Source organism: Coloeus monedula, assembly GCF_965178545.1.
Source record: "Coloeus monedula genome assembly, chromosome: Z".
In the NCBI taxonomy this organism is placed as follows: Eukaryota; Metazoa; Chordata; class Aves; order Passeriformes; family Corvidae; genus Coloeus; species Coloeus monedula.
In genome coordinates, this window is record NC_138822.1 from 45,201,292 (window position 1) to 45,345,470 (window position 144,179).

Below are 144,179 nucleotides of genomic sequence, written 5' to 3' on the forward strand. Positions count from 1 at the left end.
ATGCAAGACACGAAGTCATTTGGTCCAACCTTTCTGCTCAAGCAGAATCATGCAAGAGCATGTGGCACGGGCTTGTGTTCAGACGGTTCTTGAGTATCTCCCGTGAGGGAGACTCCACAACCTCTCTGGGCAACCTGTTCCAGCACTCAGTCACCTGCACAGTGAAGAAGTTCTTCCTCGTGTTCAGGTGGAACTTCCTGTGCATCAGTTTCTACCCATTGCCTTTTGTCCTATTGCTCGGCACCACTGCGAAGAGCCTGGCTCCTTCCTCTTCACACACGCCTTTTAGATATATATACAGCGTTCGCAACAGACCTGGAGACAGACTCCGTTCTCGCTGTGCGGCAGCGCTCGGCCGTCCGCGGCTCCCGCATTGTCCCCGAGCCCGTTCCCAGTCCTGCCCCCACCGCTGCCCTGCCACCGCCCACGCACGGAGCCCTCGTGGCGCCCGAGCCGGCACCGCGCTGGGCGGAGCCGCCGTGGCCCCGCCCCGCCCCCGCGTTCCTCGCGGGCGCAGCGGTGCCGAGCGCTGCCGCCCCGGCCGCTCTCGCCCCGCCTCGCCGCTCACGGTAAGCGGCGGCCGCGCAGGGGCGGCTGTGGACGGGGTGGGGCGGCGGAGTTTCCTGTGTGCGGCTGCGCCGGGGCGCTCAGGCGGGGACCGCGGGCTGGTGGCGGCGGCGGCAGCGGCGGCGGCAACAACGGGTCTGCGCGTGTGCGGCAGCGGCCCAGCCTGGAGCGGCGGCGGCGTGGGACGTAGCGGGTGAGGCCCGGGGAGGGTGCGGGGCGAGGAGCGTAGGCAGAGCCCGCAGGGGCACCGAGGGACGGACGGACGGACGGAGGAAGGGAGAGCCGGCGGCGGCGGTACCGCTGCCCCGCAGCGGGGCGGGCGGCGCGCTGGCCCCTCCCCTGCGGCGGGGCGGAGGAGCCGTGCGGGCAGGCGGCGGTGCCCGGTGCCCCCGGGGACTGCGCGGGGCCCACTGAGCTGCGCGGCGGCCGCGGCTCTGGCACCGCCGGAGTTGGGGTGACCTGTGGGAAGAGGGGAGCCCGAGAGGCCTGAATGTCCCGAAATGCAAGGGGGAATTTAATTTATTCTAATTGATTTCCCATGTATTTCCTCATCCCAGCCCGCTGAGCCTGGCAGTCCCTGCAGTCGCTTGAGAACTGTTGACACCCTGACGCTCCCTACGGGGAGTGAGCCTGGCTGGGACGAGGGGACCCCCGAGCTGCTGTTCAAAAGCCTTTTGATCCTCCCCTTTGTTTTTGTTAATTCCCGATGCCCGGGAGGTCTTCTGCCACTGGGGCCTTTGTTTGAAGCTTCCGTGGTGGCTGTGATTTAAGCTGCTCAGAGCTTGCCGAGGTCGCAGCTGTCTCTTGCGAGAACTCCCCCAGCATGAGGGGAGTTCAGCATTGCTGGTATCTCACAGGCGGGCTGACCGGGAAAGCGTTGAAGTCCTTAGGGCTGCCCGCGTGTCGGGAGGTTGCGAAAGCACAAAACCAGTTCGAAGTAACTGGTCGGTGGAGTTAAAAACTTATATTCCAGTCTGAACTTGCTTAACTTCAATGCCACAATCATGATACTGCTTTCTGCTAAAGAAATCGTAGGAAATAAGCCTTTTTTTTTCAGTTTTACAGTACCCTCTTTAATTCCTGTTGCAGAGCAGTAGGAGGATGTGTACTGTAATAGTATAAAAGAACAAGAAAGAAATTGTGATGTCTGCATCTGTTGCTATGCTTCCGATTTTATTTCTAATTTGACAGTAGGCACTTTAGTATGGCTCTGTACAGCTGATGTTTTGGTGTCCTTAGTTTTTGAGGTTTCACAGCCTACAAGCTACTTGTAAAGAAATGATGAATAAGAAAACCTTTTTCTTAAAGAGTTTTTATTAATAGGGGTTTTACTGTTGGACCTGTGTAACAGTAGATGTGTAAATAAAATGCTAGTTCATTTCCCTTTCTCACTTGATTCTTGAAAAGAAAAAAAAAAATATTCCCATGAAGCACTTTCTCTAATTTGTGCAAATACATGGTGTCTCCGACAGGAATTTAAAGGTGTAGCAGCATGGTTATGAAAGCTACAGTAGAAGATGATGATTCAGGATGGGAACTTGGTATGCCTGACAAGATGGAAAAGAGTAATACCAGCTGGATAGACATAACCCGGGATTTTGAAGAAGCTTGTAGAGGTGAGTTGTAGTCCTTTCATTTGGAGAAAACTCGGAATCCTTTGGAGGCCTAAGCATAGTTCTTTGAGTTCTTCTGAGCAATAATTTGACCCAGGTTCAAGCTTCAGATGAATGAGCTACATTGATTCCGTGTCCCAGCTGTGAGGTTGGAATTATCATGAGCCACCTCACTTTTCTTCCTCTTCCAGATTACATAAATACCTTTTTAATTAAAGTTTTTTCATCTTACACATATTCATACCTGCTTTTTTTCCTTTGCAAAAATTTCTTCCTGTCTCTTCTGCCAAATGGAAATGTCATTCAGGCATGCAGAGTCAACATTCTGTTTATTTCTTGTATATTTTTGGATCTCTAGGGCCCAATAATTCTTTTAATTCATCCGTGCATCATTTTTCATCTTTGAAAGAAGTCTGAGTTTCTGAAATGGTGTAATGTGTCTCAGTAATGGGGAAGCAGTTGCTTCCATTTAAACACTGCCTTTATTACTATTAGATGCTACCTCTAGTTTACAGTTTTTTCAACTGATTTTATGATGACATTAGGGAAAAATAAAAACATAAAAACTGCATCTTACCACACAGAATGTTACATAATGATAAGCACAGCTTCTGTGTATTATTTCTCTATATTACTCTATATTGCTTATAAATTATAATTTCTCAATATTACTTATATCTGTGTACCCATCAAATATATCTAAAGACTCCTTTAAAAGTAATGAGGAAAAGCAAGCCTTTCGGTAGTCTTCCCTGGAAAAGACTAAGACACCTGAATAAAGAAGCAGAGGAAGCAGCTGTGTTCCAGGCTATTTAGATGGTGCTGTTTCACAGAATAATCATCACAGAATGATTTGGGTTGGAAGGGACCTTAAAGACAATCTCATTCCAGCTCCCCTGCTATGGATAGGGACACCTTTCACCAGACGATGTTGTTAAAGCCCCATGTAGCCTGGCCTTGAACAGTGCCAGGGATGGGGCATTCACAACTTCTCTGGGCAATCTGTTCCAGTGACTCACCACCCTCACAGTAAAGAATTTCTTCCCAATATCTAATCTAAATCTCTCTTTTAGTTTAACAACATTTCCCCTTGTCCTGTCAGTGCATGGCCTTGTAAAAAGTCCCTCTCCAGCTCTTTCCTAGCCTTCCTTTATGAACTGGAAGGATGCTAGATGGTCTCCAAGGACCCTTTTCTTCTCCAGGCTGAACAGCCCCAACTCTTTCAGTCTGTCTTCATAGGAAAGGTGCTCTAGCCTTCCATTCATTTTTGTAACCCTCATCTGAACTCACTCCAACAGGTCTATGTAGTTCAGTGCTGAGGACCCCAGAGCTGGATGCAGTGTTCCAGGTGGGGTCTCAGCAGAGCACAGCAGAGGGGCAGAATCCCCTCCCTCTCCCTGCTGGCCACACTGCTTTGGATGCAGCCCAGGATATCAGGTTTCTTAGGCTGTGAGTGCACTATATGCTTAGTAATTCTAAAACTTCTTTAACTATTAGAATAACAGAGGGATGAGGGCACATTGTGAACCACTGGGTTTTTTTTAGTCCTTCAGTCTCGAAAAGTGCTTTGTAAGTAAAAGCAAACGAAGGTGGACTAGTGTCATGGGTTGCCCTGGGCCAGATGCCAGGCACCCACCAAAGCTGCTCACTCCCCCACCTCTGCAGCTGGAAAGAGGAGAGAAAATTTAATGAAGCTTCAAGGGTTGAGATAAGGACTGGGAGAGATCACTCACCAAATACTGTCATGGGCAAAACAGGCTCAACTTAGAGATACAAAGTGAATTTATTACTGACAAAATCAGAGCAGGATAATGAGAAGTAAAACAAGGCCTCAGAAACACCTTCCTGCCACCCCTCCTTCCTTCCCAGTTCTACCTCCTAGCCCAGTGGTGCAAGGAGACAGCGAATGGGGGTTATGGTCAGTTCAGCACCTGAGGCTTCTCCCACTGCTCAGGGAGAGGAGTTCTTCCCCTGCTGCACCGTGGGGTCCCTCCCACAGGAGACATTTTCCATGAACTTCTCCAGTGTGAGTCCATCTCACAAGCAACATCTCTCTGTGACCTGCTGCAGTGTGAGTCCATCCCATGGACAGCAGTCCTCCCAAAACTGCTGCAGCGTGGGTCACTCTTCCACAGGGTGCAGTCCTTCATAGACAGGCTGCTCCAGCTTGGGAGTAGGGCCCCTCTCTCCACAGGTCTCATTTAGGTTCACAACCCTTCCTCAGGCATCCACCTGCTCCAGTGTGGGTCTCCTCCGTGGGTTGTGGGTGGATCTCTGCATCCCCATGGACCTCCACAGGACAGGGGTTCCAAGGCTGCAGGGGCACAGCTGCCTCACCCTGGGCTGCACCATGGGCTGCAGGGGAATCTCAGCTCTGGCACCAGAAGCACCTCCTCCCCCTCCTTCTGCACTGACCTTGATGTCTGCAGGGCTCTTCTTCTCCCATGTTCTCACTAGGCTCTTCTCCATCCGCAGTTAAAACTGCGCAACTTTTTGTTTTTCTTTCTCCTTAAATCTGTTATCACAGAGGTATTACGACCATTTATAATTGGCCCAGCGGCACGTCCATCTTTGAAGCCACCAGGGATTGGCTCTGCTGGACATGGAAGAAGCTTCTGGCAGCTTCTCACCCCGTACCACCCCCCCCACCAAGCTACCAAAACCAGGCCATGCAAACCCAATGCAAGTAGAAATGTCTGATCTACTTTCCGCACCTTGTTCTCTCTTAGCATAAAACAGTTTGGTGAGTGACAAGACTACCCTGGAGAAGTTGTGCTAGTAGGATGATTGTAATTGTTTGTTCTGTCCTGTTCCTTTGTAGAACTGAAGTTAGGAGAACTGCTTCATGACAAGCTGTAAGTATGCACGTAGGATGGTTCTGGCTTTTAGATAGGATTACTGCAAACATGTTAATGTTACCTAATAACTAAGTTTTTTTAGACTTTAAATAAAGTATTTGAAGTATATAGAATATCATACATTCTCAGGAGTATGTATATGCTGCACCTGTATGAATGCTGAACATATCTGAAAGTGTAAGTATAACATTGCATTTTTTAATGTGATTGAAATTGTACTTCAGAAGTTCATAGCACATTTTATGACCTGTAGTGATTATGTTACTGAAGTATTTTATGGGACATGCTTTTATGAAAAAAGGCCAGAAAGACTTTAAACTTGGTTGACTCTAATGTCACTATCGAGTTTTTGATAAACAATCCATATGTAATGTAATGTAACTTAATAATAATGTAACTTAAATAACATGCTAAAGCAGAAAGTGAGAACTCTGCAGATTGGAAATGTGTATCAAAGAAAAGCATGCGGTAAAGCATGATATTAAATGAAAACCCGCTTAAAAGTGTGTGCAAGCATGTCACCAGCTAGTTACTTAGCAGAATCAAAGCACATTTTCAGGTGTAGTTCTATACATAAGTGCATTCAAAGCAAATACACTTTTCAGAATTTGAATGTGCCACATGCAATAAACTTTTGTGTATTATAAAGACTGTTGCAGGAGTTCTGATGAATGTTGTGATAAAGTGAGGCACTGTATCTCTTCATATATAGGCAAGTCTTCTTTTGGTGTGGCTCTTCTGCAAGCTTTTATGCCCTGACTACAAGTGATACGTTGTCACATCCTGAGGTTTTTTTTGTTATTAGTTTTCTTAACATGCCCATCTTAAACAAAGCTGGTATATTCAATATATATTAGTCTGTGTCATGTATATTATCATTAGTGTCTGGGGAATGTATCTCACTTGTTTCTTTGGGTATGTTGTAATAAAGAACAGCTTGTTCAATTAATATCAGTTTATTATTTTATGTGGTGTTTAAGAAGATGTTATGAAGTTTATAGAAACAAGTGTGCAAAGATATAGTAGTGGGATATGTCACTGAGGAGTGTTCTTCACCCTTATAGAAAGGCTAGTAATTTTCTTTTACTTTCAGCCATCTCTTTTCCTACGAACTTGTTGAGAGATCCTTAGCTTCCTGAAAACCATGATCTCTGAATATCAGTACTAATTTTCACATACCTTATTGTCTGTTGTCAGAATATTCTGTACTTGGTTTGTCATCCTATGTTCTTTTCCATTAGTTCCTGAAGACTATTTTGTATATAATAATTACATTCAGCACTTTTTTTTGTGTGTGTGTTCATAGTTTTGGTCTTTTTGAAGCCATGTCTGCCATTGAAATGATGGATCCCAAGATGGATGCTGGTATGATTGGAAACCAAGTTAACAGAAAGGTTCTTAACTTTGAGCAAGCTATTAAGGTTCGTGTAAATGTCCTGGTTTTGCCTACACTGTCTGTAGAAATATGCAGTTTTGTCAAATTGCAGTTAAGCACAATTCAGCGTAATTAATGTTTTCAGTCTTCACTTGATACTTATGTTATCTTTTTTTTTTTTAAGATAATTAAGTAAGAAATATCTTGTGATGATTACTTTTTTTTGTTACCTGCATTATCACAATGATGCTAACTTTTCCAGTGAAAAGTACTGTGAAATTATTGGGTATTGATACCTCAAGTAAATATATTTCCAGAATAGTTTTGCAAGTCACTCTGTGCTTCCCTAAAATGCATCTTTTATATGAAGATCTATTGGTTAGCTTCTATTTAACCTGAATAGAAACCAACTTCCTTAAAAAAGCTGGAAATTAACACTTTATCATTCTTTGAGTTCATTAACATTGAACAGAAGCCAGATAATTTACCAACATTAACTGTAATGATTAACTTTTGATTTATGATCAAGATAAATTGGTGGAGAGAGGTTGAAAGTCTTTATGTTATTTTGGAAAAAATAATGCACTTAGGGAAAAGTATTTTTTTTTTATGGTGAACTTCATTTTGAATGGAGTTAGAGAACTCCCTAAAATATTGGCTGGCTGAGTCACGTGGAATGTATGCAGGATTGCATAGATTGGGCAAATTAAATGATCAAAGTAAAGTTGCAGCCTTTTTGGTTACCATTAAGTAAAACACTACAAGTACTTCCAGTTTAAAAAGCAGTCTTCAAAGAATTGGTCCTGCATATTCCTTGTTCAATCTCTTTAGTATGATTATACTGTTTTTTGATTTTAGTGTTGACAGTTAACTGGTTTTAAACTTTTTTTGTTAGTAATAAATCAGAATTATTGCTTTAGCATTCTCTTTAGATAGTTTTCTGTTGGTCAGTGTACAACTGATGGGAAGGCAAAGTTTTTAAGAATTCAAGACATGTTATGAAGCTGATCAGCAAAGCTAGTAGTATACAATTACTCTGAAGTCTTAAGCAAATTTTATTTTCCTTTTTGGCTTTGGTACAAATAAGTTGTATTTTGCTTGTATGCTTCCATAGTATTTAGGGTTTTGATTGGGTTTTTTTGGTTTGTTTTCTAAGGATGGCACCATTAAAATAAAGGATCTCACTTCACCAGAGCTGGTAGGAATAATGGACACGTGTTTCTGTTGTTTGGTAAGCATTTGTCTGTTCTTTAGGTTATATGGTTTTGCTTTCAAAATGTATTCCTTTAATCCATCTTAAAAAATGGATTAGCGGAACTCAAAAAAAGATTCACCAAGCAGAAAATACATACATATATTTTAATTTCCATTTAGTTATTTACATTGTCTATTATGAAAGGCTTAATTTTGATATTTAATTTTTTTACTATAAGAAATATGGAATATAGCTGGTAGCACCTTAAACCTTAGAAAGGTTTTATAGTTTCTGGTTTTATAAATGTAGGTTATCTGATTGCCTGCTGTGTATTGATGTTTGACTGTGTTGGAAGCTGAGTGTGCAGTAACTGGTAGCACTCTGTTGCTCCTTTCCATACAGCCAGAAATGACAGAGCTTACAGAGGCATTTTGAAGAAAGTAAATAAATTCATTTAGAAAAATAAGTTAAATATCAGTTACTTCTTAATTGCAGGTTTTTTTCTGTGTATATGCTTTAATTTCCTCAGTAAATGATACTAATTATTTTCAGTTACTCTTTAAAATTACATCAATAACATTATTTTTTAAAACATTTCCAATCAGTTTAGTCAGAAAGACTGTGAAGATCATTGTATATCTGACACAGTGTAACATCACTTGTTTTCTGCTCCTGGCCCCCAAATACTGACTCCATTTGAAAAGATGGTTCTACTTTATTTTATGCAATTTCAAGACAGAAATTTAAGTTACTGAATCTTTCCCTGTAGCTTAAAGAAACACAGAAGTGGTAGGGAGAGGGGATTGTGACAAGAAACTCTGTTGTAAAAGAGAGAGAACATGAAGAATATTGGTGACTTGTCTCATAGTCATTTGCATTTCCCATTCACTGTTTATGCAGAGAAAGCTTGTAAATGGGAAGGTCTCTTAACATAATGTCATGTCTAAATCACAGGGATTAGACCTGAACTTTATAGAAGAGGTTTATCCAACACCGAATTCTAGGATTGAAACACCTTACTTGCCCTTTTGTGGTACATGGAAGGTTGCCATGATAAGGAGTTTCCTAGTGAACCTTTGAAGCACAGTAAAATGAAGAAGAATGGAGCTATAAAAATGAGGACTTGGCTGTCATGAGTAAAATACTTGATTTCCTTTTCTCTAGATAACATGGTTAGAAGGACATTCCTTGGCACAGACAGTATTCACTTGCCTTTATATTCATAATCCAGACTTCATAGAAGATCCTGCTATGAAGGCTTTTGCTCTTGGAATCCTAAAAATCTGTGATATTGCCAGAGAAAAGGTTAACAAAGCAGCTGTTTTTGAGGAGGTATGTGTTTCCCATCTCCTGTGGGGTCAAATATGCAACATTATACCATAATGCAAGTGAAACAATGTATTAGTGATATTTGTTCATGTTTGATTCAAGGATAGCATAGGAATAGCAATTCATAATCCTAGAAGTATTAGACTCAATACCTTTAAAATGCAGTTTTCCCCAGTGACGGTGTTTCATGCTCTCTTCTGTATTTTCCTCAAGTACTAGAGCCACACATATATTTTACTCAAAAAGCAACTCAAGTCTTTTGATTAACCATTTGAAATCCATTTCACTTGTGGTTTTCTTCCAGTTTAAGTTTTTTATTTTCTGTGTTAGATAGTCATGATCGTCTTTTGTCTAAGATGTCCATCTGGCAACAGGATCAGAGTCCTGTTTCCTGTGCTCAGAGCAATCTGTTTCCTCTGAGCTTGGACAAGTCACTCTTGCTGACTGTATCTAAAATGGATCAAATACTGCTTTGCAGCTATAGTTCTTGTAACATTTTGGTAGGGTGTCACTTGATGAAAATATGAAGGGCATATCGGTATTAAGGATTTATGCAGAAGGTAATTGCCTCAAGCTGGATTTGCCCGGGAAAATCATTCAGTGTATTCATTCTGAGTGTAATTCAGTTGTGTAGATTAAATCTGGACTTTTATTCTTGATGGAATGAAACAAAAGTACACCCCATGCATACCCCCAACCACTCCCCCAAAAGAGAAAAAACAGCAAAAGATTCAAAAGCTATTAAGAAAACAGCTCCCAGAAAACCCAAACCAAAAAGAAAACTTCAAACCACAATCTGAAAATTTTTACTACAGCTTTTTATATTTCACTACATACTGCTTCCTTGATGTTTTTTTTTTAGGAAGATTTTCAGTCAATGACTTACGGATTTAAAATGGCCAACAGTGTGACAGATCTTAGAGTTACAGGTACAGTTTGTGCTTTCTTTGTAACTGTCCAGCAACCTCTTTCTCTTTTGAGCATGTAATTACTTTCAGTCGCATCTGATGAACTGCTAGGAGTCTCTGCTGTTAAGTTTTTTTATTAGTCTTGTGGCAATTGCTGACTTGGTAAAAAGAGAGATCGAATTAGTTTTCCTTGGAAAAAAGGTTCAGTTGTCTTGTTAAGTGCCTGAGAAACGGAGGAAGTGCTTTTAGATGGGCCAACAAAGTGGCTAGGCATGAGCTCATCATGGTATAGATACAGACCACTGGAAAGTGCATTGCTTGAGTTCTGCTTTTTTGTCTCACAATTTGTTGTTCTTTAGAAAAAAAAAAGCAGTCTAGTAGTTCTACAGGTATGAATACATATGTTGTTAGGTACATACATAAGCATGTATGTTAATCTTTTTGATGTATGACTTTTTTATACGTATTTGAGCTTTCCATTGATTTATTTTTGAAAAATTGATCACTTCAGCTTTGCATCAGTTAGTCTGTATTCTGATTTTTGATTGTTGCAAGACATCCCCACCATTCCTCACAAGAATATTTTTTGTCTAGTCTTTGGCTAATGGATATGTAAAGCACTTCTAAGTTTGATTTTGCCCTCAAAACTTCTTCTCCCCTGAGTGGTATAGGTGTGCCTAGGAATGCCTCTCAGCTTTTAATCGTGCTGTGATTTTTTCCAGGTATGCTGAAAGATGTCGAAGATGACATGCAAAGACGAGTGAAGGTATTGTTTTCATGTTTGTCTTGTCAATTATATTTCAAGGGGAAAGGAGTTGGATTATGAGGAATGGAGGTTTGTGTCATTATGGTGGGGTTTTTGAAGAACTGGCATAATGGTTTGTGTAACATGCCTTCTGGCTAAAGATGGTGAAAGCTTCAGACTTCTGTATACTCTTCAGTAGTTGCTTCACTAGTAGTAGGTGGAATCATAATGTAGAAGGTAACACTGGGCTGGGACACAAGAAAGTATGTATTTAACTTTCAGGTTTTAGGCAGAGATACTATGTATTGTCAAAGAAGTTACTTAATTTTCCTTTACCACAGCTTGCAATGTAAAATGGTCATGCACTGTCCTTGCTTACTTGCAGAATTTACTGAGGTATGTCTCATTACTATCAGAGAGTCATTCAAGTACCTGGATTATATATTAAGAAATTTTGAATTTGAAAACTGATTTTTGGGATTATTCAGCAGGTGGATGTTTTAGAGAAGGTAAAGGGATTTTATCAGTAGCTTCCCTTTGCAATTTTTAGTAAATTATTTGACATTTCTTTACTTTGTAGAGCACTCGAAGTCGACAAGGAGAAGAGAGAGATCCGGAAGTTGAACTTGAAGTAATGAATTGTTTGTTTTTTTTCCTGGATTTCAAGAATGTAAATAGGAGATTTAAATATGGTATAACCCCACCCATGCATATAAAAAGCAGCTGGGGAGTATGATCACCCAGGAGCATGGTGAAAGAGCTGGCAAACAGTGGGACATGCCAGTCAGGGCATGCTGAGGCACTTTGTGTGGGGAGGCAGTTTGTCCAGGGAGGGCAGGAGTCCTGTGGGAGTTCTGGACACCACCATAAAAGAAAGACATTAAGGTATTAGAGAGTGTCCAAAGAAGGGCCATAAAGATGGTGAAGGGCCTTGAGGAGAAGCTGTACAAGGAGCAGCTGAGGTCATTTGGTCTGTTCAGCCTGGAGATGAGGAGATTGAGGACAGACCTCATTGCAGCTACAACTTCCTCATGAGGCAAAGAGGAGGGGCAAACGCTGATCTTGTCTCTGGGGGCAGAACCCAAGGGAATGGCCTGAAATTGTGTCAGGGGAGGTTTAGGTTGGATATTAGAAAAAGAGTTTTCACGAGGAGGGTGGCTGGGCACTGGAACAGGCTCCCCAGGGAAGTGGTCACAGCACCAAAATTCTCCGTCCCGGAAGCATTTAGACAACACTCAGGCACGTGGTGTGACTCTTGGGGTGGTCCTGTGCAGGGCCAGGAGTTGGCTGGATGATCTTTCTGGGTCCCTCCCAACACAGAATATTCTATGACCTATTGCTTAGTAATCAGTATAATTTTATTACAGCATCAACAATGTTTAGCTGTCTTCAGCAGAGTCAAGTTTACCCGCGTCCTACTAACTGTCCTAATAGCATTTACAAAAAAAGAGGTACGTTCATTTGGCCTTTCTGTTTGCATTGGGATCCTGTGAAGTTCTCTTTTTTTGTTCTTTAAGATCAGGCAATTGCTGTGTAGATTCAGGAGATTTGAATGTGGGTGGAGGTAAAGCTCTGAATAAAGCCTTACAGTGGCAAATATTCAGTTTTTATTCAAAGTGGGAAACAAAGGGAAGGCTAGTGGCTGACATTATCATGGCCTTGCAGAAAGACAGAATATTCATTACAAAACACTTAAAAATATTTATGGCTTTCTAATTACTCTTTTCACACACATGAGCAAAACTTCTTGTTTTGAGTTCCGTCCCCTCCTGTGGAGTTACCTGACATTGGGCAGTGTTTAGTCCATATCAGAAGAACTGTTAGCTTTTCCTTCCATGTGATACTGAATATGTACCTAGACATCTTTGGTCTGAGAAGAGGAGTTCAATAGCATTCCATACAATTGGCCTGTTTTTTGAATATAAGATTTCCCAATTGCTGAGAGGCGAAGGAACTTTGTGTTTTAAGGCAAAGGGATAGAACTACATGCCCCCAGAGCAGACTCTCACATAGCGTGTGCAGGACTTTGAGTTGTAATTATCGTGAAGTCTTACAAAGCAAAATACACAATATTGAATTTATGTACAGATACATGAAATACAAAGAACACTACTGCACAGAAATGTTGGGTTTTTTTCAGAACTTGTGTAAGAGCATCAGAATCTTAATGCCCTTACTTTTTTTATACTAGCATTAATTAGATAGTCAAAATGTATTGGTTCACAATGTTAATAATTGTTTCCTGCCTTTCAGACAAGTGCAGTTGCAGAAGCTCAGAAACTAATGACTCAGGCAGCTGACTTGCTTTCTGCCATACACAATTCACTGCATCATGGTATGCAGGCACAGAATGATACCACTAAAGGAGGTATGTATCAAATTACACCATTTTTTCCTTTCCTGGATATGCTCTCTTCATAAATGTAAATACCTTTGTGTATTTAAAAAAAGTTGAAATCACTATTTACTTTGAACTAAAATACTTCTTATGCAACCCATTACAGACTTGCATTGTTTAATTTTATTTTACCAAGTGGTGGTTCTCCTGAAAGCAGTACTGTCATTTCAAAGCCAGAAATAATGTGAACTTTTGATTGATGCCACTTTAAAATAGGGAACAGGACTTCACTGTTTGTACAGGTGTATGCTGAGATGCTGAGGACTCGGGGTTTTTTAAATAGTAATCATTGCTGTTGCTGGGTTGTTGGAGTCTCAGGAAGTTAACTGTCACTTAAAGAATTCCTTTTGGCTAATTGAATAATTTGTACTATACTTGAAAGTTCGAAGTGGGTCTGAAAACACAGATTATATGCAGTTTTTCTCTGTCTCTCTCTCTCCCTTCCTTCTTCTTTAGATCATCCTATTATGATGGGGTTTGAGCCACTTGTTAATCAGAGATTGCTGCCACCAACTTTCCCTCGATATGCAAAAATTATTAAAAGGGAAGAAATGGTCAATTATTTTTCCAAACTAATAGACCGAATAAAAACTGTATGTGAAGTAGTCAACTTAACTAATTTGCACTGTATACTGGTAAGCATGAATATTTCTTACTTATTGCCAAAAATAAGATCTGAAAATGCAACTTGCAAAATATAATTCCATATATGCGTGCTCTTGCTCACTGGTGAGAAAACGGAGCACTACGTATGTATTTGGTGTTTCTCACTGTTATGTACAATTTCAAAGTTTACTATCCTTCCTTAATACTTTATACTTAATCCTTCCTTAATACTTAATATTTTTCTTCTTTTGACGAAGACCTTCCTCCTCTCAAACCTCCCACTTTTCCCGTAATTTGTTAAATAATTACACATCTTACTGGGAAAGGCCAAGCAAGTTTCTTTGGTTGAAAAGCTGCATCTACAGAACATAATTCTTTGCTGTATGCCTGATTTTTTTCAAATTTATTGAGCAGTATTCTGCACATGTGCCTATAACACAAGAGAGCACTAAATATGTGCTTAAACATGTAGTTGCCTAAATGGGCATCAAGTTAAGCACCTGCTTATATTCTTTCCTGAATAACTGATATTAATCTTAGTTACTGCCTACATTTATTAGAAGACACTTAAATGCTTGAAGTATTTTTTAGTATCCATGCATTCACTGACTGATAAAAAGAGATACAGTTACATCAAATCTCTTGTCTTTCTATTTCCTGTTAATTAATAAAGAAGCATTTGCATGAAGCGTCTGGTACCAGTTAAACCTTACCTGGGTTTCAATCAATTTTTTTAAATCAATTCTCAGTTTTGGTCAATACCTGGTGTAGTTACATCATGATCTTAACAATCTCATAGTATTTTTTTTCTGTACTATCATCTTTCTAGTTGTTGCATTTGAAAACTCAGAAACCTTTTTGTTAAGTACCAAGTAATTGCAGAAAATCTTCATAATACATTCTGTTCAAACTATTTGTGGTCACTTTCTTACAAGTTGTATAAGCCATGCTATGTTTGTGTATGCCTTTAAACAAAATATTGCTGTATTTACACAGTTGTATGTAAGTGTTCAGGAAAGATGCAAGTATGTGTAAAAATGATTTGGTGTATATTTACATATATATATAAATTGGCATATTAACCTGAATCATCTTTTTTTTTTTCTTTTCCTAAATATACATTAGGATTTTTTCTGTGAGTTTAGTGAGCAATCACCATGTGTTCTTTCAAGATCCCTGTTACAGGCAAGTCCTGATTATGTCTATGAATAAAGTACTTCTGCATTCATTATGAAATTCTGTTATTGTTTTAAATATTTCAATAATTTGCATAGAACTTAATAATATTTAAGTGTTAAAAAACTTTCTGTGGATATTTAAGTATTATGGAAGAAATATTTTGCTGTGAGGATGATGAGGCATTAGAACAGGTTGCCCAGAGAAGCTGTGGATGCTCTACCAAGTCTTCACGGCCAGGAAGGTGTCTGGGCCCATGGCAGGGGGATTGGAACTAGGTGATCTTTGAGTGTGTTCCAATACAAACCATTCTGTGATTCTGTATGTGGAGGCTTATGTTCTGATCTAATTTTTAAAATAATGTTTAAATACTGTTGCTTTGATCATTTTAGTACAGGCTAATTAAAACAGAAAGTGTTAATTTTTTTTTTCTCTGCCATAAAGCTGTGCCTGTAAACACATTTTTTTGCTGCTCTCCACATGCTGTCCCATTTTGAGCTGGTGTTTGTATGCATCTCCTTGTTCGGACAGAATTTAATGTATAGACTGCTTCTATTGCTACAGCAGTAAAACTGATGGTTAGTGCAGAACAGGCTATTCTTTCTCACTGCTTCTCTTACCTTGAAAGTGCATTATACGTACCTTGACTCTGAGTAAATAATTCTTTCTAGAAGTTTTTGATTATAATAGGATGCCCCTAGATGCCAGAAATTCTTCACATTTGATCCTATTAAACCATGTGTAGAGCCAATGGAATACAACTATGGGCAAGTAAAATGTTTTCATTGTGTGTTTTGGCCTACACGTGTGTTTGTGTAATCCCTGTGGGTGCCAGACAGCAGAGCTTTTTCTCTAATTGCTGAAGAACCATGTAAGAAAGGGACACCACACTCATGGAGGGAAGTTAAATGAGTATCAGACATGACTGATGTAAGCAGTAGAATCCATAGGGACTGAAAAACATCAGCAGTAGCCTGGCAGTATTTCTGACTCTTTAACCTTGGACCTAGTTGAACCATTTAATTCTTAAAGTAATCTTACAAGTTTCTTACATATAGTAGGTACTGCCAGAGTTTTCTATTAGTAATTCTAGAGCATTACTTTTAACTTAAAACATGTTTCTAAAAACACATCTTTACTTTCAGACAACTTTCCTAGTAGATAACAAGAAGGTGTTCGGCACTCACCTCATGCAAGACATGGTAAAAGATGCCTTAAGGTCTTTTGTCAGTCCTCCAGTACTTTCTCCAAAGTAAGTGGATCTTGAGTTTATTTGCGTGTGTTTACATGTCTGATGAGAAATATTCCTGCTTACAAGAGCAGTGTCAAATGTACAAAAAATGTACTTTTTATACTTAGTACTTATATATGAAGGAGTCAGTTGCTGTTGCTGCACTTGTGTTTCTTTTTTTTATTCTGTGCTACATAGACTGGTGGCATTTATAAAAAATATGTATGTACATGGATATTTCCCTTTTAGGTGTTGTCTTTATAATAACCACCAGGCAAAAGACTACATTGATTCCTTTGTCACACACTGTGTTCGGGTAAGTGTTCATTCAATTACAGCATGTTTGTGTGTATGAACACTTGGCAGATTTATATACATTTGAAAATGAGACCAGTTATTTTAGGCAAAAGGCAAAATTCAGGAAGTTGGCTATCTTAAATTGGTACTGATTTTTAAAAATCCAGTGTAATTATTGCTGGTTTTTTCCTCCTTCCAGATTTTAATTTAAAATTTCACTTTATAAGAAATCTGCACCTACATGTCACAAAACAAATGCATAGCACTAATAAAACCAAAATTATTTCTGCATTCTGTCCAGTTTCAGTTTTTAAAAATTTGTTTTAAAAGATTCTGTTGTGGAATGTGGTGCAATGAAAATCTTAAGAAAATCACAGAATTATTTAGGTTGGAAAAGACCTCTAAGCTCATTGAGTCCAAATCAGCACTGCCAAGTCCGTCACTAAACCATGCCCCTAAGTGCCATGACTACACATCTTTTAAATACTTCCAGAGATGGTCATTCAACCACTTTCCTGGGAAGCTGGTTCCAGTGCTTGACAAACTTCTTTGTGAAGAATTTTTTCTTAATATTCAACCTAAACCTTCGCTGGCACAACTTGAGGCCATTGCCTCTTGTCCTGTCACTTGACAGAACAGATGACCCCCACCTGGCTGCACCCTCCTGTCAGGCAGTTGAAGAGAGTGATAAGGTCTCTCCTGAGCCTCCTCTTCCCCATGCTAAACAACCCCAGCTCCCTCAGCTGCTCCTCACAGGACAACGCACTCCGCTCTGGACACGCTCCAGCCCCTCAATGTCTGTCTTGTTGTGAGAGGCCCAGAAATAAACACATGATTTGAGGTGAGGCCTCACCAGTGCTGATTACAGAGGGACAATTGCTGCCCTGGTCCTGCTGGACACAGTGTATCTGACACAAACCAGGATGCCACTGGCCACCTTAGTCACCTGGGCACCTGGATTTAGCCTTAAGAAATAATACTTTTGCCCCAAGCATTTTGTTCTGGTGACCTTCCTAAAGGATGCTCACTCAATCTCACATTGACTTAAGCTAACTCGCACTTTGAAGGAATTTAAGGAACCTGCCTCCTAATATGGATATATAAACCAGGTGCCTAAATAGACATCACAGTGCTTCTCCTGCAGTTTCAAAGTTGCATTGATAATTTAAAATTACTTTGCTTCTTTCAGCCATTCTGTAGTCTGATTCAAATCCATGGACACAACAGAGCTCGTCAGAGAGATAAACTGGGTCACATTCTTGAGGAATTTGCCACTCTACAGGATGAGGTAATGTCCTAGGCAGCAGACCAGCAAAGTTTCTTTCCAGGTATATTACTGCCAAAGTAAAGCATGGTACTAAATTCTAAATGAATGATGCAAAATCCTTAAGACAAGGATTCCTAAAATTTAGCCCAAGAAATTGTTATGATGCATCCAAAACCTTTGTGTTAGATGTGTTGAACAAAAACATACTACATTTTTTAAGATTAGCTTTGTCCAATAAGTAGACTTCAGGAAAAGCTGTTGCGATGTAATTTACTGGTAACTGCCCAGCTTTTAGTCTCTATCCTGCTTGTAATTGTCAGTCTGCAAGATGTACCAGGGGGAGATAGACAAGGCACACTTACAAAACACCTTTGAAAATTTAGCCTTAAACCTATGTAAGATGTAAACTGCAAAATTTTATAATGATTAAAAAGAAAGTAAAAAACAACTCTTCAAAATATGTGCTCCAACTGATTTTGGATGTCTCTCAAGAATGGGGAGGGAGAGGTGAGAAGAAAAAACATATTTTTTCTTGCTGGAAATAGTTTCTTCAGTAGCAAGAGCCATATAATAATAAAGTATTTCCCAAGATGTACATTGCAAGGAAAACAATGAAGGAACTTGGAGGGAGATTTTGTGTGCTCCAGCTTTTTTCAAAATGGTTTGAATTGAGTTTGTTGCAGTATTATAGCTGAGGCACTGTTTTTTTTCATTTTGTAGCATTTTATATGGATTGTTCTGTTCAGGATTACTGATGATATTCCAACTCTGAGAAACTTTGTCTTCCATACAATTTGCTTCTGAAGACAAAATCGGTCTTAGCAATATTTTAGTTACTCTGTTGAAACACACAGTGTGTTTCTTGCATGTTAAGCTTATAAATTTATTTTTTCAATGCAGCTAGGTTTAAAAAAAAAGAGTAATTGTTGCCAATATAGAGCAATGAACAACAGAGTGTAATGGGTTCTGAGTTTGTGCTCATGTGACTGCTAATGATCTATGTACAAATATATTTTAAAATTACAAATATTATCTATCTAATGTTCTTGCTATATTACTGTATAGAATATTTTTGTTCTGTGCAGCAGAATTTACATATGTGACTATCTTTCCAGTTTTCTGACAGTTCTAGACTTATTTCTCTTGTAATCTGGAGCGTGAATTTACTGACCCAATTTGTTAAGATTTTGTTAAGATTTTATTTTTGGTTTGGGATGCTGTTTCAATCAAATGTTTTTCGTCCTCTGTCTGTTATTTTAAAGTTTTGGGGTTTTTTTTCAACAGGCAGAGAAAGTAGATGCAGCGCTTCATAGTATGTTACTGAAGCAGGAACCACAAAGGCAACATTTGGCTTGCTTGGGCACCTGGGTCCTATATCATAACCTTCGTATTATGATACAGTATCTTCTCAGTGGCTTTGAGTTGGAACTTTACAGTATGCACGAATATTACTACATCTATTGGTAAGAGGACGCTTTATTGACAGCTCTTCGAGGAGGGATGCTCCCAGAGAGCTATAATTACAAATATTTGAAGGAGAGACTTCAAATATGATTTTATGATCTCAAGCTTGCTCAACACTGTGTTTGGTTTACCTATTCATAATATTACAAGTTGGGAAAAAAAATCTGTTAGTCTCTATTCTAGAGTTACTAAATAGGGTACTTTTTTTTTCCTGAAATAGTAATACACACTCTGTTTAGCTTTTTGGTGCAGGGTCTTCTATTGACAATGAATGAAAAATGTGCTGATTTTGGTAGACAAGAGCAAGCAGGAAAAAAGCAATTTCCTTTATTCTTTCCTGCCTTTGTAGTATCAGGATTGATAGTCTTATTGATCTCTAGTATTCTGGAAAAGTTCTGCAAAGTTGTAACTGTAATCTGAAAGTTGACTAGCTAAAATTCAGTTCTCATTTGGAGTATATTTGAAGAGAAATCTTCTGCCTTTAGTGAAAAGGATTGCATTATATGGAGACAGAATACTTTTATTTTTCCATTTCCATTCACATTAATTATTTTTCATAGTTAATGGCTTGCGCCAAAAGATAATTTTTTTTTTAAATGCAAAGCTACCCAGAGATTCCTATGTAAGCCATAAGCCTTCTTACTGAGAGATTAGAACAGTTCAAATGACGCAAACTTCAGTGCAATTTATTGTGTTTTTATATTGTTTCAACAGTGGATTAAATATTAAGTGAGAAAATTAATATTCCATAAGTTACCAGAAGGTGGCAATATTCTTTAAGTAGTACCTCAATACGTAATACCAACTTGTGTATGAGAGTATTTTTTTTACCTGCCCATATTGCCCTCTAGCATTTTAATAAAATCACTCTTAGTTGGAATTGTCATGTCAACTGCTTTCTTACTTACGTGAACAAAAAAAAGGAGAAACAATTTCTGAGAGGTAACGTGCAAATGAAACTCAAATATCTCACTAACTATTACTACATTTTTATTGTGCTCCAAATCTGTAATTTTTTTTCTATTCTCTTTTCCCCCTATTCCTTTTGATTTGAAGTCAATTAAGATATTTATTGGACTCGCTCCCACTTTCTCTTAAAGATGTCTCTTAACTCTGAAAGAACTGCATATGAATGTTGTGTGTCTGTGGGCTTGACGCCTTTATGTAATAATTCAAAGCTTTTTAGTGCTTGAAAAAGCAAGTAGTGATCTTGTTTGTCAGAATAATTAAGTACAAATGTAGAAAAGGTATTAACATAGTATCTTTAAAAAAAATATATTCCATTTGTTGGGGGAAGAAAGAGTTCTAGAAAAATTTGATCTTACAGAAGTTTTGAAATAAGAAGCTTAGACTTCACTTAGTAAATGTGTAAGAGACTCACATACCTTGAGCTGTTTGTGGTTGAATCTGAACCAGAACAATAACGTAGACTGATGTGTTGATTCCAGCCATGCAAAACAAAGAGTTTTCACAGCCCATAAACATTGTCCTTTGCTAGGACATGTCCTTTGCATCTTGGAGTAAGTGCCTTGGTGGTCGGTGGGAATGCGTGCAGCACGAGTCCATGGTGCACTGCCGCCCGTAACAGCTCCATACTGCTTCCATGCAGGTATCTCTCAGAGTTCCTCTATGCCTGGCTGATGTCAACGCTGAGCCGTGCCGACAGCTCTCAAATGGCAGAGGAGAGGATAATGGAGGAACAACAGAAAGGCCGTAGTAGTAAGAAAACAAAGAAAAAGAAGAAAGGTACCTAGGTGTAGAGTGTTAACTCAAGACTTCTTGTTTTTCCCCTTTCATGCAGCTATGTAGAATTAAAATCCAAAATTTACAGAGCCAACACCAATATGGGTAGAAAAAATATCCTAAAGTTTATGAAGGCTGAATGTAAAACTTTTTAGGAACTCATTTATATTGCCAGTTTCATCAGTTGTGTTATATGTTGGACCTTCTCAGAGTTTATAATTCCTGCAGAATTATGCTTTTAGTGACTGTAACTAAATTCAAACACCAGACTTTCAGCATATTTCTGTAATTTCTATTTGGCTTTAGAAGTTCTTAAAGCATGTTTCTTAATTTTACCATGGTGAGCTTCCCTTTCTTTTCCTCGCCACCTTTTCAAGGGGAACAATCGGATATGACTAGCTCAGGATCATATCAACTAAATTCCCCTGTCTCTAGAAGTTCAGAAAATTACTAATGTACTTAAGGTGCCATGTGTTGGGCAGTTTAGCATTAAACACTGGAAACTAAAGGGAATCTTACAAGAATGCTGTCAGGATTATTAGGATAAAAAGTGCTTTAACATTTTAGCCCTAGAAGTTGGAAAGATCCCTGAACTAAGCAAACAGGCCTCTGGTGTACATACGTAAGTTTCAGGCTGTTCAGTGTTTTATAGTGTCATGGGAATGCCACTGACCAGTTTATGCCATAGAGAGCACTATGGTGTTCATGTGACTGGTAAGTGTGTCTTGAGGTATTTTATGTAACCAGGAGCCAGGTGAGCAGAAATGAATGTCTAGGCTTTGTATACTTCAGTTATTTTAAAACACAATTGAGAGTTATGGCACTTTTTGGAAATTTGGAAGAGCTCTTTTGATCTGAAATTAATACATGTACTTATATTGAATTAAAAGTGTATCTTTTTATGTAAAATTTGCAGTTCGCCCTCTTAGCAGAGAGATCACCATGAGTCAAGCATACCAAAATATGTGTGCTGGGATGTACAAGGTAACTCATTTGTGTTCTATGTGTTTCCATTTTTTTTTGTAATGGGGATCCTGCATACATTGCATGCCTTCTTTCTTTGTAGTGGGGCTGGAAATCAAGTTCAGGTTTATAATTTTATATGGTAAATTCTCTACAGCTTTTCTATCCTTCCAGTTACAGCTAAATCATAATTTTGATCTTCCTTACAGCAAAATACGACATAAAACTAATACTTTTCCCTGTATTTATCCTTTTTAGACAATGATTGCCTTTGACATGGATGGCAAAGTAAGAAAACCTAAGTTTGAACTGGATAGTGAACAAGTTCGATATGAGCACAGATTTGCTCCATTCAACAGTGTTATAACACCACCCCCAGTGCACTACCTGCAATTTAAAGTGAGTAATCTTCAAACGTGGTGCTGCCCATGCTTTTATAGAAGTCATTTACTTACTTGCTGTAGATATCGGTGTCATTGTAAAAAGAGCCTTTAATGTCTCAAAGTGCATCTTGAAACTAAGTCAAAATGGCAAGGACTTCTAGCTTTAGTTTGTGCAAGGAAGATATTGCACTAAATTCTTTATAAACTTAGATGCTTAGATATTTAAAAATTGGTCTGATGTGGCAGTTCAAGATGCTTCTGTTGGTTTGCATGAAAATCTCTTGGAAGTCTATTAACAGACTTCTTTAACTTCTTCTATTAACAGGTTGTGGCTAATTATAGCAGCATGTTTTTATTAGTGCAGCAAGCAAATAGGAAAATAAAAAAGTTAATTTTGAGTGGTGTTTTGAAGGGACCGGTGGAGGCTTGTCTTGTACAGTCTCCTTCTTCAAGTAGCATTATAAATCAAATTTAGCTGTGTCTTGGTCTAGCCAAGTCTGAAAAAAAATCAAGATTGGAAGTTTTTCTAACCTCTTTGGTTAAACCTGATCCAGTTACTTTTTTCTGGTCCTTTAAGTCTCAGGGTAACTGACTGAGGGCTGCACTTTTTTCCTAATGTCCAGTCTGAATCACTAAGACACAACTGTGGCCTCTCATGTTACACTCTTTGCCATTATTAACAAGAGCCTTTATCTTCTGACAGCTTTGTAACTGTCTTTAGTTGTAGGCTGCTATTAAAATTACTAATTAGCATCCTTCCTGTCTAACTGAAAAAGTCCAGGTCCACTGACCTGTCCTTGTGGCTTATATGCTCTAGGCACCCAACTATCTCCACCTCTCACCATCTTTCTTGAACTGAGTGGATCCAGCCCTGGATGCAGTATTTCAGATAATACAACACAAATATTGAGTACAGGATGATAACCTTCCTTGATATGCTGGCTTGGATACTCCCATATGAGGCTTGTCTGATCTGTAGTAAGAGCACCTTGTTGGCTGGTATTCAGCTAGGTGTTTGCAGAACCCTGCTGCTCACCCAGCTGGTTATTAGTCTCTACTTAATTGTAGAGTTAATCTGAACTGAAGCAGTGCTATATTCTATGCCAGTCATTCTCCCCAGTTTAATGTTAATGTGCACTGTTGTAGTGGAGATTATGAAACTATCATGGTTTCCTCTTTGTCATTAAAGGTTTTTTTAATACCTAATCAAAAACAAAAAAGTTGGAAGAATCAAAATTATATAAAATGAAATTTTGTACAGTTTCAGCATCTGACCTGCTGTAACTTTGAGTAAACAATATATTTATTTTTTCTCCTATAACTTCATACATTGTTGCATGCCATTATTAAAGCAAATGAATGGCAATTTGTTCAAGAGAGAGACTGTTTTATAAAGATTATGACAATTTCATTAGGTTTTGTGGCACTATAATAGTTAAGCACTGTGTTGCTGCTTGGATTTTGCCATTTTAAATAAGTGTTTTGACTTCAGTTTTGATTCTTAAAATAGTATTTAGTTGACATAACTCTTTCCTTGAATATAGTAATGTGATAAAAAACCAATTTCCTGGTAATTTTTAGTTTTATATATTTTAATATGTATTTATGTATTTCTGTAACACACTAGGAAATGTCTGACTTAAATAAGTATAGCCCACCTCCTCAGTCATCAGATCTCTACATGGCAGCTAGCAAGCACTACCAGCAAGCTAAAATGATTCTTGAGAATATTCCGAATCCAGACAATGAGGTAAGACTGAAATACTAGGAAAAGGAGTATTTGCTAGAAGTAGAATAAGTGTTTGGTCTCAGCTGGATCTGCCTGACATCCGAAATACACGTACATCAAAATGCTGAGCAAAGCTGAGTTCTTTGATTAAGGAGTAGACGGCAGGGAGTGGTGGCAATCTTGCACAGCAGTCTGTTTCAGTACCTCAGCTAACATAAAGTTGTGCTCACTGTTAAAAAACCTCTCACTGCTGAGGACCCAAGATGCTGGATAGCAGCTTATTTCCTTCTTTCCTTCTAGCCCATTTCTAAAAGCACAGCAGTTTTAACCAGACAGTGATAACGTGCCTACTGCACTTATTTGGAATCTAGTAATTCAGGTAGACTCCTGAGAGGTGGGAAAAATAGGTTTGAATATCATTAGGATGAAAAGAGGAATGAGTCTGGTACTTGTTCCCTGCAGCAGTTTCTCAGCACTGAGCCGTAAACATGGGTAGAGATTTTCCGTCTTTGTTCATAGTTTAAACCTCAAGTGTCTGTGGCTGTCTTTTGGACCAAGGAGGATGCTTTTTCTGTCATATCTAAGCAGGTTAAGAATAGTTACAGGATTAGGTCCTCCTGAGAATTTAGGATTCACTTTCTCTCCTCTGGATCCTGGTGGTACTCATACATGAGCTATCAATTTGAGGATAACCAAGATAGTTCAGAAGTAGTTTTGAGCACGTCAAGAGCACTTCTGTGCAAAAAGCCACCAGTTCATATATGAGTACCCCTTACCACTGTGTTGCAATGTTGAAGATTAGATGCCTAGAGTCTTATCTATACCTTTATCTGTGGGAGTGCCACAGAACTTGCCATTGTTTCCATGGTTTTGTTCAAGAATTGTTAAACCTGTGGTTTCTGTGGTCTGTTGAATTTAAAAAGTTACTTAAAATAAATGCATCCTTCATTAAATTTAATTAATCCAGCTGTTGTACTTAAAGCAAATCCAAAACTGTCTGATCTCTGTTAAACTGATCCTGTAAGAGAACTGCTGTATGGCTAATACTATGTCAACATTAGAGTATTGAAATAATTAGAGGTCAAATGCTTTGACTTGAAGACTTCTTGCCCTTTTGTGTTTAGGTCAATCGAATTCTAAAAGTTGCAAAACCCAATATTGTGGTCATGAAGCTGCTGGCAGGAGGCCACAAGAAAGAGTCTAAGGTAAGGAGATGCCAGCTCAATTGAATGTAAAATGTAGTAATACATACATTAAGGTTGAATTCAATGATCTGGAGATTTCCTAACCTGAATGGTCCTGTAATTCTATGTAAAGCCACTACAGATCTCTTAAGAGCCAAATGAGCACATTCAAGCTGTGGTTACTCTTAAGAACAGGGAAAGTAAATTTATTTTTCCCCTGGAAATAGTTTGTTCTAGTTATCTAAACATGGAAAACTCTAACCTATAAATCTTTTGAGAAAAAAATTGGGAAATACATGTGGGACAACACAGACTAATAATCTCACTTCAATAGTGAGAACTGTTGAAGCAAGTGTAGCAGCAGCTTGTGTGAACAAACTCATGAGAGTACTGGTTGCCACAAGGACTATTTCTTTTCAATCTGTTTAATTTTTTTTTCTGTCTGCAGGTTGTTCTCATGATGGATATTAAATGCAGTAGTACTGCTCACTGACCTTTTAAATCTTTTCTATATAGGTTCCTCCAGAATTTGACTTTTCTCCTCATAAATACTTTCCAGTTGTGAAGCTTGTTTGAAGGACGAGATTTTTTTTTTAGGATACCCGAAGAATATCTGTGTAGCAGATACCAGCTCTAGGAGGGAATATCTAGTGCTGCACTTGGATTACGAGGGACCTCCAGGATAAAAGTACTGTTATGTGGAATATCTGTAGTCTGCTGCCTTTATGTGATTTGAATGACAACTGCTGTTTTAAAGTGGTTTGTATAAAGATTTAATGGATTTTATGCGTGAAGCTGATTTTAATCAACGTATTATTAAAGAATGTTGTATCTTAGTTGATTTTATTACAGATTTTGATCATAAATAATTTTTATTAGTGTGTTCTGACAAAGTCATGGGTTAGGAACTGAATAAAAATCATGCAGTAGAGCCTCATGTGCACAGCTGAGCTACTGTAATTCTGCATTGAACAAAGTTACATGGAGAGATTGTGAGTTTCCATATTTTCGCTTAATTGTATCAAATTGCTCACTTTGCAAGTAGAGAAATGTTGGCTTTTTTCATATCCTCCAAGCTAAAACAATCTTTATAGAGATCAAGAGCAGATGAAAGTTAGTCATTTAGCTATTGAGTGATTCCTAGTTAGAATTTGTTCCTTTGTTTTTGTTCTCAAAGTGCTCAAGAATCTTCTCAGCAATCACTGCAGTAGTCACTAGCAATAGCACCAGACACTGAAGACTCTATTTTACCTACTCTGCAACTTTGTTACAATCCTGGTATTTGCCCATGCAGACAAGGGATTGCATGATCTTTATTCTCCATTTTTGACTGCAATGGGGCTGCTGGATCCTACTGTGTTCTGTAGTAATTGACAGGTAGATATCCAAAACAGGAGAAGCCCCAAACCTATCCTTGCCTTCCTGCAATAGTTCTGCCTCCCAGGCTTTCAGATGGGAAACAACAGAGGTAAGATGTGTTGTAGCAAAAGGTTGCAAAATGAAAAAATGTTCAAAAAGCAAACCTGGCTCTACTAAAGGCCAAGTCATACCTAGGCCATACGTGCAAATCCTTTGTTGGACAGGACAATTCTTCACTTGTGTACAGTGACTTCCTCCATAGGGATGAGCTTGTAACTCCATACTGACCATACAAGACACTTTGGTGTTAATCCTAATTTTACTGTGGATTAATACCACTTCAGCTTCATCCCCTGAGCAGAGGCACTGCCGAGCTAGAGCTTGAAAACAATGAGTAACCTCTGAAGTGGAACTCCCACTTGTCTTCCAGCAATCTGCAGCTTCCTGAAATAATGAGAAGTATGGTCCTGAAGATATGTTTTTTCCAATTTCTCTGCTAAAGAGACGGCATATCATGTTACATGTTTGCTTATCATCATGATTAATATACTTGAGTGCTTCCATATAGCTGCCAAAGGAATAAAAAGCCTGGAATACATAGATGTAAAATGGCACAGAGAATTCATCTGGCTTCTTGTAAATAGTCACAAAATCTTTCCCATCTTAACAATCTTGAACTACATGACAATAGTTCAAGGACAGCCTTTGTTATTTCTCCAAAGCAAGCAGCAAGTAAAAGAGAAAGCAAATTATATGTGATTTGTGGAACCAAGAAAATAGCAATAATATTATTTCCCCTTTTCATTAAAATTAGAACTGGATGAATTGTACAGAATAATGTGAATACACTAGAGAAGATTACTTTTAAATACTTACGTAAAATGGATTAGGTTTAGTTTAAAAAAAACAAAAAAACAAAGTGCTAATATAACACCAAGATGATTAGAGCAAAGTAGTAATGCCTCACAAAACTAAAAACTTTAGTGAGAGACGACACTATGTACACCACTGTTCCAAATTAATTTCTTGTTCCACTAAAGGTCCTTTAATTCTGAAATTCTATACAGTAGAGATACAGGCCTCTTGCCTACTCGAAATCTGCCACCTGAGTTAGATTGAAGCACTTGAAGTCATTGTGAATAAAACTGTAGTCCTTCATGCTTTTGAACATTGCTATTATGCAGGTTTTCAGACCCTTTGCCCTCAGAGGTTTAAAAGTGTGCTTTGTACAGAGGTGGTCATATTTATGGAGGACAACATCCAGTTGGCAGGAGAAGCCCAAAAATGTACAGAAGCACAGCTAAACCAATTAGTTTTAAAATAATTCTCTGTCAGTATATTACTTACCCTAAAGCGTTTGATTCTTTGGAATTTTTAACTTGATACTGGTAAAGCTATTCATTCAACTTGAATGTAGTGTTTCACTGTCTGTTTTATACTGTTAGAATATATGCTTTTTAACAATCAATATTAAATTCCTGATCAACTTACATCTCAGCTGTATAATTGTTTGCAGTTTCAGTTCTAGGAAAATGCTCAGAAGATGAGTAAATATTTTTACCTAAATTTTGGGTAAACACTTTGATGTTAAAACATGCCACTATTTGAAAAAAAAAAAATCCCAATAACCCAAGTTTCCCAGGTTTCCCAATACTTGTCAGAACAGATGCTCATTCCTCTTCTCCTGCTTAAAAGCATTTTTTTTTTCCCTGCTCTGTTGACTGTAGTAGCCCAGACCAGTTAAGGCTTACTTAAATGGTGAAAAACTGCTAGTGAACTGTTTGTGTTTAGGCTTAATAGGCATCATTTGACTTAAAACTCTTGACCTTCACTTGATGACAACTAGTACTCTTTTCATATACAAAAGAACCAGCCTTCCACTTGTGTATTTCAATATCTTAAGGTACAGCAGCTATAAACTAGTACACTGAAGAACGACACACCAGAAAAGGAGTTGAAAAGGGAAATGCTTTAAGGGAAAGCAAAAACAAATTGTCTTTTCTTAAATGGAATGCTGATTGGCAAGTTAGTCACAGCTGTCTGCTGTTGCGCAGTCTTGAGAAAAGTTGGTTCATACTCACAAAGACTGCTCCAAACACAGGTGTCAGTCTTGGGAGCAGATGCAAATATAAAAATTTCTTCAAACCAGCTGGCTACACATGCTGGTTGGACCACAGTTAAGGGTGCCGTAGTTGTAAGTAGAGGGTGTTTCTATCTTCCTGCAAGTAAACTAGTTTCTAATTTACATTGAACAAATTGCAGTAAAGAAAAAGACTGCAGAACATTAACAAGATGATACATTGTGATTAACATAGGACTTTACAACAACTAAAGTTTCACCTGTGGGAGACACTGCCATGTCTTCTAAATGCATAGTCTGGTTACCTCCTTCGGAAGTCCAGCAGAGAAGATTAGTCATGTTGAACAGCTGAGACTGCTGTTGTACAAGGCAAGCATTTGCATTCCTTTTTCCTTTTCACAGAAGATAGTGGCTGGGTGGGGTAAAGGGTAGTTGTAGCACACAATTTCAGAGGGCTTCTGTCATGAAAAGTTTATGAGTTTGAATTTTTACACTAAACTTCTGCAAGTTAGTGGTAACTGGACCAAACTGTAGTACCGACCTTGTGGAGTCCAACAACGCTTTCAGAAAAATCTTCCTGGCTAACCTCTTAATAAGAAGCTCCTATTGGCAGAATCCTTTTTGGTTTGGTTTTTTTTTTTAACTTGGAAACTAAGAACACATCCTAACAGTGTAATCTAGGAATTTAATTTAGAAGGCCCAGGTAAATACATCATTCTGCACAGTATCTGAGGACTACAGTTGCACTTTCTCAGTTTGTGTTGCAGTAAAAAGGTGCTAGAACAGGCACAAGGGTAGATTGCAGCATGGACTGGTTTCCATACTTCCCATGTTTTGTTACAGTAACAGAGCTCCTTCTTAAGTTCTTAAAACTAAGCTGGGGATTTCTCTACTGTGCATTGCTCAGGGAAGAGATCCATCCTTGGCAGAGGACTGCTCCTCATTTACCACCAATCCACATGTACCGTTACTGTAGTATGACATGCTGTAGTATGACTAAGGTAGGCAACTTCAAAGTTACCACCTTTATTGCTGCCTGATTTCAATTTTATAATTGATAGGAAGGAGAAAGTCATTGCAGAGGTCAAACTGCTTTGAAACAAGCCTCCAGAGATTTACCTTTTTCCCCACTGCAACAGTACTAAAACTTCACAAGAAAATACTACTTCATTTGGGCCCTAAGTCAAGCCTTTAGAAGACAATCAAAACCTTCTAAGATCACTTTGTTCAGATCATTGCTGCATTTAGATGAAGAGGTAACTAGGCTGTATCATGAACTTCCTTTGTTCACAACTTCTGTTGTCCTTCACCATGGTCAGGTAAGTGGTTCTTCGTATCTTCAGGGTTTTGAACTAATGAGGGGAAAAAAAGAAAAAAGTACAGAAAACTCTTTAAGAGGCCGAAGTTCTTCATATAGAAAGTTGTTCTATCTAGAAAACAACAGGAGAAATTTTGTAAGGACTGTTAAATACTGTGTAGTACAGTAAAGTACCATACCCCCCACTAAAGAGTAGGTTCAGTGGTGCTATACAGAAAATAGGTCACACTGTAAACATGAGGGAAAGTTCAAAAAACAAATTAGCTAAGTATAGCTTGCTACAGGATGCCATGCAAAATATGATCTTAATATTTTCAGCATGTGATATTTGGTTTAAAACTGGTTTTTTTCTTTTTTACCATTTTCAATCCCTGCAAGTGCCGCTTGCTTGTCTGTTTCTGATTCAGCTTCATTCACATCTAAATTGTAATCAGCATCCTTGTCCTGGTTCACTGCTTCCTGTTCCTGTTTGTCTGGAAGAAGATTAAAATGAAACAGTTTTATGCTATACCATAAGGTCATCTTCACACAGAAAGAGTGACTGTAAACATCTTCCACAGAATTACTTTGCTGCTGAATGAATTGCTGTTCAGAGTAGGTTTTTATATTATTTTTCCTTTGAAGTGTTATATTTCAGAGCAACTTTGGCTGTAAATCCTGTTAAAAGAACTAGATAAAATACAGAATCTTTTGGGATTTGGAAAGCATAGCTAAATCAGCCAGCACTCAGATGGACATAAAGAGCATTAAACAATTTCAGAATACATTGAAGGACAGCCTAAGGAAGAGCAAAACCTGAAGCCATTGCTGAAAACTCAACTGTGATGTTCTGATGTTGCTTTTAAATGTATTACCACCACCACCAAAACACGTCAGCTTCCCCCCTTCTTGTTTTAGGTTGTCCAGCAAGTGGAATGCTATGACTATAGTGTACAGTGTTTTATGATGTGCTAAGTTGTCATGGAAGCACTTTACTCCAGAAGAGATTTTCTTCACGCAGTCATTAACTCCTCTCAAGCAACATTTATTGACTATCATAACATTTCGTTAGATAGATGACTTGGACATGAATGGAAACATTGCTGATTGCCAAACTACTATCCTTATTTTTCCAATAATCAACCTGAAAAAATCGTAACAGCAGAGAGGTGTAAGCAAACCCCACTTAAGATGGATCACAGCCTCTGTTCTAAATATTCTTAAGCCTTCCAGTTAGTAAGTGGCTAAGAAACAGGCTTGAAAATTGTAAGCCTTATGTCATTCAGACCACCACATCAAATAGATTTTTATAGTTATAGACCTAAAAGTCTGAAAATTTCAGAAGCAGCTTCTCTTGAAAAAGAGGATGCCCAGAGAATACTGAAGAAGTCTTTCTATCTTAAGCTCCTCTGGCTACAAGGAACCTGTGCAGTAAAATATAACAATATAAAATATAAAAAATATAAAATATAAAAAATAACAATAAATCCTGAAGAACATCTTCCTAGTCTTTTCAGCTCACAGAAACGCAGACCTTTGAAACTGACCTTTCCTGGGCTGCATGGCAGAGATTTTCCTTGCACTAATTGTGGGTTGATTTTTTCTGTTAAAATTGAAACAGTTTAGGCAACTTGTAATTACATCTCTTTGGGGTAAAGCCTGCTCTGGCCAGCATCTTTTTGGACCAGCTGGAAAAATACTGCTTTAGTAATGCAGAGGAGATTACTTATCCCTGCCAAGTTAGCAATGTTAACATTGATAACTTAAATTCTAAGGATGTATTTACTAGAAAAGCATAAACAGCATTTTTTTGTGGGCATCAATTCCTGCTCTGACTGCCATAAGGCTTCCTTTTGATTACTTTGGGCTACTGAGACCAAATCCCTCAAGACAGAGGAATGTGTAGACATTGGTCAGGTTTAGACACAGCATCAATACTCTGCTGCTTGGTGCTGTTGAGATGTGTAGTTCAGGGTCACTTGATAGATGCCAGAAACTGGCACCTCTACAATATCTGATCCATGTTCTTGAAGACTCACAATAATAAACTTCAGATACCTGAAGTCTGAGTTATGAGTTTTACTCATGGTAGCTTATTTTGAAAGGAATAGCTATTTATATATAAATATATTTATAAATATGTATTTATACTATATACTTTATTTATGTAAAAAGACTAACTGCAAAACATCCATGTGTAAGTAACTCTCTTCTCATCAGTGCTTTGCATGGTTAACATCTCACTCATCCTTTTTAGAGGCATCATATTTTTTTAAAGCCCTAATACCAAAAAGTTTTGGGGCTAATTTCCCTAAATGCTCTGTAGAGCTAATAGAGAGACAGTAGGGCTGTTACGGTGATGCAGAGGAACTCAGTGTGGCAGCTTCATGTTGCACGATCAGCAGCCTCCATCTTTACTCATGAACTGCAGGTGATTGCTGGGGACTGACACCTTCCACATCACACTGACCTTTATGAAAACTTGTACTAAGTCTGGCCAGCTTCCACCACTGTTGCAGAAATCATGCCCTACTCCACACTTTCATTTCTTTACTTTTCATTTTGTTACTGTTTATAACAATACATGACATGCTACAAACCAGCCTTCCCAGGGGACAAGTCATCCTGCTTAGCATCGAAATTTAGGAGCTGTTCCCTCTCAACTTCCTCACTGGCAGCCTGCTCTGCTGCCAGCTGTAACGTATCTTGTCCAGCTACATGTTTCTCATCCTCAGGTGGATTTGGCTCCTTCTCTGACTCAGGCAGCATCTCCTTGTGACCTGCAGCAGCCTCGAGTGACTCTTGTGGTTTTTTCAACTGACTAGAAAGCTGCTCCTCTTCTGCCTTAGGCTCCTGTTTTCTGGCGTCAGTTAGGCTGTCTGTTCTTTCTGAAAATAACAAAAATGATTCTGAATGGAAAAAACCAATGCCTTTCAGTGGTGGCACAAGTTAAAAACTTTTAATAAATAATGCTTTATATTTCTCATTAAATTCTTGGTTTTCCTCTGAAAGAATATCTTCCAGTCACATCAGTTCCAGAGACAAGAGGAAGACAATTCATGTTTTTCCTGCTGGGAACAGCTAAAGAAGGGAACTTTATTTACTGTCAACAGATTCATGCTTCTACCTCGTTAAAATTTTGGTACATGTGGTTAATAAATTGTGCAAGTGAAACAGAGAAATTTAAATAAAATTGCAGTGTCCTATATAAGCATCAGGTTTCTGTGTGTTACATCTTGTTACCAACAATAAAATTGATTTGGTGTTCAAAAGTAGCTCAGGACAAAGCATCACATAGGCAGATTTGTACATATCCAAGTCTGTTCTTATTTTTAAACATGAAGAGGGAAGTGCAGGAGTGCTATAATTTTTAGTTAACATTAACATATCTCTTTCTTCCCCATGTATCTACACTTGTAATTAAAAAAAAAAAATTCCCAAATAAACTTGTAGACGTTGTCTTCAGTTGCTAGATCTCTGAAATGAGAGTTGCATGCTCACACCACTGTAATTTAAGATAGCATGTAAGAATAATTAAATTTAAGAATTGAATTTGTATCACACACACTACTATGCAAGATTGACACACAAGGATATATCCATTCAAATTAATAGTTTCTGAAGTTTAGTGCCAAAAGGAACCATTAGGTTAACTAATATAAACGCATGTATCATTTTCCTTACTTGCAATTTGCTCAATGACAACACATGGGAAGTGTGAATGTGTGTTTCTTGTAAGCTTAACTTTCAGGTATTCCACAAGGAGGAGAGGTACCAGGCTGAATATGTCAAACTTTTTAAGAAAGCAAATTTTAAGTATCCTTGAAAATTATTCCTTCCAAAAGTTGGGTATTTTCTTCATATTAAACGAGGAACATGATTCCAGAACTGTAAATATTTCCATTTTCCTTTATGTGCAACATGCCAACTACAACAAAACTGAACCAACAGAAATCCTAGCAAGTTTTCTTTCAGCTTGATGTTCAAACTTTTGGTGTCACTTTTTTATCTTAATCTTGTGTACAAAAATGTTTCTAAATGTTCAATTAAATTACACCCATTCTTAGCCAGTTGTTAGTGAGACAGGGATTTCCATCTCACCTTTAGCCTGCATCAGGTCTGTCTTTCTTACTGTAGGTACTGCTTTAGGAACATCCTCACTGGTTTTCTGCTGTTCCAAGTCAGCCTGCTTGAACTCTGTTTCCTTCAAGGCTGGCAGTTGAGTATCAACCTATAAAGTGAATGTACGCAGATAAGCACTGTCTATATAACTGCACCTGGATTTGGAAAGGTGGGAAAATATTGTAACACCCTTGTAAATATTTGGACTGAAATTTTTATTGGTGATGGAAGTACCATACAATTCTGAATATGCAGTAATGCTTCTATATAACAGCATGGCACATCAGGAGAATTTTAACATACCTTATTTAACTGCAGCTAATGACAAGATTACTGGTCTTGGTTATTCTCGGAGTGTCACAGAACAGTAACACCACACATTTATCCACTGTTGCTCTGCTACTGTGTCAGCGGAGCAAATAAACAGATGCCATTAACTATTAATAGTCTACAGGGCAGGAAAACTGAGTTTGGTCACCATTACACTTCAACTAAGTAAGGCTTGTATGGAACTGGTCTGTAACTATGTTAAATGCAGGATTAAGAAAAGAAAAACAAAAATTAACCAACTGGACAATAACACCTTTTTAACATGACACAGCTTGCTTAAGAATGTATTAAATTCTGGTGCTAGACTGCTGTAAGCATCTGACCCACTTAGATATTAAATCTAAGATGTACACCATCTTGAAGATCTTCCAAACTGGCAATTGAAATTCTATGTATGACTTTCACTTACACTGGCATTGGCTCCCTCATGTGGCCGTGGCCTCCCTGTATGTCAGTGTTGGCATGTTTGCCTACTTGAGGCCCTTTCCATCTCCTCCCCATCTCTGGATCTAGTGGTTGGCAGTCTGTGCTTGGTGCTGTCTCCTTCAGTGGATCCCCTCATCTCTAGCATGGGGAACAGGGAGCTCAGGAATGCCACGTCACCACCTCCCCATAAATGACTCCCAGACTATATGAATTAAGTATTTGGGGGTGTAGGTTTGTGTTAGACCTTTTGAGAGACACAGAACTCAACTTAGGATTCACCATTAGTTTCAAGTGAAAATCAAAGACGGTCAGTGAACTGAGGGATGTACCCAGGGGCTTTCAGACAGGTGACATTAAGAACACCCATCCTCTAGGAGGGGAATCTGGAGCTGCCTGTAGAGAATGGTGATTCTCCAGATACAGCATGTTTCTGCGGTTGAGTGGAGGTAGAAGAGGTTTGAAAAGATAGGGTGGCCATGCTTCACCTAACAGCCCCATGGCTCATATGGTACCCCTTGTGGCACCCAGGCTCTTCTCTTCATGGTCATTGCTCAAGCAGTCAAGACCCTGCCTGCCCTGATAAATGGAGTTATTCTTTCCCCAGTGTCATCTTAGAAACACTTAATGAGGGTGCAAAGCCAGGGCCAGTGGGGAAAGAGCAGAGCTGAGCTCTTTGTAGAGGAATTTATGAGAATGATCAAAGAGAAAGACTTGAGAAGAAAAAGAAAACAAGAAGCTCTGATATGAGGCTTGCTTGGGATTACCCGCCTGGCAGCCCTGCATCAGTGACTTCAGTGGGACAAAGAAGCTACAGTTGATTGCTCCAAACAAATGTCTGCTTACTTCCATGGTCACTGGAAACCAGAGAGCTCTCCCAGTCATCTTGCTGCATTACCATCACTGCTCTCTACAGCTACTCCAAAGGAGGTAGTGGTATTGAGGTGGAGGTCAGCTGCTTCTCCCAGGTAACAACAGACAGGACAATGGGAAACAGCCCCAAGCTGCACCAGAAGAGGTTTAGATTGGATATCAGGAATTTTTTTTTCACTAAAAGAGTGGTCAGGCATTGGAACAGGTCCAAGTGGAGGAATCACCACTCCTGGAAGTTTTCAAAAGGTGTGCCACAAAAATTTGCCATTTGGAGACATGGCTGAATGGTGAACACAGCGGTGCTGGGTTAACAGCTGGACTTGATGATGTTAGAGGTCTTTTCTGACCTTAATGATGTTATGAATTCTGTAATTGGCAGAGAGCTATGTCAATTGAATTCATGCAAACACTGAACATGAAATATGCATGGAGCCCATTTTGTTCCATACCAGTTTTGGTGAACAAAACCCAGAATGTTACAAAACCATTTGTTCTATGGGGATTTTTTGTTGCATTTTTATTTTTGTTTCATTTACAAAAAGGGAAAAAAAAGCAAACTATGCAGAGAAGGAACAAGCATGTGCACATTTGGAGATACAAACCTCTTTATATCTGGTACCATATAAATGAATGGGCAATCTTACGGTATAGGAAGTCCCACAAGTGACAGGATTGTTTTCTGTTACCAATTGTCTTTAAGACTGTAGCTTTCCATTTATCTATGGAGGGCAGTAAAACAGTATGTTGTCAAATGTTCATTCAGTCATTTGGAAAAATGACTGCAGAAAGAAGTAGCTAAGTCACCAAGAAGGCAGAGTTGTAGCACGAGTACTTGGCTGTTTTGAAAAGCATTTCATTTCCATCAAAGCCAGGCAGAACTAGACCTTTTCGTGTCAACACCATGAAGTCCAGTACCAACAACTAATCTAGCACTGACTCTTATGAAAGCTTGATAAGCAAATGTTACTGCAGAATACTTGGTTATTGCAGTAATGATATTCAGGAGAACTCCATCTTCCTTCAATCAGTAAAATAAAAATGCTGTATTTAAAAATGGTTCTGTTTTATAAATAATTCAGCTCCTTGAGATCACTCTCTACAGTAGAAATAATCAGAAACTGAACATCAGACCATTTTTCACTTTATGTTGGGCATGAATTCTTCTGCAAAAATACTTAGCCTGGACTTAATGGCAAGAAATTACCTCTTAATTACACATGCAGAATCCCTTTACTTATCTTAAATTTCTAGCTTAGTAATTTTTAATGTCAAATAGATTCAAAGAGTATATGCTGATTTTTTCTAAAGTTGAAGTAGTTGGATAAAAAGATAGTAATTGAACATGTTGTGTTTTCCTCAGCCAAGAAGTATATCTTGATATTTAGTATCATTCCTCAAATTACAGAGCTCTAAGTAAAGCTGTTTAGTTATTGACTGACCAACACTCCATTTTCTTTTTAGGTCAGACTTTTCTGTTACATAAGCACATACGTCTTACAATCAGGAATTATTCCAGCTTAAAACACTGGATAAAAACATACATAGACTTTGTCAGGGTTCTCTTGCACTAACTATAACTAAGTATGCTTTTATAAAAGCAAAAAGATGAAATTCTTGGGCAAGCAAACAACTGAGGAAGTTACAGCTTGGCCAAAGAAACACAGATACTAGGGAATACAAGCAGCCAGAAATTATTTAGGAATATATATGTAAATATATAGTATCAGTTAGCTCATCTGAGATCATCCCATTTACATATAAAAAGGAGAAGAGAAAACCTGCCCTTCCTTACAGATTATCTGCTTTGAGTCAAAATTGCCTCCAGCTATGCACCTTATTGCAGGAGACTGAAATTGCCCTGCAGAGGGGCTTCAGTCAAACTCCTCAGATTCCTCTCCTAAGATGATTTATCTTCCAAACTGGAAATGTTAAAAGAAAAACAAAAATGCAACAAACACACAAACAAATAAACAAAGAAAAGGAATGTAGTCCAAGTAATTGTAATTAAAATCTGCTGCAAAACCACATTAAAAATTAAGTTGATTGCCTCTATATTAGGGTCTTCCCTAGAACAAATTTCTTAAACAGGATGCATTTGACAAACTAATGTATCATCTCCAAATGATGAGGGGTTTATGTACTTACAACGATATATTGTTACTTTTTATCTACTTATTTGATACTGTTTATAAAAACTATTGACAAGAGCTGTAACTTTTATTTTAAGGCATAACTGGATAGCATTTCCAGTTTCTAATGCTTCATTCACATTGCAGCTCTCACACAATGCACGTTCCCAGGATAAAAGGTCACACACTTCAGTAGTTCTGTTTTCCCCTTTTTACATAAAGGACTGGACACAGACTGAAACATTACCTATGGGAATCTCTAGGCAGAGGTTTTAGCCATTTTCTCACATCCTTTTTCAGCTCTTTGTAGAACCAATATTCATTCCTCAATGCTTTACCCTTTCCACTTCTAAAGTCATCAAATTTAGCCTTTTCCTAGACAAAGAGAAAAGGCTATATTCCACCAAATCCCCACTGCCTTTGTAATCAGAGTTGGCCACCCAGCTAGAGGAAAAGGCCCCACTGCTGTCACATGTAAAAAGTCTAACTTCTGTAACCTCTGTTTCTTTGGTAAGCCTGAAGAAAGGGCTATTTTGGTACAGAAATTAATCAAGTGCTTTCTCATCCAAGAGCTTGATTGCATCTTTCCAGGGCTGTCCATATCAAGCTTAACCAGTCAAATTCTATCCCTGACCAAATCCCACATCCATGAAGAAGCATCAATAAATCACGTGCCAAGACAACAGAATGAACTGAAATTTCTGTTTCTTGGGATTTTCTCCCACCCTCTGCACCCCAGGAGAAAAAGCCAGCTGACATGCAGCCACCCTATTTGCCAAGCCTGCCCTACCCCAGTGAGCCTTCAATAGGTACAATGAATTTGTGGTTCTTTGTCTCAGAATATCCAACAGCAAGCAGTGCAGACACTTTATTATCCCTTAATTCCTACAGTAAAATGCTCACATAAAGGATTTCTGTGAAAATTCATAGCTGGTGAACCTTGGACTACAATATTCAGGGTGTGCTGCTTCTCTGAAGAGATTCACAATTTATCCTCATCTTTAACACACAAAGCAACCAAGTACTTTAACAAAGTCAAAAGGTGCTGTTACCAAAGTTCAGTCGTGTAAATATTCCTTAATGGACCCCACACCACTCTCAGCATCACCTCTCAAATTCTGCCCATCTCAGAGACACAGTGATTTGGAGTCTCCTTCAGGACATCTCCTTGTTCTGTCCTTGAAATTGCCTCATTTCCCATAGATCAGAAACACTCAACAAATGCTGAAGTAGTGAAAAACTTAATGAGATGGGCTAATGCTAGTAGGAAATAACAGAAAGGTAAAGAAACATTTAAGAACTACACAGAAAAGCATTTTCAAGAAATTATCCAAACCATACCTGGCTGTCTTCTGTGAAGTCTTTTTTTTCTTTGATTTGTGGTACATCAGGACTCTTTTTTGTAAGCTCATCTATCCTTTCTTCACATTGTTCTTCTAATTCTTTCATCTGGTTGATGCACTGTGACCTGAAAAAACATGAACAAGACTGTTAACTCTCATCCACACTCTTCTAAAATGTACTTTTGCAAAATTACCTAATTCTTTTTTTCATATATCTATTTTTTTCTTTATGGTTTTAGAAGTCACTGGGGAAAAATGAGGCATTCACCTAAGTCCTAAGGACAAATTCACAGTGCAGGCAAGTTCTATTAGAATAAATTAATTTAAAGTACTTTTGTTTGACCAGCTCAACAAGCTACATGATTTTCTCTGTGTCTTTGCTAACCAGTCAAGTCCAGTTAAGTTAAAAACAATTTTGATCCTTGAAGCATTTCTAGTATGATTACAGAAATTCATATTTTGATTTTAGCCAGAAAGAGGAAACAGAAAAGTACCAGCTGAAAAAGAAAACAGGTGTAATCTACTGTTAGCAAACTGAACACCCTTTCTCAATATTTCAGCAAAGCGCAGTGCTGCAAGATATAGCAAAACATATGTACAGAAATGGAGTTCATTACTAGCTACTATAAGTTCTGGAAGGAACATATCCTAAAGATGCAAGCACTGTGTATCTTTTACATACTTTTAATAGTTACACAGCACCATAACTTTGTGACAGCAGGGGTCTTCTATCTGCATCTCTACAGCCTGCTTTCCCTCACAGCTCTGTAACTCCTTGGCAAGGCCTGCTGTTTGCAGCAGTGCTTTTCCTAAAGCTGCCAGGGCAGTGTTTTCCCCTTCTGTGGATGTGTTGGAGATCCTGCACAAAGCCCAGGAGTTTTGTCAACCTCAGTTTCTCAGGGCAAGTGGCCACAGTCAGGGCAAGATCCTCCTTTCTCTCCTACTCTCTTCAGAAGTTGTTTTATAGCTTTCAGTTTACATCAGAGGAAAAATAAGACCTAGTGAATAACAAAGCAAGATAAGCATTACCCCATAATACACATGCAGAAGTCTTAGAAACTAGTCATCATGTAACTCCAAGTATGCTCTGACCCCACTATGAACAGGAACAGCAGTTTGTTTGAGAGGATCCCAATGGTAAGAGCATCACACTAGGGGAAAATGTGATAAAAAATCACCATCACTGTCTGTACTCACTGCCTTGGAGAGCCTGCCCAAGGAAGAGCAGGCTCTTGGCTGGGGACCCCATTTGCTTTTCCCTGCTGGTCTAGCAGCAAAGAAGTCTTCTGGGATTTTGAAACCTTTTCTCCTTTCTCTCTCTCCTTTGTTTTTTCCACTCAAAGGTAACTTCCAGTTTTTACATATACAATCAGCTACAGACCTTGCAAACACATCTTTCTGCATTCAAAATCTTTTTCAGCAACCTTTGTAGAACAGCATGGTCAACATACTGCAAGTTTCTCATCCCCCTCACTAAGACTAAGAAGGCAGGTAAATTTCCCCTGATTCTGGCTCTGACCAGTGTTACTAAGAGTGTCAGTACCTTCCGTGCAACAGCAGCTGGTTCAGACAGGCATATTGCAGTTTCTCAAGCTGCAAATAAGCTACATAATCCGAAGGAGTTCTTGGGGTACGTGCACTCTACCACAGCAAGTAACTCATTTGTACTGCACTTTCACCTGTCTCCACCTCTACTTTTCAAAAGCAAAAAATCCCTTCTGTAGTTCGCACCCACAAAGGAAGAACAGTAGCAGACAGATAGGCTATGAACTGACAAATTAATTACCTTCATTACAATTTCTTGTTGACTAGACATTATTCTAAAGCCTGATTTGATAATGCTAATACCTGGAAGAGTCACCAAAATAAGCAGTGCTTCAAACTGGTGAACATCAGAGACAGTAAAACAGCATAGGCTTGAATTATGCACACTTTCAGTATTTTCTAGGAAATAAAAGGACATATTAATTGTCTGCATCTCAGTTTGCAAGCTTGAGAAAGATGCAGAACACAGACAACCTGAAGTCAGAGCATTTGTGAAAGGTTGCACTTTCATCTCACATAGCACATGAAAATAAAATTCATTTAACGTTTGTCACAAATCCTCACCATTTAAAATTTATTATCTGTAACAGAATTCTTTTATACTGTACTCATGCATACAAGAACTTCTCGAGTACAGGGACAGCATTAGTTTCTCCACCTCATCCCATCACCAGGACATTTCAAATGTGCAAACCTACTGCTCTTAAACTCAGTCTCTGTAGCATGTTTTCTCCTTCACTACATAGTTAATTCTGTGACACAGAGCTCACCTGCACACACACAAAGGAGCCCAAATAATACCCTCCACAGCTGCTTCCAGGCCCATCAAAGGAGCCACCAGCCCATCCAAGGATGATCTCCATGAGCCTAAGCACAGAGGCACAAGCAAACTGAGAAGGAGGGACAGCCTGTCTAGACCACCCCCACAGCATGTTTTGCACTAGCAGACACTCACTCTCACAGGAGAGGGATGAGGCTATCAGTGTTGTCTGTGCTCATGCTTCACCTGACAGCCTACAGATCTGCTCACAGGAACAGATGTGCAGCCTCTCCCCTCCTGGGCTGCTGGATTTGCCAATCCCCAGCATGAGAAACAGAGTATCTTTGTTCTCCAGGAGCATCTATCAACCTCCTCCTTTCAGCCCCACCAAAAAAGGTTACTCCTGCACTCACACTCTTGCACTTTTAAGGTCTGCAAATATCAAACTAATTATCAGACCTTTTACACGTAGCAAGATTTCTAAAAAAGCAGTTATGTAACAACCAAAGGTCTTGGGAATAAAAATGTATTTGAATATTGGAATGTATTCAATAATGATTTCAAAAGATCAGTCCAGAGGCTTCTGTTTCATTCTGGCTGCTGCAGGAGAGAAGGGTCAGTGTGCCAGTGAACCTTTGCTGCAGAAGCTCTAGCCATGACCAGACAGCACTGGGCACAGTGTGCACCAAAGGTATGTTGTGAAGTCAACTGCTGAGGAATGCACACTCCTTTGGCACACAACACCAGTAAGGTCAGATAATTCCTGCTGGCTTCTGCACTGAAAACACTAAGCTTGTTCAAAAAAATGGTAAGATGAAACTTCAAGACTTGGGTAAAAGAAGAAACAAGGATTTTTTTTTTTTTCCTACGGTCACAGATTTTGTTCTTATGCATTCCATATTCACAGCTGCTCTTACCACTGTCTTCTACAGAGTAGTTACTGAATGTTTAAATTGAGCGATTTACAACGTGCTGTTTGAAAAACGCAATTGATTTCTGTCATCTTTTTGTAACATTTTCAATTATACAAATAATATTGTCCCTCAGTTTTTGCACTGGGCATAGTGTACTTGCTACCTAAGGTGCAAAACCTTCAACCATACAAATCCAGGTAAAAGGAAGAAGCACATAATCAGGTCTAATGCCTCCTCCTGGCAAGGCAGACGAACAGAGAGGTAACACAGTGGTTTATTCCAAATGTGGAGGGGAGGAAGGAAGACAGATTAAAAATAACATTTGGAATCTTTCTAATAATTGTTATTTTCCTAGGCCCACAATCATATTGGGAAAAGCTTGTTTGCAATCATTTAAAGTGACAGTATTAAGTGAGCATAAAATAAAGAGGAACATATGTAGCCAAGTACTATCAAATATCCATTTCTGCAATTACCAGAACACCACAACAGAGACATATTAACATTCCAACATCCTCCCTAAAGGTACACAACAAGCAACATTTTAAAAACACATTTATACATGTTCCTCCTAGAATTGTGTGAATGCTGCACAGTACCCAAGCTATAAATTATTTCATGAAAATTTGAGTGCTACGCTTGTTTTCCTCACTTCAACTCTCAGGAAAAGAATCTATAAATAGAAAATGAACATTGAAGTATTATGCAACAAAGCTAGTGAAGATAGCATAGCTCCTTGGCTGAGATAACTGCCTTTACAGACTCCCATAGAGACTCTCTAGGAACTGGTACAGCTGTCTCAGGACCAGCTGGAGACAGATCAGCTAACTGAGTCCCTGTTCAGCTACCACATGGTTGATCTATCATGTCTCTACACCTACCCTGATAAAAGCAAACCCACCTTTACTATCAAGCTTAGCTTTTCACCTTGAGCCAGCCCAGACCTTGGAGTATGCTGTCTGAATACAACCTTCCTTTGTTAAATGACGAGGGATTCTTTATGGTACACTACCACAAACAGGGGTGCTCTGTCAGTGATTTCCTCAACAGAGCCATGCTTGTAGGCACCAGACATGGGTGATAAACCAGAAGACATACTCACTACATTTTCCTTGTATTATTTCCCTGCATGTGTATATCAAGCCAGTGCTCCATGGGTGTACCTCTCATGTGGAGCACAACCGTCCAGCACACAGATATATTTGTGCTATATCCAGATCTATTTGTTTCTGCTGATCTTAGACTTAAAAGGAAGACACTGGCAAACAGGTTCACTGACTAACACAGAACTATCAACAGAGGTCCATGAGTCTCAGGTCTGTCATTTAACTAAACAGCAAATAGATGGTGCTTAACAACCATGGTACACAACAAACACAGAGTGGGAAAAAGCCCCTTAACACACTAGCAACACAGCTTATTGAAAGGCAGGTACAAACTAAGGTTTCCAACTTCCTTCTACTTTTCTGTTAGACGTCTTAAATTACAGCTCCACTAATATAATCTATCTTATTTACATAAGTAATAATTCAAAAAAAAAGGTCACAACCAATTGGTAATCAGTAAGTATTACAGAAGCACTAACATTAATCCTTAATTCTAAGGAGGTGGAAAAACAGAAGAAAATACTTCAAGATTAGCCTGCAGAATTCAAGTTCTTTGAGTTTCATGGTCCACTTTTAGTCATAATTTTTACAAAACCTGGCTAAACAATGGCTGCTGAAAAAATACCTATCACTACAACAATTACACTCTCGATGGAACATCATTATGAGAACACGCAAACAGCAAATTTTATTGCTTTTTTCTATTTGTGCACAAGGGGGAAGATCCTATAGGGTGTGAAGGCAGGTGGAGGAAACAAGGACATTACTGAGCAGAAAGGACTGAGGAGAAATTCTTAGAAATACCAGAAATGTGTATTTAGTGTAAGGATACGGATAAGTACTTTTGTTCAGCTATCCATGCTTTACAATTCAGTGGGAAATCTCAAGAAAAAGCCATGACTAGGTACATCAAGTAAAACAGAACACATGAGTCTGATGGTACCAGAAATTCCCAAGACCTCTGGCAGCTCAATAAGGTACAGCTTCTCATCAGATGCTCCCCTATCTTAACGCAAACTTCTTCAGAGTTTAGCCTCTTCATGTTTCAATTTTCCCCCACAATTCTTAAGGGATAATATTGCTACCTTAATCCTCCTGCAATAGAAGGAACATCAAGAAGTGTGTGGACACAAAGATGAAAAATACTGCAAAGTTTATGCTCTTCTCCAAGATCAACTGTGAGCAATTTTAGAAGAGGTGTCAGATGTTACTTTCTCCTTAATAATGTATTTTAACTAACAGTACTATAGCTAACACAAGAGTACTCTGGGTTATAACCAAGTCACCTATAATTTGGGAAGTCATCTTTCCTAAAGAACATACTTACAGGTCATATGAGAACTTCCTCTGAAGGTTAGTCTGGTTCTTCTGAAACCAGAAAACATCCAGCTGTAGCTTCCCATATTCCGTCTGTAACTCTTTCAAGTGTTCTGATCAAAACAGAATTAAAATACATATTAAAATACACATACACCTATATATTCTACAACAGAAATATCAAACAACAAATCTATAGTAAGCATGCGAAATTAATCCATCTGTTATGCAAACTACACATCATACACAAATGCATAGATAATTGTTGAATTTATTCAACAAGGGTGCAGAGAATCTGGTAAGAACAACTTTTCAGCACAATATTTAGCAAGAACAGTACAATGTATATTTTTACCTACTTTTCCTCTTAAGGAATACACAGAACTGATTTGCAAACCCTGCTAAGTTGCAGTCTGGAAAATCTTTAAGTCTATGAAATCATAATCAGAACCCAGTATGAAACAGCATTCACATTTATCAGCCATATAAAGATGAGCTTGCAATGCTTCCCTGAATAACATGCAATTTATAGCCATGATCCTCAGCAACAGAGGCATCTATGATTCAGAGTTTTCTTCCTGATAGAAAGCTTTGTGAGAGGGTACCAGAAGGCAACACCACAACACACTTACTTGTTTATAGGATTCATTTCCAAGAACCTCCAGAGGAATACATTGCTAACAACAATTTTTGAAGCACAACCATGAATAGAAATGAATTAGACTGAGTTTTCTTATTTAATAAAGGACTTGTGAATTCCTCTGGTGCTAAAATGCATGACCCCACACCTCAGGGAAGAATGCAAGAATATGTTGCCAAGGAGAATGAAGAATAAATATATTAACTTACTTCTATTCTGTATTATATCAAAAGAGTCAGGAGTACTACATCAAGCACTACAAGGACTGTTGAGGCAGATTAGTCTGACACTTAACTGGAGTTATGCAGATGAAGTATCTAAGTCATGGCAGCTCCTGCACCACCCCCAGGACTTGAAGAAATGCAGCACTCTCAAAAGAAACATGCAAGTCTTAAAAAACAGGAAGCCTAAAAAACAGTAAGAGAGAGATTCACAGGGGTACTACAACGTACCTCGTAGACTCTGAATCAATCGATCATTTAGTGTGATGTTACTCATCAGCACTGCCTGAAAGAAGCAGAACAAAACGCAGTATTTTAATTGCAAAGGGCCTGTATTACCATTATAAACAACATCTATCAAAATACTTGTAACAAGATCTATTTTTTGTGTCACAGTTGTTAGTTTGTGCATCACAGTTGAACAAAAACTTTTAGCTGCTTTAGAGATCTACAATTGCAAACAACAAGTATTCATTTTAACCCAGATTTTCCAGTAATGGGGAGTGGGAGAAGATACCACTGCGCAAATAAAAAGAGGAAAAATTTAAAGGAATTTAAAGATACTACAATTGCTTGTCACTTTATTCTAGTTTAATATCATGACTGGAGTCAGCCAGACTTACTGTATTTATCTCCTGAAGGAAGAATACAACCTATCACAGCTCACTATCAATTACCCTCTCACTCAGGAATCAATACACCTGCATTCAGGCACGCAAAGATGAGCTATGAAAGTATTAATCATTCAGCATAAAGCAACTCCATGAAAGCAATGTGAAACTCTTGCATTGAATCCCTTTTCTACCTATCTTCTTGATTGCTTTCATGTTGGAGCAGCCTTCTTCCACTCCCTCACTTTGTTCTCCCTCTCATTCTGAAGAGGTAGTAAACATACAAACATTTTTCGTCTATTCTTCCATTAGTCTGTGTCTACTGTTTCATATACACACATACCCCAAAACATCTGAAAACTGAGTCAAGTCAAGCCTAAGTGAAATTATTCATATTCAACATTTAGCAAGTCTGATGCAGAAGAGTTCTTAAGAATACAAAAAAGAGATCCACCAGCTCTTCAGAAAAAATCCAGTCCAGTCTTAGGAAGGTATTTCTTAGGCTTTATTGCCAGTTCCGCTATTATCCTTGTCCTGGGAAACTTCAGTATTCTTCAAGGATCCCAGATGAGAATACATCAACTCCCCTGTTTCCCAAAGTTTCTGCTCTAGTATTGATGTGTGCGTATGTCCAAGCCTGAAAAGAAGTAACAGCACCCATTCTGTCTGCCCAAGTCACCCTGAAACACTGACAACATTGTCAGTGCCTTTCTTCACAAAGGCTACAGTAATAAAAGCCAGCTGATTAGATGAAGTGCAGCGTTAAATAAACCTGAGTGGCTAGCACCCACCAGAGTAGTAGATTTGTCTTTGGTTGACCCTTTAAAGAGTCCCACTTCACAGAGGTGGTCATTCAGCTGTTGCTAAGTATTTCTACACCATTCTATATGTGCAGCTGTTCTGTGAACGCCACCCTGAAACCTCAAGGAAAAACATCTTGCTCCTTTGTTAAAACGCAAATAGAAAATCAAAAAACAGTAATAAAAACATTTATGTAGGATTGTTTAATATATCTCCCTCTCCTTTCTCATAGGACAGCTAAATAAAAAATAAATTTGTTTTCACTGGTTATTGGGGAAAGGAAGTTAATGTTTCAGTGGAAATTCCAAGTTTTGCTAATGTGTGAACAATGTAGTCAGGTTGTTCCAGATTATCACCTTCAGGATAATACAGCATTGGCCATTATCAGAAACTGTCAATGGACTAGAAAAATCAGTATGATAGAGCAATTTTATGTTCTTACAGTTTTTTGGGGGCATTGTTGGTTTTGGTTCTTTTTATTGGGGGGACAATCTTTTTTATTGGGGGGAGGAGGGGTTGGTTGGGGGGTTTTTCTCCTTAAAATGAAATTTCTAAATGCCAGGACCACTTATGTGGCAGTACATCATACAAGTGTTACATGTTTTATACATTAGGACAATAATAACTGTGATTAGCTGAAGTGAAAAAAGTTATTTTCCACGTTAAAAAAATTCTCTTTGAATTACAACAGGGAAAAAAAGAAGTGTGCCTTTGTCTTTCTGGATTGCATATAAAACTTTATTTTGGCAATACCATACCTACTTCCTTGAACAGGTGGGCAAAAGTCCAGGAAAAACCCTGTTAAAATCTAGTTAGCTGTTTAACTTGAGCAGGAAATACTGTTTAATAATTTACAGGACAGTACTGCAACTGCCAGCTTCCAATCTCACTATGTCAATAACATCAGGCCTTCCATTCTTCCTCCTGTCATTCAAGTGTTGACTAATTTTCATCTTGTGGCTGTAAATTAAGCAAACATACTTTTGGGGTTTTATGCAGGTCAAGAATGAAAACTGCTGGGAAGCACTCAGCAGACACATGCCAATAGTCAGTTATAGAAAGAAACTCCCATTTTAAACTTCAATCAGCCCATGAAACAATAGCTATAATCCCCAGGAGCAAAATATCCAGCTTTTGGAAAATCACTCTATCACCATATCAAAATCTGATGTTCTGTGACAGAGTAACTCAGTAACATAGAACCAGCTTGTTGTATTTGTAAACATGTTTGCACAGAAGTCCTTATGACTATCAAAGAGGAAAAATATCAGTCTTTTGATTGAAGACAATGCTGTGGACAGCAGGTCTTCAGAAACCAAAACTCAAAAGTCACACTTCCCCCAGCAGTGAGGGAAAATACTTGCTCCAGCTGTACAGCAAATTTTTTATTCACAGCTGCCAAAGATTCACCACAGAACATGTCCGCATAAATCTTATTCTACTTAAGAAAGACAAAGCTAAAGTTACTGTTTCAAAATAAAAAAAAATAACACAGAAATATGCATGAGGAAGCTTTGAGAAAAATTATTTGAAATCTTTGTTTTGAGCACATACTTTGAACTATGTAAATGCACTTGATCAGAATAACGCCCAACAGTATTCTGCATACACACATTCCTTGGAGGAATTACCACAATAACTCCTCCAGCATTTGCTACTCTCAAGAACCAAGCTAACCCAAGCACACTGGGCTGACATATATGGTTTCTAACATTGACTGTATGTGGTGTGTAAAAAAGCATAATGAGACATTGCAACAGAAAAAAGAAAGCAAAGAATTTGATGAGTGTAAACACTAAAACTTAAGAAAAAAGAGGCTTTGCATTCACAAATACAGCTCAAAGGAGACAAAGCCACAGGATCAGTAACTCAGCTGGTAAGAACAAATCCAACCGTGAATAAATCAAGATGGGAAGCTAAGATTTATACATGCAGAAACAGCCATTTATAATTAATCAGGGAAAAGCAGGGCTCTCATTTCATTATTAACTCAAACTGATTGAAGTCCTTACAGCAAAGAAAAAGCGTGGTTCTGTCTTGCACACTCCCACGGCTCCCCACCACTACGCTGGCATTAGCATGAAAATAATGCTGGCAACACACTGATATTTTAGCTGCTGCTCAGTAGTGCTTACCCTAAGACAAGGACTTTCCCATTTCCCATGCTCTGCCAGCCAGCAGTTGCACACAAAACCAGGAGAAAGCTCAGTCAGGTGTCCCAAACTGGCAAAAGGGACATTCCATACCATTGAACGTCGGGACATAAAATAGGGGAGTTTGCCAGGAGGCACCGGTCACTGCTGGGGGGACAAGCTGGGCATCATTCAGCAGGTGCTGAGCAATTGGATTGTGCACGTCTTGTTTCTCTTGGGTTTTATTCCTCTCTCTCTGTTATCAAACTGTTCTTATCTCAGCCCACAGAGTTTTCTTCAAAAATGTAGGGGGACATGTGGGGAGTGAGTAAGTGACTGCATGGTATTTAGTTGCCAGCTGGGGTTAAAACATGACAACTAGCCACAAAAAGGCATTTTGGTTCCAGGCTAAGAGACCAACAGCTTAAGTGCATATTAGTATGTGGGGGGAAAGTTCATAAATAAGATACCAAAGGAAATATTTCTCTTTAAGGTTACTTGTTGTGCTGCACACTCATGTACACTTCAGTGGAGGCACATCAACTGAAGTAAGCCTGACAACAAATTTCAAGCTCAAAATGGAAAAGACACTGTTCATTTAAATCTGTTTCTCAATAAACTGAATTCCATTCAGAAATTCCATTTTTCCTCAATAAACGTAAAAAAACCCCACCCAACCAACAAAAGAACCTCAAACAAAAACCAACCAACCAACCAAACAACTCACACACCCAACAAAACCCAAACCCAAAAAACCACCTCTATTTCTGAAGAGTGGTTCTGTCAAAGATCTGAGACTCAACCTTGTTTCAAAGCCTGTGCTAAAAGCAATCTAGATTCTCTGTTTTGTCATGGAAGACACAAAGACATGCACACCATGACATGGTGCAGTTCTGCCTTTAAAACCACCAAAATTGCAAAGTTAGTTTCTTAAAATCTCAACACAAGAGGGTGGAATTTGACACACGTGAATCCAAAATTACTTTTACAGGTACAGGGCAACAGCAAGCAGATTGAAGAAAAAAGCCTTGTGAAACTGCAGGACTTTCACTGTACTGTTATGTTCAAATAAACCCCAAATAATAGACAATGGAAGCAGAACAAAATCCTATGATATGAGAATATTAATATAAAACTTCCATAGGTATAGCTAATGCAAATTCTGACTTTCTGTCCATTCATTTAGCTGTGAAGAGGTAACGCTTAAACTACATATACTCTAAATTCCTTCTTTCTAGTTCAGCTAGTCTCATCCTTTTTTTTTCTTCCCACCAGGTGAAGATATGTTTTGGACAGAAGTGATCTTTTAGACTTTTGCTGTACCAGTTATGAGTAAGCATACTGATTTCTCTTGCTAATCTAGTAATATTGTGCTATGGCAAATATGGGACATGAGGCAGTGCTTCCTTACCTCAAAGCTTTTCCAAAACTAGAAGATGCAATATTGTTTGGGTTGAAAAAAAAAAAGAATCAAAAGACAAAACACATATAGCCTTCAATAAAAAGGAAAAGGCACCTTTCTTCTCTCTCCCTGCAGACTACTGTAATTCCTTCTGAGTGGAGTTGACTCTGTGCATACCAATAGGTATTTTGTGTCAGAAGATTGTGCTGGGAATTGAAATTTTCCCAGAGGGAGGGGATCAGAGAGCAGCTGTGGCCAGTGTTAAAAGATACTCAGCAACAGGACACTGACATGCTTCACATAGAACGTACAAACCTTGGCCCTTCTCCTCAGTAAAACCAGATTTAGGTTGGAGATATATGTAAATCCAAAGAAAATTACCAACTGCAAAATCACGCTCTTGCAGTTAAGTGATATTGTTGTACTTATGCTCTTCAAAGAGACTTCTGTGGCTCTGTACATCCCAGAAGCCATGAGCCCTGAATAACAACCACAGAGAATATTATTCTTTACAAAATTGTTTACAGATTAGGAACAGCCCTTTTGCATTCCTGAACTGTGGTTATCAAGTGTTCAAGTAAGGTTACTTGATCTCTTCATTCTATTTCTGCATGGATTTCCAGAAGCCATTTCCTAAATCTGCACTAATCCTTAAAAGTTCAAGCAGGTTTTTTAAAGGCAGACTGGTGACAGTAGTGTTTTATACATACTCAGACCTAAGAAAATAATTACAATAGCAATTTTTCAGAATTATATTGGCTCAGTGAATGGTGAGCCCACCTGGTATAACAGGCTCAGACTACCTACTTTCTATGCCCTCATACTTCAAGTAGCACAGAGACACTTCTACTACAAAAGAACACAGATTTAACTCAAAGAGATTACCACACTGCTAGTAACAATGACTAACTGGGCACATACCTTACTGGTGTTTTAGTTTGGTATGAAAGTAAATCAGCACTATAATTATTATGTGTTTTATCAGCAGAGTAATAAAACACAGTGAGCAGAGATGAACTGCAATTACAATTGATCTCAAATGTTACTCAAGAGTTGCTTTTGGTTAGAAGATCAGATTGTGTAAGTATGCCTTGGATGTAAGTTTCTTCTATAGCCAGAAGAACCACAATTTCTTCCTGAAAAAGTGGGAGATTTGAGATGGACCAATCAGTCTTACACATGTGCTGAAAGCATTTTAATTTTTAAGAACAGCAAGAAGAACTAAGCAAAATCTCATTTATGACTCAAGAATCTCTAGTTAGTTATAGAGGTTGTAAAATACTTGTAAAATGAGTTGAGAGTCTTGGGATTTGGATCTGCATTCATTCTTCCTGACTAGGTAAATACTTGCTGCTAATCCTCACAGAGCAAATAAAGTTCAGTTCAAGGAACAAGCATCCCAGAATCAGAAAGACTGAATTCATTACTCTCCTCCCAGGGATCACATATTCCACTGGAATCCATTGAGCCAACCAACAAGGTTATGTGTGTGTACACAAGACATGAACATACAAAACACACTTATACATAGGTATAGATACACACAAACAAAAAAGCACTCAGAAAGAGTCTTATATTCCACATCCCTCTGTGGAATAGCCCCTGATCCTATACATCTTCTTCAGATAAAGGTCATTAGTGAGGAGAATTAAGTTTTTCCTCTCTTCCCTGCCACCGTATCAGAGGCATTCTTGAATTACAGTGGATGAATCCATGCCAACTTGGCTGATGTCTTCTTTTGACAAATGCACAGCTTTCCAGCAATACCACTGTCTTACCACATGGCTGCATATCTCTACAAGCCATTGCAATTCCAGGTGTGAATGTGTTGTCTCCCTCGCCTTTATCACCGACTCTTTCAGAAGAAAACAGCAAGATGCTTCAGAATAAAGACTTTCTTTTCCAGAAGCCACTCTGAGTCTTCCCCAGACACCACATTCCACCCCATGTCCAACAGCAGTTCTAGTTCTGTAAAATACTTTTCACCATTTCTCCTGGCATGGATGCCAGATTTAATGAACAGTTCCCACATGTCCTCTAGACTCAAAAACACCCCAAGGAAAGTGTATTGTGTGGTGCCACCTACCATTCATCTGATGCCAGAAATTTGAAACAAAAAGGTGGCACACCATGCTTGGCAGAAGCAACGTTTCATTCACTAAACTTCCTTAAAACTCTCTCAGCATCTGTCCATTTTGCTAGCCTGTGCTATAAACTCTGTGGCCAGCCCTTACAGTTTCAGTGCCTTTTAGTAACTCTGGCTATATCTACTTACAGAAAGGAAGCATAATATTGCATCATATTTGCCCTTTTCTTACCTTTGATTTTTATTTTTTTCCACTCACGCATGTGTTTTCACTCCCTGTAGGACTGAAGTAGAATGCAAGAAAATGCCACAGCATTCAGTAGCAACACCCAATAATAGGAGGCAGAAGTAACAACAAGATTGATTACTCACTTGAATCCTGTCTGAATATTGAGGTATCATTTTAAAAAATACATAAACTAAAAAAATAAATAGACAAAACTATACCTCATATTTTTTAAGTATATGCAAAGACTGAACACAAAGAAGAGAGAAATTATCAAAGAAACATGTTTGTCTCAAATGAGGTAAAAAAGAATTGGTTTATTACTTCCTTGAAGACATGGGGTAAAGAATATTTCAAAATAAATTAATTGCATACGCCATTGATGAGCACATTCTACCTTCCACTTTTACTCAATTTTTGTTCCTCTATGTCCTTCAAATATTAAACTGGTGGTATTTTGCTCACACATCACATTTTGAGCAGCAAACCATTCCCTCACAGTGAACCTGCTACCTGAAAAGCACGTATTACCATCATGAGATGTGTCTGTTCAGCCTGCTGAACGTAATAGTCCTGGAAAACTGATCTATAAATTTCAGCCAAGAGACTCTACAGGAGAAGCAATTGCTAACTAAATGCTTCTGCTAATAGGGAGAAAAGTGATATTACTGACTAACAACTGCAATCAAAGCTGTATCAGGAACACAAGGAAAATATACAGCAAAACAGTTTGTAAGACACTACACAGCAGGAATCATACACACTACTATTTAAGTAGCTTTTTTCACATTCTTCACAAAGGAATTCCATTCCCCTGGCAAAGCTGAATTGTCAGGAGCAGTGCCATGAAAGTTTTACCTTCTCATGTCTTCCCAATACTACTGAGTTTTAGAGGCAGAAAGCCAAGGTGCCACAAAGTTTGTAATGCATTTAGAAATAAACATCAATCACTTACGCTTACAAATATTTGGGAATATATCTCTTGGAGCGTCTTCCTCTTTTTCTTCATTTTTAAAACATTAGTATACAGGAAAGAAAGCCAAGGGCCAATCCAAGTATGGTAACAATGATTTATAGAGGGGGTAAGAGTTTTATTCAGAACTGCAGAACTTGCAGCTTCTAGTATTTCTAAGCTATACAGCAAATGTTAAAACATGCATTCAAGGTCCATTTTCTCAATACCATACAATCATAAAACATTTTGCCACACTAACACTGACTGTACGCCCATCAGCTGCAACATGTGAGCAACACTTTCTGTTGCAGAGTGTGTCTTGGTAAACCACAGTCTCACAGACCACCGTGGCTAGAAAAAGCCCTACCTTCTCTTCCTGATGCACTCTGTTGGCATTCTCCATCTGAAAGCTGTGCAAGGACTGAATTTTGTCGATCTGCTGTCGTTGCTTCTCTAGCTCTCCTTGGAATTCATTCTTTTTTTGCTCCACAGCACCCCTCTCCGCTGCTGCCCTGCGGACTTTGCCTTCCAGATCCATGACTCGACCCTGAGGAAGAGCAGATTAGCCAAAGCAAACAGAAATGCTTCCCCCTTGCCAGAATCTTGTCCAATGTATTCAAGGAATAGCAAATTTCACAGCTCTAATAATGCCGGTATCATGGAAGTCCTGGGTCAGCCAGGGATACTTGTCATACACACAGAGACACAAACCTCCCAAGTTTTACATAAATTAACAGGAGTGCATATTTTGTAGGCACTGTCAAAATTTCACTTGAAGATAAAAAAAATGAAAAGCTCAGTACTTGAGCTTAAAAAAAAACCCAAATCAAAACATAAACATAAAAAAGATAGAGTCTACAATCTTTCTGAAGTACAAGGTCAAACAATTTTTTAAATGTAACCCATACAATTCTGACAGCTCTACACTTCTGTGTTGGTCCTACACTAACTCAGTGTGAAAACTCAGCTCTCAAATCAATCTGATTTCCTGTAAGAGCTAGAAAAAAGCAGACGGAGGACAATATTGCCCAACTTTTATATTAACAACTCACCGATGGCTATTACACAAAGACATGTATAAGAAAAATTCATTCATAAACAGAAAATCATCATTCTTCTTGATTGCTCAAAGAGCAGCTACAGTCAGAAGAAAATTCAACACCATCACATCCAGTACATACAAATAGAGAGACATAAGCTAAGGAATCAAGCCTGATGTTTTCACATTCTTTTCCCTTCCCCTCCACTTTTTTTTGTAAGTACTAAGTTAGTTTAGCAGGACATTGTTTCTAAACATTTTAGGTTAAAATTTTTCTTCAGCAGTGATTAGGAATACAAAAACATGGAAAGGGGTTGGAATATCAACAGAATCTACCCATATGAAAAAAGACCTGGTGATTCTAGGTGGATTAAAAATTAGATATAATAAAAAATGTGCATGTTCCAAGACTCCACGAACATGGACCAAACCTTCTTACACAACAGTTTGTAGAATATTATGTATTATGTAGCATATTATGACCCACCTACTCTGCTTCTCCACCACAGAAAGCAAGAAATGGGAGAGGAGGCAGAGAAAAAAAAAAGAAAAGAAGACTTGCAGTTTAGCTGGAATAGCAAGGAAAAACACTCATTCCATTTCAGTCGTAATAGCTGCAAAGTCTTGCCAACAAACAAATGGCTCTACAGAGTGCTTTAGAAGCCCCATCCATGTCTTCAGCTATGCTTTTATTCCATTCAGAGTGCATGACTAAGCACAAGTGAAGTAATTTTCAGGCTAACTTTGGCAGAAATGTACAAGATGGTACAGTACATCAGTAATAACAGAGGACCTTGTGTCTCTAGGTTATTGAGACCAAGATAAACTAGGATGGTGGCATATTTCTCACTATCAGCTGCTTCATGGAAGTGCAGCAAAACTTAGCCATATCGATACAGTTACTACCCACTGGTAGCCACCATCCTGAGGTCACTGACTAAAGGGAAAGCAAGGGATGACCAGAGTCTCAGAAGTCATACGGGAAAACCAAGACGTACCCCTAACCGCATGGCCAGACACAAGTGTCCTGCTTGAATAGTGCCCACTCTGAGGTGAAACAGGAGCTCAACTCCTTCAGCTGCCAACTCAGTACTAAAATTTGGCTCAGTTACAAAGAGGACACAAATTCACTGGATAAACTGGGAAGGAGCTCTCATGAGCCACATTTAATCAACATGTTGTTAAGTTTTAGGTTAGCTTGTTAAAAACAATAACAAAAAAACAAACCAAAACAAAGCAAAACAACAACAAAAAAAGAATTTAAAAAAAATCCCAAAAAACAGCCAAACAACAAAAAACAACAACAAAAAAAACCCCAAACCTGTCCTGCAGATTGTCACAAACCAGAAACTTGACTCACGTACCCTACTTCAGAACAAATGCTCCAGAAAGGATTAAAACACAAGCTCAGTAGCCATAAAAAATTTAGTTATCATCAGACAAGGTAATTATTCCATATGACTTGCATGTCCTTCTTCAGAAAGGTCACTAAGAAACACAAATTTAGATTTTTAGACACTGAACAACCTAGATTTCCTTGTACTGGGTGGGAAAGTAGGCAAACAATCTTATGGGTCACATACGAAGACAAATCTAGGGATATGAGTGTGCCAGTTTTGACTGGGGTAGAGTTAATTTTCTTCGCAGTAGCTGGTGTGGGGCTCTGTTTTAGATTTGTGATGAACACAGAGTTCATGATATAAAGATGTTTTTGTTACTACTGAGTAGGGCTTCCAAAAGTCAAGGCCTTTTCTGCTTTGTCTACATCCATGATGGTGAGGAAACTGGGGGTGCTTGGGAGAAGGGGACAAAAAACAGGGGATGGCATTTGTCACATGTTTAATGTGAAACAGCCCCAAGACAGCTGAATGCTTTGTGTGAGCAGAAGTAACAAGTATCACACATGCAGGCACGTTCAAGTTTTGGGTTCCTTTCATATACTCCCATTCTCCCAGTCTCCAACTACTGGTAAGCAACAACTGTAAAATTTATGGAAGTTCCTACAATAAGCTGAAGTTCCTGACTTGCCACATGAAGGAGAATCATCCTTCTTGTGAACTACGCTTATTACCTGCACAAGTACAAAGTGACATGCAGAGCAAAAGGAATGTTACCTGCAGATCCATGCTGCGAGAACTTGCAATCCAGTAATTGAAACCCAAAACAATTATGCACGCCACGAGTGCAGCCACGAGGAGTGGTGGAGACTTCATCCCGCGACAGCTGTTTCCTAGTCCTACCATTGCAAGAAAAAAACAAATCCGAAGAACCACAGCAAGTATGGAAACCTGCAAATTAAAAACGGCACATTATACTGCATCCCCAATTACAGTTACTTTATACACACAATAAAACTTTCTTTGCAATAATGCAACAGCTCTCAGCTGACAGGCCTACACCCAGCAAGGAAGGTAAATGTATTAGTGTTGACCTGTCCAGGTATTTCCATCTGAAAGACAAAAAAAGGTCATCGCACACTATTAGCTTGTACATAAATCTTCACATGGTCTTGAGGGCAATGTCTTCAACACTGATAACAATACAATGAAAATCTGCAGTAAACAGAACCAGCCATCCTTCTATCATATATTCTACCCAAAAAGCTAAGCTGACAACACTGGGCTAGAGGACAGATTCTGTTTACCTAATTTACTCAGAAAATTAACTTAGTCTTGCTGTTTGAGGATGAATTTGCACTTTGCTTCCTAAAATTGCGCCGTTTCAACTCATTCCATCTGATACTACTATTCTAACTTCTTGTTCCCAAGCTTGTAAATAAATAAGGAAACCAGATTGAATCAAATTATTTAAAGGATAATCTAAAAATGGAAATTAATATGAATATGAGCAGACACTCCATTGATTTCAATGCTAAATTGAATTAAGTGTTCTCCGTTTTGATCCTCAGCTGCTTTCTCTGCTCCTGCAGAAAATAAATAATGAATTAGCAGTACCAGGGATACTACTGGTTGTTGTTGAGACTTGGATAATTTCTGTGAAACAGCCCATTTTAAAAGATTGGCAGGGCAAAGGGCAGTTGCAATTCTCTTTGAAATAGGCTACATTCATTTCATGACATGGTAAAATCTGGCCTTAATAAGCCTAGCGGCATCTAGCTTTATGAATCCTCAAACTCCGCTCGGAATCTCAGCTGTAGTTTGTAGAAGATTGCTCCCTTGTAAAATGAGATTAACTTCTTTTCTTTCTGCACTCCTGTAGACAAAAGACAGCAAAAATAAGCACAGAAGACCAGGCAGACAGCAAATACATATGCAACACAAGGCCCTAGTTCAATCTAAAATGGATACACTTACTAGAAATATATTGTACAATCTCTCAAGGTACATGCTCTTCAGCAAAGCAAACTCTTCCCTACAGCTGCAGTGCACAGGTGGCAAGATTTTAAAAGTTAATAAATGGTAGCAGCTCTCAAAGGGTTTTCATGTGAACATACACTGTAAACACAGGGGAAGAATGTGGTGGCACCACTTTGCAGGTACCAGAAATGTGGATTCTACTGTACATCCAGCACTTAAGTCCTTTAACAGCTCACCTACACCTAAGAGTGCACATGCATCCTCTGCAAAATTCCCTTTGCAGCCAAGATAAAAATCTATCTTCTCCTCTTTTCTCAGCAGTCAGTGCACAATACTGCCAGACTCATGAAGGTTTCAAATCTGTGTGTTCATTTGAAAAGCTTGCTAATTTGTATTTGAGGGTGGAATACCCAGAATATGTAAGAGTAAAATGCAACTTTCTGAAAATGTTGCCTCTTCACACACAAACACACCACAAAACAATCCAAAGAAAGAATGCAAAAAAGTCTAACACCTGAGACTTGAGTTTCTTGCCTAAAGGAAACCTCATCTAAGGAGCAAAGGGACACATGCAGCACAGCTCCAGTGAACATCCACAGGGCCACATACAGATGAAGTAAGGTCAACACTAAGAAGCAAAGGCATGGGGAGGAACTGTGCTTTTTTTTCTTGTAAAGCAAAAAATTAAGATACAGTAGATTAAAACACACGGAGAGTCATGCACAAATTTCCAGTAGAAAGCTATGAACTGCAGAAACACACACATCTTGCACAGACTATTTTCCTGTTGTGTCATCAGGAAAGTGAGAAGTACAGAGCCACCATATCTTACATGTGGTCCCTGAAAAGAACCACAGACCTCCAGAGCAGCAAAAATGAGAGCACAAAGGGCATGATTAGCACTGCCACCTAAGGTAAGAACAAGAGAATTGAGGTAATTTTGCATACCAGAATGAAATACCGTATTTTAAAAAACATCTGTCAGAACCTGTCATGAAGTCATCCCTATCCTGCTCTTTGCTACAAGAGTATTATTAGTAGGTGCACTTGACACTTGAAAAAACTACAAACATAGCACTGCAAGATGCAATGATTCATTCCAAGTGTGACTTGAATAAAATAACTGATATTTTCCTCATAGCTGTCAGAATTATAGAAAATGGTTCACATTATCAGCAGTAACAGCTTGCACTGGAATTTATCTACTGGATAAATATATGGGACTAGCTGTTCAGGTCAAAAATTTAAGGAGGTAAAGCAGCTATCTTGTTCAAAGAAAGAATAATTAGTTCACCATGCAGCTTAAAGCACGGGCATAAAACCATGTTTAAAAAACGCCAATACACCTAGATAGTATACAAATCTGGCAGCATCAGCACCTTTTCTGCTGTTTTCAGCTGTTAAAAACAAACAGGCAAGAAAGTGCTGATTTCCCTAAAGTATGTTTGACTTCAATACATTGCTCTTTCTAGAAAAGGCAGTGTTGTTTGCCCTTAAATAATTTATATTAATTAGGAATTTATACTGAACAGAGGAAAAGCAAAAGAAAGAGGAAAAATATGAAAGACACAGAAGGATCTTCCACTCGCATACTGAGTGGAAGACCCAAAATTTTACCTCAGTTGCAATACTGATATTCTCTCTCGCAATAGTTTAAAAATAAAAACTGATTAACATTCTGCCATGGATATACACACCCATATTTCAGAGGAGAGATAAGCAAATCAGCTCAATAAGCACATTTACATGAAAATGCGTTTGCACATGCTGTTTTTCAGGAAACATCTGCTCTGGCACAGTTATCTGAGCTGAATATAAAACAAGTTTCTGATTTTATGGGTAAGAAAATAGTTTTACTGAACACGAAAGACTCCATCTTTCACCAATGTCCACGACAGATGTAAAAATAAGCGTATGCGTAAAATTCCTGACTTCTGAACAGCAGATTTCATCCTTCTGCTTTGCCAAACTAGTGGTACCACACTGAAAATGAGATGCTTTAGACTCAGAGATGCTCAAGCAAATTAACATACAGCATACTTTTACTTCCCACAGTGAGCAAGTCTTTCTTTTACTGTACTCAGCTGAAGTAGGATAGCTGGTATATAGGATAGCAATCTTCCACTACAGATAAATAACAACCTTGCCAACGAACCCTCAAGACCAACACACTAGGGGTAAACACAAAACAAAATGGTGCATTTCAGACTCCCAGAAGCAAAGCCAAGTCTCTCTGCTCACAGGGTCCAGATCTGTATACTTCTATAAGACCTGCTGAGCAGGAACAATCAAAAAAGATGAAAAAGTCAATAGACACACAGCAGACAGAGTAGCAAAAAGGCTCCCTTATCTCCCACCAGCACACCTGCCTACCAACCACCTCCTCTGCCACCCAGCCAATGCATTGGTACAAAGCCAGGATAAGGCAGAGCAGCATCTAAAGACCAAGCACAGCTGAAGCAGCCACTGAAAAGTGAAGGCGCAGCTCCTTGGACGTCTGAGTAAGGACAAAGTCTTACTAAAACCCCTATGGAAAGGTAGAGCCACAACCAGAGACAAGACCAAAAAAAACCAACCAAAACAAAACAAAACAACAACAACAACAAAAAAATCCCCCCACACATAAAAAACAAACCAAACAGAAAGCAAACAACCAAAAAAAAGAAACCCACCCCAACAAGGACCAATTAACACACAGCAGAGAGGTCACAAGATCCCATCCGAACCAGACTGGACCAGAATGGGGAACCTTCTCCCACCAAGGGAGCCCCTCAGACAGACAGTGGTACTATCCCCACCTGTTGCAGATTCTTTTCCAACTTCCCAGTGAGCTTCTGGGAGAAATTGCTCGTTTTTTCAGCTATTGTCACGAAATTCCTATGCCCAACTGCTTGAATTAAAGCATGCTGGATTAACCAAGCAAGTTAACTCAAAATTTCTTCCATTGACAAGTTAGTTAGTTATACCCAGACACAAGTAAATCAGAATAGAAGGTACTAGAACTTTGGTTTTATTAAAAAAAAAAAAAATGGAAAAACAAGTAATTCTTTAAAAAGTGAATTAGAGAGCAAACATTTGTGTGCCCAGTCTTCCCAAAAAAAAGTGACTGTTTGTGAGTGGGTGGAAATGGAGTGCAGAAAAAAATTAGTCAAAACCTTTAAATTTTCATTTTGTTCATGGTTAATACACAGTAGTGATTATCCTTGAAAGATAAATCCAGTTGGTTCTTACAGCAGGATCTTACTTACAAGCACCACAATTCACAGCCCCATGGTGAGAACCAGCTGCAGCCAGCAGCAACCTTTATGCTTTCAAGGCTGTACAAACCGTACATAGGGGTCAGGAACTGTACACTGTCAAAAAACACAGCACAGATTTCTTATCATCCTCTGCAGCAACACTGTCCGGGGGTGGTTTTTCTTTTCAAACTTGCAAGTCAAGAGGTCAAACAAACATTTTTCCACTAGAGATTTAAAGTTTGTGCACTGAACTCAAGCCTGCTGACCACAAACTTCCTATATGCCTTACACAGGGACCTACAAAATGCAGGAAAAAAAGGAAAAAAAAAAACCCACCCTGAAACATTCAGCAACAGCCACTACTCAAACTTCTATACTTTGAATGAATGTCACTGAGTCACTATTTACCCAAATTATCAAGTTACAATTTCACAGGAAAGGAAGGGCATTTTCATCACAACACATTCAACAACTTCACGCTCATCCTGCTCAGAAATAACCATTTGATAGTCAATTCAGGTCTCAGGTCCTCCTTTTCTAATGCATTTTAAACTAGAAGTAATAGATCAGAAGACTATGAAAACCCTAAAAATGCACTATCTGTCCAACCACAGGGTGACTGTTACCACTAATTATGTTTCAGCTCAAGAACTCTCTCTTCTTTCAAATGACTACTTTACAAGAAGCTAATAACCAATCACCCTCAATGCCCTTTATCTGATTAAAGAAAATTCCCAAACAGGTATGTGGCAAACCAGATGCTAGAGGTTTAAGGTAGGCATCTATTCCAATGAGAGAAGTCAGCTAACCAAAAATAACTTGATAAAATGTCCTAGAATACCTGGAAAAACACATGTTTCTGGATGTGCTGCCTAGGTGTACTTCTGGAAAATACTACTACCACCTGTAGTACTGTGTATAAAAATAAAATTAAACATGCAAACTTATACACTTGAACTATCTCAAGAGTTAGCCATACTGTTCATCTGTTTTTATGAATATATTTTGTTGCCAGTATTTTTTCCAAACAGCATGAACTAGCTTGTTAAGATCACAGTTAATAGGACATCCACTTATATTAAACGAAGATTAGGAAACAGAGTACACTGAATTTAGATATGTGATGAGAAACCTACTACAGTGCTACCATTTCCCCACCACTGCAAAGCTACACACATGGTTTGACTGTAAAACATGCAGACCTCCCACCAGGAGAAAAAAAAATTCAACATTACAAGTAGTTCTTTAAGAGCAAAATGCTGTTAAGATGTAAGATGAAAAGCCATTCAAAAAAGTTCAATTCAGGAGCAAGATTTTCTAAAAATCTGATCAACTCCTTCTATCTTCAAGCTGACAAGGGAAACCAATGAAGTAAAGCAAGGCAAACATCCTGGGCCCAGGCGATAAACACTGTTCTTTCTGTACCCAACAGCCGAATCAAAATTTCTGAAGAAGTGGTGGTAGGACTTTTGCAAGCAGAAGGAAGGCCCCTGGAGGCATGAACTTTGGAAAAGTCATCAGTGCCCTGAGCAGGGGTAAGGCCTCCGCAGCCCTGCTCACGGAGAGGGAAAGCAAGGAGCAGACTGACGCGGGGCTAGCTCGGAAGGAGGAGGAGGATGGTGAACAGTCAGTCCCAGGTCACCGCCCGGACTGGAAGAGACCTCGGAAGGCCACCTCGTCCGACCCTTCCCGAGAAGGGTAGGCAGGAGGACGTATCTCACACCTGCATTGATTTCCAACATTATTATTTCTACCTCCGCTAGGAATATTCAAAGATGTTTCCGGCTCAAGACTTTTAAGAGGGAAGGCTGGCTGAAGAAACAAGGAAATGCGAGGTTAATTAAGTACTATCAGTGTCCGGCAAGCACGCCAGCTAAGCCCCGGCAAGCCGGCCCGGTACCTCTGCAAGCACTGCCGGCGGCGAGCGGGAAGTTCCCGCGGGACGGAGCCCGCCCGGGGCCGCCCCTCGCCGGCCTCACCGCCCTCACGGCCGGCTGCCGCCCGCCGCGCACGCCCCGCGCCGGGGCCGCCGCTCGTTCCCTACCGCCGCCAGCCAAGCCGACCCCGGCGGGACAGATCCTGCAGAGCCGCGGCCCGGCGACCCTCCCACCCTGCCACCCACCCGGCCCCCCCGGCGGCCTCACCTCGCCGTGCCGCCCGCTGCGCCCCCACCGAGCAGAAGAGCGAGCGCGGTACCGCGCCTCCCGCTGCCCTCGTCGCCCGAGGCGAAGGAGGGCGGGCAGAGAGGGACGCGGGGACGCTCCCGCCCCGCCTCGCCCCGCCCGGCCCGGCCCGGCCCCTCCCCGTCCCGCCGGCGCCTCAGCCCGAGGGGCGCCCTGGATGAGCAGGACCGGGCCTTCGAGCCCTTCCGCGGTGAAACCGCGGGACAGCCGCTGCGGCGGCACCTCCCGCCCTGCACCGCCCCGCCCGGCCCTGCCCTGCCCTGCACCGCCCTGCACCGCTCCCCCCTGCCCTGCACTGCCCTGCACCGCCCTGCACCGCCCTGTCCTGCACCGCCCTGCACCGCCCTGCACCGACCTGCACCGCCCTGCACCGCCCCGCCCTGCACCGCCCTGCACCGCCCTGCACTGCCCTGTCCTGCACCGCCCTGCACCGCCCTGCACCGCCCTGCCCTGCCCTGCTCCGCCCTGCCCCGCCCCGCCCTGCCCCGCCCTGCCCGGCCCCGCCCTGCACCGCCCCGCCCTGCACCGCCCTGCCCCGCCCTGCCCCGCCCCGCCCTGCACCGCCCTGCACCGCCCTGCCCTGCACCGCCCTGCCCCGCCCTGCACCGCCCTGCCCTGCACCGCCCTGCCCCGCCCTGCACCGCCCTGCCCCGCCCCGCCCTGCACCGCCCTGCACCGCCCTGCCCTGCACCGCCCTGCCCCGCCCTGCACCGCCCTGCACCGCCCTGCCCTGCACCGCCCTGCCCCGCCCTGCACCGCCCTGCCCTGCACCGCCCTGCCCCGCCCTGCACCGCCCTGCCCTGCACCGCCCTGCCCTGCCCCGCCCTGTCCTGCCCTGCCCTGCACCGCCCTGCCCTGCACCGCCCTGCCCTGCACCGCCCTGCACTGCCCTGCCCCCAAGCCTCTCGGGCAGAGTCTTTCCTTCACCAGCGCTTCTGCTGAGTTCCAGATTTCCATTCTTGACCACAGGCCCTTCACTTTCTGGAAGGAGGTAATGTCGGTGAAGCTGAGTGTCCAAAATCAGAAACAGAGCGACAGAAATCTCAGAAAGGCTGTTTTAATACTTATTTTTGACTGCCGAGCAGATGACACTGGTATTTTCTTTGTTTTAAAAACAGGAAAGTTAGTCAACCTATTTATTCCATGGTTGTCATTAACTCAGCTGGATGCTTTCCACCGTCTAGATGGAATCATAGAATTGTTTTGTTTGGAAGGAGCCTTAAAGATGATCTAGTTCTAACCCATCTGCCACAGGCATCTTCCACTAGGCCAGGATGTGCAAAGCCGTGTTCCAAACCAGCCTTGAACAGTGATGGGGGCGGGGCATCCACAACTTCTTTGGGCAACCTAACCTGTTCCAGTGCCTCACCACTCTCACAGCAAATAATTTCTTTCATAATTTGATAACTTGTAAGGATTTCCTTTCTAAATTTCCCCTTTCAGTTTGAAGCCACTCCTCTTTTTTACATTAATACAGTTTCTAATGAAGAGCCCCTCTCCAGCTTCCCTATAGGCCTCCTTTGGAGGAGGAAGGCTGCTATGACCAACACACAATCTTCTCTTTTCCAGGCTGAACAGTCCCAGCTTCCTCAGACCAATCTGCATGTTGTTTCCACATTTTGCCTTTTGCAAGTAGAAGTTAAAAAAACAGAACGAAAGCGGAATAGAAGAACTAGTGAAGCAGCAATTGTAGGCTCTGAAAAAAGCAAAATAATTTCTTTACATATATATATATATATATATATATATATATATATATGTAAATTTCTAACTGAACAAAGAGCACAAACTTAACAAGTGATCTTCCACATGTCGGAAGATAATGTCAAATATGAGGCTTTCTTCCAGGCTTTGAAGACTATTTAAAAGTTGATCAGTGTAACACCTGCATTTTAACCTTTTCACGGGAGTGAACAACTACGTATTACCATATATTTATTTTTCTAAAATAATTCATACAATAGCTTCATCTAGACCAGAAACAGAAAATTTTCCTGCAAGTTCACGTCGGATCACATCCCACTAGTTAAGGAATTAATTGATTTCCAAGTGGAATCTGCAACATTAATAAAAAAGGTATCATTATTTTAAAAAGTGAATAGCCATGTATTTTAACAAAGAACTAACAAAAACACAAGGGTACGTCTTCTTATGTTACACTGCAGAAAAGTTAAGGATCTTAGCACGATCTCTTGGGACCACTACTGGAAGCAATGTACTACTGTGCCTGAAAAGCCTAGAAGAAAACCAATTTGCAGAAGTCTGCTGGAGGTGCATCTCCTGAGTAATTTGTATCCAAAAGAGCAGGGGCAATCCTCAAAATTTTGTGGGAAAAATAGATTACCTTGAACTATAACTATTTTTTATTTAATAAAATGCTGGGTTTTTTGCTAAATAGTTAGCTAAACAAATCCAATTCTCATTACTCTTTCACTGCAAAGCATATCTAACTAGAAAATCCAGTATACCTTTTTTCCCCTCCAAAAAAAAAAATTATCTTTCCGGTAGAATATAATTGTCAAAACAGTTCACAGAACCACAGAATAGTGGGACCTTTGGAGATCATCCAGTTCAACCCACCTGCCCAGGGACGGTCACCTAGAGCAGGTTACAAAGAAACTCATCCAGGTGAGTTTTGAATGTCTCCAGAGAGGGAGAATCCATGACATACCTGGGCAGCCTGTTCTACTGCTCTGGCACACTCAATGTGAAAGAAGTTGTTCCTCATGTTGAGGTGGAACTTCCTATATTTTAGTTTATGGCCATTGCTCCTCATCCTGTTGCTGGGCACCAACCTCTTGGCACCTGCCTTTGAGATATCGGTATGCATTAATGAGATCTCCTCTCAGTCTTCTCTAGACTAAACAGGCCCAGTTCCTGTAGCGTTTCCTCATAAGAGAAATGCTCCAGACTCCTGATCATTCTAGTGGCCTTTCACTGGATCGTCTTCAGTAGCTACTTTTACTGAGGAGCCCAGAACTGGACACAGTACTCCAGATGTGGCCTCAGCAGGGATGAGTAGAGGGGCAGGATCACCCATCTTGACCTGCTGGCCACACTCTTCCCAATGCACCCCAGGATACCATCGGCCCTCCTGGCCACAAGGGCACTGCCAGCTCATGGACAGCTTGTGATCCACCAAGAGTCCCAGGTCCTTCTCCCCAGAGCTGCTCTGTAGGAGCAACACCCGGCCTGTGCTGGCACTTGGGGCTGTTCCTCCCCAGGTGCAGGACCCGAAACCTGCCCGTGTTGAACTCATTAAGTTTCTCTCTGCCCAACTCTCCAGCCTATCAGGGTTCCACAGAATGGCAGCAGAACCTTCAGGTGGATCAGCCACTCCCCCAGTTTAGTGCCACCAGCACACTTGCTGAGGGTGCATCCTATCCCTTCCTCCAGGTCATTGATAAACAAGCTGAACAACATTGGTCCCAGTACTGATCCCTGGAGAACTGGCTGCAGGCCTCCAGCTGGATTCTGCTCTGCTGATCACGACCCTCTGAGCTCTGCCATTCAGCCAGCTCCTGATCCACCTCGCTGTCCATTCCTCTAACCCCCATTTCCTGAGCTTACCTGCAAGTTAATGTTGTTATGGCAGACAGTGTCAAAAGCCTTGCTGAAGTCAAGGCAGACAACATCCATTGCTCTCCCCTCACTGATCCATCCTGCCATGCCACCACAGAGTGTATCGGCTTGGTCAAGCATGAGTTCCCCCTGGTGAATCCATGCTGACTACTCCCAGTGACCCTATTGTCTTCTACATGCCCGGGCAGAATGGGCTGTTCCTTTTCAGGTGTGGAGGTGAGGCTGACTGCACATATTTTCCTGGCTCCTCCCTGTCCTTCTTGAAGATGGCAGTAACACCGGCTTTCCCTCAGCCATTGGGCACCTCTCCTGTTCTCCATGATTTTGCACAGATAATGGAGGTTGCCTTAGCAACATCTGCCAGCAACATCTCCCCTGGCACCCATGGGTGCATCCCACCAGAGCCCACGGATTTATGGGTGTTAAGTCTGTCTAGCTGATCTCTAACCCAACCCTCTGTGACCAGGGGAAGTCTGCATTTCTCCAGCCTTCCTCTCTTGCCTCCAAGGTCTGGGACTTCTCAGGGCTGGCCTCACCAGTAAAGACTGAGACAAAAGAAAGCATTCAGTAATTCTGCCTTCTCTGTGTCTTCCATCACCAAGACACCCATCTGATTCAGCACTGGCCCCACATTTTCCCTAATCTTCCTTTTGCTGCTGCTGCTGAATCTACATAAGCTTTGAAATTCACTTTTGAAGTAGGAAAACTCTAGTATATATATTGTAAAAATGGACATCACTATTCACTAGGTCAAGCAGCACGTCTAGTACTGTGCAAGTTTTAATGCTCTTACTCTTTAGAACTGGATTTACGTACTGTGCTTTGAGATGTAATTTCATTGCTAGTTGGAAATTGGAGTAAGTATTTGCTTATCTATGAAATAATATTAGGTGGTATTTTCTACTTCCATTTTAAAAGAAAAACCTTCTGAGAGTTTTAGCTGGATTCCAACTCATCCATGCATTTGCAGACATAGAAAATTCTTATTTAGGTAATCACTTCATATTACATCACAACAAGCCATTTGCAAACAAAACAAGAAATAAGTAGGAAATGGAACAATTTGTTTGCATCTACAAGGATACTCAGAACTGTCAAATCGAATCTGACTGCAGTCTTGTGTTACTGAAGCACAGACAAGGGGTTTTCCCATCCTTTCCCAGATTTTGTGTGCTCTCTGAGGAATTCTGAATGTTGTCTGTGGGCTTAACTTCTGTAAATGGCAACATCATTCTGGCTTCTTCAGCTCTGCAGAAGTTGCCTCAAAGTGTCAGCTCTCTTGCTTAATTGCACTGTCTCATTCAGAGAAAATTCCCAGTGTGCTCTGAGAACAAAGAGCTTCATGGAAAATCCAGACCAGCTGTAGGAATTACAGTTAGGCAGGCTGGTCTTGATAGGACAAAATCAACATCTACTGTAAAGGCAGTAAAAAACTCCACCTTAGAAAAGGACATGTTGACTTAGAGAGCTGGATCTTCACCAGATTAACTGTCAGCTTCGCTGCTTGACTTCTTTTTCTTCATGTTACCTCTGTGTCTTTGGTATATTGGCAGCTAACTTGTCCTGTTCTGGGAAATAGGTTTTTCATTCATGAGGCACCTCTAAATGTTGCATTAGGAGGTTTATTGGTTGATGTTAATTCTTCTGCATTGGTTGATGCCATTTTCTTGGGAAAAGTATTACCTGCAGGCAGTGGCTGTAGTCACTCTTGATGGTTCACCTAGGAGTCAGAATTAAGTCATTCTTTTCTCTTCAAAAATGATAAATAAACGACTGAGACCCTTATCGCCAACCTTTTTTGTCTTCCATATATGTAAGCCAGTAAAAAGAATGGAACACATTGTTTTCTGTAGTTGTTAGATCGATGGACAGCTTTCTGTGATACCAGTTGCATATGCAATGAAGGGTGCCAGATTTGCAAGCATTTGCTACAATCTTGTGCATATGTGTACAGTCCCATGCACAGGTTTCAGGCTGAACCTGGTTTTCCTAGAACACAGGCTGATACTTGCAAAACTTAGGACTATTGGACTGAAATTCATAAAGTGAAGGATATAGCCTGACCTCTGCTGTGCAATTACAGAGCAAATGAGTCTTCTCAGTTCTTCAGTAGCTCAGAACAATAATGCTGTTTTCACCTAATGAGGGCACTGAGTAGCTTAACTTACTAGGGATAGTACATGGCCAGTCCAATACATAAAACAGGGCTTAAAAGGTTGAAAAAGTTCTCTCTGGGTCTCGAATGTCTACCAAGGAAACAGTGGTATTTTCTAGAAAAACTGTCAGTGGTGCAAAACTGCAGTTCTGCAGGGAAGGGCATGTTAACTGGCATGGTAACTGAGTTCAGTCTTGGCTAACTTGCCTCACTTCATTTACAGGAAGACAGAACATATAAGGATCATTTTTTCACTTCTTAGTGCCAGAGTTCACGTTACATAAGAGGATATGGTAATGTCTGGTAGACTGTATGTGAAATTACCTGAGAGCCACAGGATTCTAGCTCCGGTGGTGCACCGTGGTACAGGGCTCTCCTGTTGTTACGATCAAAGGAACAGCACTTAACTTCTACCTTAATTTATAAAGTAACTGTAACAATTTAACAGAAGAATAACACTTGGCAGCATTTAACCTAATTTATAACTTCAGAGTTATACTTAGTAACTTAACGAAAGAACGACACTTAGCAGCATTTAAGTAGGGTTAACTTGTAAGTCACAAGCTTACTTACAGGCCTGACTTAGTTGATATCCAAGGTACTTAAACATCTAAGAAGGCAGCATTTTTCTCAGATTTGCTATAGCATATGCGCATGTGCATGCACACAGACATAAAGAGTCAGTGCAAGCAAGGTACCTGTGAAAAATTCCCCTCAGAGGTCAGTGAAATATGCATGTTGGATGCTTTTGCATTCCCCGACAGGTGAAGTGTCAGGCCTCGAGGAGTGAGGGCATCAGCCCAAGACTCGTCACTGTTCAGTGATTCTCCAAGGATAGCACACCTGAGAGTTCACTGGCTCTGAGAGGCGTCCCCCTCAGAGGGAGGTGCTGGTCACAGCCCACTGCGGTCCAGGAGAGCTCAAAGGGTCTCATTTGGACCACTGTTTGTAAGGTCGCAAGAGAGTGGGTTTTAGTCATAGTGTTTCATACTGGCTGCAGTTTGGGTCGGCACTCTCTTTGAATGTACAAGAACAGGAATGCTGTGCCATTGAGCCAGGAAAGATACTTTCCAAGGCTGTTCATAGGTAAAACAGGACCTCATTAGACAACAGTTCCTGGGAGCAGACCATGTTTCTGATAAGCTTAGGAAGAGCTGAGCCCAGGTGTTGTTTCCAAGGCTGAGGCCTAACGAGCATTTCTTAGATCACAGTGCAGCCTGGAATGGGGGAGAGGGGGAATGCACCACCACAGGAGCCTATAAAGCACAGGCTGATTTACACCTCTTTACATGAATTTTGCATTACCTTGTACACAATACATGTGCTACATATGCAGGTACAGGGCAAAAAGGAAACCTATTATAAAGGTTATGTGGGAATTGCTAGAAGTACTTTGGAAATGCAGGTGGGAAACTGAGAAGTGTCCAGCAAGGCAGTCTACCTATAAATTCAGTAGCATTCAGAAGCATAAGTTTCATACAGTGGTGTTTGTTTATGTGAAGGTAATGCTGTGTTTCCTGGGACTGGTGCCTGAGAGGCACAAGTGTCTATTTATGAACCAGATTTGTCACCTTATGGTCACAACAGGGAGCTAGTAGCGAGTGACAGCCTTACCAGTGATTTAGCACCCAGACAAAGCATTTCCAGTAGGGTTGATAGCTAATTGTCCCCTCTTGGGCTGAGACTGCTGCCAGCATTAACTGACTGGATATATATCATGGTATCCCGCAGTGGTAGGGAGCAGAAGAGAGATCCAGCAGGCAGGAATTGTGCAGCAAGATTCATTTATTTAATTAATTTACAACTCTTTTATAGACTTTTTTCTTCATAGTCTAATTGGACAAAGGATCAGCCACCCCTTGGGGTGGTTGGCTAAAATCCTAAAACATCCATTGTCAAAATATTTTTCTACTGTACCATAAACAAGGCTTTGCAAGGTCACAGGTGTTCATAGCTTATAGAACTCTGCTAATATCTTCCGTGAGAGAGAAAAGTATCTCACGGGAGTGGAAAGAAGCAAGAGAAATTCTTGCTAGCCGCATATTTGTATCCACAGATACATATGTCAAATCTCCTTTTGTCAGCAGTTCAAAGATGGTATGTACAGGATACCACTGAAATTGAACAAATGGTGTTTCTACACTTCCAACACAGCAGCAGGAATAAGAAGCCACCTTAGAAATACATCACAGCAACAGCATTTGCACCTTTTGCACTACAAAAATATGGGTACTACAGCAAATCCTGAAGTTTCAGATTAGACACAGCCTCTGTGACAGTCTTCTGCTGATGCAAACCTGCAGGTATTATTACTGTACAACGGGCACATTAAAAATAAGTTTTGCATCACTGTTACCTGAAGAGACAGAAATAGCAAATAAAAATACAGTGTGTGGAGATAGCCACCAGATAGTAGCAAACATGTAGTATAGGTGTCTGTCAAATCTTCTCAATTATTCTGCATTTCTTGAAAGAGAGAACACTCATGTACATGTTTAAACATGTGATCAACAAGCTGATCTATAAAAATGCTACTGTAATTTTTAACAACCACTCAAAATTTTTACATCAAAAAACACCATTGAGTTATATCCTTCATGGTTACTTTGCTACTGTTAGCAGAACACATCCTTCATGTTCCTTCTGACAAAGAGGTGAGATAAAATTAAGATGTTTGCAAAATTCAGCAAAATGATTGACATTTGTCTTCAGACGACTGGTTGTTGCATTGCCAAATTTTATCCTCAGTCTAAAGTGAAGAAAACTCCAGTGCTTACTAAACTGCCTGACAGCTTCTGCATAAAGACTGTAGAAGTGAATAACATACAGTGGAAAACCACTTTTCAGGATGTTCAAACACAACTCTATGCTAACATCATCAATTCACCAAAGCAAGAGTGAGACCCTGGGCTCTAGACTGTTCTAGACAAATATAAAAAATTACCCTTTCTCATAGAAAAATACTGACATAATCAGAAACAATAGTTCATGACATTTCTGCTGACCCTGATTCACACAGCTACAGGGACTGCCTGATACATCTGTGGTCACAATCTCCCTAGACATTAGAACAACATAGATTTAGGAAACAAGGCTTTCCAAAGCTGAGTGTATGTATAAGGGAAAGGGCATCATATCTTCTGGGAGCTTTCTTTGCCCTTTGTTTGTTGGGTGAAGGGCCAAAGCTTACATCTGCAAGGGTTATCACCACCAGCTGAGAACAAACAAACACACAAGCAAACCAAAGCAAAAAACCAAACCAACAAACAAAAACCAAAACAAACAGGAAAACCCCAACTCAACCGAAAAAAACCAGCACTCCAATCTATGCCATCACTACCACAAAATTACTATTTTGTTTCTAGAACTCTCTGGTTCAAGAATTGAGATGTTGACAGGAAAAAAGATGATAGCTTTTGAAGGATTCACAATGTCATTGCCACCTCTGCACAATGGATGTCAATGCTACTTTGCTTTCCAAGTGACTCATACCTCTAAAAGACTGACATTTTGTATTAGAACCCTGAGAGATGATTTTGGATCCTTTGCTTTTAAAACATGTGAAAACAGTTTGGGGTTCTATGTACATGGATAATTTGGTGCAAATTGTCTATCTCCAAGTTCTTTTTGGTCCTCATGCTTTTTTGGATCTCTGTTTTGAACCTCTTCTCTTGATACTGTAGAGGCAGGCAGCAGAGCTGTTGTGCAAGTATTCTTCCTCCATGACAAGATCCCATCAAAGCCTCTGCATTAAATAATGTTCTGTCTGGATTGCTTTGTTGTTTTCTGAAAGCTGGAAAGGTATAGACTTTATCATAGATAATCCCTTGCCCCTGCTTCTACCACCTGCCTTGTGATGACAGAAATTAACATATATGTGCACCTGTCTTCTTCTCTCACCAGTGTCTGCAGTTTTCCTTGAGAAGAGGTACTGTTTAATATTGTGTTCCATCATGTCTTTAGAGGATTAAGTTATTTCATGGGGACTAATGATACAGACAGTAACAGTAGTGGAAAGTGTAATGCTAGCAGGGCTAATCCTATTATTGAATTTGTGTAGCAAATGGAAAGCAAAAGACTATTTGGAGCAGCAGTGATAAACGCATCACCCATGGCACAGTGATGCAATCCTGCTGCTGTATCTTGGAAGAGGAATCCGTGCAATCTTTGAAACATAACTGTGTATAGGATCTGTCACCTTTTGCCTGCTTATGGTATGCCAAGGCTAATTCCTGAAGTAAATTCACAGTCCTCTGCACAGCCATGGTCTGCCTTAGGTCCAGCAATAAACAAGCACCTTTCATGAGCTAGCAGCTCTGCAGCACAGAAAAGCACAGCTGGCCCAAAATAGACTAGAGCTGCATTAGATCTGCATGTCACCCACTGCACTACCCTGAATAGCTCTTTGTGGATACCACTTTTAGAAGTGCAGTCAGACTTGGCTCTGGTACAACATCCAAAGGCCTTTATAGACTTGAAGGCTCTAAAAATAATGTGTTTTAAATACTATACTTCAACTAAGAATGTGACAACCCACTGGAGCATAGCTTAGTACAGACCATTTCTTCTGCTGCCTGAGGAGCAGAAAGCAGGAACTAATTGCCTTGATTGTTTCTCTTCCCTAATTGTGTGAATTTGATTTTTAAGACCCTGGTATTAGCTGCCTGTACAAGCAATTACAGACCTGCAAACCATTCCCCAAGCTGTTGCTGCCAACAGAATTCTGCCTGTTCCAGTATACTCCATACTCCCTACCTTCTATAGGGAGAGCACAAACAGGTTCTCACTTTTTTTTTCCCCAGTGGCTGCTCAGCAGTACTCCAAGCCTGCAGTCTTACTGCTGAGAATGATCTGTGTGCCCCTCATGCTGCTAATATTACACTGCCATCTCAGAAAGAAGGAAATTTTCAAAATCTTCCCTTATAGGCCAACCACCTTGTCAGGAAAAAAAAAAAAATCTCTGAAACTTTAAAGAAAAGAGAGATTTCCCAGCTACACCTGTAACACTTTCCTATGTCTGCTTTCTGAGAGATTGCCATTTCAGGTGAGAAAGAGAATCCGGACTGTCTTGAGGTGTCTCCATGCAAATGTCCCCTCTAGGTACGCAAGGCAACCCCACAAAGCAATTTGAAGCACAGCTGTCATAGGTTAGCAAGCATAGTCCCGGAAGGGACGTCCTTGCTAAGGGGTGCTTACAGCTTCCTCTGGGAATTGATAGAACCTATCAGCTGGCCAGTTTGAATATGGACAATTCTCTAAGCCACTTAAAGTTGTGAACACCTCTGTGATCCACATTTAAGAATAGGCAAACTCCCCCTCCAAGCTCTCTCTCGTTTCCGGCGCTGGCACAGGTGGCTGTGGGCCCCGTGTGGGGGCCAGCGGGCCCGGCCAGGCCCTGCTTGGGCCAGGCCAGGCCGGGCCACGGCCATCCTGGAGCCATGGACCTGTTCCAGCCATGGAACCCCCCCCACTGCCTTGCCGTGGGCAGCCGGAGCGGCTCGGCTCTCCCCCCTCTCCACTGCGATAAGAAAAATTCAACATTCCAGCTGCAAAGCTGCAAGGCCGAGGTGAGATTAACCCTTTTACTGCTGTGAAGAGCTGAAAACCTGAGGGAAGAGAGAGAGGAGATGCTTAAAGCTGAAATTCTCTTGTGAAGCTATGATATATCAGAGTATCCTGTTGTAATTTCATGAAGATATGGGGGGTGGAGTGTTCAACTCGTGAGCAAAAGCACCTGCACTGAGATAGGCAGATGCTGACACAGCTGTAATTTCATGAGAAGTTTGCACAGGGAGAGATGGACCAGATGAGGACTTTTGCTCCAAATGGGAAAGGAGAAAACCTCAGTACCTAGAGATGCTCCCAGAGATAGTCTTAATGATGAAGATGATGAAGACCCTTTGCTCCCAGGGAAGGAGAAGGGCCTCTGTTTTTGTTTCTGAACGGCTCAACCTTAAAATTGTACCCCAAGAAACTTCAAGAGTGGACCCTTGAAAGCAGTTGCGGGAAAAGCTGCAAGTCGGGGGAAAGGACTCACACGCAGGCAGAGAGACTCCTCTTCCTAAATGGACTGAACAATATTTGGAAGTGGGCGGCTGTCTCGTTGTGATACTGTTTTCATAGCATGAGCAAGAAGAGACTTCTCTTTCTAAATGGACTGAACAAGGTTATTATGGAAGTGGTAAACAGACTGAACATCTTAAGGGTTGTTTTTTCACATTGTCAGTGGGAGAAGGGAGGAAGGTGGGGGGAGGAGGAGAGTTCTGAAGGTGGTAAAATTTTTTTTTCTTCTTCCCTCTTTTAGGTCTGTTAATAAACTTTATATTCTTTCAAGTTTGGTGCCTGCTTTGCATTTCTCCTAATTCTTATCTCACAGCAGATAAACAGTAATGAGTATTTTGGACCAAACCACTACACTAAATTGGTGTTTCTGCCCGGTTTCAAACCGAACCCGCGACAACAGCCTAGCAGTTGTGCTTTTGTAAAGCTCAGTGTATCTGCTGTGGTTTATGCCACACCTCCAACTCTTGACTTTTGTGTCATGCTTTTACCCAACAGGCTGCACCCTCTGAGTCTATTCTCTGCAGTGCCTTGGGAAACTACAGTCAAGGTCTCACACCTGCATTACAAAGAACTTACAACTGTGAATTCTGACAGTCATTCAGATGTAATTCTGTTCATGCTACTTTGGCAATGCACAGGGACTTAACAATCAAGAATGCAAGAGAAGGAGAATTTATATTTGCTTTGGAACTATGCATTATTTACAGGGCACAAATAAAGAGACTAAAGCCAATAGCTCTTGAATGTTATTTCCAGCTGTGTTACTTCATCTGTGTGACCTCGGGAGAGCAGTGTCTGTATTTAAGCTTCCAGGCATGTATTTGCTCCTTACAATGGCTTTAATCTTTATAAGCAGCTAGCTGTCCAGTGCATGTATGTGCACCATGCACATAACAAAACAGAAACATCAAGCTACATCACAGAAAAAGACCCAACCCCATCTACGAGCTAAAACTAACAGGACAGGAATATTGACTTGCACAGTGGGAAAACACAACGACAGCAACAACACAATATTACCTTGTAAAAGTTTTTGAAACTTTCTCTTTCTCTGCCCTTTTTATGAGCACAGCTAGAGACACCAACTGTCTGTTTTTGAGAGCTTGGGGACAGCCAGTGAACCCCCCACTCAGATTTCTAAATCCATTCATGAATGTACTGTCAGGGAACACTGTCAGGCTTTGCCACAGCCAAGCTGTGCCTTAGAACCAGACACACAAACTAACAAACAGTAGAAATATGTTATATGTTAGGACAAATTGTTGAGTACTGTAACTTGACAGACATTGTAGCAAATCTGTACTAGGCAAATAATTACTCCACCACATAACAAAATCACAGGATCTTTTAAGATGAAAAAGACGTCTGAGACTGTTGAGCCCAACCTTTGACTGATCAACATCTTGTCAACTAGACCATGGCACTAAGTTCTGTGTCCAGTCATTTCTTGTACACCTCCAGAGATGGTGGCTCCACCACCTCCCTAGGCAGTCCATTCCAATGTTTAACAATCTCATTCATGAAGAAATTCCTCCTGATGTCCAGCCTGAACCTCTCCTGGTGCAGCTTGAGGCTATTTCCTCATGTCCTGTCACTTGCTGCTTGGGAGAAGAGGCCAATCCCCACTTGGCTACAGCCTCCTTTCAGGTGGCTGCAAAAAGTCATAAAGTTACTCCCGAGCCTTCTTTTTTCCGGGCTAAACAACCTCCCTCAGCTGCTCCTCATCCGACTGGTGCTCCAGACCCTTCACAGCTTCATTGCTCTGCTCTGTGCAGAGTGAAACTCAACCTGCATCATACCACTGCTGCACCTTACTCTTAAAACACAATGATAAAGAAAGGTGTCAGCGAGGATTATAAAGTCCTGGTGGGGATGGACCACTTCCTTCCAATGTAAGAAATGTCCCTGATTCTTTGTGTTTCATAAATAATTCACAAAAGAGCCTGGTTGTCTGTTCACTCCATGGTAATGGCACAGTGAAGCTGTCCTTCAGATGAGAGAAAAAACAGCCCACTGAAACCCAGGCATTCCTAGTAACTCAAGCTGTTACAGTACTGATGTACTTGTTTGAAAACAAACCAGTGGGAGGCACCAAGTCAGAATAACAATTTAATGGAAATTAAAGAAAAGGAAAAAGAAAAAAAAAAAGTAAAAGCAAACACTGTCAAACTGACAGAGTCAAGGTACAACCTGACACCCTATTAGGCAGGGTGGTGGTAGCAGTCTGGTAGAATGGTGGCTGCAGTCCTCTGAAGCAGTGATCCTGTAGTAAAAGAGTCTGCTCTTCCTCAGAAAGTCCAATGGTGGCTGTGTAGCTCCTGTCCTCTGGAAATCCAGTGGGAAGGGTTGTCTCTGGTGGTCAGAGTCCCAGATTATATCCACGCTGGGATGCTTGGTTCCTCCCTCTGGGTGGAGCATCTCACAATGGGATAATGAGTCATGAGGCCAGGTGTTGATTGGGCTCATTAACAGATGATAGTCCAGAGGGAGTTATCTCTGAGTCATGCAGCAGGACAATGATGGGCCATTAACAGCAAGACAGTTTGGGGGGAGGAGGCAAGGAAACACTGCCCCACCTGATTTCAACGGCTGATGGGGATGGTAATAGAATACACTGCAACCCAGGACAACTGATCACGGAGCAAATAAAACTGGTGTGACCACACTGTTGGATCAGAGACAGTGGCACCACAAGAGGACAGAACCCTTTTTTAATGGATTCTATTTGTTTCACAGGAATCCACACTCGTAAGTCTGAAATGTCAGAAAGCTAAAGAAAACTTGACTAGAGGTATTTGGGGGAGGAGAGGGAAGAGAGGAAAGACAGGGAGGGGGTTTAAGATATAATTTTTAATCATGCTGTGTAGCAGAATTGAGACTCACATTAGACAGCAAGGTTTCCCCTGCAGTGGATAGGCAGAGTGCATTGAGCCAGCTCCAGCACCCTGTATGAAATAAAGCACTTCAGAATTAAACATTGTACATCACAACCATCACTGAAAGGTAAAGTCTCAGATCTTTTAACAAAGGTAGCTACAGGTGAGGGGTAATAGCTCCAATTGTTCCTCAGTAAGTGTAGTAGATACTGAAAAACTGAAAAAATAGACTATATATCTCCTACAAAACTTTTAGTTACTCAGCTTCAGCAAAGATGTTAGAATAATTTGTATTAAATTGTTTACTGTAAGAACTACTACATCAGTGAAATAAATTCATATAAAACACAGGTTAGAGTGCATTCCTAATTCCCTTTTTTTCCCTCCAGGAACTTCTCCAAAGGCTCTTGAACAACTTTATTTGGTTTAGCCTGTCTGTGAATTTCAAACATAATTAATAAAGACATCTTAAGCTTATCTCCTGGAAGTGACACAGTCTCTGTTTTATACTAGGAAATCTTTCCTACAAATTACATACTGTGATCAAGTATTACAATGCTACCACTGAAATACAAGCACTGGTTTTCTTTTGTGTTATAAGCACTTACTCAAAGATCTACACAAGCCTTAATTTGTGTTACATATTTCTTTCCCACAGTATGAACTCATCTAAAGAGAGGTAAGATTCATGTTTTGAGTGTGGTTTTATGTACAGAAGGAATCAGAGGTTTTTTGCTTTATGATTCTTTAGATCACTTTGCAAGAGAAGGACTCTCCAGCGTTACACCAGTATCAGGGAGAGACACGAGTCTGCAGGAGCTAAGGCACAGCCTTGCCTTTGGGCAGCAATAAAACACCTCCTTCTAAATACTTTCTACAGCAAATGTATATAATTCTCTTGCAGCTAGAACTCTTTTGTACTTTTTTTTTTGGAAGAAGCTCCTTCTCATGCCTGGGGAGTGCACATGTCTGGGAAATCAAGCTATGTGTCCTTTCAAACTATCTCTAAATCAGGAACAGCTATTATCAGAAAATGGCCAGAATACTCACTGAATAGTTATCTTTCCTAGGTCGGAAGGGACCCATTTCACACTTTATGGTCCTGATCAAAAAATTCACTGAAGTCTGGGGGCTTTCATTAACTTTGAGGGGTTTCAGCTCTGATCATTAAAATGAAAAAGAAAAAAAAAAAACAAAACCAAAAAACCAACAAAGCAATACTGCATCACCTAGCTGCCAGTCTCTGTGTGGGGGTACAGTTAAAATTGAACAAAGTAGAAACCCACTGAGGTTATCACTCTGCTTTGTATCACACCGCTTATGCATCTGAGAAAAACACTTTATACCTTTAGAGTATTTCTCTGAAGTACACAGCTCTCGCCCATTGGGATTTCTGAGAGAACAGCTAGTGGTGGCAACTAAGGCAGCTCAGCATTCTTTTCTCCATAAACACCATCCCGTGCAGCAGGACCACACCCATGCTTGCTGAAGTAACTATTTTCATCACTCTGCTGAACAGTCATATATGTGTCCAAGGAATAATTTATTTGCATGGTGTAGAGAGACGAAGAGCACAGTTACCAGGAAGCTCCCAGCAATGGATCAACCTCCCAGCTGGCTGTAGTTGTTTCTGGGTACCTAGCAAGGAGAGAATCTCTGCTGAGGCAACACCATTGTACAAATTGATTAGCTGAGGTAACCAGGCCAACCAAAGGTGTTGCTAATACTTGGAGACACATTGTGGACCAGGCAGAAAGATCTCCTTTGTCATTGGGACTGAGGGAATTCTGTCATAAAACAGGAGAGTCTGATGGGTTAAAGGAGAATTGAACAGAAAGGAGGAATACAACTGGGATATCTATTCCTGAATAAAAGAAAAGGGCTGTTCCTGGGCATTGGACACAAGGACTCCTTCATGACCAGTAAGAGTAGACTGACAGGAAAAGTGATCGAAAAAATATTAAGATGTTGCCTGGAAAGAGGGTAGAAGATAGTGGATAAATACATAGAGAGAGATGAATATACAAAAACAAGAAGAGAGAGAAATGAAAGGATGAGAGAGAAGGAAGGACAGACTTCAGTTCCTTAGCCTGGGCAGGGGACAACCTGGTAAGTTAAGTGGGACGGTTAATGTAGAACATGCCTACTCTCAGGACCACATCTGACCCAGGGATATCTCAGATAGCAGTTAACTGAGCTAGTCTCTCTAGGCTAGGAATTACATTGAACAGAGAAATACAAACTACATTTTATACATACCATGTTCCTGCAGAGACAAAAAAATATAAGCACATTGTTTTTCTGAAGGTTTATGCTTCCCTCCAGCTGCTCCACATCTGAGGAACACTAAAACACTTGTGAGAGTCATATTGTTCTGCTGTGTTGGTACAGCATAAGAAAGTCATGCTCCAAATACAATTTCCAGCTACTATTGCAGTCTGAAGAATAATTAAAAATAATAGTAACTTTTTAAATTGCCTACAGCACGTCAATTTTATTTGCTTTCTCTGCTGAACTGCAGTAATTTCCATTCAAATTCATGATGCAGACCAGGATATGAAAGATAAACAGAAAAAATTATTGAATACTCAAAAATCAAAGGGACAACATAGCATGCCTTCTGAGTTGTTCCTTCTAGTATCTTGAAAGGTCTGTAAATTGTTTCTCTCAAAATTTTTTGAAATGTCTCTTTTATCTTCACTGTTCCATTGAAATCTCCTCAGATTGTGGAAGATCACATAGGTATTTCTGACATGGGCAAAAAGATATGTATTATGTTAACGCATACATATAATACAACATTTTCTCTAGAATAAGTGGGAGTACATTGTAACAATCCAGAACACTGACCTCTGCATGTTTTAATTTAAACTGGTGCTCAGTACCCAACACTTTCAGTGAGATATCTACACTTGACAAATGCCTACATTGTTTCTTGTTGTTATTTCTTAGAAGGAAAAAAACAAGGGAAAAAACAAAGAAGAAAAAAGGAAAAATAGGTCTACTTCTACTCTCACGGGGGTGAATAGAGTGACTTTGACTGATTATAAAGTCATGAGGTAAAATAATTCATATATAATTACTGTTTGGCACTCATCTTGCCAGTCTCAGTCACAAAGCCAGTGGCTAGATGTCAACACTTAACAACTGCACACTCCTAGAAGCGTGGGTTTGCTGGCAGATCCAAGAAGACAGGTTTGAACTGATGCTGCCTATGTTACATCTGCTATTTGAAGCAAAAAACAGATCTTCAGCTCGTTTCAGTCTGTCCCCATGTTAAAACCTCCTTTGTCATCGAGGTATTGATTTTGTCCCTGTTGGCCTCTGAGGAATGTCTAGGCAGAGACAGTGTGAGAACCAATTGAAACCAGCTGCCTGAAGAGTTGTCAGCTCCTTGAGGGAGCTGACATGCAAGCATGTAAGGAGTGTATGCTATGGCAGTCTTCAGGTGATGACTCACCTACCCAAAAGTATTGCAACAGTGGAAAATATACAGCCTCTGACAAATCGTTTCTTGAAGATTTGATGCTATATGTGAGATGCCAAGAGTTAAAGCAATTGGTTTAGTTTTTCCCAAGCTATGCAGAAAGGCCACTCAGAGCCATGGGGTTTTGCTTAGATGTGCATGCACACACGCACACACACACATACACACACAGGGTAATAGATGAAAAATGCATATGTAACCCTAAAGTACTTTGTAGTAATGAAGGTGGGGAGGAGGGAAGAAATATGGGAAGTAGTGCTTTGGCACAGATTCTCCCTTTGTTTTTCAATTGGGACTAAAGATGCGCTGGTATGGTAATCTCTCTGCACAGAGTGGCCACAGTATATCCAAGCCATTAGCTATAGCAGATTCATAAAAACAGCCTCTTAATACATTTCAGAGCAGGTGTACTATGTTGTTAATTTGAGAGGAGAAAACTGTATACGTGAATCCAGATCCCACCAAAATCCAAGACAAGTTTTCCACTGAATTCAATGTTAGGAGCAACAAACAAGCTTGTAAAAATCGACTACCTCTATGCACATGGACCTGAAAGTGCTTCCAAATGCCTGTAGGACTTATATATGTTTTTAATATTTCTTGTCATGATTTTGTGGAAAAAATCGTGTTTTGTGTAATAAATGCAGCAGATTGTTTGCCTACTTCTCCTTCGAAAACTATCCTTTTTCATATCCCAGATAGTCATGCTTCTATTACTTACAAATTATTTCAGAGACTAATGTCTGAATTCCTATATCCACAAGTTGGCTCTTGGAATTCAGACTTTTCCTTCTTTTAATTTTTGTTCTGTGGTTTCTGAATAATCCCATTTGTAGTACTCTGAGAGATCCATAAATAATTATCAGTACTGACTGCTCAGCATCAGAATTGTGTAATGTAGACATGGAGAAAGTCTTGAATGTTGACTGGAGTCTTTTCTCTTTCCTAAAGTGTTGTATTTTGCATAACATTTCTTTCCCCTCTCTCCCCCTGAAATATTTGTATCAAAGAAACTGGCAATAACACATAAGGAAGTATAAGTTTTTGCAATGGCTTGCAGACCAACTTCCCTGTGCCCTCCAGCAACAGGTATTTTTTACGTTGAATTAGAGAATTGTTTGACATCTTCAAATATGAAACTGTGTGGGATTCTCATTCCTGTTCTTGTTGATTTAGCATTTTGCTGTTCAGCATCTATTTGTGAATGATTGGTAATAATAGGCTTATTAGAAAGCAAGCTGCATTTGTTACATGCTGTAGCATCCCAATTGTTAGACCTTACTGCTAACTGTACAGTACAGAAGAGAGATGTGTGCTTGCTCCAGAAAACATGGGTACCTTGCTGCTAATTTTTAGTGTTTGTGAGGTATGACAACAATTTTTGGAAAGCATACTGTAAAATCTTCACATTAATGGTGCAGGACTGTAAAAATATATTACATGGATGACTCTGAATTTTTCTGTTGTTGTTGCTTAAACTTTTTGAAGACTACAAATTTTGATAAAAATTGCAGTTCGGTAGCAACTGATCGTCATACAATGCAAACAAATCACATTTGGAACAAAAAAATCTTGCAATCTAAACACAGTATAAAAAATAATCACAGGCTGGGTATGAAGCTAAAAGCATGATCACACAAGAGACAAAGAACCATGTTCCCAAACAAGCCACAATAATGATGAGTACAATTCCTTTGAACTGATACGTAATATTATGCATATCTTTTATAATGTTTATAACAGAGTGCAGATGTCAACTGGTCTGTGAAAAAAAATCTCTAATTTTCTGCATTATGCCTTAATAGGATTGTACAAAAGTAGTTTAAAAATGTAATTTTTCTGGAATACTGTTATGGTACATATATAAAACAGATCACTAAGAGGAAGAAGGTGAACTTAAGGAAGCTGTTAATAGTGTGTATTTCCCTTAGTTTATGTCCAGAATCCAGTGCCAGCCAAATGCCATCCTATCTCTTGCAAGGAAGTTGTGAAGATGAGGAGGAATGTTGAAAAAACCCAACGCTTCAAAAGCTAAAGCTGGTCAGAAAGCTCCTCTGCTTCTCTTTCCATCAGGATCTTGGAAATGATTTGGCCATTTGGATTTCTGTGATCATTTGCCAGGTGTCAGGGACAGATACAAAGCACAAAACAGAATGCAAGAAAGACAAGCAGCAGAGCTGAACAATGCTTTTCACCACTATAGGCAAAAGTGCTCTGGTATTCAGGAAATCCAGTAGGAAACTTCGAACATGAGCATGAGGAAAGAGGAGATCTGCCTTTCGAAACGTGCGGACTGGAAACTTGCTGCCACCTAGTGTCAGCAGGTACCAGTTCCCACGAACCTAGCCCTTGGAGTTCAGTCTGTGTGGGGTTGGACCCTGTCCCTAGACAGACACGGTCTGGGACCGCTGGGTTCTTGTGTGAGGAGCTTGGGGCGCACTGCTGCCCGCTAAGGCATGCACAGACTGAGGCACAGCCCACTGAAGGGGAGCATAAAAGGTGAGGGTGAAGACCCTGCTAAAATAGAGTGGTTAATCTTCCCTTGCTGTACTTCTCTTTAAGAAAAATGCCAGATATTGCATACAAAAATTGCTATTCAAATGCTGTTCAAGCCCAAATGCATGTGGAATTGCCCTAAGTACGTTTTCCTCACCATGTTGAAGCAGGATATCTCTTAGGTGTTAAAAGCAGCAGTAAAGTGCACGGCAGCCCAAAATGCTCACTGTTTGGCAGATCACTTTACAGACACAAAGCTGTATTGGTCACGAGAAAAAGTAATTTCCAAGTATTCTTTAATTTTAAATTTAAGTACTCTTTTGAGGGTTCTTTTGAGCTGAAGACAGAGATGCACACTCTGCCACATCTACAACTACAAAATTCTTCTGTAAGAAGAAACTGCAAAATTCTAGCATCATAAAAAATTTGTGTCATGAACAGTCAGGCAGCCAGTAGTATAATAATGTTATAGCTGGTATAGTGAAGGTGCTGATTTAAATAAACAAGGGGAATAATAACTACAGTAATTAAAAAAAAATCAAAACAACAACAAAAAAATCAACAAAATCAATGGAAGCAACCTTCAGCATATAGAAATTAAGTTAAAAAAAAGGAATAGTTTCTTTTGCATGAAAAATTCAGTTTCTGAATCTTAATTTTTTGTTTTGTAGTTCCTATTTATTTTGTCCCATCACCTGTTGTCCAGTTGACTTGCATATTGAGCTATTCAATGTTTTCCTAAACAAATTCTTCTTCCTAAGCCATCCAAAAAGAGCTATAAAACTGAGTGGAACAGGGATACTGACCTGGTTGAGCAAGCATTTTTGTCAACTTCTGTAAGATCTCCAACAGAAAGCCTTTCCAGGCTCCTGACTGTATGAAAGATTTGTCTCTCTCTCTCTAACATCATGAATATGCAATTGTATCAACGACCTCTTACATTTTTCTAGAATTCATTACTTCATCTTCTATTGTTCAGAATCTTCACCTAACAGGAAAAGGAATCTTTATAGAGGTGGACAGACTGTATCTAAGAGAAAACCCCAAATGTGTCATGGACATAGTACACCATAGGGCATTAATGCCATGATAAAGCACGGAAGTGGAATGGTGAAGAATGCCCTTTGACTCATCCTGGAAATGCCTAACCAGTTTAAAAAACCAGATTTCAAATCAGCAGTTACTTTGATCAAAATCATTATCCTGCATTGAAACATACCACAACGATTTTTGGTATGTAAAAGCCTTCAAAATATATTTATCTTGTCTCCTAGAATTCTTACCCTGAGAATAGTGTGTCATGAATTTTAACAGAAGGCTATGCATTAACAGCACAGTCCTCCAGTATGTGTAAATATCTTATGTACACAGTTTACTTTTTTTTTTTTTTTGCCATGTTTCTATGCCATTTCAATGCTGTTAATATCTGGAAATATTTAATATTTTGGGGAAATATTAAGTCAGGTAACAACAGCATTGTGTCTACTTTGTAATCCCAGCACACAAACCTGTTCTCTCCCCCAGTGCTTTTTCATTACTTTAAAAAATCATTCAAGATAGGAATATTTCATGGTTACCAACAGGCTATATTTTTATTATAATTGAGGACTCTACATATATTGTTGCACAAAATTATAGTGGACCAGTCAACAAAACTATACAGCTTGTATGCAACTGTAAATAGCACTTTAGCAGAAGTTTAACACATTGTGCATTAGTTATCTTAGTAAGGTGACAACTTAAGATGATTACTTCATGGGGGTACAAAAGTGCAAACTTTCATTCAAGGCATACACACGAAACACACAAAAATGATTGCTGTACATGCCACAGGTCTAAAATAAATTTCATACCAATCCCCTCCACTGCAAAACAAGTTAAACGAGTAAGCACCAGCACTCTTAGCAACCACCAGTGTTACCACATTCAAAGTCTTCTCTCTAGCAAGAAGCAGAGAAATGCAATCTGAAGAAATGCCCTTAGCTTGGAGTTTTAGATGTAATGCAACTATGTCACATGAACTTCATGTTTTTGTTTGGCAAGCCTGAAAAGTGTTATATCACTATAGAAGCACTTCACCAGTGTATTACCACTAATTCCTGAATCACTATGTAAAGTAACTGTGTGCAACAGCTGACTGCTGAAGGAAATAGTGTCTTTACATCAAAAGGCGATATACAACCAAATTTCAAGTATTTACTGTTAGACTGTAAGTAATTCTGACCTTCTGTTCCTGTGCACTACATAAAGCAGATGAAGCATAATTTTGTTTTTTCATTTTTATTCCTCCATCTGCCCTGGGAAAAGGTGCAGAGGGAAGAACCAAAATGTAGGTGCAATCCTGCACCTCCAGCAGTTGGTGACAGGCATGTGGGTACAACTGTCCGCCTCAAGATGACCTCTGGATTTTCAACAAGCAGACCTAATGTTCTTAGATCACTTCCATCTCAACACCTGCAAGATTCCTTGTGTCCCCTACTTTTTATTTGCACCATTTTCACCAGCTGTTCAAATCTGTTGCTCAGGCAGGTATCTTATTTTCTGCACAAGTGAGCACCTGAGCTGCACCATGTAATCTCCAGACAATCAGGAGTTAAAAGGGCAGAACAGCTCCTTGCTCATATCAGGTGTTGGGAAGGTCTAGAGAGATATTTATGCTTCTGTCTCAGCACCACTGAATAACTGCTGAAGACTGTATAAACTTGAAACACACTTGATTACAAAACCAAATTTCTGATTAAGTAAATTCCAAAGAAAAAACGGCCTCTTACAGTATTTTAATTACTGTCTCTGTTAATTTAAAAGTAATATGAAATACTAAGGGGTTTTTTCTAATTAAAAATGCTTTTTCTCCTGTTATCAAGTTAACCTCAAGACAGGAGTTAAACACAAGCGACCATAAACTTTGGTGAAAAAATTCTACTACCTAAAGAGTTATGAAAAAGAGTTCAAACTCTTAACAAAATTAGTAGCATGCATGATTACAAAAAAAAAAAAAAAAAGTAATGAGAAATCTGACATTTGTCTCTCAATAGAAGTGTTCATAGATTTTGGTGCAAACAGAGCACATTCTGTGAACATGGGGAATGAGAAAGTGGAGGCAGTTTTACCAACTTTGCAAATTAATTGAGGCAAGAAAAGAAACTGAAATGTGAAAAACAAGGCCTGTGTATCACTTTTTAGCCCTCCAGTGCCAGATACTTCATGTTTTGAAAATGACCAAGTACAGCAGGGACTGTGCCTTCAACAAAGAAAGGAAAATAATTAAAATTAGGCTAGCCCTCTTCGAAGCATTTCCATACCAGTGCTACCATAGTCTACCACTACATTAATACACGAACAACATTTTTATTTCCCTGAATTCAAGGGAAAATAAACCACCAGAAAATGCACTTGTAAAAAGATGAAAGCATTGGAAAACTACAAAATAAGCAAGGACTGTGTGCTTGTATATATAAATCCTTATAAATACTCACACAGAAATGGTTGAGATTTTTTGTTCATTGGTTTGTTTTCCCCAAATCAAAGCAGAACACAATATATTCTTTTAAATGGGTTTTGAATGGGGAAGTATGAGTAGGATTGACAAAGAAAATGACAGAAGAAGAACAGTGAGATTTTATTTCCTTGGCAAGTGGAAGTACAGTGATGTTACTGCGGCACTTACTGTTCTTACCTTTTAGATCCCAACTCATCACAAATTACAGCGTAACTACATCAGTGGTGGAATTTAACACAGAGCTTACATTTTCAAATATTTAAATTTATTTTTCTTAATAGTATCCCCACTTTACGCAGCCTACAAACCTGAAGAAAATGCATTTGCTTCTCAAAGTCATAATAGTAAGTGTTTTGGGCTGCTCAAGTCAAAGAAGTAGTCCTGAGATTTCAGATGTTAAAGCTTTCTCCACAGCCACACGTTCCTTTGATGTTTGGATTATTGAAGACAAATTCACTGGACAGTTTGTCTTCTACATAGTCCATTTCAGTTCCTAGAAGTGTCAGCTGTGCCTTCTTTTCAATAAACACTCTAACGCCTTGAAAACAAGAGAAAAAGCAGAAATTACATACAGCAAAACCATCATTCACTTTGAAATTCTCTTTTGACCAGTAATAAAAAAGAGGAAGCTAAATATGAAGACTACCAGTACAACTTGGTTTCCCTGGCCTAACGTGGGGCACTTTCATCACTGTTTTCAATCTGCCTATAGAAGTCTGGCAAAAGTCTGGAACTGTTACTTGGGTGTGCACATGAATGTCTGTAATTTTGAATGGGGACAAAAAAAAATGATGCTGAGGAAAATAAGCTGTAGAACATGGCACCGAATCTCAGCTTCAGTATGCAATTCCCATGCATTACAGACGGTAACCCATTTCATACCTTTCTTAAAGTCTGTGAATCCAACAAGATGCACAAAACTTTGACAACACAGATTTCTTCTCTCAAAATGACCAGGTTTCATCCCCACCACCCGAGAAGCTTGTGCTGCTGCACCAGAAACTCACCATCTTGAACTACTTCTTCATCAGAGTCTCCTTTCGATTTTGTATATTCTAATGTGTAAGAAAGTCCATTGCATCCCCTTGTACGAACACCTACTTTCACACCTACCTAAAAACCAATAAACAACAAAAAACACCACCACATGCATGACTTCCTTTTTAAAACCTATTCAGAATAGCAAGTTAAAAAGTATGCAGAACAACGAAATGCTGACATTTATTTTTCTCCACTGCCTAAATGCAAAAGTGAATTACTTTAACAGATTAAGAGATAACTTTTTCTTTTTTCTTTTATAAATTTGACTGCCACGGTAAAAAAAAACCATCTGGTGCTTGCTGCTGCAGATCACGCCCTACAGTATGTTAAAGTTTTGAAGTAATGAACCATTGGGACTCTTTTAGGAGCCTGGTCTCAAAAAGGTCAAATTTCAAAGACAGATACTTTTGTGACTTCAAACTACAGTTTACTCAGATGCTAATTCAGGTACTATGACAAGATTATAGACAGTAACATAATTATGAAGCTGTGAGGCCAAAACAAGGGCAGTCACCGGATTAGACCTGTTGTAATGACACCATCAGAAAACTTACTTTAAACCAAAGTTCTGAACAACGTACTTTGATTTTTCACTACCTTTATTGCCAGTCTCACTCAAAAAGCAAACCCCTCCCTAAATCAAATATGTCTATATGTGTACTGTTTTAACTGGCCTTAAAAGCCAACTTAGTCAATGTTTGTAACATTCACAGCGTTCAACAAGTCTGACAAAAAAAGCATCCATGTAAGGAAAACAACTGAGAAAAAGTTTTAACAAAGTAGAAAATTATTTGTGTGTAACAATCTTTAAGAAGTATCACCTTCCACAAACTAGTGCTTCATAACTAAGAGGCAATTTTATTATCTATGTCCGTATATTGTGATAAAAATGTATCAAAATGTAACAGTTGTCATCAAATGGGATCTCAAGACAAACTGCATCTGACCCTTTCAGAATAATACATTTCTCTACAGGAACTGCTACAAATAATGGGCTGGAAAATGCAAACACCATCTACAGCCAGGAAATGACTGACTATATCAATTGTAGGCCCAGGGCTTCCTTAGGATGGTTTAAAACATTAGCCCAAGTAAGTCTAGTTAGTTGCAGATGTGCAGGAAGAAAAAGAAACAATGGGCTTGTTAATAAAAGAAATGTTCTTCTTGAAATAATACTCACTTGTTAAAAAAAAGCTAATGTTTGCTTTTACAACGGTTATAAAAGTGTCTCTGCGTGTCTTTCCCCCAGGAAGAAAAGATAACAAACTCATTATTTGGTGAAAACACTGATTAGTTAAAAAAACAGACTGCCTGGCAAGTTTCCTCAGAATTAGAAGTTCTCCAATGCATATGAATATAACTTTATTCTTGCATACTTCACAATGAGAATTCCTACAAAAACTTAAATAATAACGTCTTAATATCAACAGCTGAAGAGCTCTCTCCCTATCAGAAGTCAACACTATGCCATACTAAAGGGTTCCACTAAAATGTATCTCAAAAACATTCGAAGCTTAAAATTTTTCCAGCTTTATTAATCTCAGCAGTAACAGTACAGTGAAATGTCATTACAGTCAGTTGTTTGCTGCATTTCATTTCGTAACAAAACAAAGCTGGATATACAAATAAGCTAAAGCATTCCCCACCAAAAAAAGATGTCAACATCTCTAACAAACACTTCAGTGCTCATTTCAAAAGTTAACCAGAAATGCTTTGCAATCATGAGTTGTGCTAATACCTTTGCACACCCTACACACTTATTATTATATTATACTTACATGGTCAGGTTTATCTTTCAGAAGCTCTTTTATCTTCTGGACAGCAGACGGGGTCTGAAAGACAGAAGCATACATATAAATTTTAATATTTTTTTGTTTATTTGCAATGAGTATTTGCATGTATTAAAGTTGAGGCATGTAAGATACACACTGCTGTAAAACAGATGTCTGCTCAACCTAATTGATACAGAAAACAACACCTCTTCACTCCTCTCCTCACCCACACTGCCAGCAAACAGATACCTCAAGAATTCAATCCTTAATCCTTAACACTGGGGGGTTTGGCTGTTAGAATCAGCATATCAGAACGGTTTGAGTTGGAAGAGAACCTTAAGGATCATCTAGTTCCAACACCCCTGCCATGGCAGGGACAGGTTTGTAAAGGCCTTATCCAAACTGGCCCTGAACACATCCAGAACTTCCCTGGGCAACCCGTTCCAGTGCCTCACCTCCCTCACAGTAACGAATTTCTTCCTAATACCTGTCTAAATTTCCCCCTTGTTTTATCACTACAGTTCCTGATGAAGAGTCTGTCTCCAGCTTCCCTGTGGGCCCCCTTCAAATACTGGAAGGTTGCCATGAGGTCTCCAGACAACTTTCTCTTCTTCAAGCTGGACAGCCCCAACCTTCTCAGCCTGTGTTTGTAAGGGAGGTGGCTGCAGTCCTCTTATCAACTTTGTGGCCTCCTGTGGACTTGCTCCACATCCTTATGTTGGAGGCCCCAGAGCTGGATGCAGTGTTCCAGGTGGGGTCTCACCAGAGCAGAGCAGAGGGGCAGAATCCCCTCCCTCCCCTGCTGCCCACGCTGCTTTGGATGCAGCCCAGGACACAACTGGCTTTCTGGGCTGCAAGTGCCCATCACTGGGTCATGTCCAGCCTCTCAGCAACCATCAGACCCAAATCCTTCTCGATAGGGCTGCTCTCAATCCATTCTCCACCTAACCTGTTGGCGTGCCTGGGATTGCCCCAACCCAAGGTGCAGGACCTTGCACTTCACTTTGCTGAACTTCATGATGTTTGTATCAGCCCACCTCTCAAGCCTGTCAAGATCCATGTTGTTTCTTTGGGTTTTTTTCCCCCCAAATAACTACCATAATTCAATCAAGTAGCTCTGTTCTTGTGAAAATTTTTTCACACACACATTGCAGAGAAAAATCAGTTAGATATAGAGGGCTCATGGTCTACTTCTCTCTCCCTGTTAACCTAAAGGGAACCTGTGACTTTGCACCAGATAAAATTCACCATTCACGCAGGTCTAGTTGATGCAGAAATGCAAGAACACAACGCAAATGTCAAAATTTCCATTACATGCCTACAAATTTCTAAGACACCAAGAAATGCATTAGTTATGTGAAGTTCTTACTATAAGCCGGCTTAAACACACAAAGCAAACCGCAAGTAGACTTGCAGTAGACAACCCTTTCGAATTACCGCTACCAGTCCTGTTGTTAGAGACCCACTGAGCAGGAATTACCTACTCTGACAAACGACTGAACTGTATGCACTCGATCTGCCCCTGTTCCTCCACGGAACAACTGACTGCACCTTTTTCTGCAGTGATCTCTCTCAGAATCAGAGACTGGAAAAGACCTCTGAGATCATCGAGACCAACCTATGACCGAACACCATGTTTTCAAGTTTGGCCTCTCCAGTACGGCGCTGGTACAGAATACACGTCCTTTATTATTAACAACAGGATGTAAAGCCTTCTTGGAAACAACCTACGCGTCAGCCTCCGTAGCTAACGCATTTCCCTTTAAAAAAAAAATTTAATTAAATACTCTTTTTGGGGGTGTCTATGCCACAAGGCCCCGCGCTCGCAGGGGCCTCACCGGTGCTGCCCCGGAACTCCACGGTTCCGCAGACGGAGCGGTGCAGCGCGGGGCCTCCTCCCAGCGGGACTGGCGAGGAGCAGGAGCTCCCTCCGCCTCTCAACTCGGCAGGGGCAAGCAGACCCCTCTGCAGCCCGGCCGCCGCAGCCGCCCCGCTGGGGTTACCGACGCCGGCCGAGCGGGCACAGCCCGGCGGAGCGGGCCGTCCCCGTCCTCGTCCCCGTGCCCCCCCCGCTGTCGCCAGGGGCCGCCTCACTGCCCGGGCCAGAGGGGGCCCGTGGCGCAGCTCCCGCACCCGTGAGGTGCCGCGGGCCCCCGGGTCCCGCTCGCTGCCCACCCGCGGCACTGACCAGCGTAAGGGCTGCACGGGTCGCCTGGATCCTGCGCTTGCTGACGGCGCGCACCGTGGCGCGCACCACGGACGAGGCCATGGCCCGGCGCCCTCGGCCATGGGCAGCGCCACCCGCACGCCGTGACGCCACCGCGCACGGGCCGCGGGCGGGGACGGGCTGCGCCGCCTCCGCCCCCTAGGCCTGGCGCCTGGGCCCGCTGCGGCTGCGGCCCCGGACCCGGCCCCGCTGAGGGCGGGCGGGGCTCCGCAGGCAGCGGGGCTGCGCGCCGAGATAAGCAGCAAAGACGACCAGGACGCCCTGCCCTTCGCGGAGGCCGCGCCAAAACAGCGGCCCAGGTGTCAGGTGGAAAGGAGAGGTTTTTCTGAAATCCTTTAATAATTGGTTAGTCTGTCGGCGCCCTTGAAGGGTAAAGTCAACAGGTTACGGAATAACAATGTTTATTAATTTAGAGTGTTAAGGGATTGGAATGGAGCTTAAAGATCGTTCAGTCCCACCGTTTGCCGTGGGCAGGGACACCTCCCACTAGACCGGCTTTGTAAAGGCCTTATCCAAACTGGCCCTGAACACATCCAGAACTTCCCTGGGCAACCCGTTCCAGTGCCTCACCTCCCTCGCAGTAACGAATTTCTTCTTAATACCTGTTTAAATTTCCCCCTTGTTTTATCACTGCAGTTCCTGATGAAGAGTCTGTCTCCAGCTTCCCTGTGGGCCCCCTTCAAATACTGGAAGGTTGCCATGAGGTCTCCAGACAACCTTCTCAGCCTGTCTTCATAAGGGTGGTGGCTGCAGTCCTATCAACTTAGTGCAGGGGAGGCCACACACTCCCACAGTTCCATGTCCTGGATGCAGTGTTGAGATCTCACCAGAGCAGAGCAAAGGGACAGAATCCCCTCCCTGGCCCTGCTGCTGTGGATGCAGCCTAGAATTCTGACATGTTAAGGTTCAAGGATTGATGGTGATAGTAGCTGACTGCAAAAACATATTCAAAGCAATATATTAATTCAAAGCAATATACTAAAAAGCTCTAATCCCTAACAGAAGTGAGCTCAAGACAAGCATTTAGCACTCATAGAACACTGTTCTTACCCAATAGTTGTCCCCATGGGACCAAAGAGAGGTTGAGCCTGTCAACTGATTCCAGAAGTTACAATGGAGTCTTTCCTAACTTCTCACCCGTCTGAATTCACTTTTGTACTATTTTCTTATGTTTAAATGGAGCTTGAGTGGCTCTAGTCATACAGCTTATTCAGTGAAGGGTGGCTGTACATTGGGGGGCAGGATATCTCAGTATACATAATGTGTCAGCCTAAGGAGAGTGATTTCAGCACAGTTGCTGATTCTGATGCCTTAGGTTTTAACTTTTATATTTTTCAAATTCTGTACTGCTTGGTGTGTAACTCTGAAGTTTCTTGTAGCCTGTTAATTTCTGCTCTCTCATACTAGGTAGACATAACAAAGCCTCTCCCACCCTGCATTCCAAGGACACCAAGACTGTCCTAGGCCAAAAGTATAAACCAAAGAGCCACGAAGGGGGGGGGGGGGCAAGCTGAGGGGAAAACTGAAGCTTTAATTTGAGAATTAACCCTGCTATGCAAATGAACCAAACCTATAAAAGGGTGAAGAACTCGTGACCTGGGGTCCGTCTTGGGATCCATTTTGAGAATGGCTTCAGGCTCCCTGGGGTGTACCTTTGAAGGCCTTTCAAATAAATACCTCTTTTATTCCCTCACTCCTGTCTAGTCTCTGTTTCTAGGAGGCCTCTTAAGGCATCAGTTCGACAACAGCACATCTTCCTTTATCTCCCTTGGTTTTCAGCTCCTGTGCAGCTTATCAGCCAGAAAGGAGCTTGAAGTTCCATCCTCTGCAAGAGCCTGGCTACAATGTACTCTACTCCACCCTTCTTCAGCATGTACGAGTGAGTGGGAAGTCAGGTATGCTGGCCCTGTTCCATGCAGGGCGTAGCAAACCTATTTTCCTCTGTAATTTCCATACCGTTATCTTTTTATCCCCAAGCATTTTCCCACACTAGGGAACAACAGAGGCCCACGAGTACATAGTGTCCCACCTATAAAATGTGAATGTGAATATTTATTGACTGTCACATAGGCAAGAATTTTAAAATAACAAAGCATATGGCTATTCCATAGGAAGCTTTGGCTCAGCAGGCAAAACCCATGTGCAGAGTGATCCAGTTTGGACAAATCCCTGAGTGAAATGCACAGGACCTGGAACCAGTGACTGCTATGATCCATCACAGACAATGCATTGTGTCTGCTCTCCTACTGACCAGGATCCTGCCCCTTCCTCCACGCTTATGCCCCGCTGGGGCCAGGTGAGAGGATGGCTCTGCAGTGGTCAGCTGCCCTTCTCAATCCCTGCAGAGGCATCATGGGAGGAGAGCTTGAAAGCTGCTGGGTGAACTGCACTGCCATTCCCCAGCTCCTGGTGGCTGCAGTGACTTCACGTGCAAGAAACCCCAATAGCCTTGGTACAGGGAGACTCATGCCATTACTTTGAATTATGGCTATGCCAGAAGGAAAACAAGTACCTGTTTTTCATTTCCACATTCCAGCATCCTTAAATATGCTAGATAATACTTTAAATCCGTGTTTATGAAGTCCAAGCACAAGAAACACATTTCAGTCTCATGACCTCAGTTACTTCAGCTCCCCGATTCTGGGCTTAGTAGTTCTGGAGAGCTTGGCAGAAAGTGTGCAGATGTGTTTTTTACATACATAATGTCATAGGTTAGCAAGCATAGTCCTGGAAGGGATGTCCTTGCTAAGGGGTGCTTACAGCTTCCTCTGGGAACTGATAGAACCTATCAGCTGGCCAGTTTGAATATGGACAATTCTCTAAGCCACTTAAAGTTGGGACCACCTCTGTGATCCACATTTAAGAATAGACAAACTCCCCCTCCAAGCTCTCTCTCGTTTCCGGTGCTGGCACAGGTGGCTGCGGGCCCCGTGTGGGGGCCAGCGGGGCCGGCCAGGCCCTGCTTGGGCCAGGCTGGGCCGGGCCACGGCCATCCTGGAGCCATGGACCTGTTCCAGCCATGGAACCCCCCCCACTGCCTTGCCGTGGGCAGCCGGAGTGGCTCGGCTCTCCCCCCTCTCCACTGCGATAAGAAACATTCCAGCTGCAAGGCCGAGGTGAGATTAACCCTTTTAGTGCTGTGAAGAGCTGAAAACCTCAGGGAAGAGAAAGAGGAGATGCTTAAAGCTGAAATTCTGTTGTGAAGCTATGATATATCAGAGTATCCTGTTGTAATCTCATGAAGATATGGGGGGTGGAGTGTTCAGCTCGTAAGCAAAAGCACCTGCGCTGAGATAGGCAGATGCTGACGCAGCTGTAATTTCATGAGAAGTTTGGACAGGGAGAGCTGGACCAGATGAGGACTTTTGCTCCAAATGGGAAAGGAGAAAACCTCAGTCCCTAGAGATGCTCCCAGAGATAGTCCTAAAGATGAAGATGATGAAGACCCTTTGCTCCCAGGGAAGGAGAAGGGCCTCTGTTCTTGCTTCTAAATGGCTCAACCTTAAAATTTTACCCCAAAAACCTTCAAGAGTGGACCCTCGAAAGCAGTTGTGGGAAAAGCTGCAAGTTGGGGGAAGGGACTCACATGTGAGCAGAGAGACTCCTCATCCTAAATGGACTGAACAATATTTGGAAGTGGGCGGCTGGCTCGTTGTGATAATGTTTTCATAGCATGAGCAAGAAGAGACTTCTCTTTCTAAATGGACTGAACAAGGTTATTATGGAAGTGGTAAACAGACTGAACATCTTAAGGGTTGTCTTTTTACATTGTCAGTGGGAGAAGGGAGGAAGGTGGGGGGGGAGGAGAGTTCTGAAGGTGGTATATTTTTTTTTTTCCCTTCTTTTAGGTCTGTTAATAAACTTCTTTATGTTCCTTCAAGTTTAGTGCCTGCTTTCTGTCTCTCCTAGTTCTTATCTCACAGAAGATAAACAGTAATGAGTATTTTGGACCAAACCACTACACATGATTATGCCACTACTCTTTACTGAAGCACTACTACCTCAAATATAAAGATAGCAGGTTAAAAGAAAGCAGGTTATAAAGAAAGTTGCATTTTCTTTAGCTACAAAAAGTGTATCACACACAATTCATGCACCTTGAGCATGCAATCTCAACAAAACACTCCTACTTGGGGGGATTTAAATGAACTACTGGGCTGAAGTCAGTACTCTTGAAGGGGGGAAGTTCATGTACAAATGCAACTAACGCCACTGTCATCAGTAACACTCTATCATGCAGGCACGAAGAGCTTTACTTTCTCTTTCCTCAGGATGCTTCCAAGCATCACTCCTTAGTCCCGTGTCTGCTGAATCAATCTCAGCATGGAAGACTGAGCATGGGCTTGAACATAGCCTTCCCTCAGAGAAGATAAATGGAAAAATCTGTTTTAAATCTAACTAGTTCAAGCAAGTAACAAGAAATATTGATAATTCATCAGTATGGAAGAAAAAGCCAACAACTTTCCATGCTAGGGAACTCCTATGCAGCTATTTCAAGCCATGAAAACTTATTAGTGAAGGTAATTTTTTACGTGGCTTCTGTAGTTCTTATAAAAATGTGATGATGTTTATAAAAGAAATTGCTGTGCAATAAATAAGTTAAAGTAGAATTTTAACAGATGGGGAAACAGTTTTAAATACAGCTATGAAACAAACCTCACCAAAAAAATTACATTAGAGAAAATGGATGTGTGTGATCTAGCAGTTAAATAGCTAAATGAGGTTGACTTACCTGTTTAAGACAGTTAACTGTGCTGCAAACCTGAAACAACTTCATCTTTCTCAATTTCTCAGCCCTGATAACTTACTAATTCACAGCATAAAACATATTCCAACTTTGGAAACTTGGACATCAAAAGCACGTGAAATTCTTGTGAAATATGATGACAGCACTTTTTTCTAATAAAAAAGGCAGCATGAATGAACAACTGTGTGTCTCTCCGTATCATTAGGAGGACAGAGTATGCACCTGGTTCAGAAGAGGTTTATACACTTCATTCCCACCAGCAAAACTGGAAGTAACTCTGAACAGAAAGCTAAATAAAGCAAAAATATAGTATGTCTTTAGCAAAGGACACAGAAGAAATTATTGCTGTGAAAGCAACATATCTAGAAGTCCACAGATAGCTGGCTTCAGATGGATGAAAACGAAAACAGGATCCTAGTTCCCTAAGACCACTTCAGCAATTCTAGCTTTCAACTTCCATAAAAACAGATTGATAGGGAAAAAAATATGGAACATGATAGTCAAAAATCAAGATAATTATAGTAAGTTATCATTAATTCTACATTTATGTCAGGAATGTTGAAAACTACAACCTCAGGAAAAAATACAGAAACTTAAGTCTGATTTTCACTTTTTTTTAAAATTTATTTCAGATTCATAAATTAACAATTTTAACAATTAACAATTTTAACATGTAACTAATTCTTTTCTGAACAAGATAAGATGGTACATTACCACCTCTGGAAGGACTTCAAGTAAAGCTCAAGTGCCTATTACTAAAGAATGTAAATTCTTGACTGGTACAAGGATCCTCTTCACATTCTATGAAAACGGACATGTATTTTTCCCCAATTGCCAAATATAATATCTCTATTTCTTAAAGCATTTTTGTCTGTATCCCCAAGGCCTTGAAAAAGATTCTTAGCAGCAACAAAACAGGACTGACCTGTTTCCTAGTCTTTCTTTCTTTCTTCCTGAACACGAGCACAGCAGCAAATGAACTCCCATAAAATCACAGAACAGAAAACAACCCCACAAAATCTCAGTGGCACTGCTTGTCCAGAGACTGTTTTACATATGATGACTAGCGTCTATGTTTTCAGTTCTCTAGAGAAATAAAAAAGAACGTAGCAGTCTACAAACATTTCAAACACTTACATGAGGATTCAGTAAACAATCAACATTAATAAATACCATTTGCTCCTTCTAAAATTCATTTTTGAAGAAAATATAATTTATTTGGCTAGCACATAGTTTTAGTGCAGTTTAAAATGGTCAGGTGGAACAACAAAACCCTGAAAACAGTCCATTTTTAGTACCTGCCCTTTTCTAAATGATTTACGTAGTAAACAAATACAAAACATCATGGCTTTCTATTAAAATCCTCAAACAATCTATTAAAGAGCAGGGGTGCGTATTAAAATCCACAGTTGTTTGTACTAACAATTTAAAATAAAACACCCATATTTTCATTGAACTTAAGCTGAAGGTTGTCTATGCTGCTGTCCCGTGAATTCAGATGCTTTAGCCAAAGACATTTCTTTTAAGTGAATGATGGGCCTGTGTTGCAGTTTACCAGTGCTTAATATCCCTCATGATTCTTGCTGGGTCCTCTTCTGTGAGGCTTTTCCCTGAGTCATGTATTTATTGGAAAGGCTGCCTAAATTGGGAGGAAGAAAGCATCATGCTTTAAAGGTATTTGCTTTTTTTTTTCTCCAAAAAAGACATAAACCAACTGAAACAAAAAGACAGGAGAGAATTACTATCAAATCAAACTAGAATGAAAGGACATACAGATCAACTTAAGAGCATTACCTGCTGAAGGACAGTAGAAAATAATAAAATACAAAATCAAAAACCAGCATTTTGTTCAACTAAACACCTAATGACAAATCACTTTGTGTTAAAAAATCCCCAAACTTAGACTTGAAAAAGCCTTGCAGTGAAGACAAAAAACCAAATATGTCTTCCCAACAAAACAGATAATTCAGTTTGAGATACTTAATTGCAGTCAAGTCTTTACAAACTTCAGAAAACTAATTAGGTCCCCCTCCAACTGCAGAGATTAGTGTATTATACACCCATGCTGCTGAAAGGTTTGAAGAGTTTGTACTAGAAATTCTAATTTTAAAAAATGCAGCCATTCTAAAAATATTCATTGTACTGTACTTCATTGCTAATAAGAGTGTGAAATGACTGAAAGGAAGCTACATTGTTAATCACACGTTTAAAGCAAACCATCTCTGATTCAGAAAAAGTACATAAAGGCCTTTATAATACAATCTCACTGCTACTTTCAAATGTAATTTTAACTAGTTTGCATTTTGGCAGCTCACACTAAGGATGCGGTTTGATAATTTCTCCTAAGTTTATTGTGTATAATTCTAGACAATTACTGCAAGGAACCCTCACAAGAAAGCATTCCATGTTCCTGAAAAATCAGAAAACCCCATGTAACCTGAAACAGAAGAGATTGATACAACTCCACCATACCGTTCTGCAAAATAAATCGACCAGACTCAATGATATAAAGGCACAGAATTGTTGTGCCCAAGTTTTGCTTCCAAATAAAAACTCAAAAATAGTACACTTTTCCAGATTAAAAAAAATAGGTGGCTTCAGCCTGTTCAAGCTGCCACTGTGTTCAGCAAATTAGGTAAAATTCCTGTAAGGACTGATGAAGAATCATACAATTCTAGAATAATTTGTGTTAAGGATCATTTAGTCCAACCCTCCTGCCATGAGCAGGGACATTTTCCACTAGATCAGGTTGCTCAGAGCCACATCCAACCTGACCTTGGATGTTTTCAGGGACGGGGCATCCACCACCTCTCTGGGCAACCTGTGCCCATGTTTTGCCATCCTCATTGTAAAAAACTTTAATGTAAACTGACCCTCTTTCAGTTTTAAACCATTACCCCAGGTTTTATCACAACAGTCCCTGCTAAGAAGTTTGTTCCCACTTTTCTTACAGGCCCTTTTTTAGAACTGAAAGGCCAACATAGTCTTCCCGAAGCCTTCTTTTCTCCAGGCTGAACGGCCCCAACCCTCTCAGCCTCTCCATAGGAGAGGTGCTCCATCCCTCTAATCATCTTGGTAAGCCTCCTCTGGACTCACTCTCATAGATCCATGTCCTTCCTGTGCTGGCACCCCAGAGCTGGATGCAGCACTGCAGGTGGGGTCTCAGCAGAGCAGAGGGGCAGAATCCCCTCCCTTGCCCACCTGGCTAAGCTTTTACATATAGTTTATGAATTGAACTGAAGATACACAAACCTGACTGGGGACTCAAAAATACTTTTCCTTTTTGTTTCTTTTTTTCTTCATGCATAAGCACTCCCTATAAAAAACATACACACATCAATGAACCAAGAAAACTGAAGTATTCCATTTCACAACATAAAAGGTTTTCCTTGAAAACTAAAGTAAAGCTGTTCTTAATTACTTTACATGGACTTTAAAACATATAAAAAGTAAAAGATGAAACAAAAGTGACACTTGGTGTTTACCTGATTTAATCTACCAGCATGTTTGACAGCACTGGGTAAAGAAGGGGACCCGCACAACACTTCTGGTTTTGAGCCACCTGAAAAAATCATAAAAAGGAGTTGCTAATTGCAAACTAATTTCTATTTCGGTTATCCTAAGACAGAAAGATACCAAAATATTTGCTATCTAGAATCAGAAAATGTAGAATGTAGGACATTGTTAGTTTCCTCAGTTTTATAACACTGAAAACTGGCATAATGTGGTGACATACATCTAACCTAGGAAACTACAATAAATTAAGCTTTGTATTCTCTTCCAGAATCAGCAGGCAACAGGGAATTTAGGATGAATGAAGATAAGGTGATAAGCAAAGTGTCCGTATTCTCACAATATGCAGCAAAGAGTCAAGTCTGAACTCTTTGATCCATTTGTTCATAGTACTTTATTCAACTAGAGAGAACACTTCAGGCACTAAGCAAGCAATAAAAGACAAAGCCCAACCTACAGCAATTCTTTCAAATTCAAACATACTAATAAAAACACCTACTTCAGAATTTATTAGTTTAGACATATATACTGTGAAGCCTAAGTACAGTTCTCATACAATGAATGTTAAATATCATTGACTATGAAACAGTCAGGCATATTCCCCTCCACCTTAGCACATGCAGTACCACAGCAAACAGAATGGCTGGAAGAGAAGTTCAGTGAGAAAAGGTCAAAGATAAACTCTAAAGTTAAATTTAGACTTGACATACACCTTCAAAAGGTCAGAAGCTGAATGAAGCATGGCTTCAATTTTTAATCAACTTCTCTGTCCATCCAATACTTCTAGTGGTCTATCAAAGTAAGAATACTTCTAAATATATTCACAATTCTGAATATACCTGCCCCATTTTCCTCCCTCTTCCAGTATTTTAACACAGTCTTATGCCCTCTTCCTCTAAATGCGTCCAATTATGAAGAGTTTCCTCATTTAAGGCAGACAAGATATTTTTTCAAGTAGAGAAAAGCTGGTTTGTAAAATATGTTTATATAAAAGACTCCTGTCTGTTCCTTTAAGAGGTCAAGTCATTAGTAATCTGTAAAACAAATTTTTTCCAGCCTGAATTTAAACACACCCAGGTTAACCTACAGGGAAACAGTGTTATTTTGTTCCTTTGGAAGCTAATTACAAGTACCACATATTGTCTTAAGTCTGAGTTTTATCTTAGAAAGATATTCCTTTGGAACACAAACTATGAGCAATCCATCTTATTTGAGGGATGACTTAGATAATTAAACTCTTTTGCTTAGAAATATTTCATTCAGATCTGTCAATCAGGATCTATGAGGTGAATTCCTGTATCCCTCCAACTGCTGACTTGTCAGAAGCGTTCTTTATTTTATTCACAAAATTCTATCTGAGCAAATCTGTACACTTTTCATGTCGACTTTAGGGTTGTATACAATCATTCTGGTTTAGGTAATGTGAAGAGCTGTAACGTTAGCTTTTGTTGCAATTATGATGAACTGGAAGAGAGGCTGTACTTTGAAATGTTGGCAAGCTCATATACTGTGATGACAATGGAAGGAATTTCAATATATTTCATACTTATACCCTTTCAGTTACAAATATCTTATCTGCTAAGAGAAACCATGCCAAATCCCCTAGGATACAGCAAATTTCTGAAAGGAAGGTGAGGATGAAGGGAAAATCATTAAATGTGACTACATTAAAAAAAACAACCCAACATTTACATGGTGCAAAAACCTTATCTGTTAGTCAATCATGTTAAAAATACCGAAGAACACCATAAGTGCTGTTTAAACTACTCAGCTTGATCAGTTTCTTACCTGCAACTCCTTTATATTGTGGGCATTCCTTTCTAATATGACCTTCTCTTCCACAGATAAAACAACGTTTTTCTCTTAAGTCTCTCTCTTCCGGACGCTTCCATTTCTCTGCTGATTGCCTGGGAGTCTTCTCTCTTCCAGTTTCCACTATTACCCTTGCTAGTTTCCTCTTCTGAGGTGTACATAGGTGCAACTTTCCCTCCTTGATTGAGTTCTCCTTTTCTGTTGGTTTATTCTGCATTTCTTTGTCCTCTTTGCTTCTTTTCTCCTTGATTTCTCCATACCTTTGTGCACCTTCATAATCACGACGCCGTCTTAGCCTGCAGGAGCAGAAAAGTGCTGCAGAATTCAGAAGCCTTACATTCATACACAGAATCAATAAAAAAACCAAACCAAAAACCCATGTGCTGTCCTTAGACAAAGTAATTCTTCAGTGGAATAAATGAAGTGAATTGCCATACCTTTCCTTTTGACTCTCCTACCAAACAGTGCTACACTGATGTAACACATATTTAATAATTTAACTTTACAATTAGATGACAATGCAGTCCTAAATCCTAATAACTGTAACTCAAAAAATGTAAGAACAACTGAAAATCTGACTGCTCAAGTTGCAGACAATGGAAGAGAAGAAACACCAAGCAAAATGCTAACAAAGTACAAAAAAAATAGGGCTATACTTCTGGGTTGTTTTTTTTTTTTATTTGTACAATTCAACCAGAACTCAGTTCCTTCCTTCTGAAACTGTGCATATTCACTCTAGAAGTCTCCTCTACTGCAACAAGCTTCTAAAATTCTATGTGACTTAAAGGTCTAGCAGTGAAGAAACACTACCACTGTCAGATTTGTTTCATCTAACAGCTTTATACATGACTAGGGAAAGAGACAGGAGTGAAACCTCCAAGTCTGAAGATGATATCAGGCTCCTCTGGCAAGTTGGATGCATTGCTAATGGCTAAAAACTTGGAAAATACTTCACAAAACTGAATGAAGGGCAAAAGAATGGCATGAGCTTCAAGGTCAGCTTCTTTTTTAAAAAAAAAGGCATAAAAGGAAGACCTGGGGAGCTATAGGCTGGTCAGTCTCACCTCTGCCTGGTAAGATTATGGAGCAGACCCTCCTGGAAACTATGCTAAGGCACATGGAAAACAGAGAGGCAACTGGTGACAGCCAACATGCCTTCAGTAAGAGCAAATCATGCCCGAAAAATCTGGTAGCTTTCTATAAGATGGTTATAGAAATGGTTGGTAAGGGAAGAGTGACTGACATCATGTAGCTGGACTTCTGCAAAGCATCTGACACTGTCTTACACAACATCCTTGTCTCTAAAATGGAAAGACATGGATTTGATAGGGGCACCCCGCAGTGGATAAGGAATTGGATGGATAGTTGCACTTCAAGCATTGTGGTCACTGTCTTGATGTCCATGTGAACACCAGTGATGAACGGTGTTCCTCAGGGGTCTGTATTGGGACCAATATTATTTAACATCTTTGTTAGGGACATTGACAAATGGATTAAGTGCACACTCAGCAAGTTATTAGATCACTAAGATTAGCTTTAAATACAGGAAAGTACTATTTTACACATCAGTCAGAACACTTATGGAACTGGTTGCCATGTAAGACTGTTACAGAAACCAGGAGAATCAGATTCAGGAAAAAAGAACCTAAAAGGACAAAATCATAAACAAGTCCAGTCCACAAATGAGCACTACCAGAGCAGGGCAGGTATGTGCTCTAACATCTTTTATACAGCAACTGCAGATGCTGAGGGAATGCATGAGAAGAGACTGCAGAAAATAACTGGTTTGTCCTTCAGAGACAGCATTCCCTTTTGCAATGAATGGCTGAACAGAGCACTTAAATGTATCAGTGATTATACCCCACAGGGCATTTCTGTTCTTAGATGCATAATCCCCTTTACATTTCCTCTATGTTGTACAGAATGTAGCTGAGTATGTGCAATGAACTGGTGTTTCACTTCAGGATGCAAGATTAAAAATCCATAGAGGTAAGACAGCAGTTTAGACCTTGAGCAGACTTTAACACCATCTTCAGCACTCTTTAATTTCAAACTATCGTCAGCTATTGCATTTTTAAAAGTCGAGTAAATGTCTAAATTAGCAGAATCAACAATATAAGTTCACAAATATCTAATGTGTAGTGGAACAGCCACTTCATCCAACATGATGTTAGTAGCTTTTTTTTTTACTTAGTTACAGGCAAGTGCAAATGATTTTTAATGACAGCTTTTAACATAAATAGATACTAAACAATAGTTAGGTTTTTCCATCCACCGTACAAGTGAGCATAATTCATGATTTCACTACTTTATATGTTGGAGAATGGTTAGAGGATCAGGGACATGGATCATTGATAAAGGGTACAAATCAATAACAGAACTGTACAAGCAAAGGCCTGCAAGAGAAAATGTTTGCATGAGAAAATGCCTGCGTGAGAAACAGGCCGGAGAACCAAATGGGAGTTTTTAGGAGGTACAGTCCTGTGCTGATAAGATATACTGACCATGAGAAGGGAGGAAGATTTTTGATCTCTCAAGTCAAAACATAAATAATAGAAGCTTGCCAAATGTAGTCTTTTATCTAACCCAATTATGTAGAAGTAAGAATGCACTTTTGTAAGTTTAAACTAATTAAAGAACTGATAAGCTTGTACTCAATACTATATAAGCACCTCTGTATTGCCAATAAATGAAGCTTGCTTTATCAATCACATTGACTGTCTGCATAGCTTCCCCCGCCAGAAAGTCGGCATTTACAGACATGAAGTCTTTAAAGAGCTTTGTCTTAAATAGAAAACAAAATTAACGGATGAGTTTTAAGTTTAGACATTTCATAAGAGGAAGAGCAGCAAAAGCCATTTAGCCATTCATTTGCTGCAAGAAAAAAGTCACTGAATGTTGGATGTGGCTATTCAGGTAGAGAGGTATTCTCTTGGATGTAAACCAGGACATTGATCTCATACATGTGTGCTTACAAAAAATAATGCTGTGACATTCTTGCCTTGCTTTTGATAGGAATTGTATGATTCTGTGAACTTGACAAAATTGTGTCTTGCTAGGAGAAACATAATTCTGGTAGTAGAAGCTATTAAATAAATAAAAATAAAAAATGTATCCATGAGTGCTTTTCACAGCACACAGTTATTCAGCTCTGCTGAGTATTTAGATTCTCGTTGACTACTCCCTTCCTGTAAAATGGAGAGTCAACACTGATACCTTAAATTAACAGTTCTACAGCAACACCATCCACCACCGCCAAAACAGGTACCGATACATTTTAATTTAAGTTCAGGAAATAATCTGCAGCACACAGACGTTTTGTTTCAGCATTACTATCCTAATCTTTCCTAAACAAACCTAAGGAAAAAAAATTACACACAGATGCCAGTACTATACTCACTTTCGTCTCATGGGACAATCTTTCATGAAATGGCCAATTTTACCACAAGTTCTGCAGCATCTATCATTTGGTGCCAATTCTCCTTCGGTTAGTACCTCAGGATCAAAAAAGTACTCCTATAGAAGAAATCACATTAATAATTTAAAAATCATTTAAATAATTTAAAAATGAAAATACAAACACTTGGAAATCAAGACAGATACAAAAGTGTTAAAACAGCAGTAAGAGTTACAGAAAAGAATAAACTTGGAGTCTGTAGCTGAACCCTGAAAGACCTAATGAATTAACTGGCCACTGACCTCTTTTTTGACAGGCAGCCTACTAACCACCAGGTGTGCATACTCTTTTATAAAAAACTGCAGTTTTAAGAAATGCTAAGCTGGTTTTGATTCGGATTAAAATACATAAATCTGTACAATGAAACTCTGACTTGACTAGTCTTCTGTATACCAACATATTTTACACGCAAATGACATTAAAATGGTAGTCAGCAGTAACTCCCATGAAGACTTGTAGAGTAGTGTGGCAATTTAAGAGAAAGAGCTTAAAGTGAGTGTAACCATACTCCTGCAAAGGCTAAGTTTTATGCCAAAGAGCACACACATACTCCTCTTAGAAGGAACTTACCATTTTTGATGGGTATTCTTTAGGAAATATTTTTACAGGGGTACCAAATACCCTTCTGCCATTGATAAAAGCCTTCATTATAAAATTTGTCACTGTGGAAGAAAAAAATACTCAAACTGAAATCATCATCTAAATATCAAACCAGAATGTAAAATAAGATCCAAGACAAGGTCTTCACTTTGTAACTGAAATTGTTAACAGATGACTTACTTTTTCTTGACAATCCAGCTCCAAGATTGTGGTTCAAATCAAAGGGATCTGTAGAAAAAAACATGACAGGCATTCCTCAGTGTGCAGGCAAGAGAGTAGAATTCTTTCCATGAAAATGAAATGGCCAGAAAACAGTTTACAGAACATTTCTAAAATATGTCACTGAATTTTCTCTGTCAGTGATCACAATGATACTTAACAGCATAATCATACACAAAGTTAAATTTATTAAGTAAATATGGGCTCAGCTAAACTTAGTATTTTTGAAAAACCTCAATGGCATTATAGTTAATTTCTTCGCCAAATATTACCGCAGGCCTAGGCCCTATCACTGTGTCCCGCAGCTGTAGGGAGGAGTAGAGAAGATCCAGCAGGCAGGAATTGTGCAGCAAGACTGATTGATTTAATTATTTTACAAACTCTTTTATAGACTTTTTTCTTCATAGTCTAATTGGACAAAGGATCAGCCACCCCTTGGGGTGATTGGCTAAAATCCTAAAACATCCATTGTCAAAATATTTTTCTACTATACCATAAACAAGACTTTTCAAGGTTGCAGGTGGCTTGGTTGTTTACATTCCCTGCTTCCTCTTCTGTGAGAGAGAAAAGTCTCTCATGGGCTTAGAAAATACCAAGAAAATCCTTGCTAGCAGCATTTTTGTATCTACAGCCAAAAGATTTTGTTAAATTTGTTTTTCTGCCTTTTACTTCATAATAAAAAATATGAGGTTTGCTATGCAAAAAAACCCACAAACCCTTATGAATAATTTTTAGCACTACTGAAACTCAATGGCAATTTTGTGATGATTTCAAAACATGAGCAAGTAACAACTTATAATCTAGTAATAGAAAATAAATAAGCCTTGTGAAAAAGCAAAATTTTCATGCTAAAGAAGTTCTGTATATTCCTGTACTTCATATGCTTTTACCTTCAATTACAATATATTTGGAGGTCCACTGCTTCTTGAAAGTTGTAAGCAGACTTTTTCTCCTAATGCAGATGACATGCTCTTTAAAATCAAATTCTTCTGTGTAGAATCGAAGAAGTCCCAGCCACAGTTGCCCAACAGACTCAGTGTTTTTCCCATAGTCTGGCCAAACAACTGACTAAAACGACAAAAATATTGTTACATCCAGTATTACATTAAGCAGAATGATTTTCATAATTTCCATAATATATTTTCATGATTTATTTTATACAGAAAAACAGTGAAGTTACACTAGAATACTTCCTTTCATAATTGGTATCGATAATCCAATATTGGTTTTAAATGGTATACTTTTTATCCTATAAACAACAAAAGCAGACAATTAATAGAACTTCTGGCATTAGGTTTTGCCTCTTAAAAAAAAAAATTATTAATTCACTTTATGAGTTATAAAACAAAATTATTCAATGGAATTAACCAGATATGACCAGATATACAAGTGATAAGAGTTATCTTCACCCAGAGTGACATAAAGAACAATTAATCATCCTTAACACCTTAAAATAATTTTCTGATCTATTTTGTCAGATTTTGGAGTTTACTTTTTCACAGATGAATTACAACCAACCATATTCTAAAAGCTTTACAACACAGGAATGGGATTTTCAAACAACAGCTACTCCACTTCCATTCCTGTATTTGCTCTGGGATAGAGTTAATTTTGTTCTTAGTAGCTGGTATAGTCTGTGTTGTGGATTTAGTCTAAGAATAATGTTGGTAACATTGATAAACCACTGATATTTTAGTTGCTGCTCAGCAACTAAAGGTCCGTAAGTCAAGGACTTTCCAGTTTCCCATGCTCTGGCAGGTGCACAAGAAGCTGGGAGGGAGCAGTACCAGGACAGCTGACCTGAACTGGCCAAAGGGATATTCCATACCACAGAACGTCATGCCCAGTATATAAACTGGGGGGAACTGGCCAGGAGGTACTGACTGCTGCTGAGGGATGGGCTGGGCATCAGGCAGCAGCTGCTGAGCAGTTGTATTGGGCCTTTCTTGTTTCTCTTGGCTTTTAGTCCTCTCTCTCTCTTTTAATTACCACCATTACTACTACTACTGCTACTACTATTATTATTATCATCATTGTAATAATTAGAAGTATGAGGATTATTATTTGATTTTGTTTCAATTAATAAAGTGTTTTTATTTCAACCCACAAATGTTACTTTTGTTTTTCTCTTTTTTATTCGCCTTCCTACCAGGGAGGGGGCAGGGGGAATGAGAGAGTGGCTGTGTGGTGCTAAGTTGCCAGCTGGGGTTAAACCACAATATTCAACCTTTATATTTGGGAACAATGTCTTTAGAAGGAATTTCTATTTATTTGCCAAGCTACAGTTAACACCTTTTCCAATTAGTTTGATTAACTCACCAACTCCTCTATCTTATCAAAGAAATATACGTTCCAGCCATCAACTAAAATTTCAGGCTTTTTTGGTTCTTTGTAGATCTGAAAGAATAATATTAGAACTCATTAGAAGAGCCTTTCATATTCAGCACTGACATTCTTCTGATCAATACTGCATACAGTTACTTGTTTCTTTCTGATATACTTTACCTCTTGAAGAACAGGAATGACTGGTGGATTTCTCTGTTGAAGAAAATAAAGCACCATAAGAGTATATGCATAAGATGACAGGCTACCTCGAGATGCATCTCCAATGTCACACATCTAGAAAAAGAAACATGATTTTTATCTTTCATGGTGATCATTCCTTGCTGCAGGAGCTACTGCTTCTAGAATGTCTGAAATACACTTACCTTTGTAAAGACTTTCATTGTGTAACACAGATATTTTACTCTAGGATCAATAGCTGCATATGATGACAGAAGTCTGGTGTTATGCAAGGCCTACAGAAATAAGGAAGTAATGTAGAAAATAAAGGAGCTCTGAAGTTACGAAGGAAATAAGCTGAAAACATGAAAAACAAAAACTCAAGAAATGCATATGTGAAGCCCTACTTAGTAGGAATATATATTGAGAAAGGAAGCATTCAACAATGAGGTTATCACCTCTCTGTTAAAAGCCCATCAACTTCCTTAATCTGTGTTGAAGTGGTACAAAGCAGCATTCACAGAACAATACTTCAAAACAAGAAGCATTAATCTCCTACTACTGTTTCAAAATATTTGTTAGAAGGTAATTACTTGAACCAAGAGATTTCAGTCTGGATCTGTAAGAGCTGCCAACGGACATATAGAGATGCACAACTTCAAGGAGAGAACTTTCACACTTAGTAGTTGAGGTATCTTCCTCAAGACTCCCTGTGAGCTCACAAAAAAATCTTCAGAAAGTTTAAAAATTGTGTCTAAGACTTAACTTTTCTTTGCTGTTTCAAGCAACAGGGTTTTGAAGTTTAGAGACATTGAAATAAACAAAACCTGTTTTTAAAATGTTTGGCCAAGAACATGAGAATTGTTTGGGGGTTTTTATTGTTAATTCTAATATGTTACAGTTCAGGCAAGCTGGGTTCAAAACCACTGTTTTCAGGTCTCAAGGCTAGGCAAGAGCCATGATGCTAAGTGGAGTGTGAAAAAGCTGAAGTTACATTATTTTGTCTCTCATTTAAGAAAGACTTAAAATACTTAAACACTACTTCTTACTATTACTGAAGAACTAATAAATTTTCTTAGGAAAATGACAACTCTAAAGTCACAACTGTGCAGCTGACTCCACTCATAGTCAAACAAGCAAAACGAAAAAGGTGTCTTTGAAATATAGAACTGTAAATATAAAACTGTAATTGGAAACAGTTGATTATTGAACCTCATCCAAACAATCAGTTCAGTCTCAAGAAACAGATCCTCAGTTTTTTGTTACACAACATAAAATAAAAAAGGAGATAACCTTACCAGAGTATTATATAAACTGATGTCTACTTCAAGACCACTTCTGACATGGAAAAATTTGACAATTGGGACTTTAGCAGTTGTTATAGGCAAGACATTTCTTAAACCTAGGATGAAATGTTTTATTACTAAATGGCTACAATACAGTCCTACACAGTATCAAATAACTTCCAACTGTAGCAAAAAGGCTACAAATTAAATCTTAGTTGACACCAAGTTTGTATTTCAGTTATGGTTTAACAGGGATTTTAGCAATTTGTCAAATATGATCAGCCTGCTAAATATAATTTATCTAAATGTATGTTTAGCCCCCTCAAAAAATAAAGATCAGTCTAAATAAGAGTATAGAATCTCTTTATAGAGAATTAAGCTTAAGAGAAAAATGACAGTTCATTACAATTCACTGGAGATACACCAAAATGAGCACTATAAAATTCATGATTTCTTGTAGAAAAAGCAGGATTCACACTGCAGACTCGTATCAGAGTATCTTTTACTATCAACTTACTGTGCACTGAACATACAAATACATAATTACTAAATTGAAGCCTCATGTCTTAGATTGTTGTCCTTATGAATGTAGGTTTTAAATATACTATCTGTCCAGTTCAGACGTGGTCCTATAACATTATAACCTCGAAGATCTACATATACAAACAAAAATGAATCCAAATGTTCACAATATTTAACCTCACTCTTACCAACATAAGGTCTTTGATATATTTGTATCTTAACGACTTTCATCTACAGTGCCCCAGAACGTTGTCACTACAGCAAATGAAGTAACAAAACCAGAATCACTTATTTTAATTTTCCAGAAAGTTACCTGACTGTTTCTTGAGAACTTTTGCTAAATCTTCAATAATTCTGATGCAATCAAGTCCCTAAGACATTAAGAAAAAAAGCTGAAAGATGTATCTGCTGCAAGTATTTTAGGCAAACCTTTTATTATGTGCCATTAAGCTTAAAGCTGTATAACTGAATGTTTCATACAGAATTATGTGAATACAAGAAACTGTTTCAAAATAGCACATGTAAAATCAACAGCTGATAATGAAAACTTTTAAAAAGCTGATATTAGGCATGAAAGGAGACTGATGCGCTTTGCCATTTTGTTCCCATTCCTAGTTTTTATGCAATAAAAAATGTTACTTATCTGCACTAATAAAGCTAGAAATGCAGAATTCAGGAGAAAACTGGCTACTTTATTCTTAGACACATGCCTAAGCCAACAGAAAACACCCCAAAATAATCTGACTTAGTGGTATCCTAGTATTTTCTTCTGATATTAAAAGCTTTTATAAAATAATTAATTTGTTACACTAGATACACAATATAAGAAAATTTTGCATTTATTCAACCATAAAACCAAAGTCTTCTCAACCTACCTCAGCAGTTTCCAGACCATCTATTGTCATACAGATATCAAGATCACTTTGTTTGAAGCCAAAGCCATTTTTTGAGGAGCCAAACAAATCCAGCTTGGTTCCTGTAAGGCATGTATTATATTACAGCCATATACCAACAAAGAACCTCAAATTATATATACACAGAATCTCAAATTTTATGTAGCTTCAAACCTCTGCATGTCTTCCAATACAGGCATGAAAACATTATTACATTTCTGTGGTACATGAAAATTTTCTGATCCACTTTGCTTACGAGGAAAGAATCTCTACTACTATTGGTTCAAGTAAGCAGTCTGACAAATCCAGAAACAAGTTACTTTCCAGTAGTGAAAGCATCAGCAGTTAGGTTCAAGCTGACATATGATTAAAAAAATGCTTTGTACAGAGATTCTCATGGTAAGGGATATACCTAGCTTCAGCCAAAAAAATCTTTTTCTAATTTTAAAAGATCATGAACTGAAGTCCAGGTGTTACAGCTAAGAACTCCAGAAACAAACAAAGGAAAAAAATCAAACACCAAGGTTCTGCAAATAGGCCAGATGTTCTGCCTACGCTTTAAAATATTCCAAGCTCAGTAAGTTTCAGTAGGAAGTACTACAAAAAACTTGTTGCTTGCAAGTGCAGTTACAAAAATAAGTCTAATTAGTAAATACACTTAAAATAACAAATATAAAACTATTCCACTTCTGCTTTGTTTTTTTTTTAACTTGCCATTGTTCCTTCCTGCTAATATGTACTATATATGAATAAATAAAAAATCACAAATTTAAAAAAGGCTTAAAAGACTTAGAACAAAAAATAATGTAGTGAAGTATTGGAATGCTGAGCAACAATATGGGCTAAACATTCAAAACTAAAGTGTTTATTATACTGAAATGATGTTTTCTTGGAAAACATTCAAGTATGAACAATGAAAAGTATAAACATGAAGTTAGAATGGCTTAATTACCTGGGAAATCCTGTCTAATGAAGATTTCCAAGCTTTGTCTTATATATTCCCGAGCCTGATCCTCTACTGTATTTGGAGCAAAATCACCTTTAAAAAAAAAAAAAGAAAAAAAGACAAGAATTTAGGCAACTGTTGTGTAGAAAAAGCAAACAGCAAAGATTCAAGTGAAAATAGAGAGGGGCTTACAGTGGGGCAGGGGAAGGGAAAGAGAAAAAGAAAGAGAAAATTCACATGTGAAGGAAAGAAAGCAAGGATGAAGTAGAAGAGAAATACCTGTTCAAAGAAAAACATTAATTAGACAAATAATGCATTTTGTCTGGTCAGAAATGGTGAGAGAGAAAGGAGGAAAGTTGGGTCACTCTGAAAAGAACAAAAGTGGAGAAGTGTTACAATAGAACACTGAAGTCTTTGTTTACAAAAAAACACAAGTTAAGGAACAGTTAACATAATTCAAATCAGCCAAATATAAAAGGATCAGTCAAAAACTCCACCCAAAATTAGACTCTCAGAAAATATATTTTCCTGTATGAGTAATCAACCAGCCAGTTGGAAGACAAATCTGAACACTTTCTGGTTCTCTAGATACAAATTATTCAGCAGTTCTATTAAAGCCATTACCATTAAGCCAAATCGAAGAGTTGGAGGCAATGTAGCAAATAAACTGTCACCTTATAACACCATTAGTCTGTGGGTATTTCATAATTTTTTTCTGATTCTTTTTCTACGGCACAATATTCAAAGGAAAAAACTTACGGTAACATTGGACACAAACTTGATCTAGAATATCTGAAAACTTGGGTGTCAGGGGTGGCAGTGGGTCAAGCTCAATTTTCTTGAAGTCTTCTGGACAATCATTCTTTAAATGACCTTCCCGTTTGCACAAGCTGCATACTACTGTAGGAGACTGCATAAACAAAAAGCAAGATCAGTTTTAAAAACTGTAGTACTTTAATGAATTTGAGCAACACTTTCATATAACTTCGAACAGAACATAAGCAATATGTTTATGTTCTGATACAGCTTGCTTACCTTGCCCTTTGTAAAAGCTTGTTTACTGAACTGATAAAAAAGTTCAGATTCTAAGCACTGTTCTACTGCTGTGTTCTCTTCAGAATGGCTTCCCTTCTCAGTAAGATATTCTTGACTCAAATTGTTCCTTAGAGGTCCAGCTACATTTTCTTCGAAGTGTTTGTTCTCATATTTACTGGGGATGGAAAAATCATCTTGCTCCTCTGACAGTGCATCATCATCTCCAGATCCAGTATATGTGTTATCTAGTTCACCTCCAGCTCTAATGGTAATACTGCATTCTCTCTGATTGACAAGACTTGGTGCTTCCTCCTCTTCCTCTTCATCATCTGAGTTAATCATTTGGGATATCTGACTCTGTGCTGAACACAGGAATTTTTGTGGGGATTCATCCAGTTCATCAGTACCTTCAGTGCTACTATCCTCATCAATGTCAATCTTATCATCTGTTATACCGCTGCACTCCAACCCAAATTCATCACTCTCTGTAAGTGCAGTGTTTCGAAAACCTTCTAAGTCTGAAGTACTACATGTCTCTACATCGTGCTCATTCACTGTAACAGGGAGATCTCCACTGTCACTGTCTTCATCGACTGACTGCTCAGCAGCCAAAATACTATTCCATCGTCTTTTTTGTTGTTCATGTTCTTCCTCTTCCTCCTCTTCTTCATCTTCATTTTCACTCTCTGTCTCTTCACAACTAGGTTTAAAATCCTCATTATCTCCAGAAATAATCTCCTCAATTATACAGTCTGAGTCTTCATGGGTAATTCCCAGATGACTTATATCATCAGCCAGTTCCTCTTCTGTGAAACTTTCTGAGCCATCACACAGTCTTGAAGGATCAATTTTATGTTCTTTGGGCATACATGCAGCCTCTGTTATGCAATCTTCTACTATGGCTGTGTTTGTTCTACTATCTAAGTTTTGCAAGTCAGAATCTTCATGCTTTATAGCATCTTTTCCATGGTCCAGCATTTGGGATTTCTCCTCACTTGCATTTGAAGAGGATATTTTGCTCCATTTTGCACTTTTTTTGTGAGGCAAAGCGAAATACTTGTAAGTTGCTCTCAGGCAGTGAAGAATATACTCATACACCAGCTGGCTGTTTAGAGTTCTTGCCACATTCCTTTTGACTGAATATGGGTCTAGAAGAAAGAAGAAGTGAGCCAGCAGTGAAAGAGTTAACTTTTTTAAAAAAGAATACACTTACATCCTTACAGAGTTCAAATTGCTAGCTACTCTTAAACATTGTGTAAGGACACAAGATCTACGAATTGTGCTGAAGACACAATTCTGCTGAAATTTTAAGTTCACTTAATTATTTCTGATAATGTTGAAAATAATACCCAATAGAAATATTAAACTGATTTTAAAAAAAAAATATTCTACTATAATCAGTCCAATATTCAAAATTTCTAAGTTGTAACACAGTATCAATACCCAAGTCACCACCTTATAAAAATTAAAGTTATAGCTCTTTGAAGTTTGTTGAGACCTATTTAGATACCTTCCACAGCAATGCGCTTTTTAGGCCAGTCCTTTGATTCACGAGACACTGGTTCTTTGAGTCGTATGCTAATAACCAAATCAGCCATATTGAACTCCAAAGCATAGAAACGAAGCAGTTCAAGCCAGAGCTGACCAACGGGCGCTGAACACTGCTGACTTAAATCAAATACTAAGGGAACCTGTCAATTACAGAAGAAAACCTTAAATAGCATTTAGTTGACAGGCGTTTAATTGTTACACTTCCTTCCTTTTATCTGTAACCTAGTATGACAGAACTTATCATTGCTCCTCTACTCCTGCAATTGCAATAAAAACTGCAATTAAAAAGGTGGAAGAGATTGTATAAAACTTGAAAATGAAAGGCTGCAGCAATGGTAAAGACTAGCATCAATAATTAATAACAATTGCTTCTTTAAGTGTTTATGCCATAATTTATAAATTTCAAAGAAAGAAACGTATCTCATCTAACAGGACAGAATGGATTATACAGCCTATTTTTTAGCAAAGACTAGGCTGAATTGTTAACTGGCACAACATGCAATCACATACTGATACTGTTTCTTACAAAGTTGTTATAACAGAAATAATTTGTAAGAACAGTTCAAAGCAAAGAGGAAATATTTTTCATACGCTTAATCTCATTCCAAGAGAAAACTGCTCCAACTCTGTAAACTACATTATCCCTGGCAGATTAAAATTCAGGGTCTTATCAAAGAGTTTGAAATTGTACCTATTTTCCTGCCAGCTCCTTAGTGCCAAGAGCTAAGCACAACAGACCTTGAAGCAAGCAGTCATGCAATCTCTTAGTTCAGCTCATGGTTTTGAAACATAAATACAAAACTGAAATTTTGTTCTTCTAAGAACAGCAATGACTGCTAGACTACTACAGAAATAAATATATAGAAGTTCAGACCTTGCCCCTTCTAGGGGAAGTTTCTTGTGGCAAATCAGAATCATCAGCGGGGTTATGCTCCCAAACCACAGCATCATTCTTGACTTCTCTCAGATGAAAATTAGTTAATTTGTTTAATGAGAATCCTCCAATCTAGAGGAAATAAAAAAAAAAACCACCATAGAACATCATGTGAACTTTAAATTTTAGTCCTCACATCACAGTAGAACAAAGTTTAAAAACACCTGTTCCAGGTCTAGAATATGTCCCAACCTTTTTCTCTATCTTCTCCCCAAACTTCTCTGCAAAAAACTCTCAATGGTCTTGGAAGGGTGTGCTTGTGTCCACACTCAGGAAATATGGACAGTGAGGTGGACTGAAAACTGGATGAATGGCAGATCCCAGAAGGTTGTAATCAGTGGCACAGGGTCTAAACATGGGCCTGTCCCAAGTGGTATCCCCCACGGGTCAATACTGGGCCCAGTGTTGTTAAATTTGTTCAGCAGTGACTCAGAGGGACAGATGCCTCCTCAGCAGGTCACAGATGACACAAAGCTGGAAGCAGTGGCCAAAACCCCAGGATAGAGCCTTGACAGGGTAGGGAGATGGGCAGAGAAGAACTGTCTGAAGTTCAACAAAAGGAAAAGCAGGGTCCTTCATTCCAATGGGGAGGAATAACCCAAAGTGCCAGCACAGGCTTGGGCTGATCTGCTGGGAAGCAGCTCTGCAGAAGAGGACCTGGGGGTCCTGGTGGACAACAAGCTGTCCATGAGCCAGCAGTGTGCCCTGGGGGCCAAGGAGGCCAATGGTGTCCTGGGATGCATTAGGAGGAGCATTGCCAGCAGGACAAGGGGGGTGATCCTGTCCCTCTACTGTGCCCTGGTGAGGCACATCTGGAGTGCTGTGTCCAGTTCTGGGCTCCTCAGTGCAAGGGAGACATGGAGCTCCGGGAGTGGGTCCAGCAAAGGGCTACAAAGATAATTAAAAGACTAGAGCACTTCTCTTACGAGGAAAGGCTGAGGGAGCTGGGCTTGTTCAGCCTTGAAAAGTGGCAACTCAGAGAGGACCTCATCCATATCTGAGTATCTGACGGGAGGGTGTCAAGAGGACAGATCCAGATGGTGCCAAGCAACAGGACAAGAGGCAATGGGCCTCAATTTGGGTCTGACTGAGGTAAAGCTTGCAGCCCTCCCAGTGCTGTGCTTTGGATCAGTAGCTGGAAGAGTACTGATAACAGACCAGTGTTTTGGCTACTGCTGAGCAGCTTTGCCCCTCTGACATTCCTTCCCCCCACCAAAGGGGATGGGAGTGGGCAAGAGCCTGGGAGGAGATACAACCAGGCCAGCTGACCCAAATCAATCAAATTCCATACCATATGACATCAGCTCAGATATATAAGCTGAGAGAGAGAGGAGGAAGGGGGGGGCATTAATGAAGTTCCAATGTTTGCCTTCCAGAGCAACCGTTATGTGTGCTGAAGCCCTGCTTCCTGGGAAGTGCCTGAACATCACTGCTAATGGGAAACAGAGATTGACCTTTTTTCCCCCTTCAGCTTTTGCACACACAAATCTCTGCTTCTTCTTCTTCTTCTTTTACTGTAGTAAAACTGCTTTATCTCACCCTGCTGGCTGCTCTCCATCTTACTCTTTCCCCTGTCTCAAAGGGAACGGGAGTGATAGAGTGACTTAGCTGCACCTGGCACCCAGCCAGGGTCAACCCACTACAGCAGTTTTCCCTGGGAGGGGAAACTGATGCACAGAAAGTTCCACCTAAATATGAGGAAGACCTTTTTTACTGTGTGGCTGACCAAGCACTGGAACAGAAAATTGTGTGACTCTGTGTCACGCAACCTTTTCTTTGCACATTAGACAAGCATAAGTATGTATCTTTTAATTACATGGCCATACACAACAGGACATTTTTCTAATCCAGTTCAGAGAGTGGAGATGCTTCCAAATGAGTCAGTAACTTACTAGAGAAAATTGTTAACTGCAAGGTTCATGTTATTAATTAGAGGAACTGCAACATGCATGCTAAACATAACAAGAGACTGTAAGTACAAAAATGGGTGCCATGAATATAACACGTAAACGGTGTCCTGGAGAATTGGATTCTGGATCGGCATCCATAATACAACTCCTGACATCAAGATGCATTTCAGTTTCTAAACCCAAGAAATACATGCTCTAAACTCCTAATGTGATCCCTTCAGCAGGTATCACATCAGTGTGCTCCCCAACCATGGTCTACGTTTTGGAGAATTAGATGTCAAATTCCAAGACATTGTTTTGGGACGTAGCTATGTGGATTGAGTTCTCAAGAGTCTGGAAGAAAGGCTCAAAAAAATGAGGAAGTAAATTGTTGCAAAATGCATTATTCAATGCCCAGCTCTCCTTACTTACAGAAGGGGCAACAGAGCACTTACTTCAATGACTAGGATTGTGAAATGCAGCCTTACAGCTAGGCATACTAAAGTTAAGTGTAGTCATTGAATGATGATGAATTCACAGATGAATTCATATTCTTAATTCCTGCAGGAATGGCTTGCTTACAGCTTGCTCAGAGTAGCATAGAGCTGACAGATTATATACCACCACAAGTGACTGGTCCTCTCATTCGGACTATTCAGCATATTAACACACATACCCATGATCCCAAATAGACAGGTAGAAAAGGCTCTTTCCTCTGTTGTAGAAAGAAAATAACCATTAAAGCGAACACATAAGGTGACAAGCCTCCCTCTTCAGGATGATCAACACAGCACAACTGTAAAAACAAATTGTGCAGTCATTAAAGTTTCAAGTGGTACTATGACAACTGTTTGCTTAATTACTGTTCAGAAATCAGTCATATTGAACACTGGCAGGAACTCAGATATCTCTGAGCTCTTATCAGATGGAATTTGTTCTCAAGGACTGCATATTTACTCCAGTTACTACCATACCACCACAACGTTTTCAGTGTAAGAGCCATAGGACACAGACTAGCAAAACAGACAGTATATATATACATACATATTTTCAAAAATGATAGCTCCTTTTGCATAGATACAGTACAGGTGGAAAGTTGTTCCATTTTTTAAATTAATATTTTAATTGCAGACACAAATTTTAGAACAAGTTATGTTAATTCACAAGACTGTTTTCATTGAAAATAGAGACAGTTTTTAATTTTTTTTTTCATGATGGATTAAGTATATGAGAAACTAGCAATTCCATTTCATATACATTCCTCTGACTAGTTTGGTAACAGAGCAGGATACTTACAGTCTGCATGCCACTGAATGAAGCTTAAAATTCTGCTTCTGAAATTTAGTGGAACATTATCACACACAAATGATAATTATATAATTTATAAAATTTACAATTTATAAAAACTTACGTCCTTATTCCAACTCTTTTTTTAAAGGACTGTTTCAACAACTGTTTTCTAAACTATAACTACAGGCAAAATATCAAAGTTCATTCAATATTTATTGACAGATAAGGGAATATAAATGACTCTCACCTTTGCCCAGTACCTGAAGGCAATCACTAAAGGTACGATAGTAGGTTCCAGCTTTCCGAGTGTAGCCAAATGGTTTGTTGTCAGACAAGCGTTCTCATTCCCTGCACTCACTTTACAAATAAGGCCACTAAAATCCAAAAAGAAACAAAAGATCTTGGAGGTTTTGTAAGAACACCCATAGGTCAGATAACATCTCACAGAACAGTGTAGCAGAAGGCTGTGAGGAAAGACTTGACCGCCTCTCAAAGACAGCATCTCTGCATGAAAAGCAGCATGCAATACTAATTTGATTTATGGTTAGGTTGAGAATATATGCATTATAATTTTCTGTACAAGTGTTTTAAGATACAGTTCAAATTTAAATATTTTTTCTAATGATAAGAATTTACTGAATTGAAAAAGTTATAGTATTAATTTCCTTCATGAAACAAAAATGTCTTCCCATACGACACCCACCATCAAACAGTTTCTATGCTGTTTTCACAGAACATGAAATATTTTTAAACACTGAAAAATCAAGGTAGCAGCAAATAACTGGTAATATTTTTATCAGTAGCTGTTTATAGAATGTTTCATGAATCTTAATTGATATTCATCAAATGGGCAAAATAAATTATTTTTCACTTGTTCTCAAAATACTAGCAAAGCTAAGCAAACTGTTCTTATCCTTACAAAAATCTATAATTTAATGCAGTATGTACACTACCTATAAGAAAGGAAAGTTTCTGCTTAAGCAATAATCCCAAATGGAAGGGTAAGGGTACATGCTGGAAGCCATAATGGTTGAAGGGGTTGGGAAATACACAGCTGAGGACAGAACAACCCTTACCCTCTTATTCTAGGCTAGGAATGACTTGCCCATGAGTGTTAGTTTGTGTTTCAAGATCCATGGAACTGTAATAATTTAGTACAGAAACGTCATTTATCAGGTGTTGGTAATATTATTTACATTGCTATATACTATTAGAACACACAAAGTGACAACTGAGACCTTTGCTTTTCTCTGCACACCACCACTGGTACTCTAGCATGGAAATCTGCATCAACTTCCGTAAAAGATTCTAAGTGGGAGAGAGAAAAGGAAGAAGCCACATTAAGCATGGTGTTCACAAAAAATATGTTGAACAGGTTGCAACTAGAGGAGTACAGGTAGAATTTCAGCTTCTAATACAATGACTAATGTTGAGAAAAATAAAGCATCTATGATAATTTACAAGAGTGATGGGATTAATTTAAGTGTTTCACATGTGATGGGAAGAATATGGTTTATACAATGAGCACTAATAGGAAAATACTGAGGAAAACCAGAACTTTCAAAATTCATATATACACAGTAGGTACAATTAAGGAAGTATATTTTGGTTAAGAGCTGGGTTCAGCAATTCAGGCATATAGACAGACTGACAACACCTGTGGAACAACGTTAGTGTGAAAAATAAAAAACCAGAGTGTTACAACACTACTATACAGAAATAAATTTGTTCTCCCTGGTTATCTGACAGTGCTTTATGTACATGTAGAACAGGTTTGCCTACATGATGTAATGTCCTTTCGCTATGCTTTTTCTATTTTTTTTTGTTCTTATTCTTTATATAATTTTTCCAAATATGATTCAACTGCCAGCCACCCTGGTCCTTCCTCTAAGTGGTGTTTATTGATCCAAACTGAATTTATTTTTGATGCCTCACTGTTTCACTGGCCATGAAGAGAGGAAACTAAGAAACCATTTTAGATTCTTAAAAATTCTGAAATGACAAGATTTTTGTGATGTTACTTAGCCAACAGTACACCTAATTTCATTGAAAATTATCTTGCTCTTGCCACTGGGGTACCTCAGACACCTAATGCTTTATCGCTGTATCTTCTCACTCACAGAGAAGACTTTGTACAACATGTTAATAAAAATATTACTTGCTTTTGAGATACATTGGAAATCCTAACTTCTTACAAGATCTGGGTATTCATTCCTCTAATATGACTGAAAAATAACCCCATTCTCAAAGACCATAATGCTCCAGACAATAAAATACACATACAACAATGGTGGGGGTGCCACTGAGAAAATCTAGGTCAGTAAATATACATGTTTCGAACCATATTGTCTAGTTCCCCAAATGAGGGCATAAAGCAAGGCAAGAAAGCAGTGAAGCCACTTTTTGCAATCTGCATTTTAAAAGAACAGAGTTTTCACACCCCCGGCCAATACTTTCATTTTTTTCTTGCTTGCATATGCTTGAATTGAGTAAGTGCATTTTTTAAAGGATCTTAAACTTTACTTCGCTGTATCAATGCACAGAGTTAATTTGTTACCTGAAAAAAACCCCATGTGTCTGGAAGCAGTCATCTGTACATGGTCATCACATGCACTAACAGACACATGCACATAATTACAGGAAAGAGACCACAATGTTAAAGTATATTACTGGTTTCTGTTACATATGAAGGAACTTAGGCTACTTTCTGTACTATGCATAGCTAATAGAGCAGGCTGGGAAGGGAGCAGAGTCTCTCTCATGTGTAATGACATCTTCTCTTACAATGTAGAAGAAAGCTTCCCACTAGGAATTTCTCGCATCATCAAAAACAACAGAACTTTAGCCCTCATAACACTGAACATTAAACCAAAAGTAGTTCTGTCAATGTATTCTTTCCTGCAGTATTTTTCAATCTCATATCTTTCTAAAAAAGAATAGCATGTGGTGTACCTATTCAGCAGAGGTGAAATTCAACAATACTAAGCAGCAATAGTTTAATGAAATCGAGAAGGCAGCAATTTTTTCTTACCACTGTTCTGCAGACTTTCTTGCACAAGTAAGAGAACGTCTGGTTGAGTCATCTGTCAATAAAAGGAATAAAGCTGGTTTTGTATCAATCACTTGTCAAAAAGGTGATTTTCTACAACTCAGATTTAAAACTGCCTCTAGGTGTACTAAGAGTATTGTTAAGTTGGACCAAAGGAACAGGAACTCTTCTTTGTTTTGAAGAGGAAAAAATAATCCCGGAGTAATTTTTAGTAAAGTTACTTTTACCTCTATCAAAGACTTTGTTATGGTAAGAAAACCCCCACCAACAGAATTACTGTTTCAGTGTGCTTAAATACCTCTTCATTCTGACACAGTGGACTTACATCATGTTAAAGACTGGAATTACAGCTTTTTAAAATTATATGCACTTTATGAACTTAGATCACTCTTTGTTTCCTAAAGGAAATGCTAACTCTAACAACGGGACTGCCAAATCAACTACAGCAGGAGTAAGTTTATGTATGGAATCAAGTTCTTAATTCCTTTTCAGTGTTCAAGCACAAAGACACACAGAAACAACATGACAAATCAAGGCTCCACAAAAAAATAATAACATGGTTTCACGGCTCAAATATAACCTAGTAGTCAAAACGTGCGTGTGTAAATATATCAGTACAAAACTAGGATCAGTATGGAAACAAGATCACAGAAGTATCATTTATTCCAGCTGTTAGAGAATATAAATAATCCTCTGTCTCACAGGACTGCTGGAGTACAGATGTTTTAAGTGTTTTCAGAATAAGTTTCAATAAAACACAAAGCTGTATTATGCTGCCTGATCACTACTGTTCTGTGAAGAAAGGAATGTTATTTTAAGACCAGACCAGCTCTGTTTTACCCAATGGGCTTTTAGAGAAAGTGTTACTACCACACTAGAAAATACATTTAAAATATAATCTACATGAAGATGCAAACATTCAAACCCATTTACACATACTTAATAAAATGGCCTTACTTACATTGGCAGGAAACTGGGTATCTATGTTTATGTCTGAAGTTTTGAAACCAAATCTGCTATAGGAGGAGCCATACAATCTTAATGAACACTCTGCAACAAAAAAAAATTATACTTCATTTACACTATGCCTAACTCTAAGTCTGTAGCTACTTTACAGCATTGTTAATAAATCTTAAACCTACACCTGGTTTTGATAAGCACAGGAAAACCAGAAGGGTCTTCCAATAGTCCAGATTTATTACTAAATCCTGCCTTCCATGCTGTTGTTGGTAAAGGCTTATCAAGAAGGTCAAATCCTTCCCACATCCTTCTCATCTTCACTGTTTACTTGAGGCTTGTTTGGGTCATGAGCATGTAATTTAATTCTGAAACAGAGTTATATTACTGCATCATGTTGTTCAACAGACTAGTAACTAAACATGCTGTTTTAGAATTTAGAGAGACAAGATTTTTAATTCAGTTTTCATTTCATAAGCTGTTGGGGATTTTTTTTTTGCTTGTTTTCTTTTTTGTTTGTTCAGTTTTTGTTGTTGTATTTTGTTTTTAAGCTGGCACATCTAACACTTAAAACAAACTGCAAATAATACCTGGCAATTTTTGACGCAGCAAGTTTTCCATTGTTGTTTTAATGTTAAGCCTTTCTTCTAGATCTTCATTATTTAAGCCAAACTCCTGCACTACATTTCCAATAGCAACACCAATAGCTTGTATCTGGGAAGGCGTTGGAGGAGGAAGAGCAGTCAGCAGTTGTTCTTCTTGCTTTTCCTTTCAAGAAAAAAAACCCAATGTTCAAATGCGTTTCTTGAGTTGCTTAACATGCTAGAATTAATGCCAACAACTCAACCCAAGTAATACCACCACCACCACAGATTTTCCAGGTAATGTAGGTAACTGGAAGCAATAAAGAATCTGATACTCCAGGAGGCCTCAGTAACATTCAGAGGTGTATATATACTTGTACTTGGCACGTGAAAAAAAAAAGTCACAAATTCTTTCATCGCCTATGAGGTGTGAAAAGTTAGGAACTAAAGAGGAAGAAACAGGAAATCTGCATATGACATATTTTGTCCACTTCAAGCAGAGAACGTAGAAGATATTAAAAAAAAAAAGGTAAAATTTATGTTATGCTGAAAGTTATTTTGATACTTATGCTCAAAACAAATCTATTTCCTTTACATATAAACAAGTCTGTAGTACTCCACAAGTGCTTAATTTTTACAGTATTTCTGAACTGAAATATTCACTCTGACATTCAAGTTATCACTGCTAATTCTGCCATACCAACTGTATTTGCATATTGCTACTTCTCATTGCAAAGTCCACGTCCCAAGTTTACTGTTTTTATCAGTATCACTATGTAACCGTTTTCAAAAAGATTGAAACATGGTAAAAATTAAACGCAGAAGGATTTGAAAAGCAGTGCAGTTTCATAATCATTAGCAGGGTAAGGAAGGCTTAATTAAGCTACAGATTATACTTTTTCTTGTGCTTAACTCACCTTTACGATTTTCTTGTGTCTTTTGTCTTTAATATGCTTATGAGCAAAAGCCACTGACTCAATCAAAACATCACACAGTTTGCAGGTATATTTTGCTGATGGGTAGTTTCGAGGTTGCTAAAATAAAGACAGTAAAAAACTCCCTAAAATATATAAAGATATTACTTTCACTTCACTCAATACCCTTGCTAAGTTGAATGACTAAAATCTACACCCACTCACTTCAGCTTCCCTAACTCTGTATCTGCCATCAAAAAGTTTGCACATCAAATACAATGTCAGAAGAATGATACCATGTCAATCACACCCAACACCCTATCTTTTACAGGAAAAAATACCCAATGCCCATGGAAGAGTCTATTAATTGAACAAACAATTACTCCAGCATTTTAACATTTAAGATTTGTTATTATTTCATGAACTAAAGGAGAAGCCATTTTTTGAGCTTGAACTGTTATACTACAGAAAAAAATGCCCAAAAGATAACCCATCTTCTTTTTATAATTCATTAACAACAATACTTAAATTCTGTAACTAAACTTTCTAGCTACAATCAGAGATACTGCTCAAGGTCTACCCTCTACAATGTATTTACAGGAAAAAAAATAAATAGGAGAGGTCTATTTATACAAGTAAAGACAGTGGCACCTTCTTCAGTCTATAAATGTAGTCTCGCTTCAATCGTTCTTCAGCTTGCTGCAGCCCCAGAAGTTCTTTTGCTGACAGCACAGATTCATCTATGACTGGACCATCCACTTCACCATGATCATACTCATCTTTCCTAGTTCTTCTTGATCTTCTTGGTTTTCTAAGCTTCTTCATTTCTTATAAAGAGTTATGAGAATAAATGTGTCAATGTGTCAAATAACTTCAGAGCGCCCCACAGCCTTTTAAAGAATTTTTTCCTTAATTAACATTCTACTTATATAAGAGTCAAAGAATTCACCTACCTGGTATGGTTTCACAATCTGTTCTGTGCAAGTCTGATAATAGTAAGTGTATTAGTATCATTACCTATAGTACCTTTGTCCCAAACTACTAATAAATCAATTAATTTGTCCCTCTGAAGACAATGACCTTATTTAGATACCTTTGTTAAAACTATCAAAAAAACCCCCAAAAAAACAAACAAACAAAAAAAAAACCAAAACAAAACAAAACAAAAAACCAAAAAAACCAAAACCAAAACAAAAACAAACCTCAAAAAAAAACCTAAATGGAATTTATATACCTGTATGCCATTATAATGAAAAGACAGAATATACTGAAAGGTTTCAGGATTCCTGGACAGGCTTTTTTAGGCTGCTAAGTTAGACTACAAGTATGACAGAATTAAAAAGTGTAGGCCAATTTGAATGACTTATAAGAGCTAGCAGCACTATGATATGGCACTGTCATGGCATAGCTCACATGTGACATTTTATTAACAAGGGATGATTACCAGTGATAATCTAATTTGCCTCTCAGTTAAGCCAGTATGTGGATCAGTACTAACTCCACAACATTAAATAAGCAAGTGAAAAAAAGTAAGCACCACTGCTGACTACAGAGACTAAAGAATGGACTTGCTAAGTATGTGCACATTGCTTAATAAAGCTGTAACACTGCCATAATAATAATGCTTAAAAAACTTCTTGTGTTTACAGCAAAACTTCTGGAACAAATTAATGTAGATGCCACTTCTACTTTAAAGTAAATTTTGTCATCATTCTGAAGCAGAAGTTGCTACTGGCCCAAGGCCAATACCTGTAAAAATCATCTCAGGAATAAATATACACAGGTCAGATTTTCACACATGACTTCAGATCACATCTTGCCTTTCACTTGTACAGCTATACAGGATGTATAGCACGGAATTTCTAAAGTTCCCTTCTTCTAAGAAAGTTTATGCAACTTCCCTAGACTCCCAAACTTTTATCATAGCATGAGGCTATAATTTGTAATAAAAAGACCAAAAAAAACCACCCCAGATAAACTGCTCTGCCGAATACATTTATGGAGTTTCTTTCCTGTGACCACAATTTTTGTATCTAATAATTGGCAAAAGGGAAACAACACAGTTGTGTATTTGTAACCAGTTATTTGATTCAGTTCACTAAGCAGCACACACGTGTTAGTGGTGTAAATAGTATCAGGACAAAAATGGTAATGTAATAATTTCTTTCTTTCAGCGGCAGCACAAGTTTAAGCTGGAATAAAGAGAATTTAGGCTTAACAGGTTGCAAAAGCAGTACTCCCAAGGAATGGAGGAAACAAAACCAAAAGTCTGAGCTTCTGAACCTTCCACATACCCTCCATTTTTGCTCTGACACTTCTGCTCAAATTCCTAAGATGCGCCACATCTATTTGACTACATTTTTAACTAATCAGTGTAGACAGAACCTGAAGGTGTATTAATGTCTTCACAGAAAAGCCTCTGACAACTACCTACTTATCAATTGTTTCTGTAGCCAACAAATAACTTTTAAAAAAAAAGTTATAAATTAAGAGAAGACTTCCTAAAAAAAAATCACAAATTTAAAAAATACTTCTGGTAGGTACAGGAGTGACAATCTAATTGTAAGTTCATGATTAAATGAAGAACTAAAGACAAGTTAAAGATAAAGCTCTTGCAGACAAAACAAAATCTCAGATATTTGGTAAACTCCATATAAGCTACAATAAAAAAGACATGAAGGTAATGAAAAGGACAACTGCACAAAGTATTTCAAGTAAATGCTAAAAGAAACAATTTCAGTGATTTTGCTACTTGACACAGAACTTCTGAAGGAACCTCAAGACGTGTGCTATGCCATGCCAGTGCTTCACAGCAGGATGAAATGAACTCTGTCAGATCTGAGCAATGCTCAGCTAACCTGCTCTTAAAGGCCTTCAGGTACCTTTTCCATGAGCTGCCCAGACAACGTCTCCAGAACTTCCCTACCTTTATCTTTAGAAACTCTAAACGTTGCCCTTTATTCCTCATCTGAACCTTTCTTGCTCAATTTTAGTCCCATTGCTTTGTGCTCCATCTACTGGAAAAAAATACATCAGTTTTTTATGGCCATCCTAGACAGAGGAAGATTGTAACTATGCCTCCCTACACTTTTCATTTTGCAGAAAGATTGGGCATTGTTCACAGTTGTTCACAGAACAGCTTCTCTTTCCTACGTGTCTTCACAACCTTCTTGCTTTTGTTTGGACAGCTTCCCTTTTACTCATACAAGTGAGGTGCCAAAACTGGATGGAGGATTGCAACTGAGTTTACAAAGACTGAGAAAAAGGGGTAATTCAGGCTGTGAGTCTTTTCTCATGCCTCACAACCCCATGATAATAACTACTCATTATCATCTTGATTCACTATCATTTCAGATTCCTTTCTGAAAAAAATATTATTTTATACTAAGTTTTCCTCCTTTATTTTCACAGCTGATATTCCTACTTAACAATGGCATTTACACATCCTTTGTATTTCATTCTATATGTAGGTCATTTCTCCAATTGTGCAAAGTTACTTTAATTGACCTTCCTGCTTTTCTGCATTCCATTCCTACCAGCTCCACAGCATGTTCAATTTTCAGAGCACACAATGAGTAAGTGTGGTGTCTTCATTCATCGTCAGAGTTGTATAATAAACATTGAATGGAATAGAATCCTCACTCACTAGATGTTCACTCACTACTTTCTTTAACTGACAAAATCTTTAGTAGTTTCTGAGTATAGTTACCTAATCAGCTCTGCAGGTCTCTTACATTAATTTAATCCAGATAATTTTCCACTAGTTTACTTACAGAACTGTCATATAAGAGTATCTAAAGTAGTACAGTACTAGTACCAGCAATATCTACCAACTGCCTTTCCCATGTCCATAGGGGACTGATAACTATTTTAAAGAAATAAATTAGGGCTTGGCATACCTTTTCCTTAACAAATCCATACTTAACTACTACTTATCTTTGTTACCTTTCAGATACCTTTCAGTGTATTATATTATTTGCTCCAAAATTGGCTCCCAAGATTAAAGTTGCACACCAATTATTTTAATTCCACTTGCACTTTCCTGTAATCAGTAGCTCACTTCCCCAAAGCTCTCAAGTATGATTGCCAATTGTTCCAAGTATCTATTTCAGTGAGTTACTGAAGTTGAAGAAAAAAGTTCATTCCATCAAGTAAACTGAAGAAAAAACTTATGAAAACACTCTACTCTCTCCTCATGTGAGGTTGAGCAGTGTGCAACTTACTTCTAACAATGAGGGACACTGGGCACCTGTTCAGTTTATCTTTCTCGTTACAGCTAGTACCAAAGGAAAGGACACTTAATTCCTGGGCTTCCGGGTACCAAGCAGCAGTAGCTTTTTTTCTCAGCAGAGGGTCTGATCACTACTTTCTTTGGCTCCCACTCTTAACCAAGACAAGACAGGTTTCTTGTCAACTGGTGTTCCACGTTAGCAGCACCACATCCATGCTTTAGTCTTTCTTATTTTATGTAGTTATATTCTCTATATTCTTTGAAGTTCCCTTTTTCTGCTTTACTTGCATTAAATGAAAATATTATGGTATCGATCACTTAACCATCTCTAAGCCAGTCCTTCCTCACATTTCAATGCTTTGGGTTTGTATGCTCATTATTAGTACCAACTGCCCACAGGGAAGTTCAATATGTATGGAGAACTAGATTTGTGTTATTGCTGTACTAAGTTCTCAAAATACTTACAAGGCATTGTTTTCAATCTTCATCAAGACACATCTTTAAAGACCTCATTGGTATCTCCAAAAATCTTACCCTGTTATCAGCTTAATTGAAAGATCCCCTACCAGCCATGACAGATTACATCAAACTGTACAGGGAAAACTGCAAACAGGGACACTACACAGATGCTGCAACCTACCTACCTCTACCACTCACAAACCAAACTACGAAGACAACACAGTCTATAAAACAATTGCTGTAACAATTTGTCTAAAGTGCTACAAGTACAGTGCAGTCATTAGTTTGCAATACAGGAGAGAACAAAAACGCTTTTTTGCTTTAATAGTGAATCTTGAAATTTTACTTTTCAGTAACACATGTAGGAAGCTACTTTACTGGATAGCTATGTAAAAACAAACAAACGTGATTACCAGAACTTCTTTTCTGCATGTCTGGCACATCTTTGCTCATTAAATCTTCCTGAAGTTGTCGTTTTACATTTCTGTTTCCACCACCTTCCACCTCATGAAAAGAGTCCTTTCTTGTCCTGCCATGGCCAGGAATCCAGGCAACAGATCGGTACTCTCTCCAGGTGTCAGAAGCACTACGGTGGTCATCAGATACCCACTTCTTCATTTGGTCTCTTTGGATATCATTTAACTTTGAGCCTTGACTGCAAGTTGTGATTTTAAGTGAATTTGGGCTACTCAAAACACTACGTGGCCCTCGCCTGGGACTGCTTCCATAATGACCTGGAGCTCCCTTTTTCCTTTGCAGGCTGGTATCTATTTTATTGCTATAGCCACTGCCATATTCATCCATGACTTCGTAGCCTTTTTGTAAGGGACTTTCTTTTAATTGTTCTTGATGCAAAATTTCCTGTTCCTTATTTTGTTTGGCAAAGCAAGGTCTTGCAGCATCTCCCATGGTTATTGCTGTTCAATTTAGTGACTCCCACCTAGAAATCAAAAAGTTAGAAGCTGTACTTTAAAATCAATCAAGCAATAAACACTAGGTATTAATTGCCATGGAAATCTCAACAATCTTGAACCAAGGCAAGAAAAGGCACTCCAAATCTTAGCTAGGTCTCTTCTCATAGAACGTATAACACCTATGGGTGGTTCATAAAATGCAGAGACAGCCTATGGCTTTTCCAGGCACTAAGGTCTAGACGCCTTTAGGACAGATAGAAAATTTTTAGACTCTATGTCAGTCACAGCTCAGTACAGGCAAGCTGTGGAAGAAATGCTGAAGGAATTTCATGGCATGCAGATTATGTAGGAGGTGAAAACACGGATGGCCCCAAGGCCATTCTGCATATCAAAATATTCCTCCTTGCCCACAGTAGACACTGTTCACCTTGTTAAGAATGAAAATTGTGTCATCAAAGAGATGCAGAAGCTAAGCTGCAATCCAGCTATAAGGTAAATATGATATAATGATTTAGAAACAATGAGCATTCTGCACATTTTAACCAGACCACCATTGTGACACCTCACATTACTCAGAATTAAACACTCCAATTTCACATTATTTTAGCAATGTCTGAAACATCTGGGCCACTGAACTGCTTGCATAACCACCCCCCTTTCCTTGGTTACCTCCGTGTTCTTACTGCAAAACACTTCCACAGAGCTCTAACTCCAATGTTGCCAGTAAGCCATGTGGACTGTGAAAGGGGGAACTACGGCAAGAGACTGTGTAAAACATGCTGAGGCAGTGGTCTCATCAACACTGAATATTTCATGATTTAAATGCAGACGCATACAACCAAACAAAAAAGATTTTCAGAATATGTGCAGGTGCTTAAGGATGCAGATGAAGATGTAAAGTGATGTAAAGAGCATTTTCAAGCATCTAAACACCAGAAAATATCCTTCTGTTGCTTTTAATATAGGAGCAGAGTACCTGATTTTTTTACCTTTTTTTTAAAGTTCTGCAGGCCACAAAGGCACTCTTAAGCATCTCAGTGTCTGCTTTTCATAGGCCCGAGACTTTGTGTTTATGCCCCTCTTAAGAAGAAGATAGTTTTTTGCTCCTACACAAGCAACAAAACAAATAGGATTCCTGTTCTAAAGACCGGAATTCTTACCCAATTATATACATCTCTGGAAATGCAGCTACTCCAGCTAAGAGTGGAAAAAAAGGTTTCAAACACACAAAGTGTATTTGCTTCCTATTTTAGGCAAGAAACTGCTGTCAAACCCGAATTTCAGAGTGACCTAAACCCAGCCTGTTTTTGAGTTATCCCCAGAAGCAACGCCCACAGCCTGCCGCCAGGCTGGATGACGACACCTCCCTGCACTGGAAGGAAGCAGAAAAGTCAAAGTTTACATGAGCCTGCGGCTCCCAACCACGACTGCAAGTGCGAGCCTGGCATGGGCAGGGGGCTGCCCTGGGGGTCAGCGGCATCGCAGATGGCCACGACACGGTAGCCTTCGGGGCCAGAAGCACCAGACAGCGCCGGCCAAGCTGCCAGCAGGACCCAGGCGAAGGCGTCACGATACCGGCGCAAGAAACACACAGTGTGGGCCAGGACTCCCTTGCCACCACGGCGCAGCTCCCGGCTCGCTCCTCGTCCTCCCACAGGCTGACGAAGGTCCCCAGCCCCGTCCTATCGACCCCCCCGACCCCAGTGCAGGGACTGTGGCGCAGCATCCCCCAGACCGACCGCCTCAGCCAGACACAGCCCGCGACCAGGGGGCCGCGGCGGGCCCGGCAGGGAGGGAGCGAGAGAGAGATGTAGGGAGGGAGACAGGAAGGCAGAGTGGCGGGCGAAGGGGTCAGGACACCGGGGAACACCGTCCGCCGCCGGGAAAGGCCTCGCCCTGCCGCCGGCCGCCGAGAGAAGGGCACTCACCGCCCGCTACCGCCGGCCCGACCGTCGCCATTGTGCCGCGACGGAAGCGGCGCCGGTCCCTCGGCGCGCCCGATCCGCGCGGGTCTTCCGGCAGTGCGGGCCCGCCCTCCCGGCGGGGTGGGACAGGGCCGGACGCGGAGGTGGGGACAGTCCGGCGCGGGGTGGGCGGGGAAAGGTTGGCTGACCGAATACGTGTGTGTGGAGTAGACCGTGGCGTTAAGTGCCGGGTCCAGTATTGCCTTATACGTCCCGGCATGGTGACTCCACCACTTCCCTGGGCAGGCCGTTGCCACTTCTGATCACCCTTTCTGAAGAAATTCCTCCGATGTACAACCTGAGCCTCTCCTAGCACAGCTTGAGACTCTGCCCTCTTGTCCTGTCACTACTGCCTGTGAAAAGAGGCCAACCCCCACTTGGCTGCACCCTCCTTTTGGGCAGTTGTAGAAAGCAATAAGGTCTCCCCTGAGCCTCCCCCAGCTCCCTCAGCTGCTCCTCACAGGACTTGTGCTCCAGACCCTTCCCAGCTCCATTGCCCTTCTCTGGATATGCTCCAGCACCTCTATGTCTTTGTTGGCAGTGAGGAGCCCAAATATGAACACAAGATATGAGATGCAGCCTCACCAGTGCTGAGTATAGGGGGACAATCACTACCCTGGTCCTGCTGGCCACACTACTGCTGATACAGGCCAGGATGCCATTGGCCTTCTTGGTCATTGAAGATGTGAATCATGTGCATTGCAGTCATCTCCCAGAAAATGCAATGGAAAATAAATGGATTGGCACAGCAGTCACAAAACCAGGACAATATAAGCAAGACCTGCATAATAGCTCCTGAATGTAATGTTATTGGCTCTTCTGGGGGAAAACTGAAGACATTGCTGCCCCGCTGTGTACCAAACCCAACCCGGTCATACAGCCTGTGTGTCTCATCAAACCAGGCCCCCTGTTGAAGTCACTAACATTTGGAGCAAATTACTTACAAGAAACAAAACCACAAATTACTGGAAGTGGGAAAACCTGGGGCAGATGGGGAAATGGACACATACCTGGTTTCAGGTAGGAAAATCCCTTGTACTTCCCACCTTATTAAGTTGCCGTTCTCATTGGATTAAATGACCTGTGTATTTTGTCAATATTGCTTGCACTTGCTCAGCCTCTTGTTCTTACAGCTTCATCCTGTTTCTGTATGCCCTCTTCTTTACCTAATTTACTGGCTCGTTCAGAAGGGTCTCTACCTACCATGCTTTTGCATTCATATTTATGGAAAAGAGGGACTCTTAATAAACCTTATGACGTGGTCCTCAGAAGAATTCACCTTCCCATTCCAGTTCAGATTTCCTTAGCAAAATGTGTACAAGTATAGAGGTTTTGAAGACAGGTAAATAGCAGAGACTTCCCAGAATAATTTATGGTTCCAAGACAGGAATTTATAGCCTAGTGCTGTGCATTAACAGTTGGAAGATACTTTTGCCTTCCCCTCTGTTGGGGTTTTAGTTTAGTCTTAGGGTTTTTTTCTGTTAAAGGAATTTTCTCCCATATGCATGTTGCTAGGGGACAAATAGCTGTACTTAAGAAAGACAAAAAAAGGGAGTGGGGCGGGCCTGGCTACTCCTTTTGTCTACACCTGGGTGTGGGGGCAGTTCGCTCTGAGCGTCGGGAGAGAGAAGCTGCAGAGAAAGGAGCTGCTGTTTCTTCTTTTTGGCCGTTCTTCTCTTCCTGCTGGAAACAACGCCGGAACCCCAAAAGCCGCTTTCCCTGCCCTGCTGGAGGCCGAGCTGTGGCTGCCCTGCCCCGCTGCTGCTGCTTCGAGCTTTCGCTACGCTGTAGCCCTGCTCGCCCTGCCTGCCTGGGCACCCGTGGGGTTCTCCCATCTGGATACATCTCGCCTGCCACCCGGGATTTGCGTTCGTCCCTGCCGCTCTAGCCTGCCGCTTTAGCCTGCTGTTCCCAGCCTGCTGTTCCTGAGAGTCCGGGATCGGCTGCCCAGGGGTTTGTGAAGCCTTTGTTCCATCCCTTCCCGGGATCCCAGGGCACGGGTGCCGCGTGCTCCCCGAGCTCGCTCCGGAGCGCCCCCTGCAGCCGCGGGGGAACCATCGCACCTGCCCTGCTCACCGGGAGCCGCCAGCGCCCCTGCCGGCTGCGAGCGGAACTGCACCCGAGGGGAAAGGGCCCGACAGCCGAGAAGGCTGGCACTGGGTTTGTGTGTGCTGTTACTGCCAGAGTTGTTGCTGTTTGTTTGACTGGTTATATACATATATATATATATATATATATATATATATATATATATATATATATATATAGTAAAGAACTGTTATTCCTATTTCCCACATCTTTGCCTAAAGGCCCTTGATTTCAAAATATAATAACTTGGAGGGAAAAGGGGTTATATCTGCCACTTCAAGGGGGGCTTCTGCCTTCCTTAGCAGACACCTGTCTTTCAAAACCGAGACACCCTCTATTACCCTTTCCTGGTAAAATGCTTTCTGGAAAGGGCCTGGCATAGAAGGATAGCATAACTTAACAAAACAATTGGAGTAAGCAGATGTGGCTAGGGTCCCAAACATGAAAACGTTTCTGAATCCTGTCTTGCCTCCTTCTTCCATAAAATTGTTGAGTGGCTGCAGGCTCAGCATGTTTCCTGTTGTATTGACTGTGGTGGGTCAAACAGTTTTTGGTCTGATGAAAGCTTTTCACTAGTGCACCCATGCAAGACTGTCTAAAGTTTCTGTCATTTTTATGAAACTAAAATTCCTGTGGTTTTTATAAAGCTCAGTGATTCTGGTTTAAGTTTCGATTTGATGGATTATTGTATACTCAAATACTAGCATTTTCTATGATCAGACAAAAATAAGAGGAAATGAGCTAAAACTGTCATACATCCTAAATACACATGCTGCTTGCTTGGAAAGCCTAAATTTTGATCAGCTGAGATTTTTTCCTAAATAGATAGTATGAAGATGCAATTAGACAGTTTTTGTGAGAAAAAGTAAACTTAGCATGCCGAATACAAATATACTGAAATGGGAAAGATAACTAGCAGATCTTGTTAAATTTACCTGTAATAAAAGAGAGAAACTGAAAAATAGTAAAAGATTACAACTCACTAAATCAAGTCAGATCAGCCAAGTGCATATAAATTATAAGACTGAGCGTAAAGAACAAATCACAGTATTGGGCATCACAAAATCATATTTTAGTTTTGAAGAAATGTAGTCTTCGGAATTTTTTGAGTACTGATCTTGAATCTGCTGCAGACATTTTGTTCCAGATTAAAGCAAGTCACTACATTCCCAGTTTCTCCAGTTTGAGCAAACAAGTATTTTATATATCTTTTAAATAGCTTTTGTCTTGTTTTGCTGGTGTACAAAAGATACTGTTTTCCTTTAAGAAAGCTTGTTTACCAAAGAATAAAGGATTGCATTTTTCTGTGGTTTTGTGAGACAAACTGGGCCAGTTTGGGATTATCCTTTGCCATACTTGTGCTAATGGGGATGGGATTGCCCAGGCACAGAAGTGGTAGGAAGCAGAGGCAGAATCCTGTTTTGACTGTGACTCAGACATCTCTTGGAGCCTCACCCCATACCTGCTTTGTCACCACAGCATTTTACTGTTGGAACACTCTCCATCTTGAAAAGCTGCTAAACTACTAGAAGCACTGACAATGTTGCTGTTTGTCTTCACCAGTGAAAGATTGCATCACTTGCAAAAAAATCATAAAACCTGTCTGCTGGATATTTTATTGGTGACTTTTTCTGGAAGATAGTGGATCTGACCATTTACACCCAAAAAGAACTTGGTCAAATGTGGTGTCCTTTTCCAACTTGCTGTGCATCTCTAGACTACTTTCTGGTGGGAAGCAGAAAAGGCCTTGATGCTGTGTAAGTGCTATTCAGCAGTAACTAAAACATCTCTGTATTATCAAAACTTTTTCCAGTATACATCCAAAACATTGCCCCCATACCAGCTACCATGAAGAAATCTAACTCTACCCCAGCCCAAACCAGTACATTCTGCACCAGTTATTTCATATCACTTACGTCATGTTAAGATTCCACCCTATCTCAGTACATCCCACTTGGCCATAAAATGTCTGTGAAATGTCCATAATTATCCACAAAATGCTCACTGTGTTTATTTGGTGTATGGCTTTGGGCTCCATCTGCTATGGTGGTCACTCAAGATGGGAGAAATAGTGTGTTTCATTGAGTCATTTGGCACCAAAGGCAGCTCTGATCAAGTCAGTGCTGCACTTGCTCTGTGTGCAGAAAATCACACTATGAAAAGCCAGTGTCCCCAAAAGAGACAGAGGAGTCCTGCAGCTTTATTTGAATAAAGGAAAGGAGTCCACTGGGGCATACCCCCATGGCGTTTCTCGGTTTTGGAGGATGCAGCCTCCTTTTACCCTAAACTCCCAGCCACATGTTGCCGTCTTCCTAATTGGCAGAGGAACTAGGAAGGTACAGCCTTCCAGAAGCGCCTTCCACATATTCCGCCCTTGAACCTGTCATTTTCCTCCAAAAGTCAGAAGTTCAGGCTGTCTGAGTTCTGTAGTAGACTTTGTGCAGACTCATTTGTCTATTACCCTAAAGTTCAGGAGTCAATCTGTCTGGGTTATGTAACAAACCTGTGGCTTGAGGTTGATAGAGACATTAAGAACCATTTCAAAGACATTAACACCTATACCCTCAGCCATCAAATTATTTGTAAAGACATTAACACACATCTTTTCCTGTCAATTGCTTCTTATGATGTTCATCCTTCTTTGGTACAGGTAGTTTCTGCTGTAGGTCTTTCTATAATATTCCACTCAAATCATGGTTTACAACAATTTAAAAGTACATCCATTACATTCTCCAGCCCTGGTCCCTTTGGACTAGGCTGTAAATTTTAATGTGATAATGAATTCCTGCTCTTGTCTCTAGCTTTGCTAACAGCAAGGGGTTTCTGGTATAATATCTTCAGTACATGGCAGCTACAGCTGTGGTGATATACAGTGTTACGTAACACTGCCATCTTACAACTCAAATAGTGAATTATTTTCACTCAGGATTAAATCACTTTGAGGTACATATTGCACTCCCCCATCCTTCTGCGCTAACCAGGTGCAACCAGGTTCTTGAGCAAAAAACATCCCATGAACAGGTTTACCGTTTCCTGAAGAAGGAATAACTGGTTTTTTAGTCAGTTTCTCCTATGTACTATTTGGATCTTTTCTTCTTCCACAGTGCAGAGAGACCTTGATTGGACAAGGCCAGGTCAACTGGCAGATGCTCTAATGTTAACTAGCCAAGTGGCTTCTGCTGAATGCTGTGTTTTACAATGTTTGAATGTCTGTCCTTGTTACAGGAGAAGAATGCCAGTTTAGTACTATGTGGGTGTAACCAAACTGAGTATTCTACTACCCTCCCTCCATGCCATTTCTGACAAACTGTTAATGGTGGGTCATTTGCAGTAGGTGCCCAGTGCATGTCTTACATCTCAGGCTGCAAGCTGGGTGTTAAATGACACAAGGAAAAAGAGGAGGGGAGTATTTCTTTGTCTTCATGAATGGGTCTGCAGTGATAACTCCCTCTGGGGAAGCCACAGTCCCACCCACCCTTTTATTATAGGGAAACAGATTGTTGTATTATAGTCCTCACCACAGCTTGCAGGAGAATCATAATGGCTAGTGGGCCATTGTGGACTCAATGGCACTAGCAGAATAGGCAGCTGCAATGATTCAAAGTATTTCATCATTCCATTGTGAAACTGCCTGCCTGAGGGGAGGTACTGAGCATTCCCACCAAAACTTGACTGTATATAATCTTGGTATTTGAGGACTTGGGACCCCCACCACCCCTGGATGGATCCAGAGGAGGACCAGAACTTCTACAGGATCACCGCTTTTGACTGCAACCATCACTTCAACAGGACTGAAATCACCACTTGATAGGACCACAACCACCACCTTGGCCAACACGGTGCCAGGTTTAGTCTGACTTTATGGGTCTAAACCAGCTTTAATGTGTATCATTGCATTTATTGTAACCTTTCTATTAAATTGTAACTCTGACCTGAAATCTCTGTTAAGGTAATTGAGCGGGCTTCCTTTCTCCTACTGGTTTACTTTCAAACCAGCCTGACGTCCCAGCACCTATTACTCTCAGTGCAGTTTTTAACAGCCATTCAGCATTCCTGGAGGCTGGTGCATAACAGGGAATGTGATCACCTGGTTGATGTCATGTCCCTTGGCCAGGCTATGAGTTTGCTTCAGAAATGAGTCCTGTTGTCTGATTCGATTCTTTCAGTAACCACCAAACTGGCTCTTTAAGGCCCAAAACAGTAATCCAGGCAGTGGCATGGGCCACTAATCATTCAGTAGTCACTTCTATCACTGTAAGCAGATGGTGCTTGCCATGGCAAGTTCATGGTAGTCTGATATAATCAATCTGCCAGGCTTCCCTGTATTGATATTTCAGCCATCATCTTCAATACCAAAAAGGCTTTAGCTCTTGGCTTATTTAATTATGGCACACTCTTTGCATTCATGGATAACCTGTGCAATGGCATCAGTGATCAAGTCCATGCCTTGATCATGAGCCCATTTGTATGTTTCTTCTCTTTCTACACGTTCTGATATATGTGATAGCTCACCCTTATATTCCCAGTCCAGATCCATCTGAGTCACTTCCATTCTAGCAGCCTGGTCCACCTGCTCGTTGTTTTGATTTTCTTCAGTGGCAGACTCTTTGGTATGTTCACACTTATGTGATGTATATTTACAACCAGGTTCACCACATGAGCAGCAATACCTCACTGCAATTCAACAGCCCAGATGGATTTACTTCTGCTCTGCCACCTGCTCTGCTTTCATTGCTGTAGCCACCCGCAGAGCATTTGCCACAATCCATGAGTCAGTGCAGAGATAAAGTACTGGTCATTTTCTCTTTCAGCAATGTCTAAAGCCAGTTGGAGGGCTTTCTCTTCTGCAAACTGACTCAATTTACTCAATTTTTGTCTGTCAGCAGTTTCTGCAACTTGTCATATAGGACTCCACACAGCAGCTTTCCACCTTTAAACAGGATCTGTCTGTAAACAAGGCATATTGGTTCATTTTCTGGTAACTTATTATACAGTGGGATCTCTTAAGCATGAATCACCTCTAGTGACACTCCAAAGTTTCAGCCCTCTGTCCTGTCCATGATCACTTCCAGGATTCCTGGGTGGTTAAGGATCTAACTCCATTCACAAACACTCTGTGGGCCCAGCCAGTTTTTATCACATTGAACAGCACACCTGTCTAAGACATCAGCCAGAATGCTTTGGGAAGTGGTGTCAAAGCCTTTACTAAAGTCCACAGACAGCCACAGCTCTTCTCTCATTCTAAGTGCATCACCTCTTCATAGAAGGCAATCAGATTGGTCAAGCTACATCTTAATATGGAAGGAGAGCAGAACAAAATCCTGCATGTCTTAGAAGTTAAAACCACTGCTGGCTGCAAAACCCACGCATTTCAGATTGATATCTGCTCACCAGATGGCAGCAGATTCAAAAAAATTGCTGAAAAATGACAGCTCAAACTACCCATGAATACATAGTGTTAAGACATGTTTTTGCAGTGAAATAAAGGTGCAGTAATAAAACATGATTAAAAATTTAGCTGGTCTGGATAAGAACAGTGCATGGTTGGGGGAGAAATGGGAGCACAGACTTCAGATTGGTCCGATAAGTAGAATCTTCTGCCACAATTTCTGTACAGTCTCTGCTTTGCTTGCCCTCCTAGACTGAGATTTCTGCCATTCCTCCGCCTCATTAGATGAAAGCTAGCATGTCTTTGCTTTCCTGGGCCACATCCAAGAGCTCTGTGTCAGTAGAATCTAAGAGAATATATTAGAATAGTGTCGTGGTTTGACGCTGGCTAAGTGCCAGGCACCCACGAAAAAACCATCTACTTATTTTCCTCTACTATAGTTGAGCAGAGGAGGGGGAATTGAAAACTTCATTTTCATGAGCTGAGATAAGGATTATTGAAAAAAAAACCACTTTAAGGCAAAACAGGATTAAAATTTAAACAGTATAAAGAAGATTTATTATTAACAGAATTAAAAGTAAAAAGGGTAATGACAACCAAAGCAAACCTTCAGAACACCTTTTTTTCCCAGTCCCTCCCTCTTTCCACCAACCACGCAAGGAAACAAAACATGGGGTTTTGGTCAGTATTTCACTTCTTAAAAATCTTTCTTCAGTATGCTTAAGGAAGAGAGTTTCTTCTGCTGTGCTGTGGGATCCTTCCCATGGGAGATAGTTCTCTGTGAACTTTTCTAGTGCGGTTTTAACTTTCACAGGCAGCAGTCCTGCCTGAACGTGCTGCAACGTGAATCCCTCCCACGGGCCAAGCGGTCTTTCCACAACTGCCTAGCATGGGTCATTTTAGTTCATGGCGTTTAGTCTTTTAAGGATGAGCTGTTCTAGTTTGGAGGCGAAGGCTCTCTTCCTCTGTCTCTGAAAGCAAATGTCATCTCTCTCTGTCCAGGTTCCTCACTAGATTACAGCTTTTCAGCATCCATGCACTCCAGTGTGAGTACTCTTCTTCACGGGCTGTGCATGGATCTCTGCACCCCCCCACGCACCTCATGAATTATAGGGAAACAGTTTGTTGTATTATAGTCCTCACCATGGCTCACAGGAAAATCTCAGCTCCAGCACTTGTTGCGGTGGCCCAGCCCATTTCTGGGCTGTGGCACTCAAACACTCATCAAACCAAGGTGATCCAGTGGGTGGATTTCCCTGCCCAGGACAGTGGATCTGAGGGCGGGTCGATGGGCAGCATGGAGGTGTAGGCCGCGTCCCCCTGGGTGGCACCTAGACTCAAGCCAACTGCCCCTCTTCCAGAAAGTTCTCTGTGACTTACTTGTCTATTGGCTCCTTGTTGTGACTCCCGCCTCCCTGCTTTCCTTATTGGTTTTTGTTCAGTTGTATCTTCCCCTTGTTTGTATCTTCTTGGCCCCTTCCTTTTTCTCCACCCCTAATTGTTCCCCTATAAAATGTCTTGCACAGCTGTCCTGGGTTAGCAAGCATAGCCCTGGAAATGAGTCTTTTCAAAGAGGTGCTTACAGCTTCCTCTGTGACTCAACAGAACTTATTAGCTGGCTAGTTTGAATATTGACAAATTTTTAAGCCACTTAGAATTTTGACTGCCCCTGTGGTCCACATTTAAGAATGGACAAACCCTGGGAAGCTGGCTCTCTTGCTTCCAGCCGGAGGACAGGTAACTGGGCTGGGCTGGTACAGGGCCCAGTGAGCCCTGCTGGGTCTGGGCTGGGACACAGCCATCCTGGAGCTGTGTGGCCCTGTTCCACCCACGGCCCCCCCAGTCCTGCTGTGCAGACGGCATGGCCCGACTTCCCCCTCTCCATTGTGGCTGAAGATTCAGCTGAAGCTGCCCGGCAAAGATCATGTGACCAACAGCAATAAGCTAAATTCCAGCTGCAAGGCCTGGGTGAGATTAACCCTTTTAGTGCTGTAAGTGCTGCAGACATTAAGTAAAGAAAGAAGAGCTGAAATCTTGAGGGAGGAGAAAGAGGAGATGCTTAAAGCTGAAATTCTGTTGTAAAGCTATGGTGGTGATGGACTGTATATCAGAGTACGTGCTGTAATTTCATGAAGCATGGGGGGTGGAGCATTCAGCTAGTACTTGTGAGCAAAAGCACCTGTGCTGGAATAAGCAAATGCTGAAGCAGCTGTAATTTGATGAGAAATTTCAACAGGGAGAGATGGAAGGGATGAGGACTCTTGCTCCAATCGGAAGGAGAAGATCTCTGTCCCTCGAGATACTCCCAGAGATAGTCTTAGAGATGAAGATGCTTTTTTCTCCTGGGGAAGGAGGAGGGCCTCTATTCTTAGAGATGAAGATGCTCCCAGAGATGGGTGAAGAGAACCTTTGTTTCTGAACAGCTCAACCTTAAAATGGTACCCCAGTAGCTCAAGATTGGACCCTTGAAAGCAGTTGTGGGAAAATCTGTAAGTCGGGGGAAGGAACTCTCACATGCGAGCAGAGAGCCAACACAGGTGGCTGTCTCGTGATACTGAAGCCATGAGAGAACCTCTTGTGGAGATGTCTCCATAGCATGAGCAAGAGAGACTCCTCTCCCTAAATGAACTGAACAAGGTTATTATGGAAGTGGTAAACAGACTGAACATCTCAAGGGTTGTCTTTTTACAGTGGGAGAAGGGAGAAAGGTGGGGGTAGGAGAAGCGTTCTGAAGGTGTGGTATGTTTTTATTTTCTTCTTTTTTTTTCCCCCTTCTTTTAGGTCTGTTAGTAAACTTCTTTATATTCTTTCAAGTTTTGTGCCTGCTTTGCTTTCTCCTGGTTCTTATCTCACAGCAGGTAAATAGTAATGAGTACTTTGGACCAAACCACTACAACAGCTCTCCTCCGGGCTCTTCTGGTCCCTGGACCCTCTGACAATAAATCTGTTGGAACCCATACCAGAGACCCCTCTCACTTCTTTGCTTCCGGGCTGATGCGAGCCACTGGCACCGGCAACAGGCGTGACTCCTCTGAAGAGGAGCCAGCATGCGAGTTCCGCCAGCACTTATCCACACACCGAAGATGCTCTAACAAGGACGTGTGTGGGAAGTGACGCTGCGTTCCCTCAGACTGAGGACACGCCTGGCTTGGACAAATGAGCCGAGGAAGCGTCACCTTCTCCTTCTTTTTTTCACTGACCTCGGTGTGACCATGCTGGTTCTCCTCATGTGTCTTTGCTTTTCCTTTTTTTTCTGACTTGGAAGAAAGTATGTGTCTGTAAGTTGCAGCTGAGTGGTTGATCTTGTCTGGGCTCTGCATTGGGGAATTGTTCATCATGTCTCTCGCTGCTGGCCGTGTGGTCTCTGCTGGCACTGCATATGTGGCTCTGGCCTCGGGAGAGCCCCGGTTGTGCAGTCCCAGCCTCAGGAGAACCCCGGTTGTGCCGTCCCGGCCTCAGGAAGACCCTGGCCATGTGGTCCCCAGCAGTCCTGGCCTTGGAAAGACCCCAGCCATGTGGTCCCCAGAGGCCCCTGCCAGGATAGGTCCCGGCAGCCGCCTCACCATCCCTCAGGAGAAGAAGAGAGAGAACTTCCTGCAGTTTTTACTTTCCTAAATATGTCATCACAGAGGCATTACCAATTTCTCTAATTGAGCCAGTAACACGCCCATTTTCAGAGCCTTCAGCAACTGACTCTGTGCTGGACATAAAAGTTTCGAGCAGCTTTTCTCCAACCCCCACCAAAAACCAGGCTG

At 40.0% G+C, this 144,179-nt stretch overlaps 4 protein-coding genes across 9 annotated transcripts; 1 reads left to right on the forward strand and 3 right to left on the reverse strand.

The window, feature by feature from the left end:
• The first annotated feature begins 529 nt into the window (after positions 1-529).
• On the forward strand, positions 530-27,802 carry NAA35 (N-alpha-acetyltransferase 35, NatC auxiliary subunit). 2 transcript variants are annotated; one of them, XR_014227281.1, is made up of 24 exons: positions 530-760; positions 2,040-2,183; positions 5,002-5,035; positions 6,345-6,459; positions 7,570-7,644; positions 8,773-8,940; positions 9,800-9,866; positions 10,568-10,611; positions 11,171-11,221; positions 11,958-12,041; positions 12,844-12,958; positions 13,445-13,623; positions 14,720-14,779; positions 15,916-16,022; positions 16,251-16,317; positions 17,488-17,586; positions 18,850-19,028; positions 20,639-20,775; positions 21,689-21,756; positions 21,994-22,134; positions 23,746-23,868; positions 24,972-25,052; positions 25,548-25,790; positions 26,821-27,802. XR_014227281.1 is itself a non-coding variant. In XM_082301647.1 (23 exons), exons 2-23 carry the CDS (start codon positions 2,060-2,062, stop codon positions 25,605-25,607), a joined length of 2,178 nt encoding a protein of 725 aa, XP_082157773.1. In that variant the 5' UTR covers positions 530-760; positions 2,040-2,059; the 3' UTR covers positions 25,608-27,802. The 2 variants fall into 2 exon arrangements, 1 of the variants encoding a protein (XP_082157773.1); XM_082301647.1 differs by having other exon boundaries at positions 25,548-27,802.
• A 1,622-nt stretch (positions 27,803-29,424) lies between these two features.
• GOLM1 (golgi membrane protein 1) lies at positions 29,425-63,492 on the reverse strand. Its single transcript, XM_082301648.1, has 10 exons — positions 63,443-63,492; positions 56,857-57,030; positions 54,071-54,250; positions 45,722-45,776; positions 44,640-44,742; positions 38,986-39,112; positions 33,869-33,998; positions 32,368-32,655; positions 30,148-30,261; positions 29,425-29,822 (listed from the first exon to the last, which is right to left on the reverse strand). The coding sequence occupies exons 2-10, from the start codon at positions 56,983-56,985 to the stop codon at positions 29,758-29,760; spliced, it is 1,191 nt and encodes a 396-aa protein (XP_082157774.1). The 5' UTR covers positions 56,986-57,030; positions 63,443-63,492; the 3' UTR covers positions 29,425-29,757.
• A 22,213-nt stretch (positions 63,493-85,705) lies between these two features.
• Positions 85,706-92,777, reverse strand: ISCA1 (iron-sulfur cluster assembly 1). Its single transcript, XM_082302184.1, has 4 exons — positions 92,641-92,777; positions 90,459-90,512; positions 88,647-88,752; positions 85,706-88,177 (listed from the first exon to the last, which is right to left on the reverse strand). The coding sequence occupies exons 1-4, from the start codon at positions 92,719-92,721 to the stop codon at positions 88,029-88,031; spliced, it is 390 nt and encodes a 129-aa protein (XP_082158310.1). The 5' UTR covers positions 92,722-92,777; the 3' UTR covers positions 85,706-88,028.
• A 5,330-nt stretch (positions 92,778-98,107) lies between these two features.
• TUT7 (terminal uridylyl transferase 7) lies at positions 98,108-133,024 on the reverse strand. 5 transcript variants are annotated; one of them, XM_082301993.1, is made up of 29 exons: positions 132,912-133,024; positions 130,483-131,009; positions 126,031-126,206; positions 125,383-125,499; positions 124,472-124,649; positions 123,886-123,974; positions 122,907-122,958; positions 121,114-121,183; positions 120,123-120,249; positions 119,262-119,381; positions 116,637-116,768; positions 115,722-115,902; positions 114,212-115,359; positions 113,936-114,086; positions 113,183-113,269; positions 112,213-112,313; positions 111,651-111,708; positions 110,828-110,931; positions 109,736-109,825; positions 109,533-109,646; positions 109,347-109,424; positions 107,918-108,095; positions 106,989-107,036; positions 106,779-106,870; positions 106,152-106,267; positions 102,728-103,047; positions 100,912-100,988; positions 100,679-100,742; positions 98,108-99,065 (listed from the first exon to the last, which is right to left on the reverse strand). In XM_082301993.1, the coding sequence occupies exons 2-29, from the start codon at positions 130,976-130,978 to the stop codon at positions 98,998-99,000; spliced, it is 4,632 nt and encodes a 1,543-aa protein (XP_082158119.1). In that variant the 5' UTR covers positions 130,979-131,009; positions 132,912-133,024; the 3' UTR covers positions 98,108-98,997. The 5 variants fall into 5 exon arrangements, with proteins under 5 accessions (XP_082158119.1, XP_082158120.1, XP_082158122.1 ...); XM_082301994.1 differs by having other exon boundaries at positions 98,108-99,140; XM_082301996.1 differs by lacking the exon at positions 119,262-119,381.
• Between the last annotated feature and the right edge of the window lie 11,155 nt (positions 133,025-144,179).

Bases quoted from the DNA above. Each gene is read 5' to 3' on its own strand.
- GOLM1 (XM_082301648.1), bottom strand. From the start codon at position 56,985: ATGGTAGGACTAGGAAACAGCTGTCGCGGGATGAAGTCTCCACCACTC. The intron at 45,777-54,070 runs GTAGGGCTTTTT...TGCTTCTTTCAG, and splicing joins GAGTGCATCAGGAAGAGAAG to GCAGTGCTGATGAGTAACAT. The intron at 33,999-38,985 runs GTATGGTTTGGA...TTCACTTTATAG, and splicing joins ACTTCACAGAAGACAGCCAG to GTTGATACTCAACTGCCAGC.
- ISCA1 (XM_082302184.1), bottom strand. From the start codon at position 92,721: ATGGCCTCGTCCGTGGTGCGCGCCACGGTGCGCGCCGTCAGCAAGCGC. The intron at 90,513-92,640 runs GTCAGTGCCGCG...TCTGTCTTTCAG, and splicing joins CCCGTGCAGCCCTTACGCTG to ACCCCGTCTGCTGTCCAGAA. The intron at 88,753-90,458 runs GTAAGTATAATA...ATTGGTTTTTAG, and splicing joins TGAAAGATAAACCTGACCAT to GTAGGTGTGAAAGTAGGTGT.
- TUT7 (XM_082301993.1), bottom strand. From the start codon at position 130,978: ATGGGAGATGCTGCAAGACCTTGCTTTGCCAAACAAAATAAGGAACAG. The intron at 115,360-115,721 runs GTATCTAAATAG...TCTTTCTTCTAG, and splicing joins AAAGCGCATTGCTGTGGAAG to ACCCATATTCAGTCAAAAGG. The intron at 112,314-113,182 runs GTAATTAAGCCA...CATGCCTTACAG, and splicing joins CATTAGACAGGATTTCCCAG to GAACCAAGCTGGATTTGTTT.
- NAA35 (XM_082301647.1), top strand. From the start codon at position 2,060: ATGGTTATGAAAGCTACAGTAGAAGATGATGATTCAGGATGGGAACTT. The intron at 9,867-10,567 runs GTACAGTTTGTG...GATTTTTTCCAG, and splicing joins GACAGATCTTAGAGTTACAG to GTATGCTGAAAGATGTCGAA. The intron at 20,776-21,688 runs GTACCTAGGTGT...TAAAATTTGCAG, and splicing joins AACAAAGAAAAAGAAGAAAG to TTCGCCCTCTTAGCAGAGAG.